Below are 144,179 nucleotides of genomic sequence, written 5' to 3' on the forward strand. Positions count from 1 at the left end.
GGACTTCACAGTGTGCCCACCTGGCTTTTAGCAGTCCCCTCATACAAGTCCTGTTGCTGGTTCCTGCCTTCCTTTTCAAGGAGAAGTGGCAGTTGACATACTAATCACCAGCCTTTTTTTTTTTTTACTTCCTTGGGAAAGCAACACAAGGATTAAATCCAAAATCATAGTGCATCTTAAAAGCAGCATACCTTTAGAAAGACAGTTAATAAATTACTTGTACACTATACAAAATAACATTTCCTAGTGCAGCATCACCTCTGACGCCTGAGTCATTGTTAGGGAACCCAGAAGAGAAGGAGCAGGTAGGCTAGTGACTTTGCCAGCTTTTTTGTTCGTTTTTGCAACAGTTTTGTTCCAGAATCAGTATGTCATGAAGTTCTTTTATTCAAGGCACCCCCAGGTAACGAAGAGAAACAGACACATACGGCAAAGCATGCACCTGCCCAAGCCTGACCAACCTGAACGAAGTGAGGTTGTCCGGAGACACAAGTAAAACAAAGGCAGATCCGAGGGGAGGACTAGTTTCAGGCGGATGGTAACTAGCCACAGGGCCACCTCCACTGTCCCCGTTCCAACAGCCCATGCCTGACCCAGCCACCTGGAGACACAACTCACCTGTCGCAGGGACCCTCCTGAACATTCCGTAACTGGAAGAGTCCTTTGTATCTGTAAGGATGGACCCTTAAAGATACCACTAAATGCCACCATGCCGTGCAGATGCTATTCCTTGCTGTTAACTTGCTTTTCTCTTTCAGAAAAGACACGAGTTGCACTAAGGGATCCCACGTAAAGGAGACAGGCTGGTTTTTTAAATTCCACTTGAGGCAACTTGGACTCCGGTCCCCAGCTAGTCCTCCCTTTGAATCAACCTGGAAATAATCTTGACAAGCACATGGTTCAGAGCCGTAAGAGACACAGACGCATCACGTCAACAATTGCACAAAGCCAATCGCTTGTTCCTGGCGGACAGTGAACCAAATCCCAACAACTTGTTCACATCTCTCAGAAATCGAAAGACAGTTTCTCCAGCAGTGTTTTTAACCAGTTTCCACGGCCAGGGTGGCAGGGGTGTGACCGGGGCAGAGGAAGAAACGCGAGGCAGGGGCTGGTAGGAGGAGGCTGTGGGCTGAGTTAGCAGAGAGGGGAATAGAGGCCACCCCTCCACCCCCCAGCGGGAGGCCTGCCGCGCAGGACAACAGAACGGGAATGGCACGAATGGGATCGAGATTACTAGATGCACACGTGTTGGTACCAGGGTCAGTCACGCCAACGAGCTGGTTTGGACCTTGTTACGATATGAGCAGAAAACATTCCTTTTTCCAAAGAGGAGGAGGTCACTTAAAAAAGGCAACAAGAGAGTTACAAAACCAAAAAAATACTGTTGGCCGACTCGTCTACCAGAACACACGCCTGTGATGGGTCACGTGATTCACACCGAGTTTAAATTCGAGCTGTCACCAGTTTTTCCCAAAGGCAAACCTCACGGTGAAGCACAGAACTCTTCTACTAGGCCAAGAAATCTCAACAGCCACAAGAAAAACGGTACCTCCAACTCAGAGCTGGATCATAGTCTGTCTCAGACAAGCACGCACCATACATACACACATGAGAAAAAACAAAAACCCAGAGGCAGGTTTTAAAAGTGGAACTATTTGCAAAGAAAAGCCTTTTTTTTTTTTTTTAATCCTACCGCGTGAACCAACAAATTTCTGGCATTCATACATATTTAAACATTTAGCACTAATATTTGTACAGAAAAAAGTTAATACTAAAACATATGTTACTATGATTTCACTTTTCGCCTACGTCATATACTAATTTCCCCTTTTACATGCAGCTTTAATATCGTCCAAACAATGGCACAAATAAAGAAACAAAATCAACCACCTAGTCCCCACTGCCCACCACCCCATTCAGGACTTTTCCTGCAGCCGGCCCAGAGGAGGGAGGGAGCTGATCTCTCCCCTGCGCCAGCTGTGGTGTCCGGCACACCTTCCTGTAAACGTGGCCAGGGGCCAACGTGCCCCCTGAGCCAAGGGAAGCTGCTCTCTGTGGGTTGCAAGCCAACTAGTTTTGCAGCAAGAGAAGGAAACGATCATCAGGTGAGGGTAAGGTGTGTGCCTGGTGAGTGGGGGGCAGGGAGGGCTCCTGGCCATGTCGTGTCCAAAGCCTCGGAATGAAATCTGCCTTCGGACTAGAGAAGGGTGGAAAAACCTCAGAATTCAACTCAAAGCATTTGGAGAAAGAAGGGAGAAAGAAATGCTTTTGCCTGCGTCAGGGACAGACCTCAGGCTAACATCTGTCCTGCTCTCTCCTACTCTGGGCCAGCTGCGTTAACCCCAGGACGGCCACCTAAGGGTGGCACCCCCAGGGCTGTGATTCAGACCCCCTCAGGTGAGTCCCCGGGGGGAGGCAGGTCCTGGGCTGGGAAGCTGGCTTGCTGAGCAGCCAAGTCCTTCGACGGAGAAGTTCCTACTATCCTATGCTTCCAAGAGCAAGCAGAGGCCTGGGGAAGTGTTGAAATGAATGGGACTTACTCCCGGGCTGAGAAAACAGTTCTGACTTGCTATTTAGGAGCCAATGCCTGCTGAGTTCTGGTACAAAATCATGATTCCTGCTGTTTTGATGCGCTTTTGAGTGAGACGTCCAAACTCTTTCTCCACTTAGGAATCTGAACATCCAGCATCAACTCTGAACTCTCTGCGTTTAAACTTTGCTTAGGAAAAGGTGGGGAGGAGGTGAAATATAAAAATATTCAAGCAGATTATTGTCTACATCCTAGGATGAATTCATTATTTGGCAAGATTGTTTTTCCTACATAATTATCACCTGAGTGCTTTTTTAATTAGCTAACTTTTACTTTTTTAACTAAAAGCAAAGAATATACAGTTTACTTGAGTTATACTGAAGTGACAACTTCATTTAAGAAAATAGGTTTGACCCAAAACTCAGTGCAAGTGGCAAAGTTGACCTTGACTGTACAGTATCTGCAAGAAAAAACCAAACCCACGATACTCAACTGGCACCATCTGACAGTGCCCAAACCAAACCAAACAAACAAAAAAAGGTCTGAAATAAAACCTCAAAGAAAGCTTCCAACATTGAATTCTGTCCATAAATAAGCACAACTTGAAAGTGAACTGTGAAGCAAGAAAAACGACCATCTTAACAGTTACAAACTAGCTCTAGCGTCAGAGACAAAAGAAGAGGAATGTTGGAACCTGTTTATAAACGAGAAACGAAGTTTCCAGTTTTAGGATGAGAAAATTGAGGCATGCAGGACTTTTGCATATGGAGAGAGATATATATTTTATATATATATTATATATAATATGTACAGTCTAGCTATAAAACTTTGATGTGTATAGAAGCTGTCTTCAATGAAAAAAATTGAACATTCAGAAGAAATTCCTGAGATAGGGTTTGTGACATGGGCCACTGAGAAAAAAAATCCGTGGTTGGGTCCTAGAGGTGTTATAGTCTATCCCTGTTAAGACTGAAATGAACCCACAGACAGACAGCATCATCACTGTCGTCTTTCCTTGCCTGAGCAAGGGGTAGCACCATCGTGAAGGTAACTATATATCGCTCCTGCTTGGAGGGAGGAGAGAATACTTGGAAACAGTATTGCTGCTAAGACTGCTGTAGTGTGCACCAAATTCCTTCTTGGTTCTTCCAGACGACAGACAAACGGCACCGCAGGCTGACCCATGGACACCTGGGTAGGAGAGGGCTGAGAACTAGGAGGCAGGCCGTCACTAGGTGTAATCTTTCCTGGGCTGTTCATCGGTTGTACACTTATCAGTCATTTCCTGGCAGAAGTCCACGGTCACCGTTTGGCTCCTGGGTTCCAGAGGAGGTCCTCTGTCTGAGAAGGTTCCTGGGTCAGCGCCTTCCAGCCTCCGAGCAGAAGTACAGTTCTCTGAGGCGCTGCTGGGCGCCCAGGGGGGCCCGGGGGCCGCTGTGCCTTGCTCCAAGCAGCAGGGCACGCTTTCCTCCACTGCACACTGGGGGGCGGCAAGGTTCTGCTCCACGCCCAAGGGCACGGGGTTCATACCGGAGGCTGTGGGGAGACCCATGGGTCTGAGGACAGGGCAGTACCGATGCAGGGCCTGGATCTGCTCGGGGCTCTGGATATCTCGGCAGACTTCCTGGGAAAGGCAGGAGAAGTTGTCCAGCAGTTCCCCCATGCACGCTTTCAGCTGATTCCTCTCTGACAACAGCTTCTCTTTCTCACACACCTGAACAACAGAAGAAAAAGAAAAGGCCTGATCCAGCCTGACTGGGAGGACCCAGCATCCTGTTTTCTGGGGCTTTTCTTTTCTTTTTAAAAAAATGTTAACAGGTTTATTGAGGTTTAATTTACATGCCATAAAATTCATTAATTTCAAGTGTGAAACAATCAATGATTTGTAGTAAATTTATAAAGTTGTGTAGCCATCCCGTGATACAATCTTACAACAGTCCCATCACCCCAAGAATCTCTCTCACTGCCACTGCAGTCACTCCCCATGCCTACCCCCAGCCTCAGGCAACCACTCACCTGCATTCTATCTCTATAGATCTACGTTCTCTGGAATTTCATATAAATGGAATCATACAAGCCCACATCATTATTTATTTATTTTTCTATTTCAAATTCTTTTCCCATTTAGGTTATTACAGAATATTGAGCAGGGTTCCCTGTGCTATACAGTAGGTTCCGGGCGTTTTCCAGCTTTGGTTTTCGCATCCTACATTATAGTGTAACTCATGAATGACTAGGTCAGGATCTAGAAACTGAAAAGTTGAGAGCCTGGACACACACTTCTGCCAAGTCTCCCATCTGAGCAGCCCATCCAGATGTGCCACTGACCCTGACACCTTCCCTGTGCTAGCTTCTTTTCATGCCTCTCTGAGGCCCAGCCGAGTGACCAGCAAAATCACCACCAACCAGAAAACTGCAGAGAATCAAGGTTCCAGTTTCCTGGAATTTGGGGTTTGCAGAGAATCAACTGGAAAACTCTTAGTCCCAAACCTTGTAGTTGAAAATCTCCCCCAAATGCATTAGGTTGCGATTTCTGAAGGTCAAAAAACAGTCCATCAGTTCCAACTATGTGACATTCTGTAAGAGGGCAAACCTATAGAGAGAGTAAAAAGATCAGTGTTTGCTAAGGGGTGGGGTGGGGGAGGGAGGGATGAATAGCGGACGCACAGAGGATTTTTAGATGAAGCTACTCTATGTCACTGTCATGGTGGATACATGCCATTCATTATACATTTGTCCAAACCCATAGAACATACAACACCAAGAGTGAACCCTAAGGTAAATTATGGACTTGGAGTGATTATGATGTGTCATTATAGCTTCATCAGTTGTAACAAACGTACCACTCTGGGGAGGCTGTGAGCGTGCTGAGGTAGAGGGCAGGTGGGAACTCTGTATTTTCCCTTCAATTTTGCTGTGAACCTAAAACTTCTCTGAAAAAAGCAAGTTGATTTAGAAAAAAACAAAATTGCAAAAAAAAATCAACCATCAGCAGTTTCACATGATTCAATCCTATACTTCCCTGGTGGCGCAGTGGTTAAGAATCCATCCACCTGCCAGTGCAGGGGACACGGGTTCGAGCCCTGGTCCAGGAAGATCCCACCTGCCGCGGAGCAACTAAGCCTGTGCACCACAACTACTGAGCCTGTTCTCTAGAGCCCGTGCACCACAACCACTGAAGCCTGCGCGCCTAGAGCCCGTGCTCCACAACAAGAGAAGCCACCGCAACGAGAAGCCCATGCACCGCAACGAAGAGTAGCTCCCGCTCGCCTCAACTAGAGAAAGCCCGCATGCAGCAACGAAGACCCAACGCAGCCAAAAATAAAAATAAATAAATTTATTTAAAAAAATCCTATATCAGTAGGCTCTCTGGCCTCTGTAGCTGATGGACTGAACACAATGGCACAGATGGCTGGGGACTGTGCAGTGAGTCCCAGGGCCAGTTCTCTCTGGACACAGGAAGCAGGGACAGAGGTGAGGAGGCTGAGCCCTAGAGTACCAGCCCAGGGTTCTGAGATATTCTCCTTAGAGAAAACCCCACATAAGCTCTTGTGTTACTAAAATTGATCACCCTATCAGAGAGGTGAATTTAGCCACCACAGGGGAGACTGATGAAGGTTTTCCCATAACTAGCTGTGTGAGGAGAGAAGAAGAGGACGCTCCGTGAGGCGCACGCAGTGAAATGGATGGAGAAACGGGACATCTGAAGCGCTGTGAAGTGAGTCCTCACCCTTTGCAAGGGTGCGCAGGAGAGATGAGGAGAGGATTCAAGAGGATGGGGAAAAGAGGCGGGGAGAGGGAGAGAGAGAGAGAGAAGCAAACATACCAGTGGGTCTCCTACATGGGAGGTGCACGTGCCGAAAGACGAATGCAATCTGGCAGGCAGTGTGGGCATGTGTGTCGGAGACAGAGATTTACACGGGGAAAGGGCACCTGCTAAAATATTTATAAATTTATCAAGAAAACATGTTTTAAAAATGAAAAATAAACAGATGTACAAGTGCAACTCGAGAGGAATACATTTCGCAAGTTTGCAAAAGCAGAGTAAGTGGCGTGCTGGAGACCGCGTGGGTGCGGGCGGGAGTGAGTGGGCGGGAGCCGGGCCTCGCGGGGCGGGACCAGATTGCCCCCGCCCACCGGGAAAGGGCGCCACTCCCCAGAGCGGGGGCGGGTGTGGAGTACAACACATCCGGAGGGTTCGCGAGGAGAAGAAATCTTACACTCGTGGCCGTGCAGCTTGGACCTCCTTACCTGGACCTGCAAGTCTGCAAAATGGGAGGCAACACCGGCCCCAGGAGGGATCGCGGTCTCCATTCTGCCACATCATCCTGGCCAGGCCACCCACCCCTCCACGTCCACTGATCTACGAAAGGTCCTGGGCCACTTTCTAGGGGGAAGAAGATGAAATGCTGCACGTGACAGGGTTTTGGCTCTCTGCAGGAAAGGCAGTATAAATCAAGGCCTCGGTTAAGAACAGGATGCTCTAAGTCACAGGTGTACATCGATGAGCACGCGACACTCTCGTTCAGCAGGGAAATGCAGCACATTACTCAAGGGGTTTCCGAAAAAGCAGGGGGAGAACTAGGAGATGCCTTCTTGGTTTCTCAACCGAACAATATTAGCAAAGAGCTTTAGGTATCTGCCAGGGGTATCGCTTAGACTTTCCTATTTGCTCAATATTACAAAATTACACAGAGAAGAGTGCTAATTACAAAAAATCAGGCGTTTCTCAAATATGGGTGATTAGAGTTATTCTCGTACCTGAAAAAGAGTGCAGGGCCGAATTACTATAGACATGTGCTTAAAGCCCTGAAACCTTATACCCAGCAGGCTCAGCCTTGCTTGGGTCCCCACCTAAGCCCAGCAGGCTTTCCAAAGACCCACACTCATCAGCAGCAATAACTTGCTTCCTTATGTTGGCTTAAGTTAAACATTTTTGTTGTTGTTAAAACAACATTAAAGAAAAATTTGAAGGAAAGAAGGAATTTGTAATCTCATGACTCAGTCACAATTTCTAATACATTTTAGGGCAACAGACATTTCCTTATAGGCTTCTCAAGACTTGTCTTGTGAGGAACCTACAGTCTAGAGCCAGGGCTGAGGAGACAGACACATACACAGATAATGCAAGACTAATGTGGTAACTATGAAGCCAGAGGTCAGATCAGGGCCCTGAGGACAGGTGCTCAGCCTCACCAGGGACTCTGGAAAGGGCCTTATCGGAGAGGTGACAGTAACCTGACTCTTAATGAACAAAGGATGTAGTCAGAGAAAAAAACAGTTGAGGACTGTCCGAGGTAGAGGAGAAATAGCAGAGGCATGAGCACAGAGGTAGAAACAGCAGGAGATGGGGCTGAGGGGAAGTGCATCCAGTTTGATTTTATTGGGGGTCCAGTTCCAAGAAGGGAGAGGAAGGTGATGCTGGAGGGTAGACCGAATCACGGAGAACACAGTGCATCTTGCTAAGGAGCTTGGCCTTTATTTGGTAGGTGATGGCAGCCGCCGAACATGGGCACAGTTTCCCTGCTTGGTTGGTGTTAATTAAATTAAGAAAAAAAAAAAAAGACCCCGAGGTCCAGGACTATCTTGATAACAGGTAACATTTACTTAGGCTTCTCAAATGTCTTATTTTGCTCTTAGGTTCTCGTTAGGACAACGGCTTACCAGGAGGCAAAGGACTGCCACGTATAGCCTGAGGACCCAAACTTAGATCATGACCGCAGTCCGTGGCCTCCCTCTTCTTCAGCCTGACACAAACAGGGCACCTGGGATGAGTTTCCAGGATTTGGCCGGCTGAAAGGCGGAGCTGAATGAAGTTGCGTTAATTGCCTTCAAGGGTACAGTCAGGAGCCAGAGGCCACCTGGATTTACTTCCTGTAGCTTAAGGTTGCTTATCAAGGGGACGGGAGTGCAGAGCTCTGAGTGAGGGGGAGGCGTGGGAGATGGGAGATTCTTCCCCGAGACAGAATACTCTCAGGCACAGGGAGGAGGTGACAGCTACTGTGAGGCAGAAATCAGGACCCTGGCGCTGTGAAGGGCTTCAAGAGATCCCGTGGCTGAGCGACCCCTGGTGGTAGGCTGGTGTCCTGCCTCTAACGTACACTCCTCCATGGGAGGTGGGAGAAAGCAGTGCAAATAACAAGATTTGGAATCAGGCAGCTGGCTTTGCATTCAAGCTCTGCCACATAGTGGGGAGTTACCTAACCTCTCTGCGCTCTGGTTTCCTCCTTTGTAAATGGAGATAAAGTAGAACCTAAATCATAGGGTTGATGTGAGGATGACATGTGATCACCTACAGAAAGAGATTAGAATAATATCTGGTCCACATATGCATGCAGTAAATGTTAGCTCTCAACACATGTTGAATGGAAAATAAAAAAGAAGCACCTCTAGGGGAGGGAAGGAATGGGAGTTTGGGATTAGCAGAGGCAAACTATTCTATATAGAATGGATAAACAACAAGGTCCTACTGTAGAGCACAGGGAACTATATTCAATATGCTGTGACAAACCATAATGGAAAAGAATATGGAAAAGAATATATATATGTATAACTGAGTCGCTTTGCTGTACAGAAGAAATTAACACAACATTGTAAATCAACTATAGGTCAATAAATAAAAAATATATATACGAATGGCTAAAAGATACAAAATACTGACAAATCACACACCTGCACAGACACACACGTTACAGATATAAAGCTATTATTTTTGTTGAGAATGCATTTAAAAATCAACTCGAACTTCCCTGAACGGTGGCCTTCTCTCTACCTCTCTGGCCTTCGCTACTGTAACTTTGCATCAGCCCCCGGTCACTCCAGGTTGCTGACAGCAAAGGGCGGGCCAACTCACCAGTTTGCGGATTTCACATTCTAAGTTCTGAATACAGTCCAGCTTCCTCTTGCGGCAGCGCTGGGCCGCAATGCGGTTCTTGCTGCGCCGGCGGACATCGTGGATGAACTCTAACTGCTCTGAGGTTAGCTTGTGCATCTTAATCATCATCTGGAAATCATTCCTTGGAAGATCTGTGATTTGATCTACAGGAAAAGGAAGTTTGACCTGGAACCAAGAATAACAGAACAGGATTATGGCAGCTGGATTTTTGTTTCCATTCTGGCAGGTGGAACATCAAAAATTGGAAAAACCTCCTTTTTACAATGACCAACTACTCTGAAAACTACTGAAGCAGGCAGTGATTATTCTTTCCTGTTTCAAAAATAAATAAGATGTAATATTCAGATAATCAAACAGAATGTGAGTACACACATTATAATGTGGTTATTATTCCTGAGATCTTTGAAGCAAACAGCATGGAAAGTATTGGAAAATGTACACATTGTCATTGCTACAGCACTTGTGTAAGAAGGGCTCTATAGTTAGTTGACACCTACTCCCATTGAGTCTCAACTCAGTAAAATGACCATTTATAGACAGACATCAACTGAAGAATCATCTAAAACACTTGAATGAAGAGAGCACTGCACACCCTGAAGATGCTGGAAAGATGAAACAGTCAGTGTAATTTGTAGTTACAACAGCATAAGGGAGACACAGGGGAAGAACCTGGAGAGGCTACACCAGTATGATCCCGGAGTTAGAACTGGGCTTCAGTCCTTCCTGCCAGACGTGAGACTGCAGGCTGGTTACTTTACTTCTCTGAGCCTCAATTTCCTCATCTGCAAAACTGGGGCACGCTTTTTAGTTGCACAGTGCTATATACACCCATTAGGGACTTTGTATTTTTAGAAAATACAATGGCCAACCCTTCTCACATTTTCTTTTACAACGTGATGTTGACCTTCCTCAGTCAAGAGGTGGGATGCGTGTTCCTGCCTCTTGATCAATACAATGCAGCGGGATACAATGCAATGCAAACCGATACAATGCAATGGTGTATAACTTCTGAGGCTGCATCATAAAAGCTGTGCAGCCTCCCCTTAGGCCTCTTAGATTGTGCTCTCTGGAGGACACCACCTGCTGAGCCTCAAGGACACTCAAGCAGCCCTGTGGAGAGCCCCACGTGGAGAAGAACTGAGGCCTCCAGCCAACAACCAGCATCACCTCACCAGTCACATGAAGGAGCCACCTTGGACATGGATCCTCTGGGCCCAGGCAAACCTTCAGGGATTGGTCCCAGACAACATCTGACTTCAACCCCATAAGATATTCTGAGCCAGGAGTGCTCAGATGGGCCACTCCTGAATTCCAGACCCATAGAAACAGCGAGAGATGTTAAATGATTATCACTGTTTGAAGCCACGAAGTTTTGGGGTGATCTGTTATGCAGCAACAGATAACCGATGCAGATACTATTATCAGAAAGAGTCCTACTTTCAAACTCTTGACAAATCAAGGCAGGTAAGCATCATCCAAAGAGAGGGCACTAGAGATGGATTCAGTAAGAGATGGATTTATGTCCTCCTTATATTCTGTTACATGCTTCTTTACAACCCTGTGGCAGTTTGAAATCTTTCTTAGGAAAAGAACTGCTGTTCTTGTGGGCTTCCTCAGCACCCACAAGGTAGAGAACACAGGCCTGCACCTTCCAGCAGTCTGACATCACCCTCTTCAAGACTACTGACGAGGACTTAGAGACTGAACTTATGGTTACCAGTGGAGAAGGGTGGAGGGGAGGGATAGTTAGGGAGTTTGGGATTGACATATACACTCTGCTATATTTATATATTTATTTATTTTTTAAAAAGAATTTTATTTACTTTGGCTGCGCCAGGTCTCTTAGTTGCGGCATGCATGTGGGATCTAGTTCCCTGACCAGGGATCGAACCCAGGCCCTCTGCATTGGGAGCGCAGAGTCTTACTCACTGGACCACCAGGGAAATCCCTACATACCGCTATATTTAAAATGGATAACCAACAAGGACCTGCTGTATAGCACAGGGAACTCTGCTCAATATTCTGTAACAACCTAATTGAGAAAAGAATTTGAAAAAGAATAGATACATGTATAAGTGAATCACTTTGTTGTGTACCTGAAACTAACACAACATTGTTAGTTAATCAACTATACTCCAGTATAAAATAAAAAGTTAAAAAAAAGACTCCTGACAAGGCAGAGACTTGAGGGGTCAGTTCTGGTCCTGCTCAGAAGCTCCTGGAAGAGGAAGATTGCATGTTGCTTGGCCAAGAGACAGTGTTTCCCTGCTCAGACAGCTGAACTCCCGCTTACACTAGCGTCTGCTTTAGGTGGACCAGCAGATGGCACTATAAACCTAAACTTCCTTCAGGAGCCAGGCCAGCGCTGTCCAATGCAAACAACGTGAGCTGCGTGTATGATTTTTACATCTTCTACTAGCCACGTTAAAGGAAGTGAAAAGAAACAGGTGAAATTAATTTTAATAATATATTTAATTGAACCCAATGGAGCTAAAATATTTTCAACATGTAATTAACATTAAAAATTATTGAGATATTTCACCTTTTGGGGGGTACTAAATTTTCAAAATCCGAGGTGTATTTTACACTTGGGGGTTCATTACAATTCAGATGAGCCTCGTTTCCAGGGCTCAGTAGCCACGTGTGACGTATGCCTCCTGTACTGGACGGCACAGCTCTAGAAGACGGAACAAGTGGACTCGAGTGAACTTCAGTAACCAGAGAATCAGACTGGCAGGTCTGGGCTTAACAGATCAAAATATTTTGGGGTGAAGAAACCAGGTCCTCACTACTATTCAGAAGCTGCAGCGTTATGCCTGGGTTGTTCAGGGGAGTGAGAGGGAGATATTTTATCCTAAGCTCAGGCTTTTGCTTTGGTTGCATCAGATGCAGGCAGACATGAGTCTGGATCCTGGCATTTGTGGCTCGTTAATCCCCAGGCACAAAGGCAATCCTACTAAAGATCTGCCTTCCCCCGGCTGGGTGCAATGGCTTAGTCAGGCTACTTCATAGCTCTGAGCCTGTTAGACGTGGCATTTGCTGAAGGCCCCCAGTGGGTGCTCTGACTGAACTTCCACAGGGCGAACTCTGTCCCATGACACCTGTCAAATTCTGGCCCAAGAGAGCAGAATCACAACAGTGCACATGGCACCATGCTCGGCTCAGCCCTGCTTTGGCCGCTAATGACGGGCAGTCAGGACAAACAGCTCCTTGTTTATGGACCCGGGAAAAGGCTTTGTCCACGGGCTGTGTTTGCACAGGGCTTATAATGATATGAAAGAATGTTTGATTTCCCTTTTATACCCTTTGGATAACAAACAGACACTCAGATCCTGGATGGTACCTAAATAACACAGAGATCTGTCTGTTGGGGACACGGATGTTTCCACACCAGGCAGGAGGCTTGTTTGCACAGCAGGGGTTACAGCACTTCGGGCTTCGTGGCGTCTCCCCCCTCTGCTGACAACAAAGCAATTCTGCTTCTGCTCTACAGTGTGTTTACTTATTTTCAGACAGAATATATACCTATAGCTCAGGCCACAGGGAAAGTCAAAAGGCCTTCTATACCAAGAGCTACTGTATTTTAAATCCTCCAGACAGCAAACATAAAACACTACGGAAACAGGACCGAGGTTGACAGGAAAGAGGAAAAATCAACAATGCTGGTTTCAAAGTCCTTGAAGCAAAAGGCCATATAACATTTCAGCAGAGCTGTTGCAACTCCAGCTGCTTTGCAAAGAGGTCAAAGGAAAATCGTCAGCTATAGACTTTCTTCCACATGAAAAAAAATAGCCCAAACCCCAGCTACTCTTGTTTCTTTCGAAAAGGTGCTGATACCCTTCTAGCTAGGGAGGACTTACCCCAACTACCAAAGGGAAGCCCCTGACTGTTCTTGGAAAGGCACAGTGGAAACCTCACCACACCTATTTGTTGATTTCAGGGTAGTAAGTTCCAAGCTGACGGGCATCTTCCCTGGAGATGAACGGCAGCCGCAGACCCACTATGGAGCTGGGAGAACATTCCTTTCCCAGGCTGGCAGGCACCCACCTAGTCCCCAGATGGGCTCAAAAGTCAGCTAATGTGACTTGGCCTTGGACCTTGAGAAGGCTGAGGCCCTCCTGCCTTTCTTCTGGCAAATTCTTAGAATCCAATGATTCCTCCAGGATTTTACTTCTCGGAGGTAGCTTAGTTTTCATTCCCCGGACCCTTGTAAACAATGAGGTGACAAGATGGAGAGTCCAGCCAATCACCACCACCACCATTCGGCAATCCCACGCGAGTGAGGCTCAGCGTAGAGGCACAGAAGGCTGGTCAGGCTGCTTAGAAGGGCAGGGGCCCGAGGGGTCCGGGGCGCCGATGTCTCTCTAGACGGGTGCTTGCCGCCGCTTGGGTTTTCAGTGGAGACTCACTCCCAGAGTCGGGCAGCCTCAGCTTGTCTGATCTGCTCTGTTGCTGTCATCCTGGCCCCAGCACGGTGCTCACTCTCCTCTCTCTGGGGCACAGGAGGAAGAACAGGACAGAAGCTGTTTTCAGCTGGTACCCGTCCTGGCTGGCTCAGTAGTGACCAGAGGAGGGGCTTAGACCTCCTGGGAGCTCCCTGAAATGAGTGGTCCCTGCAGTGCCGAGGGGTCTCTGGCCCTAGGGGCTGACAAAAGGTGGGAAGATGCTGTGACATCTGGACAGTGAAAGAAACCTAAATATTCCTCCTTGGGGGCCTGACCAGGGGATGCTGCTGGCTGGACCCCAGGTGCTGGTGCTTCTTTCTCACCAGACAGAACTCAGTTGCTCCCTTTCTCTCTCCTGCCAACAACTACCGTGTTTCTGCTGCCAAAACCACATCCCCTCTCTCCTAGTTAAACAAAAATACCATTTAAAAGTTGTACGAGAAATAGAACTTCTAGCAGAAAATTCAATTATGAGACAAAAGAGGAGAATAAAATTTCCACACCCAAACAGTGACTCTCCTGCTCGGGTGGACTTCCCCGTGATCTCTGTTTCCTCTGTTACTTTTTACAGGCTTGTAATCAGACAGTACAATGGCTACCTCACCTCACCATGCCTCTCAACACACATCTCACTTGCCCGGTGTCTTTGGTGTGCTGGATGGGGGCTATTGGAGAAGCAGGACAGAGATGCAGGTGTTGTAGAAAAAGGCCAAAAAGAGCACCTCTTTCCTCTAGAAATCCCAGCGGAAGCTTGTTGGTCAATCTCCTTTCCTATCTCCTTTCTTGGTTTCACTATTAGATGTTGAGTAGAAGCTGCAGAAGTTGGATCCCTTAGCAGTACCCTGAGGACCTGACGGTGCAGTCACCTCTCCAAAGCCTTTAACATTTATGCTCTTACAAGCCCCTCAGATCCCTGTGAGTTGTCTTGGGGACAAAGCAAGATGCCCACTGGGCTGACAATTCTAGTGCTGTTGGAATGGCGACAGCCAGCTCTGTGCCGGGCAGATGCCAGTGACAAAATCTCCCCTGCCAAAGACACACTTCCTGCACAACTGTCTGTCTAACCTCTGTTCTTATGATCCAGTTTCTGAAACAAACACAGGACACCTGGAATTTAGTTGTGATGCTGCAATTACCTAGCTATGTGATCTCAGGCAAGTCTTTCCTTCTCTGTCCTGAAGTTCTCTGAGGATCTGGGAGTCAGAGGGAGATAATATCTGCCCTACTTAGCTGAGAGGATTGCTATGAAGAATAAAACTGGATAATAGATGGAGAAAGTGCTTTGAAAAGTTTGAATTGCCCTATGACTATGAAGTATTATTATTTTTTAAGCGAGAATTCTTTTTATTTATTTATTTTTAATATTTATTTATTTATTTGGTTGCGCTGGTTCCTTAGTTGTGGCATGCGAACTCTTAGTTGTGGCATGCAAGTGGGATCTAGTTCCCTGACCAGGGATTGAACCCAGGCCCCCTGCATTGGGAGTGCGGAGTCCTATCCACTGCACCACCAGGGAAGTCCCATTATTAGTAGTAGTAGTACTAGTAGTCGTTGTGGAGTATTAGTATTTCTGTTTATCAGCCCTATCTTTCTTTGTCACATAGTTTCTTCTTTCAGCCATACAATATGCTTTGCAGTTGCAGATGCTAAGAGTCTTTCTAGACAACGTGAAAACATTGTTTTAATTAGAAATATGGCTGACTTCTATGCTGCCCAGCAAGGTTTTCTTTCTAAATATTAAGCAGACCAACTACAGTTACTTGTAAAAAGATCCCTGATTCAACAAACCACAAAAACGACTGTAAACATTTTACATCCAACATATGTCTGGAAGCCAACATTTGGGTGGAAGACTTAGAGTTCAGACACGGCTCTTCTGTAACATTTCTGTGTTTGCTCTGGACATTATTTCTCCCTGCCCCGACACATACACCAACATACACGTACGCACATCACCCTCATATACTTTCCTCCCTCTTGACATGAAGCATGTTAATAAAGCAAGTCCAGGACCTCCCTGGTGGCACAGTGGTTAAGAATCCACCTGCCAATGCAGGGAACACGGGTTCAAGCCCTGGCCTGGGAAGATACCACGTGCCGCGGAGCAACTAAGCCCATGTGCCACAACTACTGAGCCTGCGCTCTAGAGCCCGCATGCCGCGACTACTGAGCCCACGAGCCGCAACTACTGAGCCCGTGCACTGCAACAAAGGAGTAGCCCCCGCTCACCGCAACCAGAGAAAGCCCACGCGCAGCAACAAAGACCCAACACAGCCAAAAAAATAAAATAAATAAAGCAAGTCCAACTAATCAATGCTTTTGACTATGCAAATAAACTGTCTTCCTAGTGCTTCTTTATTAAAATCTACAGTTAAGGCTTGTGGTACAAAACTGTGTCACTAAGATGCTTACTACTTGGCAAATGCTCATGACTCTTCTATAATTTTCAAAATTTAAAAACGAACCTGTAAACCACAATGAGATATCACTTTACACCACTAGAATGGCTATAATAAAAAAGATGGACAGTAACAAATGCTGATGAGGATGCAGAGAAACTGGATCCCTCATACCTTGCTGGTAGGAATGTAAAATGGTTCAGTTACCTTGGAAAACAGTCTAGTAGTTCCTCAGAATGCTAAACACAGAGTTATCATATGATTTAGCAATTCCATTCCTTGGTATATAACGAAGAGAACTGAAACACATGTCTACAAGAAACTTGCACACAAATCCTCATAGCAGATAATTGATAATGGCCCCAAAGTGGAAATAACCTAAATGTCCCTCAACTGATGAATGGATCAACAAAACTGGTATATCTACACAGTGGAATATTATTCAGCAATAAAAAGGAGTGAAGAACTGATACATGATAATGTACCTGGTGGGTACATCAATGGCAAGGAGGAACCTTGAAAACATGCTAAATGAAAGAAGCCAGACACCAATGGCCACATATTGTAAGATTCCTTTGAAATGAAATGTCTAGACTAGGCAATCTATAGAGACAGAAGATAGTTTAGTAATTTCATGGGGTAAGGGAAGAGGGCGATGAGAAGTGATTGCTGCTGGATATTATGTTTTTTTGGGGGGGTTATGAAAATATTCTGGGATTAGACACTGGTGATGGTCATACAACTTTGCGAATCATTGAAAACCACTGAACTGTTCATTTTAACAGAGTGAATTTTATGGTATATGAATTATATCTCAATTAAGAAAAGAATCTGTGTGAGAATACAGAATAAAGAATCTGTTTGAATACAGGATTCAAACATTACAGAACTACATAGAAATTAACCTTTCCCTGTATTCCCTCTTGCCAACTTTGCCTCCCATTTTATCTTACTCTCTATACTGCTTTTAATATTTATGTTTCTTTATAAAGTAAACTGGGACCTTGTTATATATACTGTTTATGTTACCTTTTTCACTTAATATGACCTGTCCATTTTTTCATCATTGGAAGAAAAAAATTCCCAAGTTGGGGACTTCCCTGGCGGTCCAGTGGCTAGGACTTCATGCTTCCACTGCAGAGGGCATGGGTTTGATCCCTGGTTGGGCAACTAAGATCCCGCATGCCATGCTGTGCAGCCAAAAATAAATAAATAAATAAAAATTCCCAAGTTGACTTTTTAAGTAAAATAGCAAACCCAGAAGTCATAAAGAAAAAGATTGATAATTTGATTACATAAAACTTAAATTTTTTTTAAATGGAAAAAGACACTATAAAAAGTAGACAAGGAGAAGATACAGGATTAATATAAGAAAGGATTAATATTCCTATATTAAGGATTAAGGATCCTGTAAATTGACTAAAGTCAAACAACATACCCAAAAAGTGGACAAATGGCAAGTCCAGGAAAGGAAATACAAAATGGCGAATACACACAAGAAAGTTATCAACTTCACTAGAAGTCATCATATTTTGCCCATCAGATTGGCAAAGAACAAAAGGACTGGTGACCACTACTACTGGCAAGAACAGGGGGCAAAGGACACTCATAAGTTGCTGAAGGATATGTGAATTGCTACAACCTTTTGGGAAAGTAGGTAGTATTCAACAAATGAGTATAACCTTTAACCCATTTATGGGACTCTAACCCACAAAAATAAAAGCACCACCACTAAACATGTTCACAAGAATGTTTATTGCACCAATGTTTGTAAGAGGGAAAAAACTGGAAACCGGAATGTCTGTTGATAGGTGATTTATGAGTCAATTGTGATTTATGGGAACCATGGATGTTAAAGAACCATGTGTCAACCCTACACGATTGGCCTAGAGGCAGGTACACAGTAGACAGCTATGTGCAAAAAGCAAGTTGCTTAGTAATTACATGGCAAATGGTATTAAAATAAAACCCAAACCCCTAGAGATGCAAATGTGTGTTTGTATGTTGTTGTAGGCACAGAGAAAGCCTGCTAAATTTGGTATGTTAGGGGCTGGGTATGCTGTGATTGATTATTTTAAAAAAGGAACTTAAAAAAGCTGATTGTTGATAAAGGGACAATATTGTGCTTATTTAAACATTCCTCAAAGCTGGGGAATAGTTAGGATGAGAAGTCAATGCTGGCGAGATAGGAGAGTTAGAGGGTGTAACTAGAAATCAGAATATAAGGTAGGTTAACACTTTTCTTTTGATCTAACATTTTGGTTCTTTACAGAGGAAGAGAGACTGGGAGGAAGCCAGGACCCGTCAGTCTGAAGTACTGAACAGGTGGCTGGCTGGAGGTGGAAACTCTTCTTTTTTGAATTGTATTTATTTTTTGGCCATGTCACACGGCATGCGGGATCTTAGTTCCCTGACCAGGGATCGAACCTGAGCCCCCTGCAGTGGAAGCGCAGAATCTTAACCACTGGACTGCCAGGGAAGTCCCCTGGAAACTCTTTTTTTTTGGTTTCTGGCTCTGGCATCTCTTTGGGGTTCACTTGGAAGAGAAGTCACCTGGAACCTTACACAAGAACAGATTGGGGAAGAATCAGCCCAGGAGATGTTGGCTTCTGGATCAGTTATGATTCACTTTGTGAAGGCTTTGCCTTCAGTGTTATTACACACTTCCACTGGGTCAAAGAAACTCCCCAAAGCAAAGTATTAACTCAAAGAGGAGCAGTCATGCTAAGTCCCTGAGACAGTTCTTGCAAAACCTAATCTCTACTTTAGGAAAACTAAAAGGTCAAATTGGGAAAAAACCTTAGCTCCACTATAACAATCCTACCCAACACGTACTCCCGAGAGGGGCTAAATGTGATTCCCGAAATGACACAGAAATTTGGAAAATGTCTCTTCTTTCGAGACTGTTTAGAAATGCAAAGAACAGATCTATTTTTTAAAAGTGAAAATAAAAATATTTTTGAAAACAGCAGTATTTTTTGAGGGGAGACTAGTCCTGTTCATGACTATTTTATAGGTTGAATGGTTCTTCCTGTTCTTTTTTTTCCCTCCCCACCCACCCGAACCAGGGATCGAACCTGCGCCCCCTGCAGTGGATGCGCAGAGCCCTAAACACTGGACTGCCAAGGAAGCCCCGACTTTTCCTTTTCATCGATTCATTTAAAACTGAAAAGGTCTAAGGTAGACAAGTGATAAGGCCCGAACACAGGAAAGACACATGTGCTCTTGTTGGCAGCATTTAGTTCCAAGAAGTGACTTTAAGTTCTCTTTGGGGACATTAGAGAGACAAAAGGAGATTTATCTGAAACCGACAGGTCCTTACACATATGCAAATGTCATAAACGCACACTCCCTTTAGTTAACTAGTTAACGGTGAGGCTCCTCTTAAGGGAGAGATATAAAGAAAACAAAGACTCAAAGGCATTTGTCCTTTTCTGGAGACATCCTTGGCAAGGGAAATCATTACCCCGATGGACCCAGTGACTGGGCTTCTGCATCAGGGGTGCCTATGAATAACTTCAGGGAAAAAAAGAAAACCTCCTAAACGTTGTGATCAGACGGAAAGAAATGAGTGAGGAAAGAGAACGCACAGCCTTTCACTGTTCTCACGAAACCTCAGTCCTCTCAGGTCAGGGACACAGATGTGAGTCTGGCTCGGGGCACTGAGCCCAACCCTCCATCCCAAACCTGAGGGGATATAGTGTATTCAAACAGCAATCGTTTCCCATTCAAATTTCCTTTTTAATGACTTTTAGCTAAATTAAATCCTTTTAGTAGGTTTCTTTTTCCATCTTTGCCAGGCAGTAACAGAAGAGCGGGGACCGGGCTAGCCAGAAAACGAGGAAGTGACCACAGGGCACTTCTGTAGTTGGCACAGGAAGTTTTGGAATCTATTTTCAAAACATGCCCGATCTACAATCTTCATGTGCTTCTCGCCAACCTCGCAGAGGCTGAATAAACCGCACGTGGCTCTGTGAAAACCCACCTCACCCTGGGTGGCATTTCTGCTGTCTGGTTGGGTTAACATCCCTGCTTCACTAGAGGCTAATAACCAGGGAGTGCAGACGCGGGCGGAGGGCACTGGCATAATAAGGACCACGCTTCATTTCCTCCTGTGTTTTTCGGAGAAGCAGCTCTCGGGAGGGACTTCTCACCGGAGGAAGGTCTGAGACACAGGTGGCGGTCTCAGGTTGGTTCCTTGTCGATCAGCAAGACCGTGCCAGATCATGACATAGACACCCTCAGATCTTTCCGGGGGCCTCTCATGTTACAGGGGAAGGGGGAGCATCTGAGGGCGTCTATTCTTTCTCTCCTTGGCCACGTGAGTCTTGCTCACGATGTGGCTGGCGTGGCTCCTGCCTCCTCTCCCAGCATTGGGAAGACGCAGACAGAGCCTTTGGGAATTTTTCTCTAGAAAGTACTTTGCTTTCAGGGTGGACAGAAACTGCTACTGAACCCCGCTGTTCCTTAAAATGACTCTCACCTTTTGTGGGGAGCTTGGGAAATGACATATGAGTGACTGACAAGGGTGCTTCTTCAGTGACACTGGGACTGGGACAGATGAGGAGCTGTCCATCACCTGCATCGAAATGAATGGACAAGGGATGGCTCCAGAGTCCCATCTGACAAGGAAACTTAAAGGTGCTGGGAAAGCACCTGTTTAGTGTGGATCTCTCTAGTTTCAACCCTCAGTTTTGAAAGCGATTCTATAGTTTCCTTCACCCTGCAGAGGCGAGGGACAAGGATGAGGGTGAGGGGTATGGATCCTTTCAAAGCAGCCAGAGGAGAAGGAGCGGTGCGGGGGGGTGGGAATCGGAAGCACCTGCTCACGCTCTCAGGCATTAGACTTACTGTCTTCACTAAGCACTTTGCCTCTGCCTGTTGAGTACTGAAATCGCGATCAAATTTCAAGTGCTTTCTAGGACAAAGTGGTTAATTTGGAATCGCCTGGAAGCCTCCTGCCTCTACGGATGAGGGAGACGGTCCCTTTACTGTAACCTTTAATCTTGACAAACAAGAACGATCTGGCAGTGGTGGGGGGGCAGGGAGAGTCCAGATAAAGGACTGAGGGTGGATCACATGCTTGAATTTAGTCGGGTTCCCTACCTCCTGGCCCCTGTCCTGCACAGGACACGACTCACTGTCTGCTTCCGAGAACGATCCGGATTCGTCGCTGGAGTTGGTGCCGTAAGACTGCTCACATTTAATCTGGGGTCGGACTTGGTTGTACATTCCATCTCCCATCAGGCCTGGTTCCTGATGTTCTGTGGCCAGGAATCTGGCTCCCTGGGAACAGGGCGAGGAAGAGAACTCGCAGAGAGGCAGGCTGCAGGGCGAGCCCCCGCTCCCGTCCTCGGCGTACGAGTAGGAGGAACACGAGCTCGAAGTCCTAGTCCTGGTCTCCAACGGGGGCGAGCGAGGGCAGACTTTGATTGGCACCGGGCAGCTGGTGTTGGGCCGCATCCTTCCTGGCAAGTGTTCAGCCATCAGCCCACCGTGAGGGTAGGCCTGTGAGCTGGGGAGGGACTGGCCAGTCCCCACCCACAGGCCCTTTGGCACCGGCTCGGAGAGGTCTTTGTCCAAACCGCTGACCCCAGAATACGAGGACACCGCGGTGCTCACTTGGTCACAAGCGCTGGAAGAGAAGATCACACTTCTCCGGTCCAGCTCTCCTTCCTGTTTACAGAGCGCCTCCAACCCAGGCCCCTTGAGGGGCGACCCCACTGTGAAGCTGGACGCGTCCTTCTGGCCCATGTGGGGCTGTCCGTAATTCCCCGGGAAAGGGGCGTAGTCACTTTTAAGGTCACCCTGAGTGATCCCCTTGTCAAAAGGGCACGCGGAACTCCTGGCAAAGTGCTGCTGAGAGGTACCGGGCAGGCCGGACAACTCCACACTTTTTGTTAAGCTGAACAGAGACCTTAAGCAGGAGGGGGAGGACGCGCCCCTGGACCTCTCCAGGCAGGCGGCCCCGGCAGGGGGGGCGGGGGCGGGCGCGGGGGCGGGGTGGGGCTGTTTCCGGTCCATTTCCACGTCCCCGGCTCTGTCTCTGACGTCAGGCTCATCTCCAGACAGGCAGAGCGTGATGCTCTCTTCTTCGTTCTCTTCGCTGGGCGGCTCGCTTTTGATCTGCCCCAGGGCAAGCCCCGGCTTGAGGCTGTTGCCCGAGTTCTCTTCACTGAATGTGCTTGCAAAACCTGAGGTACTGTGTGATGATGCGTTATAGACATTCTTGGTACATGCAAGCTGGTATTTCTTGTATCTGGGGTACTGCGTTAACGCGTCCTTTGCCGCGCTCTCCTTGGTGTCCGCGGGCACGTCGGACTCCGGCAGCAAAACTTCTTCCTTCTCCGCTACTGGGATGGCAGTGGCCTCAAAGCTGATGGGGTCTGGAAGCATCTGGTCCCTGGGGCAAGCCATCTTGGCCGTCTCCGAATCCATCGTCTCCTCCTCTTCCTCCTCTTCCTCTCCGGCGCTGTTCTCACGGTCCTCGTGCGGGCGCTGGCACGCACCGTCCTTCCGGCACACAAACAGGCCATCCTCGCTGTTCAGGAGCTGGGTCTGCAGGAAGCTGAAGCAGGAGTCCTCCAGGTTGTGCATGCGCAGGAACTCGGCACAGCGGATGACCTCGCGGATGTTTTCTCTGCTGAGTAACAGCTTGGCGGTGTAGGCGAACTGCAACAGCGGCCCAAACCCCCTGGCCGTGACCTGCAAAACAAACAGGGGAATTGCCGACCGTTACCATCAGCACTGCTATTGTCCCGAATCCCTCAACTGAAGCAAGATAACCAGACAGCGCTAATGTCCCAGGATAAAGACTGCAAAGGAGCAATTAATCTCGTCCTGGGTCAGCAGTGATTCTGCTTCCAGTAATTAGGGCCTGTCTCGGGCATGCCAGTGCTGTACTCATCACGACACACAGAACTGAAAATCATCAGGGTCAAGTGGCTAAACAAGATGACAGTGGCTTCAGTGTTTACACTAATGAAATATCCTGGCAAAAATGCACGGTAACAATGGGAAGCCTATTAATTTCCCTCCCCATCCGTCCTGTTGAGAGCCACTGTACGTCAGGAGTGCTGTGATACTTCTTACAGCTCACTCGAGCCAAAGAAAGCATTATAGTTTTCTTGTCAACTGCAGAACTAGCAATATGGCCCTGTTAGAAACCGGAAAGTCCACGGGGTTTTGAAAATAGTTTTTCCCTCACAAAGTTAAAAAGAGACGTTGAAAGCAACTCCTGTTGTTTGCTCATTCATCATGGTTGCTAGTTGAGATGCTCCAGTCATCACGTCATATCCCATCTTACAATGATACGAGTGATGACAGTCCAAAGCAGTGTCCTCAAAAAGAAATTAACTCCTGGCTCCTAAAAAGGGTGGAGGGTGGTTAGAGCTAAACAAGCCGGCTGTCATTTAAATGGCTGAAGTTGCTGAATGGCACAGGACATGGGCAATTCCTTCCCTAATTATAAGCAGCAGCTTTGCCACGCAGCTGTCTTCTTTCCTGGTAAATCTTCAGGGGCTGAGCCTACTGTCATGTGCCGCTTGTCCATTACACATTTTCCACAGATTGGAAACGTGCCATTTATGCACAGCTTGTGTACACGCGCATGCCTGCACGCGCACACACGCTGAATGACTTAGACCATTAGAAATATGTTGCCTAAGGCCAGTTGTTCTTTCGAATGAAAATGGATTAAACTCGCTGGTGTTCAGGGCAGGCTTCCTTACCCTATACACAAACCCACGCATCCTCTACGTTCTTGCAAGCACTGCTGACGCTATAAGGGAGGGAGGGGAGGCAGGTCCATGAATCATGTGGACAAAACACATGAAAGCAGAGGTCATGGGGTCCTTGCTGGGAGCTACAGTAGCAGTGACTAAAAAACATCTGCTAGGGGAATAAGTGCAGAGCAAGATGAACCCACAGGCTTTGGAGCTGACTGCCACGTGGACTGAATTCAGAACAGCACACAGAACCCGAACTCTTGTGAGGACCTATATCTGCTGTTCAAGATTCAACACAGACATCAACTCTTCTGGGAGCCCTCTGCAAACTTCTTAGCGAATGACACCATCCTCTCAGCCCCCATAGCCGAAGAAAGGAAACGCCCTGCCTTCCCCAAGGGAAGTGCTGATTTTATATCACTGCATTCTAAGGGAATGCCTAGTAAGGGAAATGTCTTAGATACATAGCTGAATGGAATTTTAATTGTTAATATTTTTGAAGTACTTTAAATACAATTCAAAAAAAATTTCTCCATCAGATACTGAGTCCTGAGATGTTTGGTTTAAAAAAAAAAACCACAACAAAAACCCATGACTGCAAGACCCACATTATAGTTCTACAAGGGCAATCGTTGCCATCTCCCATTTATTGTACTTAATTGTGTCAGTTTCTACCAGTAGGCAGCAAAGCTTCTTCAGATCAGGGATTGTTTCATTTCTCTTTGTAACCCTGCACCTAAGGAGGGTCTCTAAACATCTGATAAAAGCTTGTATATTACTGAATATGTCTGAAGCCTAACTGTGCCCCTAACATACAACTATAGTGTCCAGAAAGTGACAACACACGCTGCTTGGTGAGTGCTGTCTCAAATTACTTTTGGAGCAAGGCATTGTGTAAACCAACAAACTACACCAATTAATCAGTGGCAGGCAGGGGTGCTTATTTGTCACGTCCCCTAGCACCTATATTGAAAGGGAGTTCACCTGACCTACACTTTTGTTCTACTAAGCTGACATGGCAATAGATTCAGCAAATGTCTGTTTTATGTACTTTTCTCCCAGGAACCTATAAAAGGGAGTGTAAGGTAAGGAAGTGCATATTGATAAGTAACCAAAGAAGGTTGATGAGAATGTCACAGGACCCATTTCTTCATTTTAACACAGCTCCACCACAAAGAGAAAATGACAGAATCAAGGCAGAGTTGACCCCTCCATCAGTAAGCATCTTCTCCGCTCCTAGGCAACCTGCCAATTGTAGAGTGGATAATACACATCTTGAGTTTTGGCAGATGTGCTCGTTATACGGGAAATCGGGGAAACTCATCTTGATGCTATTTATGTTTTTTTTTATACAGTCCTCCTCACACTCTCATCCCCATTTCTTTTTTATTTTGATGCGGTCTCAGTAAGCTGTACCACTATCCCCCGCTATGGCTGCTTTTAAAGAAAATTGCTAAAGAAGCTAAGGGACACTCTTGAGGATCACTAGAGCAGTCCTGGGCATCACCACTTGCCTCATGGCAGCAAGGAGCTGCAGAAAGCTTCTCCACTCAGGGCCAAGCTAATACTTAAATGTATGAGTGGGTCCAAGGATGCCAATAATCACAGTCTCCACATCCCAAATCAGTTCATTGATCCTCTGGGGGCTCAGGAGACATGATGAGCTTGAAATGATCATCACATGGTCATGAACGAGTCATGAATAAAAACAGGGTTGTAAAATGTCATTCAATCCCAGGTCAGAGAAAACGGTGTCCTCACCATGAAATTTCAGGAGTCCATAATTAGCTCTTCCCTCCTGCGAGTTTATTTATTTACTTATTTATTTTTTGCGGTACGCAGGCCTCTCACTGTTGTGGCCTCTCCCGTTGCGGAGCACAGGCTCCGGACGCGCAGGCGCAGTGGCCATGGCTTACGGGCCCAGCTGCTCCGCGGCATGTGGGATCTTTCCGGACTGGGGCACGAACCTGTGTCCCCTGCATCGGCAGGTGGACTCTCAACCACTGCGCCACCAGGGAAGCCCCCTCCTGCGAGTTTAAACCATGCTTCGTCATATTTAATTCTGCTAAATTTTGCTCAGCTTCTGCGCGCAGGGCTTTGTCTAGAGAGTCAGTTACTATTCACCAAGCTCCTGCTAGCGCCCAGCACCGTGCTAGCTGGTTCTCCTAACGCACTGGAAGGCAGGCATGATTGCCACTATTTTGTAGACAAGGAAACTGAGAAGCAAGGAGGTGAAGGAGTGCGTCCAAGGTCCTAGAGCTAGTAAGTAGAGAGTTGGGATTCCAACCTAAGTGCTATGGAAAATGGTTAAGTACAAGACTCAGCCCTGTGCTCAAGAAACCTACAATTGAGCTTTGAAGAGGAGATAAGAACAATAAGTTAATTTTCAGGAACCACGTAAATCAACAATGGAAAAGCAATATGACACGTCACAAGATGACATGATTAGTTGTCAACTAAGAAATCCTGACCAGTTCAGGAGAACAGGAGACTGCTGAGGTCTGTGGGATCCCTTGATGCAGGGACTTGTAAGCAGGACACCTGGAGTGTACTGAATTGCCCCCGACTGGGTCCGATCGAGGTCAAGGGTTGCTTTGATACAATGGGTACCTTCTGAACTGCCACTGCTGTCCCTTCCAGGAACCGATCTCTGGTGCATTTCAGCCCAGTTGCAATAGCTCCAAATACACAAAACAGAAAGTGGGTGCCCATAACACATGCAGGCCGGTGTTAAAATAGGCAGCGGCTTTCTAAATATTGGTTTAGCCTCCATCTTGAGGAGCTGTCTTTCCATTTTGAGGAATCATTTAGGCTCACGTACTCAGAAAGCAAATATCCAGGTATCGGCGTGAACCTGCATGTTTATGAAACTGGGGCCACAAGCCTGCATTGTTATTGACTTTCTGTTTGTAACAAGTAAGGCTCTGATAATGGGAAAAATAAGAGGGGGTAGGAGGTGGAGAATCACCCACAAAACTAATGACCCATAACAATGTTATTTAAAAACGTAATGAGGGCTTCCCTGGTGGCGCAGTGGTTAAGAATCCGCCTGCCAATGCAGGAGACACAGGCTCGAGCCCTGGTCTGGGAAGATCCCACATGCTGCGGAGCAAGTAAGCCCGTGAGCCACAACTACTGAGCCTGCGCGTCTGGAGCCTGTGCTCCGCAACAAGAGAGGCTGCGAGAGTGAGAGGCCCGCGCACCGCGATGAAGAGTGGCCCCTGCTTGCCGCAACTAGAGAAAGCCCTCGCACAGAAACGAAGACCCAACACAGCCAAAAATAAATAAAATTAAAAAAAAAAAACAAAAAACGTAATGATCATCAAGTTACAGTGGAATGAAGTGATGAGAAATAGCAAGCCAGTCCCAGCTCACTGGTATTAATGGAGCTGTGTTCCACCGCTCTCAGGGAAGCAGACATACCTAGGCTAAAAAATTACCGGTCAGGAATGGCCTAAAGGAATGATAAACAAATGCAAAATACAGTATTAGGGGCACCTGGGATAACAGTCTTGCATTTTGAATGGAATCTTTTGGTTGGATCATTCTGAAGAGTGTTTTTTTCATCACATGATGGTTCCATAATATGCAATATACATTGTGCTACAGATGAGACTGGCTCACATACTGGGCAGAATGGAGGGTGCCCTGGGGGACTAAGACCCGTGAGAGGTCAGGAAGTAATCCTGCCTTGCTATCTGGTTGCTCCCAAGGAGGCGGTGACCTCATCCAGCAGTTGGCAAGGCGAGTGGCTCTGACCTTTGGGTTTAAGGCCTGAAGGAAACAAGGTCAGACTACCAGACTCGTGCACTGTGGTTTGAGTCCACATGCCTCTCATGGGTTGAAAATCTGACCCACTGAAACTATGACCCTCCACCCTTTGTTCCCTTGGGTTCTGATGTATCATCTCTCTGCTGTGGGAGAAAGGAAGATGAAGTGATGAGAACGCAGCTGGCAGAGGGCATGCTTGGGTGCTGTTTGCAGAGCTGGGGAGCTCATTCCCTCAGGACGTGGTCCGTGTGCTGCTGGACAAAGTTCGTGAGAGGAAACTTCTAACAGTTTTGTCACTCTGGATTATTACAGGGATCAGGCATCTGGGCTTCAGGCATAAATGGAAAATAGGGTTTGGGAATTTTTATAAGACTTGGAACAGCATTTTCTTCTCAACCCATGGGATGAAGGTCTTCTCTGCTGGTTCTGGCAGTGTATATTCATGGCTGCAGCACTGAGGCCATCTACCCGAGCCCGATCTGACGGGTCAGGAGGTCTGGGGACTGCGCCCCAGGAGAGGGGTGGCACGCTGCTCAAGGTCCCATAATCACAGCCTTACAAAACACGGAATCTTTTACTTTTAGCAACATCATGTCCCAGTGGAGCTGGATCTCTCCTACACGGCTGGAGCAGACGAGAGGAGGTAACAAAGCTATGCCGATGGGCTTCTGAAAACACTGACTTGGGTTGTATTTGCACAGCAAGGCACTTGTCAAATAAAGAAAACAGCACCAGTGACAACTCACTCCTCTCTTCCACCTCCACAGTGCACTGCATCCCATTCTGCAGGCTGAAGACTGACTTGGCGATGAGGCATCGCTTCCAATCTTAATTTTCTCTAATTAATATCCATATTATCACTTGTTTCTCCCCAAAGCAGCATATGCTCTATACACATACTACATTCAGGATGTATTTGTTAAATTAACCTCACTATTTCAACAAAGCTTCTGGTTATTTTGGTACTAGTTTTAGTCAATGATAGAGCCAGACCAAACAACCTGTTTCCATTCCTAAAGGAACAATACAAAAACTAAAGCAAGTTGATTATATGTACAAGTATGTAATTTCATGCAGTGGGTTTTAAAAAAATTTGTGTTAGTGAATGTGGCTTAAAAGCATGAACTTAAGTGTCTTTTCTCCACTGTGCAGGCTTGAATTTGGGTTTGCAGCCACAATACAAAGTTCCTCTCCTTTCTGTAAATCTGTCCCTGAGATTCTCTATGTGATCATTCAGTCATTACTATTTTTTGTTTACTCATTCATTCACTCATTCATTCACCAACCATGTTCTGGGCACTGACCGTGCACTGTGTGATATCTGAGGGCACCAGCTTTCTTGGATTCCAATTCCAGCTCTATGATGTACCAGCTGGGTAACTTGGGCTTCTTACTTAATCTTTCTGTGCTTCAGTTTCTCCAACTGTAAGACCAACAGTGCCTGCCTTGTAGTAAAACCTATGGAATAGCTTCTAGCATTGAGGAACAGCTATTATTATTGCTGTTATTACAAAAATGAATAATATATAGTCTCCTTCTCCAAGGAACTAAGAGGGTGACCAGAGAGACAGATGTTCGACACAAATGTCTACAACGTAATCTAAGTATGTAATAGGTATTTGCAGGGTGCTAAGGCAGGACCAAGCTGGGGGTAGTAACTCCTAAGGGCGTCAGCAGCGTAGCCTTCCTAGAAATGGTGACCTTTGCCCCAAGTCTTGAAGGCTGAGTTGAAGTTCATCAGAATAAGTCAAAGAAGGGCCTGGCTCACTCCCTCATCTCCTTCAGGCTCTTCCTCAAATGCTACTTTCTCAGTGAGGCCTTTCCTGGGCCTCTAATCACAACTGTCCTTCCAGCACCGGGACTGGCTACATGATTTGCAGGATCCAGTGCAAAGTGGAAAGGTGGTCCTCTTGCTCGGAGATGCAGAACTTGAAGATGATGACAGGGTCCTTCTGAGCAGGGGACCCTAGGCAATTGCATAGGTCGTAAGCCCTTGAATCTGGCCCTGTCAACACACATTTGCTACCTATGCCCTGCAGTTGAAATGGGCTCTGATCCCTGAGCTCAGTGGGGTGATGGCATCCTAGGGTAGAGCCAGTGAACTCCAACTGAGTGAAACTCCACAGGCTAGCTGGCACAGCTACTGGGACCAGCAGTGTAGGTCAGCGGTGACGAGCAGGATCATGAGTATCTTGGGCTGAAATACACAGTCAGCCCACGAAGGTACTTTTTGGTTGGTGAAAAAAAAAAGAAAATCATGTAGGTTAAGTGGACAAAGCCCTGCTTGAGTCTCTGTGATAGAGTCATCATCCCACACTTGAGTCAGTTCACAGATCCAGGAACTCTTGAGGAAGGGTCCTATAATAATCCAGGTTGCCGCTATGATTTCTTCTGTCACAAGGGTTTGCAGAAACATACATCTGGTAGTTTTCCTAAATCATGAACTAATACAAACTTTTTTTTTTTTTCGTTACGCGGGCCTCTCACTGTTGTGGCCTCTCCTGTTGTGGGACACAGGCTCCGGACGCGCAGGCTCAGTGGCCATGGCTCACGGGCCCAGCCGCTCCACGGCATGTGGGATCTTCCCGGACCGGGGCACGAACCCGTGTCCCCTGCATCGGCAGGCAGACTCTCAACCACTGCGCAACCAGGGAAGCCCAATACAAACTTTTTTAACTAAAAAACTTTAACAAAAAAGTATTCAAAAACTGCTTAGATCAGAACCAAATCCATCTATATATCCTTCTCTACCTATCTATGAACTAAAGTAGCACTAGTTTAATACAAACGTAACAGGACAGTTTTGTCTCTTAGCCTCATGCCCCACTCTTCTTTTGTTTTTTCCCCACTTGTATTGAGAAATAATTGACATACATCCCTGTATACGTTTAAGGTGTACAGCATGATGGTTTGATTTACATATGATTACCACAACAGGTTCAGCTAACATCCATCTTCTCATATAGATACAATAAAAAGAAAAAAATTCCCCTTGGGATAAGCACCCCTAGGATTTACTTTCTCAGCAACTCTCCTGTATGTCATAGGTCATACCCACTCTCCTTATGTTCCCCTTTCTAATGATGAAACTGGGAGTTTTTATTTTTTTACTTATTAAATTTTTAAAAAATATTTAATATTTATTTATTTATCTAGGCTATGCCAGGCCTTAGTTGTAGCATGTGGGATCTTCATCGTGGCATGCAGGATCTTTTAGTTGTAGCACGCAGACTTCTTAGTTGTGGCATGCATGCAGGATCTAGTTCCCTGACCAGGGATCGAACCCAGGTCCCCTGAACTGGGAGCTCAGAGTCTTACCCACTGGACCACCAGGGAAGCCCCTGAGGCTGGGAGTTTTTTTTTTTTTTGCGGTACGCGGGCCTCTCATCTCACTGTTGTGGCCTCTCCCGTTGCGGAGCACAGGCTCCGGACGCGCAGGCTCAGCGGCCATGGCTCACGGGCCCAGCCGCTCCACAGCATGTGGGATCTTCGCGGACCGGGGCACGAACCTGTGTCCCCTGCATCGGCAGGCGGACTCTCAACCACTGCGCCACCAGGGAAGCCCCGAGGCTGGGAATTTTTAAACTTTGTTACCCAGGTTCCTTTGTCAGGTGATTTACTCTGCCAACAGGGGGCACTGGTGGGAGATCAGAGGTAGGAGGAAAGAAGCTGTGGTTCCCATTTCTTGTTCTCTTTCTCTGTCCTTACCTGGTAGGCTGTCTGGAAGTGGTGGTCTTCTCCCCAGGTGCAGCCCCTCCTGCAGGCTCAGAGGTCCCTTTTATCCCTCCAGCCCCGGGAGTGAGAGCTGCTTCTGTCCGTCATTGATCACTGGGTTAAGTCTCCTTCCACTTCCTGTTCTTTCAGTTTTCCAGCACCTGTGTGACCAATTCGCTGTCTTACGCCCCCGCTATTTGAAACACCTGTCATGGTTTCTGTTTCCCTGACTCAATCCTCATCCATTTCACAGACAAGGAAGCCAAATGAGGTGAAGCCCAGAAAGCTCGGAAAGGTGAAGGGATCTTCCCAAAGTCACATGTCTGGTCAGCCAGGGCTTCAGCTCAAGCCTTCTGACTGCAGAGTTCAAGTCTCCTGCTCTTTTCATACCAGTTGCTGTCTCTCTGAAGTAAACCAGAAAAGGAATGATATTTCATACTTCAAGTTTCACTGCACTCTCTAAAACATTCACTTTTATACAGCTCTATCCAAAGAAGTCTGGCCAACTGAATGTGGTACTTCCCGGGTAGGAAGAAGGGTGGATCTCACATTTGGTTCTATCGTTATTTACATTATTCAGATTCAGCGTCTAGATTTCTCCCAGAGAGTGAAGCTAAGTGCTAAGTCCCTTTCCTGCCTGGTGAAAGCTCGTAAATCTAGGGAGCTCTTCTATCGCCTAGGAATTTGATAAATCAGCAGGCTAAGCTCAGCTTCATTTCTTGGAATCTGGAAGGCATCAAAGCAGAGACGCCTTTCTGGCGGGGAGCCATGTGGGACCAAAGCTTTGTTCTAAATGAGAAAGGCAGCCTGATAAAGCTGATGTTTAGGGGGCAAGTCACGTGGCCCCTGCCTGTGTCAGCTGGCTCAGAATTATCATGAGGCTACGTAACAGCCGAAACTGCCCCTGAGGTATTTGGTTGTCTCAGGTTGAAGCATTCATTATCGTCTTTCCTGGGAACAGGCAACACCTTGGCCCTGTGGAACCTTCATTTCACCGGGGTGATTTTACCCCTCATCTCACTGCTTCATGTGTGGCCTTAATTACTTTCTCATTCAGCTACAGACGGTTATATTTCCAGGTAAGCGATGTGGGCAAAAGTCATATGTGATTCAAATATAAGGTACTGTATTCATATTTACTCTAAAAGCATACAAGGAAAACAGAAAAATCTCTCTTCTGAAAGATTATATAATGAAGCTCATGGAGTAATTTTTAAAAACTCAATTTCAGTATAACTGTAGATCTTAAAATAGGTATACAATAGTAGTAACTTTTTACGTTTTTCAGTGTAAAATGAAAGTGAAAAGCATCCCACTCACTGGTAACGAAGTAGTAAAACCTGCATCTAGATTTACAGTTTCATTTGAAAAACCACCTCCAACAGAAAATTATTTTTTAAAAGATTTTTTAAATTACCTATTTTCCACCTGAATGACCCTCTCCCCTCTTTCAGGAAATGAATGATCTTCGTACACAAGAATTTTCTTGAGTCAAGGTTCGGTTTTACCTCCTAGACCCCTCTAGTCCTTTCAAACCAACCAGCAGCCGTTTGATGTTCAACCAGAAAACACAAACCATTTTTTAAAGCTTCTAGTCTTGAGGAGTTCAGTTCCTCATCAGAGCCTGCTAATGCTTCTTCCTATTAAGCCAAAATTCCCATCCCTGAAACCTAACCAGTTACAAGCCCCTGTCCCCTCTGAAACATCTTAAGTTTGACTACGTCCCCAGCAGATACCTAGACTGAGTAAATGCTCCAGTCACTAGAACAGAGGACAGAACTGTCACCTCCCTCCGTCTAGAGCCTATTTTCTATGAATGCAATGATTTATTTCATTGCCACTTGTTACCTATGGTGCTACCAATTACCATCTCTGTGCTTTTTGTTTCTAGCACGTGCTACTGATAAGCCACGTGTCCATTTTAATCTTGCAAAATTGATTTCTTGACCCAAGAGTGTATACTTGTCTAGATATTCAGAAACTGTTTTTTTATTATATAAACTGTTCTCCTTTTCATTTTTTTGGCTGTGCCACGCGGCATGCGGGATCTTAGTTCCCCTACCAGGGATCGAACCCGTACCCCCTGCAGTGGAAGTGTGGAGTCTTAACCACTGGACCGCCAGGGAAGTCCCTCTAGGCAAACTTTTTAAGATCCACTTTCTTCCTTTTTTTTGAAAATTATAATGCCATTTCTTCATCTCCAGACTTCTGATGCTTTGCTGGGCTCCACAGTTTCTCAAAGATTTTGACCTTAACAAGTTGTACCATCATTATGTCTATTTTTTTTTCTGTACTTTGGGAGCTTTACTTCCTCCAGACTGGGGGCTTAGGCGTTTTCTTCTACCTGGGGTTTCCATTTCTTTCTCCAAGTTTTTCTCAGTTTTCCATCTAATGAACATTCTCCATGACATACAATACAGAAGTAACTCAGGGCTCTTTGTCATCCTCAATACTAAATGCTCAGCCCCAAGGAGCAGCTGTTGGGTTTCCTCGTCTTCTTGCTCCACAGAGAACAATATACTTGTTTTCCTTATCTGTCCCTCTTTGAAAAGTCTCCACTCATTTTGGGTTTGGGTTTTCTTGATACTGTTTTTGTGGGTCCATATACCTTTTCATAGTCATTCATGTTTTTCTACCATTAAAAAAAAAAAAAGAAAATTGAGCTAAACAGAGAACTGCTGGCACCATTACCCTCCTTTGTTGAAACAAAAAAGGTCCTCATCTGAACTTTGTTTTGGGCATTCATAGACCTCCTGAGTCATCTTTCCCTGCATATGCGTAATTTCTACATTTCTCTTATTTAAAAAAATCTCTCAAAAGGTCATGAACCCCCAAACTAGAAAACTCCTAAAAGAAAACATAGGGGAAAAGCTTCATAACACTGGATTTGGCAATGATTTCCTGGATATGACACCAAAAGCACAGGCAACAGAAGCAAATATAGACAAATGGGACTACATCAAGCTTAAAAACTTTTGTGCATCAAAGGACACAACAGAGTGAAAATGCAACTTACGGAATGGGAGAAAATATTTGTGAATCCTATATTTAATAAGGGGTTAATATCCAGAATATATAAAGAACTCCTATAACTCAACAACAACAAAATAATCAAATAATCTGATTTTTAAAAAAGGCAAAAGACTTGAATAGGTATTTTTCCAAAGGCGATATATAAATTGCCAACAAGCTTATGAAAGATGCTCAACATCACTAATCATCAGAGAAATACAAATCAAAACCACAATAAGATGTCACCTCATACCCACTAGGATGGCTACTATCAAAAAAGGAGAAAATAAGTATTGGCAAAGATGTGGAGAAATCTGGAACCCTTGTGTGGAGTTGGTGGGATTGTAAAATGGTGCAATTGCTTTGGAAGAAGAGTACGAACATTCCTCAAAAGATTAAAAATAGAACTACCATTTGATCCAGCAATCCCACTTCTGGGTATATATCCAAAAGAATGAAAAGCAGGAGGTATTGTACACACCCATGTTCATAGCAGCACTGTTTACAGTAGCCAAGAAATGGAAGCAACCCACATGTCCATTAGTGGATGAATGGATAAACAAAACGTGGTATATGTATACAATGGAATACTGTGCAGCCTTAAAAAGGAAGGAAATCCTGTCACATGCTACAATATGGATAAACCTTGAGGTCATTATACTAAGTGAAGTAAGCCAGTCACAAAAAGACAAATACTGCATGATTCCACTTATATGAGGTACCTAAAGTAGTCAAATTCATAGATACAGAAAGTAGAATGGTGGTGACCAGGGGCTGGGGTCAGAGGGAAAGGGAGGTGGTCCTTTAATGGGTATAGAGTTTCAGATTTGCAGGGTTATGAGTTCTGGAGATCTGTTTCATAACAATGTGACTATGTTTAAAGTAAGATGAATGTTTGATGGACAATAGTATAGGACACTTAAAAATGGTTAAGATGGTAAATTCATGTTGTGCTTTTTTTTTTTTTTTTTTTTTCCTGTGGTACGCAGGCCTCTCACTGCTGTGGCCTCTCCCGTTGCGGAGCACAGGCTCCAGACACGCAGGCTCAGTGGCCATGGCTCATAGGCCCAGCCACTCTGCGGCATGTGGGATCTTCCCGGACCGGGGCACCAACCCGCGTCCCCTGCATCGGCAGGCGGACTCTCAACCACTGTGCCACCAGAGAAGCCCCCATGTTGTGCTTTTTAAAATCACAATAAAAAGGTCTTGAAATATTTTGGACTGTGCAAAATCTCCTCTTTGATGGTCATGTTCTCTAAAATGATATGGTCTCTTCTAAGGTTTCTCTCATGTATACTCGTCAGTTCCTTTTAGTCAGTATTAGGACCAGAATAGCAATTCTAGTCTCAAACTCTCTACCCTCTTAAAGGTGAAACTGCCAATAAGGCACATCAATGATCACTCAGGTATTCTTTCTATTAGTTGAAGAGAATTCTGATAGCTATTTATATAGTTGAAGTTCTGTATCATGCCTCTCCTTTGCCCTAATCTTGTAAATGAGAATTGGAACATGGAGCTGGTAATTGCTCTGACTGTATAACCCATAAAGAACTCCTACTACACTATCAGTTTTGTTTCTCTCTTTTCTAATCTCTTCCTAGTACTCTTTTGAAGGCTCCTGCCCTCATGTTTCTTGACTTGCTTACAGAGCTTCTGGATAGATGGTGCTGCTCTGCTTTTCTTCCCAGTTGGTGACATTTTTAATTTGAATATGGCATTCCTTCTCAGCCGTATCTTGATGTGATGCCCTTTTGCTCGCCAGGTTACGTGGGTTACCTAAGAAATTCTATTTATCACCCTGGCAACAATCCCCAATTCAATTTAATTACTCCTGTTTCACCCACTGATAGATAGACATTGGAAACTGTAAATATTGCTTCTGTCTTCCCCTTCTCCTTGGTTTATCCAATGATTCACCAAATACTTCTCACTTTCACATCAATGTCAAACCTGCTTGCTTCTGTGATAATTGGTGTCATGTCGTTTCCCTCCCCCTCCCCCCTTTCAGTTTAAAGCACGAGACTTCTGTGCTGTGGGTTCTCCATAACTATTGATTGAACTGAATTGAGCTAACCCTAGTCATGGCTGCCGGGGCAAGCAGAGGATTTGAGTCCTTCTTTCACGTGACAATCCATCACATATTTGAAGATGTCTGTCGTGCCTGGTTAGGGAATCTTTTTTTCCTTCAAGAACTAAAGTCATATTTTCCATCTGAAATGAAAACTGAAGAACTGACAGATCACACATCTCTTATGGAAAATGTTATTTTCTTCTTGACCTCTGGAAGCAAGTGGGTTTATTTTTTATTATTTATTTATTTAAAATTTATTTTTGGCTGCATTGGGTCTTCGTTGCTGCGTGCGGGCTTTCTCTAGTTGCAGCGACCGGGGGCTACTCTTCTTGAGGTGCGGTGGCTTCTCACTCTGGTGGCTTCTCTTGTTGCGGAGCACGGGCTCTAGGCGCGCGGGCTTCACTAGTTGTGGCTTGCAGGCTCTAGAGCGCAGGCTCAGTAGTTGTGGCGCACGGGCTTAGCTGCTCTGCAGCATGTGGGATCTTCCCAGACCAGGGCTCGAACCCGTGTTCCCTGCATTGGCAGGCAGATTCTCAACCACTGCGCCACCAGGGAAGTCCAGCAAGTGGGTTCACATTCCACTAATACCCCAATCGCCAAGAGGACTCTGTGCCACCAAGGGAGGATCACTGGTCTTTAGCGGGGAAAGTAATCTGACCCTGACAACTTGGGCAACTCTGCTGCCATTTCCCCTTTCATTTGCAAAACAGGAATAAATAAATAGGGACATGCTGAAGAAATTCAGATAATACATTTGAAAGGCTTTTGAGACACAAACACTAAAAATTCTAAAAAGATGTGTATCATCCTTTCAAGCAGAGCTCTTCCATTTGCAGTGGAAGTGGGTGTTACCGTGGCTCACAGAAGGAACAAAGCTACAGATTTTGCCTTATGGGTATGGTATCCAACAGCAATAAAAGTATTTCTACCGTCTTTAGTTTCCTTCATCTCAGTCTTTTACTAACCACCCTAAAACAGAAGTCAAGGCATGCTGACTGGGTTATCCAAGGCTGTACAGTAAGCCGGGGTAAATGCATATATGGAAACCAGATGTTTTGCCAAAGGGACTGTATACTTCTGATTTCCACTCCCCTCTTCTGTTTCCACAGTGCGCTCTGCCAATGGGGAAAAGTCAATGCTGATGCAATGCAGGCACCATCTGTGCTCTGTGAGGACTTAAACAACGGCCATCAACACAAAGCTTCCCTACGTGAGCTGGACAACGGCTGCCCTGGAGCCGAAGGACTCGCAGACGGAACACACAGCTCTGTAGAAATCAGGGCTGCAGGAATTGTTAGGACACAATACCCACGCTCCTGGATGGGAGCATGAAGTCAAGTTTGTCACTCAGCCACTTCCTCTCCTTTCCCCCTATTTCTCATCTTTTCTATGTGTGATTCCCGACGTCAAGGGAGGCAATGAAGAGCAAGCCGATTCCATCCATCAGCGTGGCCAGGGCTGCCGTTTTTGCCTGGATCTGCTGGGCTCTGGCCCTGTAGCCTTCCACAGCCTTCCCTGGGACATTAGGGCGCCAGACTTGCAAATGACATCAAGGGGACAGGGAGCAAGCTTTGCTGAGAAGGGCAGCGTGCCGGGACTTGAGACTTCTGGGGCATGAAGGCAGGGGCCTGTTTTGGACAGTGGTGTCATCTCTGGTAGCACTGCTGATGCAGGTGAGACAGAATTTCCACCAATGACTGGGTGGCTGTATCCAGTTTCTGTGGGGCTGAAACACACTTTTTATGGTAATTCAGGGGATGGTGAGAAAAGGAAATAAGTCACAGGTGCATCCAAAATGCACCTTGGAGGCTGTTCTGGGCCACCTATTTTGAATGTGGCTTGGAACTGTTATGAAAGATCTCTTTACTTACAGCTCCTAACTAGGGAAACGCCTTTTCTGCTATAAATAAAGATAACCAAGCATCCTGAAAACAAACTTTTGATTTTTGACAAACACCAACTCTCAAGAACAAAACAAGGTGTTTTGTTTTGGGTGAATCAAAGTATTTCTGAATATACTTTTAAGGATGCGAGTTGGGGCTTCCCTGGTGGTGCAGTTGTTGAGAGTCCGCCTGCCGATGCAGGGGACATGGGTTCGTGCCCCGGTCCGGGAAGATCCCACATGCTGCGGACCGGCTGGGCCCGTGCGCCATGGCCGCTGAGCCTGCGTGTCCGGAGCCTGTGCTCCACAACGGGAGAGGCCACAGCAGTGAGAGGCCCGCCCGCGTACCGCAAAAAAAAAAAAAAAAAAAAAAAAAGGATGCGAGTTAAGTCACCAACAATACTTGGGGGTGTTCTAGTATTCTGATGGAATTTTAGTCATCGAAGTTGCAAATCAGAAACCTAACAAACCATAATGCAAAACAAGCCCTCCAGTTTCCTCGCACTATTATAGTAGGAAATACTTGGCTCCTGGCAGGGAGGACCCTCCACAGCAGATTAGCAGCAGCCTTCCAGAGCAGCGGAGCTTTGAAAACCTCACCCAAGCTAGCAGGTGTCTGGACAGCACTGTCATTTCTTTCTCTCTCTCTCTTTTTTTTAAATTTATTTATTTTATTTATTTTTGGCTGCGTTGGGTCTTCGCTGCCGCGCGTGGGCTTTTTCTAGTTGCGACGAGCGGGGGCTACTCTTTGTTGCGGTGCGCGGGCTTCTCAAACTGGTGGCTTCTCTTTTTGCGGAGCATGGGCTCTAGGTGCACGGGCTTCAGTAGCTGTGGAACGCGGGCTCAGCAGTTGTGGCTCGCAGGCTCTAGAGCGCAGGCTCAGTAGTTGTGGCCACGGGCTTAGTTGCTCTATGGCATGTGGGGTCTTCCGGACCAGGGCTCGAACCCGTGTGCCCTGCGTTGGCAGGCGGATTCTTAACCACTAGCACTGTCATTTCTCTAACAAGCATAGGATCCCAGGGCTTAAGAATCTCTAGGTAGAGTCATCATTGTGGTAAAAATAGTGATACTCAAAGCAAAAGGGAAAACTAACCCCACTTCTCCGCTCATGACCTCTCTCCTCTCTGTTGATACCATCTTTCCTCTCTCCTGCACCTTGATGACCTTTCTGGATCCTCAATCCCAGGGAGGCTGGAGAGTCTTTGGGTAAATGTTCCCGACATGGACTTTGTTTCCAGCAGCAACGCCCCGCTTTAGAAAGCAAACTATTTTTTTTTTTTTGGCCGCGTGGCATGTGGTATCTTAGTTCCCCAACCAGGGATTGAATCTGCACCCCCTGCATTGGAAGCATGGAGTTTTAACCACTGGACCACCAGTGAAGTCCCTACAGAGCAAACTTAATTCGCTTCCATCTGATCTTCCAGATTGACCCCCAACTGACCCCCCTTTCAGTCTCATCTCCAGTTATCCTCTTGAGCCAGACCGCCAGCCTTTCTCTGGCCTTCTAGCATTCGCTCAAGCTGTGCTCACTGCCTGGATGCATTCTTCACTTTGCTTTACCGATTCCAACTGTACCTGTGACATCTGTGGAGGACAGGGGAGGGGGGTGTCCATCAGCATGGAATGCAAGGCTAGGGGAAACCCTTGCAAAGGAGGTGGCAATTAAACTGGACACCTCCCACCCACCCACCTGGACAACAGCTACTGCCTATAGACCCCCAGACCTGGCATTCAATCACATGAGTGCTGTTTTGCATTGTTAGCTGAATGTGGTGCCTTTTTAAAAAATTTTATTTTATTTACAATGTTGTGTTAATTTCTGCTGTACAGAAAAGTGATTCAGTTATACATACATATATTCTTTTTCATATTCTTTTCCATTATGGTTTATCGTAAGATATTGAATATTGTTCCCTGTGCTATAGAGTAGGATAGTAGTCGTAATAGTTTGCATCTGCTAATCCCAAACCCCCACTCCTTCCTCAGCCCCACTTCCTCCCTCTTGGCACCCACAAGTCTGTTCTTTATGTCTGTGAGTCTGTTTCTGTTTTGTAGATAAGGTCATTTATATGTCATATTTTAGATTCCATATATAAGTGATATCATATGGTATTTGTCTTTCTCTTTCTGACTTTCTCTGCTTAGTATGATAATCTCTAGGTCCATCTATGTTGCTGCTAATGTGTTGTGCCTGTCCTGATGAGAAATTCCTGGAGGTCTACTTTTCATGTGCCACCTGCATGTATTCTAATACAGTCTCGCAAATATCTGCATTGTCAGGAAGAGTTTGTTACTTCTTCTCAGAAGGTATTAGCATTACACATTTCAAAAGAATTAACAAAAGGTCACATTTTCATGTCAATTAGATGATACAGTATTCACAAAAGGTTAAATGATAGGAAATCATTAGATCACAGAGCAGTGCTGGGGCCATGAGGATTTCTGTGTACATCCTAGGTGTCTCGCATAAACAAGATGTGAGTCAATAATCAATCCAAAAATATTTACTCAGGCATTTGCTGTGTTGGGTGCTGAGGTGAATTTGAAAGAAGCAAAAAATAGTCTTACCCTGGAGGAACTCAGGATGTATTGCAGAGAATACAACTATCCCATAGTTGCAGAGAGTAATTAAATGTTAAACGATACACTGTTGAGACTCCTGGTACAACAGAAAGTGCGAGAAGAGGCATAGGTATGGGCTGTCTGATAGCACTAAGCTTGAATGCGAGCTGGCGGAGGACGGGAGAGCACACAACCCATACCCTCAAATACTGCGACCCTGACCTTGGCCAATGTCAAAAACGGCCTCATGGCTGTCTAGGAAAGAATCTCGGATTTAACACCCTTGTCTGTTTGAGAGAAACCAGTGTCCTCCGATCCATTTGAATGAAACTTCAACTGGACCTCGTAAAAGGGACGCCAAGGTAGAAACAGAAACGATCTGTTGGGAGAGGCTAATGGTGCTTAGAAAGCCACAGAGCACAACATTTGGGGTTTCAGAAGGGCACCCGTATACCATCGCTGTAGAAGCTGCAGGAGCTGGAAGCTGGTTTGAAAGTGAAGGCTGGGAGAGTTAAGTGGACGAGCAAAACTGTTTCTTCCTTAGCATGCTAAATGAGACTCACAGGATTTTACAGCTGCGGCACGGGGGCACTTCTAGATCAGCTTGAGAAAAAGCACAATCAAAATCCACTTTTATACTAAAGCAGGAAAAACGACATAGCAGGGAAGATATTTCAGAAAGTTAAACAGGAAAAAAAAGAATATAAGGTAACGAAGTAAAATGGTGAAATGTCTAAGAAGCAACTGCAATAAGAAAAAGGAGCTGGGCGGGGTCAGCGTTCACAGGTAGTTCCAGGGGACACCGAGAGCCACGGAGGCCATGTGTGAAGTCCAGTGTCCCCCTCGAGGGCGTGCTGTCCTGCCAGCTCTGGGATGGGGTCTTGCGTTGCCCTATTCCCAGCTGTGCTCCTGAAGCAAAGCACTGCCCCCAGCCAGCTCCAAAGACTGTTCTAAATCCTTACTCTTGGTGGAAAGAGAATCCAGTTTGCCCCTCACCACAGTCACAGAGCGGACACCAGAACACTTTATCTGGCATTTGGAAGGAAAAGAATGTTAAAGGGGCTTTTATTGCACCTGACCAGGTAATTAGGTAATTAGCACTGATGACTGATAGGGTACATCTACATGCATCTGTATATCTCTAGGGAGGCATATTTTCAAAAATGTACTATCAAGTGCTTTTCATTATAAATTTTTTTTTTTTTCCTGGAGAGCATTTCATTTCTCAAAAAGGATGCCAGCCACGTTTCCTTTCCACACCAGTATGGCCCTTTTTCGCTTTGTCAAGCTGGACCGCAAACAGAGAAGAAGCGAAGCTGTTTCTAATCCCCCATGGATCTTACAACAAGCCCTGCAGCACGGGCTGGCTCCTTTCTCCCCGCCAGGCGCCCACCTTCGGGTCGGGGCGTTGGTGTCCGGGGAAGCACCGTTTAGGAACGTGGTCTTGCTGAAAAACAGAAAAGACCAGGAGAGGGAGCACAAGGACACAAGAGATGTACGGATTTGGGTCGCAGGGCAAGTCAGAGAAAGAGAACGCGGCAAGGGGAAGCCAGTTGCCTCAAAAAATGTACGTGGCATCTGAATGTTGTACTTTTTGGGCGGGAAAAGGGAATCTGGAACCTGTCACTTGTTCATCACACAGAAAACATTCTTAGCTGATCCTAATGAAAGAAAACTAAAAGGCCATTTAATTTGTTCTTCGTTCATCCTGGATGATAACATGACTTTATGCAACTGCTCAATCTGTAGTTGCTAGCCCATCACTAAGTCCGTGCGCAGGGCGGATTCATTCTGATTAGGCTTTTCCTCCTGCATGCTGAATTTCCTTCAGCTTTAAGAGGAAGAGTGGAGTAAATAGTCTAAGTGATTTGGTGCACTTTTACTTGTACAGTGTTCATAACACTTTAGAGCTGGCACCTCCCCGGTTGTTTTAATTCACCTTCGCCACTCAGTGATACGGGAGCACCTGCATCAATCTGGCCAGCGTGCAGCCTCACGTGGAGACCAGTGGGTCCCAGTTCCACCACAGTCTTAGCTGGAATAGGTGTGTGAGCTGAGGATTGTGTCACAAGACAAGGCAGTGAGACAAGGCAGTTCTCCCTACAGGGGTTCACAATATGGGAAGCTTCTGGTGACCACCTTGGCAACGTAGGGCACAGACCCCCTTATTCCTTTACCAAATGAATACTGACCACCTCCCATAGTTCCATAGAGTCTCAGGTGCTGGGGGGATCAAACAGTGAATAAGGAAGAAAGGGTGCCTGGTCTGAGAGGTCTAGGCTGATGAGACAGAGACAAGTCAGCAGCTGATAAGAGCTGGAATGGGTGGGGTACAGGTGCTGGCAGAAGGGGTTCTGGCTCTGAGGAAGTGGCGCACAGGCTGAAGCCTGGGTGAGGGAGGGAACTGGTGGATCCTGCGGAAGAAAAGGAATGTGCAAAGACACAGGAGAGAACCCGGCCCACAGCGAGGGACTGCAGAAGTACAGCTGTGGTGGGCGCGAGGATGGTGGGATGGGGGGACGGGGTGTGTGGAAGAGAGATGTGAATAGATTAGAGAGACACCATAAGGAGGAAGAGCGGGTGGTGTGTGAGGACCCGATTCAAGACTGAGAAGGATTAAAAGAGGCTCACAGTGCTTCTAACTCACTAACTAAAGCCATAACCTGGACACCACATCAGTGACAGTAAGGTTCCAGTCAGAAGCCATTTGGGACATGCCTCATATTTCCCTGTGTGACGGTTTCAGCAGGAATTAACGTTCACAGGAGCAACCAAGGTACTTTAGGATTCAGAGTCATAAATTATTGAGGAGGATGTGGCTCAGAATTCTGTAGCCTAGAGCTTTCTTTAAAGGAAGACAACCATTGATGCCAGTTATTTTAGCTACTGCATGATGTAGGATTTTTTTTTTTTTTTTTTGCGGTACGCGGGCCTCTCACTGTTGTGGCCTCTCCCGTTGCGGAGCACAGGCTCCGGACGTGCAGGCTCAGCGGCCATGGGCCCAGCCACTCCGCGGCATGTGGGATCTTCCCGGACCGGGGCACGAACCCGTGTCCCCTGCATCGGCAGGCGGAGTCTCAACCGCTGTGCCACCAGGGAAGCCCATGATGTAGGATTTTTAAAACCAGCCAACTTGCCCAATAAATCATTCTGGTCTGGCAATGAGAAAGAGCTGAACGTTCTTATAGAACGTGAGGAGTCCATTTTTTAAAACATTTAAATAAAGATGAATGGAAGAGAGACGAACTAGCATAACCTGAGATGGCTTGTTGAAAACGGCAAAGGTCACAGATGGAGGAAGGCAACCTTCCTCCTGTCCACTGAGTCTGGTGTTAACTGGGGAGCAGCTGACCAGTTCCGTGGCCATGGTCCATACAGTTTCTTCCATCATCACTTGAGTGGACTTCAAACTGCAAAGTGGACTTTCTGACTCTGACCCTCCTGCTTCCCTCTTGTAAGAACTCTTGTGATTACCCTGAACCCAACTGGATAATCCAGGATCATCTCCCCATCTCAAGATCCTTAACTTAATCCCAGGCTTTGGGGATTAAGATGTAGACATCTTTTGTAGAGAACAAACTTATGGACACCAAGGGGGGAAAGCAGCGGGAGGGTGGGGTGGTGGTGGGATGAACTGGGAGATTGGGATGGACATGTATACACTGATGTGTATAAAATGGATAACGAATAAGAACCTGCTGTATAAAAAAATAAAATAAAATTCAAAAAATCCCCCCCCCAAACCCAACAAACAACAACAACAACAAAAAGATGTAGACATCTTTGAGGGACCATTACTCTACCTACCACACTGTTTTGTTTTTTTTGGCCGCGCCACGCATCTTGTGGGATGTCTTAGTTCCCCAACCAGGGATTGAACCCTGGACCACGGCAGTGAAAGTGCCGAATCCTAACCACTGGATCGCCAGGGAATTCCCCATACTGGGTTATTATAAAATCTACAGAGCTCGTTTCTCAGATGTGTCTTTTTTTTAAAATTTATGTATTTAATTAATTTATTTTTGGCTGTGTTGGGTCTTTGTTGCTGCGCGAGGGCTTTCTCTAGTTGCGGTGAGCGGGAGCTACTCCTCGTTCTGGTGGCTTCTCTTGTTGCAGAGCACGGGCACTAGGGCACGCGGGCTTCAGGAGTTGTGGCACGTGGGCTCTAGAGCTCAGGCTCAGTAGTTGTGGCACATGGGCTTAGTTGCTCCGCGGCATGTGGGATCTTCCCGGACCAGGGCTTGAAACCATGTCCCCTGCATTGGCAGGCAGATTCTTAACCACTGCACCACCAGGGAAGTCCTCAGATGTGTCTTATGCTTTCAGTGCTTCAAAATTGAGACTGCAGACAAAGGCAAGTCCTTATGTAAGCCAAGGTGACCTAGATATTCAGGTCTTTATGTGATCAAGTGGCGTGAATTGAGGAGTCATCAATGGGTAAAGTGAAGAAAAAGCACGAAAATTTCAGATCTCAGGTATTTTCTCTTTGCTTTCATTTTACATTTAGATTTTTTTCAGCATCTTTTTCATCATTTCTTGTGTAAAGGCAAATTTCTAGTGCTGGGTTCACAGGGACTTCTGTGTGGCACAGGGGAACCTTGAACAAAGGCTGGAGAGACTTGCTGTCTCCACTCCTACAGCTGATATGTTTGTGACCCCAGGCCTTATTTTCCACCTGTTAAAAACCCAGCACTTACATCTTTAATGAGCATTCCTATTGTCATCACTGAGGCCAAGGGTTAAGAACATGGGCTCTGGAGTCAGGTTGCCTAAGCTCATATTTTGACTCCTTAATTTAGGAGCTGAACTTTGGGCAAGTTAATTAATCTCTCTTGCCTCAGTTTCCTCACCTGGCCTATGGGAGTAATAACAGTAGCAATCCTATAGCGACAATGAGTTAAACATGTAAAGTGCATGGAGCAGTGCCTGGCACATAGTGAATGCTCAATAAAGGTTTTTTTTGTTTGTTTGTTTGTTTTTTGCGGTACGCGGGCCTCTCACTGTTGTGGCCTCTCCTGTTGAGGAGCACAGGCTCCGGATGCGCAGGCTCAGTGGCCATGGCTCACGGGCCCAGCCGCTCCGCGGCATGTGGGATCTTCTCGGACCGGGGCACGAACCCGTGTCCCCTGCATCGGCAGGCAGACTCTCAACCACTGCACCACCAGGGAAGCCCTCAATAAAGGTTATTTTTAATCATCATCATCACTAGATTAGACCCAAGGGATGTACCAAAGAGAAAATATAGCCCTTTTCCTTAGAGCTGGGTCAGATGACTTTTAAGACCAAGGTTTTATGATTCCCAGTATATCATGGAAGAAAAGCACCCCCTTGACTTTCTCGCTTCCCATGCATCATGCTGCACTCGCAAGATCTTTTAATATTTCTCCTTGTTGAGAAGTAAGGGCACCAAGTCAAAATTGATATGTAAAAATTACAGTCCCATTATCACCTGCTGGCCTTGCTAATAAATCTTAGCTTAATGAAGCATATGTATCCTTTCAGAAGAACAGGACATAACCAAAACTAGAGGGATATGGGCTCTAGCTTGCTTAAAACAGTACCTTAAAAAACCACACTGCATAACTGCATGCCCATAAATACAAATGCTATAATTTTCTTGGGTCAAAGATCATTTTCAAAAAGTAAGCACATATAGTGGAATCTTAAAAAAAAAAAAAAAAAAAGATACAAATGAACTTATTTCCAAAACAGAAAGAGACTCACAAACATAGAAAACAAACTTATGGTACCAAAGGGGAAAATGGTGGGGGAGGGATAAGTCAGGAGTTTGGGATTAACAGACACATACTGCTTTATATAAAACAGATAACTAACAAGGACCTACTGTATAGCACAGGGAACTATACTCAATATTTTATAATAACCTATGAAGGAAAAGAATATGAAAAAGAATATATATATATATATATATATATATATCTGAATCACTGTGCTGGACACCTGAAACTAACACAATATTGTAAATCAAGTATACTTCAATTAAAAAATCTAGAGTTAAAAGCTAAAAAATACCCAACATAAGCACATACACATCTATACTCGTGGCAGCTTTTAAAGCAGGTTCTACAAGGTTCAACAAGTCATTTTTGAGAGTAGGCCTTCAAATAGCTCTCCTCCACTTGAAATCTGAAGTGTGGAAAGTGGAGTGGATGTATGTTCTACGGAAAGAGTCGGTAATAAAAAATAGAGGACACTTACAGCTGTAGTAAGCTAGGAGGAATTTATACAGTGAGTTTTAAATCAGACTCAGAATTGGCTGGTGTTATCCACTGAAAAAAATCCCATTGAGTTTGGCCTCCTGAGGATGTTTTCTGCGTGAGGCAGACCCTCAACCAGGCAAAGCTTCAGATGCAGACTTCTCTCTTTTCAAAAGGATCTGAAGAGCCAGAAATTTTGACAGGAATGAAAATGAGTATTACATTTCTACTTGGCTAGCAGCTACCTTGGTATTAAAATTGGCTGATTTAGCTCTGTCCTAGTGGCTGAAATTCTTCCATCTTATTATTACCTCTTTAAAGAGACTTGAACAACTTCATTTATTCCTTCTCTGTCTCTCCCCCTTTTCTTTCTTCTATTCAAACACTTCTACAAAACATAGTGTTCCATTAAAAGAAAGCCAACCCTGTAAGTCCATTGAACTTCTTCTTTTGTTCCTCTGATACTAAAATCTTTGTTATTTTGCTCAAGTTATCGTCATATTCACTAGGCACACAACAGGTGCTCAAGAAAGTTGGTTTTTTCCTTCTTCTTTCTCTCCTTGGCCCCTATTTGGTAATGCATTTCTTCCTTTAGTCTTCGGTTTACAAACCACTTGCTATATCATTGGCTCCAAGAGCCTCCTTCAGACTCTCCATCATTTATTGGGAAGCTTAGCCCAAACTGAGATAACTCTCATAAGACATCTTGGAAGTAAAAAGGTTCAGAAAAAAACAACGTCCCCCTTATCAAAAATGAAGTGCTTTTGCTCTCATTTCAGATCTGGTGGCAGAAGGGAAATATCAGCCTTCTGAGGTCCCCATGAAATATTCGACATGATATGTGAAATGTTTCTCTTCATTTGGGCTGCTTGTTTCATAATACAGTCGATGTGTTTCACGAGAAAAACAAGGTCAATTCAATTGATCCAACAACTGAAGTGTCGGTTTTGGCGACAGACACACATACATATAAATGCTCACGCTCTCCCAGTTTTAACAACACTTTATCTAATTTAGAACCACAAGAGCTAGGAAATTAAGAGTTAATACTTAAACCCCATCCTTAATTCATTCTGTCATGTCTGAGTATCACTCTTCCCAGAGCAAGCAAGATCACCCCCTGTTCTGAGGCCACTAGACAGAGAATGAAATCAGCTGTAACATTACTGTATCACGATGGAGGGAATTAGGGATGAGCCTGGAGAACAAGCTTGGGTGCTCTTTGTATGAGAGTGGGAAGCAGGATGGGAGGGAAAGAAAGGAAGACATGATAAAAAGAGTAAAAAAAGGCACCGTAGCCACAGGCAAGCTCCTGCTTGCCTTCCACCTATTCCGACAGAGGGCATCTTTAAGGCAGGGTGCGGACGGCTGCCCTAGTTACAGCAACGGAGCCTATTAGCAGTCTAAGCTCCCAAAGGAACTTGAAAGAACAGACGAAACAACAGACATCACAGCTGATGGAATGCTGTGGTCTTATGCTTTCTCCTGCAACTGTGCATGTGAGCAGGATAAAGGAGGCTTCTCTTACTCAGCTGAAATGCCCCTTGGTTTGCTTATTTCCAAGGGATAAGGAAACCCATTCCAAGGAATGGTTTGAATTACTGCTCTTTCAACAACATTATGGGTCATGTATCCACTAAAATGAATCTATTGCGTTGTACTTCTTTAGCATGAATCATTGTTTTAATTTTTAACCCAACCCAGCAGGAAATCATGTGTTTACCCCATGTAACTTTCATTCGATCATGGAATTAATAAAATCTGTTACCTAACAGAAGAACCCACGGGACTATTTCAGGACAATGACAAATTAAAAGAGGGAATTGCCTTCTCTAATGGCTGCTTGGTCCTGCAGCAGGTAAAATCACACACAAAATAGCAAAAAGCAAATTTACTAATTTGCCTCCTACATTTACTATTTCATCAGGAGGAGGTCCGCTCTCTATCTATAAATTCATTTTTCCTAAGGCTTCCTCATCAGATGACTAGGTCCTGTCAATAAGTAATACTCTCAAATTGTCATCGGCCTATAAACTATTAAATGTTATTTTTTATTTTTGCAATTTGGAAAAATGTATCATGCAGTGAGGAATGCCTAGCTTGATGCTATCTGTTAGTATGTACAACGAACTTCCTCCTCATCCTGTCTAAGGTACATCTTTCAATGAGAAGAATGACATTACAAAATAGTTCTTCTTGGGTGTTTTCAGAAAATCCATACATATATTCATTATTAGGACTCTTCCGATTTACTGAAAAATACCTACTTGAACCTAAAACATGCGCAGAAGGTTAGCTATTATCTCAATCCTAAATTCCGCTATTATATTTCTATCACAGATGTTCTGTGCTGATGGAAAGTCTAAGCTATTTGGATTTGCCAGCTTGGATTAATAACTATCCATCTCTAATCATTAATGATGCTGGTTCCAGTTCAGTGATTGAAATGGGTAAAAAAAATTTCATTTTATTCTTTCCTTATGAAAGAGCTGTTGGCTTGGCCATGCATTTCTTTCTGGAAAAAAGTCCTTTTGAAAAGGAGAATACTAAAAACGGTGTAGGAAGCACTAGAGAAGAATAGAAATTCATTTTAAAGCAGTGTACCATGTACAAATGCTGTCTTACAAATAGGATTATTTAATTTAAACCTTAGATCTGTCAAGCTCCATTACTTCAAATGGAGCCTGTCGTTTCTTGAGTTCATTATATACCGAGATTATATTACAATTTATGTTAGGTTCAGTCATTGCTGAGATACAAGGCAGTTAAAAAAAAATTACACAGCAGTGTCAGTAAATAGAGCAAAGTCACTGCAGTGTTGGGAAAGGCAAAAAGTCATTTTGCTAAATGAGGATCCAAGCTGTCCTGTACCGAGACTGCTACTAATAAATAAAAGGCCTCTGGGAAAAGTGCTGAGCGTACGCTGGATCTATTTTCAGCTTGCATCAGCAGCTGCTGCCCCTGGGATCACATCTTTACGCATACTCTACACCATATGTAATCACTCCAGTGCTGCAACCAGTAAGATAATGAAAGAGCATGGCATAAATCTATACTTGAGTGGAATGCTAAATGAGAAAAATAATACAAAAAGGGGAAATAAACCGCATTTTCAAGTCATTAGGAAGAAAGACTTTGACATATGAAGTGCTGCAACCATTAATAGCACTTATCATATAGAGTGGAGACAAAGAGACAAATTAATCAAACTGACAGAACTGGGACATTTTATGCTAATGCAGGCTCCTGGGTTTTAGTCTGTATTCCTCTGTGTCTGGAAAACTGATACCATTACAGAGCAGGAAATTGCATGAATAACACGCAACAGATCATAAAAATTCACACACCGACTGCAGAAACACTGCCAAAAGCTCTGTAAAAACAAGGATGGAGACCTCAGCAGAGGAACTACCAGCAAGTAATTAATGCAAATAAGTCCAGGAATATCTCCCATTCATGCATTGTAATTAACTCTAGGCTTCTCGTTCATAATTATAGTGATGAAACCGAAGCCTAGAGAGTGAACTCTGCAGTTAGCCAGAGGAGGCTGCCCAGGCCCTGATTCCAGGCTGTTTGCCAGCAGCCGGGGTGACTGCTGCTCCAGCCTAAATTTACTGCCTGGGTTGGGTTAGCCTTAAAAAATATGAAATAAACATACAAACATTAACTTATAACTTTAAAAGGGAGGAGGGAGAGACATAAATTGCTAATGCAAAGAAAAGCCAAAATTTTCACATATGTTTGTGCGAGTGGTAGAGAGAGAGAGAATCTGACACTGAAAGCATTTTTATAAAACACATGCTGTCCCTGACTTATAAACAGCCCTCACTTTATGAATAAGCTGGACTTAAAAGTGAATGGCAGGCAAGACCTCAGGAAGGCTCAGCGAAGCGACTGCCCTTTGTTTTCCAATTGTGAATTCCCAGCATGGCCGGTGTGGGTAGGTCCACTGGTTCGTTTATACCCATCCATAGGGGTAAGTGACTGCTGTGCTAAGATCTCCATCCCTCCCCAGAGGAAGCTCCTGCATCCTTGGCACTGGGCCCCTTAGCTGGAACTCCAAAGAATTGTCCCATTAAAAAAAATGACAGGGGGCTTCCCTGGTGGCGCAGTGGTTGAGAGTCCGCCTGCCGATGCAGGGGACACGGGTTCGTGCCCTGGTCTGGGAGGATCCCACATGCCGCAGAGCGGCTAGGCCCGTGAGCCATGGCCGCTGGGCCTGTGCGTCCGGAGCCTGTGCTCTGCAGGGGGAGAGGCCACAGCAGTGAGAGGCCCGCCTACCGCAAAAAAAAAAAAAAAAAAAAAATGACAGTATGAATAGAAGTTAGGTGTGGCTTAAAAAAAATGCATCAGACCTAGAATCCAATGAGATCGTCTTTGCTGGCATTCAGACCTCTGGCTCTCAATGATTCTGTTCCAGTCTTTCCTCTCATTCTCACCTAATATACACTACACATTTTCCCACCTCTAGAACTTTCCTAAAGGAGACCCTTCATTTACTTGACGGACGTTAACCAAATGGCTACCATGTTGGTATTGTCCTAGATGGTGGATGTGCAGATCAAAATTAACATCACCACTCCCACCACTCAGCAATCTTGCATACGGATCTTACTGTCCAAATGAGGAGATGGACAAGCAATACTTCAGTTACAATGCAGTGTACAAGCTGCAGTGACAGAGATACAGAAAGCTGTGACAGGCATATGATGGAGGGACACTAAACTCAAGAGGGCCTTTCCCCATCTATTGAAATCCCACTCTCACCTCCTCTCCTCCACGAGAACTTCTCTTATTCTCTCATTAGAATTATCTATTCCTCCTTCGTAATGTCATAGCCCTTCGCTTATTCCTAGACTACAGAATTAACTTCCTTCTTCCTTTGCATGATGATAAACATGTGTTCCCTGAATAAATTTCAGAAAATGAAAGGCGATACAGATAGGAGATTTGGGAGCTGATTTAAGAAAGTAGCTACTATTCATAACCTGTTTCCAGGATAAAAGACACTCTCAGCAGTTCAGAAAACTAATTTCTCAACAAACTTTTGGAATGTAATGTATCTAAAATGCCTATCCTAGCCTTTGTTCCCTAGCCACTGGGCCACCAAAAATGTCACCTGGGGGGTTTCCCTGGTGGCACAGTGGTTGAGAGTCCGCCTGCCGATGCAGGGGACACGGGTTCGTGCCCCGGTCTGGGAGGATCCCACATGCCGTGGAGCGGCTGGGCCCGTGAGCCATGGCCGCTGAGCCTGTGCATCCGGAGCCTGTGCTCCGCAACGGGAGAGGCCACAACAGTGAGAGGACCGCGTACCGCAAAAAAAAAAAAAAAGTCACCTGGGGAATTCCCTGGCGGTCCAGTGGTTAGGACTCCGTGCTTCCACTACAGGGGGCACGGGTTCAATCCCTGGTTGGGGAACTAAGATCCCGCATACCGTGCGGCATGGCCAAAAAAATATAAATAAATAAATAAATAAATAAAAAGATAATTATTGAGAATTTAAAAAAATGTAACCTGCTTTTGCATGGACCAATGCATGAAACAATGGAAATGTTTCAAGTAGTGCAAATGTGAACTGAAGATTCTTCTCACAGTTATGTAACTTGCATATTAGGAAAAATAAATCGTTTCAAGGGAGGACTCCTGCCTCGTATCAGCCTTGGTAAAATGAAAAGTGAAAAACACACCTGGCTTTCCATATGAAGATGGGACTAAGTTTGGCTGTATGCAGTACTGTATAGAAAAATGCTTTATAAGTCCTCTTACACTAGGTTGATTTATGACTATGATTAGAATCCAGGTTAGACTGTTTACAGTGGCAGATCTGGGAACAGAGCTAGACCACTGGGACTAACCCTTACTATCAGGTACGACGCCTGAGTGGCCACCCTTCAGAGGGAGCAGAAGTACCAGGTGTGGGTTTTCTTTAATGCCTTTCAGCCCTGAGGACACTTGCTGAGAACCCAGACCGTAGGTAGGTAAATCACCTAACAGCGCATCTGCAGAACCCCACTGGCCTCCGCTGCAAGGTGTTGAACCTTTTGCTGCTTTCTCTTTTTTGTAAAGTCTGTATAACTTTTATTTCTTTATATCATAGGATTTTAAAAGACTGGCTGTAGGCCCACTGATTTTCAGTATTTTTACCAATGACAGGGGTTAGAGGGGCCTTATTCTTTATGTGTTAAGCCTAAGGAGATGCCTGGATTAGAATTAAAGTTTAAAGATGACAAATGGTATAAATTCTGATTAGGCTCAATTAGATGGTAATATTTTGGGGAGAAAAAAGATACAACCCAAATGCAAGACAGAAAATAATTATTCAAGCTTATATATGATGAAAGCCAGTAAGATTTATAGTGATTCCTGTCTTTAAATACAATTAGAAAGAGAACATGTTCTCAATGAGGAAGAATATTGGGGAACATGATGGTGAAAACTGAAAACTGATGTTCAGGTTCCCTGAATTGATGAGCATTTTATTTAAATTGTTTATTGTTATGGCCCCTTATTATTATTTAATATAAGTATATTAAACTGAGAAAGTGACAAAGAGACCAGAGAGAGGTCATATTTAAGAAAGTCTTTGAAGAAATGGGATGACGTACTATGAGAAAATGATTCTAGTGGCAGTGTCATAACCATTTTCAACAGGAATTCTTTTTAAAATATTGCATCTGGGGCACAGCACTGAGAATCTGACACACGGGCCAAATCTTGAGTCTTTCCTCTAAGTAGCTGTTACCTACAGGAAGCATGTGATTTGATTTGACAGGGTTAGACAGAGTTCCATGTCTGTGGTTGGTGAGTACAAGTGGAATGATAACAATTTTTGCTATAATCACGGAGAGTGAAGAAACGCAGATGGGGGCAGGGCAGGAGGGAAAGCGGTGGATCTGTGGGACTCAGGTGGCTGGAGATATTTCTCAATAGAAGGCTACAGGTGCTGCCGAAGTTGTGAGTTTGGGGAGATCAGTTCATGGAGAAAAGAGCCTAAATTCACTGCTAGGACAGGGGGCCAAAGGCAGGGGATAAAAGTACAGAGCAGGGAAGATGAGGGAAGGGTATGAAGGGCTACAGAGGGAAATGCGAGGTGGTCCTGGGCAAGTGGGGAGGGGGAGGTAGCCACTGGATCAGGAACTTCCTGGCAACAAGCACTATTGAATCATAAGCTACTAGAAGGAAGTTGTGGTATCAACTGGAGTTTTTAAAAATATTTTTAATATTTTATTAATAAATATTTATTTATATATTATAAATATTATATATAATGTATATAAATGTATTTATATATTATAAATATATATTTATAATATATAAATATTTATTAATATTTTATTAAAATTTAATATTTTAAAAATATTTTCCTGGAGTTTTTTTTTTTTTTTTTTTGTGGTACACGGGCCTCTCACTGTTGTGGCCTCTCCCGTTGCGGAGCACAGGCTCCGGACGCGCAGGCCTATCGGCCATGGCTCACGGGCCCAGCCGCTCTGCGGCATGTGGGATCTTCCCGGACCGGGGCACGAACCCGTGTCCCCTGCATCGGCAGGCGGACTCTCAACCACTGCGCCACCAGGGAAGCCCCTTTCCTGGAGTTTTGAAAAATATTAATATTAAGAGAGATAAAAGTCTTTTTTTTTTGGATTGTTCAGTTCCTTTTTTGAATAGTCATCTAGAATTTGATGACTTCTTATTTCTCTTTTTCCGAAAGGCACGTATCAGGATTGTATTTTAATACAACTGTGCCTTTCAGACATACATTCAGCTATGAGTCCAGTGCGTGTGAATTATAATAAACATCTGAATGGAAATGTATGGATTATTTTGTCATTATATATTTTTATGTCACTTCTTCCTCCCAACAGCTTGGGAAGTGAAGTGTGATGATTCTTATTCTCATTTTCTATAAAACTGTGGTGCAGACAGTTTAAGCAACCTGCCCACAGTCGTGGGGCTCGAGTCCTGAGCGCCTCACTCCAGATCATATGTGATCTCCCCCATCTCTACAGCCATTCTAACAAAGCAGCTCTAACACATTTTCTTTTTCTCATTCCTCCTAAAATTTGTTTTTCCATTTTGATTACTGCCCTTACATAATTTCAGGAAAACACTTGGGTGTTGTGCACCGTAAGAACTAGAAATGAAGACCAAGAAGGCAGGGACCGAATAGACCCTGACCTTAGATGTTCCCACCACTGTCTGACATTCACCTATGATTTGGCTCCACCTGCACATGCTGGGAGCTTCAGTTTAAACCTTTGGGAAATATCCTCAATGTCTATGGGAAATCTCCATCTTCCTCCTTCTTCTTTAAGTGGGAGCCAAAATTCCCCATAAAGAAGTCTACTGGTTTGAATAGGACATAATCCTTACTTCTGTTTTATAGGGTTTCTTTTCATTCATTCATCAAATATTTATTGAGTGCCTACTATGTGCGAGACCCTGTGCTAGGCTCCAGGGACATAATGACAAACAAGGCAGGCATGATGCTTGGAACTTGTACTCTTGTCCTGCACTGTCCAAATGGTGGCCACTAAGCCATGTGTGACTCTTTACGTTAAAATTAATTAAAATTAAAAATTCAGTTCCTTAGTTCCTCTAGCTACGTTTCAAGTGCTTGATCGTCACATGCAACTAGTGGCTACCATACTGGTCAGTGCAGAAGAACATTTCCCTCATCATAGAAAATGCTATTGGACAACACTGATCTAGAGAAAGAAACAGATAATAAACAAGTAAGTCAACGAATGTATCATTGAAAACTATGATACAATTTTGGGTCTTTTCTGTTTCCCTTTGGTCTTTATAAATTTATTTATTTATTGGCTGCACGGGGTCTTGGTTGCTGCGCGCAGGCTTTCTCTAGTTGCGGCGAGTAGGGGCTACTCCTCATTGCGGTGTGTGGGCTTCTCATTGCGGTGGCTTTTCTTGTTGTGGAGCACGGGCTCTAGGTGGGCAGGTTTCACTAGTTGTGGTATGAGGGCTCAGTAGTTGTGCTCACAGGCTCTAGATCACAGGCTCAGTAGTTGTGGCACACGGGCTTAGTTGCTCCATGACGTGGGATCTTCCTGGACCAGGGCTTGAACCCGTGTCCCCTGCATTGGCAAGCAGATTCTTAACCACTGTGCCACCAGAGAAGCCCCTCCCTTTGCTCTTTAAAAGTCATCTATCTCTTTCTTTTCCAACAACCATGTCTAATTTCACGGCCTCATTACTTCTTGCTTAGGCCACTGCAACAACCTGGCCATTGTCTCTTTCTCCCTGAATCCTTCCGTTGTACTGCTGCCTGTTTCATCTTCCTAATGATAATCATTCTGTCAACCTGCTTCCTGTAGAATAAAACCCAAGCCCCTCAAGCACGGCATTCAAGGCTCTTTATAATTGGGCTCCAATGACCTGTCCTGCCTCATCTCTTGCCATGTCTTCTCCCTACCCTACACTTTGGCAATAAAAAATGGGGTTATTGATATCAAATCCACCGCCCTCTGTATCCATTCTTGGGAAGTTATATTTAAGTTAGGAGGATGTCCACAATAGCCAAACAAATAGACCTTCTTTAGAACGTCACTGAGTTGAAACATGAGAAGAGAAGAAGGGAGAGAGGTAGAGGTGGGTTCCAAAGAACTGAGTCAGGGTAAGTGTAAATCATCTAAGCGAGAGAGAGGAGAGCATCAAGGAGGGCATCATTCTCTACTCTCACCATGAGGAAGGGTATAGAAGCAGGCGAGGAGGTGGTATAGACGCTTAGGGACCCAAGCAGGAGAGCTAGACAATTTTGGAAGAAAAAACCAAATCAGATAACCAAGAAACACACACAAAAAGTATTTTCATCTAAATATACTTAATGTGGGACTTCCTTGGTGGTCCAGTGGCTAAGACTCTGTGCTCCCAATGTAGGGGGTCCAGGTTCGATCCCTGGTCGGGGAACTAGATCCCACATGCCACAACTAAAGATCCCTCATGACGCAACGAAGATCCCATGTGCCGCAACTAAGACCCAGTGCAGCCAAATAAATGAATAAACAAATAAATAAATAATTTTTAAAAATGTACTTAATGCAAAAAGCCTTATATTTCCTTATGCTTTATTACAAAACTTATGAAAATAGGCATGACCTGTATTCTCAATAAGCTGCCATTGTGGCTTTCTTTGGGGAGGAATCGCACAAAACAGACAGGACTAGTGGACAGAAAAATTACTGAATTATGGAGTGTCTCCCAAACTACAGACACTTATGACCTAATGTCACAATTTTTAATATATTCTCTAATGCAACTCACTTTGTTTACAAATTAAATTTAGCTTAGAACCTCCTCCTAAGCAACACTATCTGTGAAATCTCAGGTTTAAGATGTGAGTTACACTTTTTCGAATACATATTAAGATAAACACAGTGATTCTGAAAACAAGTTCTTCATATATCACTCAAAATCATTTCACTTCCAAGTTGTGCTACAAATATTCATATGATGGGAAATACTGGGATTAGGAGGCTGAATAATTATTCTGGCTAAGTGCTGAGGTGGGAGACATCTGGACATGGTCTCTCGTATTTTCCAGTCTGGAACAGGGGCAGAGGATGTGTCATTCCCCTGCGGTTGGGGGTGACTGCCCTAAAAAGTGAAGGGGTAAAAAGAGGCAAAGTATAGGTAGCCATGAAGCATTAATCCCTGATCAGCAACATCATCGGTATCCTTTCTGGAGCTAGTGTGAATTAATGGATTAACATCGACAAGGAGCACGGAACTTTCCAAACATCTACTGTAGTTCTCAATCCTTTGTAGGGAAGGAGCCACATGGGAGCCTCACTGGCAGCCATGGGTTCCTGGGTTTGGGTTTTGGGGTGGCCTCAGGGGGCCCTGGAGGCAGCTTCCAGCTTCCGTGGTGACAGGCCACCTCCCCCCGTGTCTAGTCCAGAACTCCAGATGCTGCAGTGGGGTGGCTGCAGCTCCGTGAGGGCAGGATGCTGAAATTCTCATACCAAGGATGCACAGACTTGATCATGGCCCTGAGAATGACCCAGGGCCGCCGCTGGGGCCGTCACATGAGATCATCTGGATTCATCAGCCTGCACAAGACTCAGCTGGGCGGTGCCTTCACAGCTTCTGTCAGAGGCTTAGTTTTCCTGCACAAAAGGGAGAAAAACCAGACTCCCCAAACGAAGGGCATTTTATGTAACTCTTCTGGCATGTTTCTTTCACCTCTCCAGTGCGGCTGAGCTCATAGAAAACTGGTGTTAAAGCACTTCAGCAAGAAGCCAGGGATTTGAAAGCCCCTTCTAACAGCTGTTAATGGTTGTCGATGAGCAGCAGACTCCGGGGCTGGAGGGAAGGGAGCCAAAAATAACTCCGCGGCAGCGTTTTTCAGGATTCAGTCATTTCTGATGCTGGAACGGAGGGGCGTGAGGAGCTGAAGCACAGCTCTAGGAAAACAGGGCAGGGATTGGAAGACTGAGGGCCCTGGGCTGCTGCTTGCACGCCCCAGTTCTCTTACAGCAGGACTTGTAAGACCTTTCTCACAAACCCGGTATCCGAGGAAGACTCAAACAGGAAAACGGAAAGACAGGAAGGGAAACTGATGTTGGAGGTGAACTGAACTCAGGCTCCTGCATGGTGCGGGTGGGTTTCTAGTGCCTGGGGGAGCTTTGTGATGATGGTTCTTTTTGGTGTGTCTGTCTTTTTAATTTTATTTTTTAAAATTTATTTTATTGAAGTATAGTTGATTTATAATGTTGCATTAATTTCTGCTGTAGGGCAAAGTGATTCAGTTATCCGTATATATACATATATATATACATTCTTTTTCATATTCTTTTCCATTATGGTTGATCACAGGATATTGAATATAGTTCCCTGTGCTATACTGTACGTCCTTGTTTATCCATTCTATACATAATAGTTTGCATCTGGCAAACTCCTGATTCATCCCTCTTGGCAACCACAAGTCTGTTTTCTAAGTCTGTGAGTCTGTTTCTGTTTCATAGATAAGTTCATTTGTGTCATATTTTAGATTCCACATATAAGTGATATCATGTGGTATTTGTCTTTCTCTGACTTACTACCCTTAGTGCGATAATCTCTAGGTGCATCCATGTTACTGCAAACAGCATTATTTCATTCTTTTTAGTGGCTGAGTAATATTCCATTGTATATATGTACCACATCTTCTTTCTCCATTCATCTGTCGATGGACATTTAAGTTGTTTCCATGTCTTGGCTATTGTGAACAGAGCTGCTAGGAGCATTGGGGTGCATTTATCTTTTTGAATTATAGTTTTGTCAGGATATATGCCCAGGAGTGGGATTGCTGGATCATATGGCAACTCTATTTTTAGTATTTTAAGGAACCTCCATACTGTTCTCCATAGTAGCTGCACCAATTTGTATCCCCACCAACAGTGTAGGAGGGTTCCCTTTTCTCCACTTTGGTGTGTGTTTTTTTTTTTTTTTTTTTTTTTTTTTTGCGGTAGGCGGGCCTCTCACTGTTGTGGCCTCTCCCCTTGCGGAGCACAGGCTCCGGAGCACAGGCTCAGTGGCCATGGCTCACGGGCCCAGCCGCTCCGCGGCATGTGGGATCTTCCCAGACCGGGGCACGAACCCGTGTCCCCTGCATCGGCAGGCGGACTCTCAACCACTGCGCCACCAGGGAAGCCCTGGTGTGTGTTTTTAATCTGTGTTCCATTCTGTGGGATTTACAAGCCCATTCCATGGTCAAGGAACCAGCTTAGGCATCTTTCTCCTAAGGAACCCCTCCCATTGACTCCTAGCCTTGCCTGATGCGGTTGCCTTCTACCATATTTCTGTTCATCTCACTTTCTCTCTAATAGAGATGTGTAACACCATGGGCTTCAGCGACTCAAAGTTTTTGTTCTGTTTGCTTTTTAAATAATATCCAGCCTCCATTTCTGTTTTTAAATCATATCCCAGTTTGATCAGCCATTGCTCCAAGAATGACAGTGACTTACGTTTTTGTTTTCTTTTCATTTTTATAATGTATACACATAAGGGAGGATTTTTTTTCCTGACATTTTCCCTGTCACTCAATTCAGATGTGCATGAGGCACTTTTTTTTCCATGAGGCACTTTTAAATCTTCCCACCCACCCTCTGAAAGTTTTGATGCTCTTAGGGAGTAAAACTAAGTCTTGGAATTCCATATGAATTGTATACTTGTTCTTTCCTGGTCTGGCAAACAAACCATCACCCACTCAGAATGTAGACAGGAAAGTGGCAGATGATTCAAGCTTCATTAGGACCAAGTCATGCCAACAAAACTTCATTTCTGGTTTTGATGGGATCACTGCTCAGAGAATGCAGTAGAAATAGCATCCCAGGATTTCAGCAAGGCAGCTGACATCTCTTAGCTCACTCTTTAAGTCATATGAAAAAATGGGGTCTAGAAGATGGTAAAATTAAGCAATCTGTGGCTGGGCGATGGATTACTGTCAGCTTCAACCTGAGGAAAATTGTCTGGTGATAAGACCCAGCTTTCTGCTTACTCTGTCCTGCTTAACTTCTATCTCTGACTTGGAAAAGATTTGGGCGGCAAGCTGGTAAGATACTCTAGGAGACAGAAGCAAGACCCTAAATGATGACCATGGGCTGATATTATGGTGTAAATGTGTAAGGATGCAATTTAGCAAAGAGGCGTCAATTCCTGACCTGGAATTTAAAAAGTCAACTTTGCACAAAATTGTAAATCAACTATACTTTTCAAAAAAAGGTCAATTTTGTAAAAACAGGATGGGAGAGTTCTGGCTTAATGAGGTGTGTCAGGACCGTGACACAGTTGCCAGGAAACTTAACACAACCTGGGCTATATCAAGAGATGTATAATGCAGAGATGGGGTTATAGCTTCTCTAGATACCTTACTGTTTCGATCACACTGAGACTCTTGTATTTAGCCCTGGTGCTGTATGTTAAGAACAGGCCAGGCAAAAAGCACCATGATGAACACTGAACCCATGTCCCAGGTGGTGATGGAACCTGGGATGTTCAACCCAGAGAAAGGGAGACATATGGGGCCCATACAAGTGTTGTCTTTGGAGAGTTAATGTGCTATCATGGAAAGATGAGATGAGCTTTGTTCTCGTCCATTCCAGAGGGCATAAACAGGACCACAGATGAAAATTTCAGGGAGGTAGATTTCGATGAAAAATGAAGAATTTTTTAGTAATCACAGTTGTACAGAATGAAAGGGGCTCTTAAGCAGTGGTGTGCCCCCCACTGCTGGAGGTGTTTCAGCAGAGGCTGGAGAGCTACCCATGTCATTATCACAAAAGGATTCCAAATTTGATGGGAGATCGGACTAAATGACTCCTAACATGCCTTATCTTTTTTTTTTTTTTTTTTTGCGGTACGCGGGCCTTTCAGTGTTGTGGCCTCTTCCGTTGCGGAGCACAGGCTCCGGACGTGCAGGCTCAGCGGCCATGGCTCATGGGCCCAGCCGCTCCGCGGCATGTGGGATCCTCCCGGACCGGGGCACGAACCCGTGTCCCCTGCATCGGCAGGCGGACTCTCAACCACTGCGCCACCAGGGAAGCCCCATGCCTTATCTTTTGACTTTCAATCCTTTATATTCCTCACTTTCTACCACAATAATTGAGAGGAGTTATGCTTCTTAGTATTCCTTAAACACTTTATACAAAAATCGACAAGGAAGAAAGACAAGGTGGATAGTACTTTCATTTACTCTGGATACTGCTGGCAAAATATATGGACGCGTGAGTTGGCAAAACAAACAGAGCTTTCTTAAACTTCCCCAAGTCTCCTATAAGCCTGTGAACGACACATGCTTCAAGCTACTTTAGCTTGGAATTCTGACCTAGTCCAACCAGTCTGCTGAGATCACGAACACAGGAAGCCTTGACAGAATGTAATGAAAGGCAGCATTAAAAAAATAAAGAAGTCAGTGATTTCCTAAGTATGTACATTTTCAAAGGCCATCGTATCTACTCAACAAAAATTCAACTGTGTAGTTGCAGAACCTAGAAATTAAACAAATGCAAACTCAGCAGTCTGAGTTTCAAGACATTTACACAGGCATTATTTCCAGGCATGATTTCCCCTGCTGAACAAGTAAGCCCTTTCTATTTAGACCTGTCAGGAGAGCAAGTATAGCCTGTCACATGGAACCACAGTTTTGTTTGAATGGACAGCAGCATGCCCCATCTCGTATTATTCCTGGGCTTGACACAGTAACAGCCATTAAAAAATATCATGAAAGTTGTACACACCCTGCCATTCTGCACACTCTAAAATGGCAGGAGAAAATAGCCCAAAGCCTTTCCTCCTTAATAATCTCTTGGACAGGTTTTAGGACTGAACCAGGTAATCTCAACATGAGTAGAAAAGAAACAAGAAGAAATGACTCTAAGTAGAAGAGGTGAAAGACAAAAGGTAATGAAACAAGTGAGATGAGGTGGAGGATACCTCTAAGACATGGCAACATGTACTGTGATTTACTCATGGTTGATATTCAAGACATATCTATAATTTATCAAGAATGGTCACAACTTAGGAGAGAACATGGTTCTGTACCAGCAACCTGAGGCGAAGGCAAAAGAGATGTTCCTGCAATGATGATACCACATAGATTCCTGGAGGTCACCGTTCTAGCTCCTGTTTAGACATCTGTTTCCTGTCCTCATGGTTAGGACCTGACTCTGGGTTGGAATTTCTTGGATGGTTCTCCCAGGCCTGTGACCATCTAATTAGTGATCATCTAATTGGTGGTTCTAACTCAAATTCTAGACACAACGTCGAGGTGAACGATTGAACTGGGTCTCATGTTGTGAAGGTGGCATTGGAGGGACCTTCTCTTGACACTGGCCTCTGATCACAGATGGTCATGTTGGTGCAGAGGCGGCCTCTCCAGTTCTACAAGATGGAGCAAGGAAGAATTCCTTGGATGGTAAGACAATCATGCTCCTTCAGAATTCTTCTTCTGAAACATTTGTAACTTCAAAGCAAGTTACAATTACAAATAATGTCATGTATTTTATTCCCAAAAAAGGATTGAAGTGAATCCTAAGATTCAGAAATAACCTTCTAATACAGACAGAGCAGCCAGTGGAGGCCAGACTCCATAGGACCCAGGGAATTATCCAATTCAACAACTGATTAGAAAAGGGGCTCACGTGCATAGGAAGCACAAAAGAAACTGAATTTCAGGAACTTTTGAACCAAAAGTAATAACAATATAAACCAGAGTAGCAATTTGCCCCCAAGTGGAGCCGAGCTAGACTACTAACTACTTTGATATGAAACCTAGCAGAGGACTAACCAGTGGATGCTCTGGGTGACCTGGGGGGTGATTCTGAAACCTTTTTCTTATGCTGTAAGGATGATAATAACCACGTCTGGAAGACCCATACAAGTGTACAAATGCTGGAGTGCTTACACACAAACACACACACAATACATATGTGTATCCAGAAAAATCATGGGGAGATGGATGAAACATCTACAGTTATAACATAAAAACCTCACCCCATGGCCTCTGCTTGTTCTCCCTGTCTGAAAGCATTCCACTTTTTAGAACTTGTATATTTTTCCTTTCACGGAAGTAATGCCGTTAATGTGGCTTTTAAAAAGTTGTAGTAAAAAACATGTAACATAAAATCTACCATCTCAACCATTTTCAAGGGTATAGTTCAGCAGTGTTAAGTATATTCACATTACTGTGAAACAGAGCTCCAGAACTTTTTCATCTTAAAAATCTGAAATTCTAGGACTTCCCTGGTGGTGCAGCGGTTAAGACTCCATGCTTCCAATGCAGGGGGCCCGAGTTCGAGCCCTGGTCAGGGAACTAGATACTCTAAGACCCGGCGCAGTCAAATAAATAAATAAAATAAACATTAAAAAAAATCTGAAATTCTGTAACCATTAAACCATTCCCTTTTACCACCTAGCACCCAGCCCCTGGTACCCATCATTCTATTTCCATTTCTATGAATTTGACTACTTTAGATACCTCATTTGAGTGGAATCATATAGTATTTGGCTTTTTGTGACTGGCTTTTTGTGACTGATATGGCTTTTAAATAAACACAGGGAGGTAAGAAGAGAAGGTATAAAGAAGGAGAGGGAGAAGGCAAGTCCACCCCGCTTCTTTTTCTGGTGTTGGCTAGAAAGGGAGGTCCCTGGAGTGTTGTCTTGGGCTGGACTGCAGTTGGCAGGATGTTGTTACAGCTGCAGAGAGAGGGTCCTCGTGACAGAGTGGGTTCAAGGTCCATTCTCTCCATCAATAAGCCTTACTGGGGGCCCTAACTGTCAGAGTCCCCATTTCAAGCACACTTTCTGAAGTCCATGGAACCTCAGCAATTCTTCAAGAATTTCCATGAAAAGCTCTCAGCATCTTTCTGGGGGGAGAAAGAATCTGCATAAATAAAGCCTCATTATTTTAAGCGCAGCCTCTGATGGAATCTTGGAGGGCGCACAGAAGAGGCAATGGAATGTGAATGAATAGTCTCTGAGCTGCCAGAGCCTGCTCCTGAGGAACGAAATATGCTCAGAATGTGCATCCTTCGCGGACGCAGGCAAGGGGCACAGAGGGAAGGGAAATTTGGGTTCAAAACTGAAAGGCTGCCTGTGAAATTCAGTCGCATGTCAAAGGGATCATTGGCAAAAAATGTCTGGGAATCACTATAACACTCGGCTGAACCTTACAGGGTCACTCCCACCAACGCCACCTCACAAGTCACTGTGAATAGAGCCACATCTTCAGCACAAATCCCCCTTTCTCACCAAAACTTCCACCCAGCGCCCAGAACAAGGGAGACCTCCTATAGCATCTCCACGTGGGAGCCAGACTCCTAGAGGCAGTTGACAGTGCAAACTGGGAGTTAACTTTTGCATCTGAGTGGATGGAGCTCAAATTACCAAAAGGTTAATTTGCAAACGAAAAAAATTCTATGAAAACATTTATCCCAAGGCATTCCTAATTATCCTTGCACAAGCCTGCGGTGAAACTCTCAGTAGATCTTCAGGCTTTTGCTTTCCCTCTGGCTGCTGACTGCCCCCAGATCCTGCCGTCCACCCACCCCATCCCTCGCGTCCTTTCTCAAACCTGCTCCTTGGGCAGTTTTTCTTTCCCACCTCAGTTCAGGGCAACTCCCAGCCTTCCAGTTTTTAGGGCCAAAACCTCAGTCATCTTGGATTCTTTTCTTTTTCTCATATCCTACTTCCAATCAGCTAGTGGGAAGTCCTGGCAGTTCTGCATTCAAAATAGAGTCAGGTTCCAAGCCTTTGCATTTCTCCCCTGCCACCACCCTCCTACAAACTACCTCTTGCTTAAATTACTGCAGGAGATGCTTAGCTGGTATTCCTACTCCTGCCCTCGTCCCTTTGTAGCCTATTCTCAACCCAGCATCCAGAACCATCTTGTAGAAAGATAGGTTGGATGATGTCACCGCTCTATCCAGAACCATCCAAAAGATCCCTTTTCACTGAGTAAAAGCCAACATCATTAATATGGCCCATCAGGCCCTTCACTATCTGTCTTCTCCCAACACCCCAGCTCTAGACCCGGTCTCTGTACGTTGTCTGCTCCATGAGCCCTTTCCGAACTGCCCTGTCTAAAATTTCAACTTAGAACTGAAATGTCCATCGACAGATGAATGGATAAAGAAGATAGATAAAGAAGATGAATGGAATATTACTCAGCCATTCAAAAGAATGAAATAATGCCATTTGTAGCAACATGGGTGGACCTAGAGATTATCATACTAAGTGAAGTAAGTCAGAGAAAGACAAACATCATATGATATCACTTATAGGTGGAATCTAAAAAATGATACAAATGAACTTATTTACAAAACAGAAATAGACTCACAGATATAGAAAACAAACTTATGGTTACCAAAGGGGAAAGGGGTTGGGAGGGTTAAACTGGGAATTTGAGATTAACAGACACATACTACTATATATAAAATAGATAAACAACAAGAACCTATTGTATAGCACAGGGAACTATATTCAATATCTTGTAATAATCTATAATGGAAAAGAATCTGTAAAAGAATGTGTATATGTATACACATACACACACGTATAACTGAATCACTTTGCTGTATACCTGAACACTGTAAATCAAGCATACTTCAAAAAAATTTTTAAAAACCTACAATGCCAAAACGAAACAAAACAAAATTTCAACTCCAGTCCTCACTAACTACTCCCCTCCCTATTTTATTTTCCCCTGTAACATTGATCACCAGCTTACGTATTCTTGTTTACTGTATGTTGCCCCTAATGGGAATGTAAGCTCTGGGAAGGCAGAGGGTGTACCCATTTTGTTCCCCGCTACATCCGGTACCTAGAAGAGCACACCCAGTTGGTGCTCAATGCAAATCTGGTCAATGAATGAATGGCTCCTTCTGGTCATTCAGGTCTCAGCCCCAAAGTCTCCTCCTTGGAGAACCCTTCCCTGGCCACCCTATCTAATGTTGCTTCTCCCTTGATGACTGTATCACATCACCTCGTTTTATTTTACTTTTAGCACTCATCACAATCTAAAGTTATCTATTTTCTTATTTGTCTTTCGCACTAAAATATAGGCCCATGAGAGCTCCAACTTTCTTTGCCTTTGTTCACGGCTACATCCCCAGCACTTAGAACAGGGCTTGGCACAGAGTAGGTACTTAGTAAATGCTTCTTGTGAATGGAGCACCTTCATGACAAAATCAATCCATATCTATTATTTTTTCCCCTATTTTTTATCTTGAAAATTCCAACCTACAGAAAAGATGAAAGAAATGTACATCCATATACCTTTAATCTCAATACATCAACTGTTAAATTTTGCTAAATTTGTATGCTCCCCTTGATCAAACTGTGCCTGAAGCTGTCCCAATAAATACCTTCTAGTGTTTTAAGCAAAAAAGTGTGCTGTCTTCTCTATATCTTTATCTATCTATAGATAAGCACACCCCCACCCCCTCCACATATACATTTCTTCCCAAAACCACTCGAAATTAAATCATGACATTTCATTCCTAAATACTTCAGCATATATATCTTGAGAACAAGAACATTCTATATAACCAAAATAATAATTTCCTACCCAAGAAAACTCATGTTGGCATAATGTTGTAAACTAATATACAGTCTAAATTGGGTCTCTAAATTCCTCCAAGGATGTCCTTCATAGAATTTTTTTTTTTTTTAATCTGGGAGCCAATCAAGATCACTTACTGCATTTGGTCCCACTTAATTTCCTTTGACCTAGGAGAGTCCCCCATCATTTTGTTTTTCATGGCAACGACACTTTTGAAACGTTCAGGCCAGCTGTATTGAAGAATATCCCACAGAGGATGTCTAGCCATAGAACCATGTTCAAAAGTTAATCTAATGTATCCTTTTATTCTGTGTGGTTAATTAACCAAGTTAATATACGGTGAGTTCATTTTTTTCTATTTGTTTTAAATTTTAGGGCTTGCTGCTTCTCATCTTTTTTGATTAAATTTTAATTTCTTGACTATGTAAAACATTTAAATGGTTCAAAAGTCAATACCAATTAAAATGATAGCAAGTCACTCCCATCTCAAATCCTTTCATTCCGTTTTCACCCACTTCCCATAGGTCACCTTTTCATAATTTTTTGTCTTTTCTGTGTTTCTTTTAATAAAATATGCAAATGTGTGTGTATACTTATAAATTATACATATGCATTACAAATACATACTCATATTTTCTCTTGTTTCTTAAACAAAAGGAAGCATACCATACCTAGTGTATGTACTCTTCTGCATCTTGTTTTTGCCTTCTAAAATATATCTTGGAGATTACTCCATATCAGTCCCTGAAGATCTTTTTTCTTCCATACGGTTACATAGTGAGTGGTTGTGTAGTTGTACATATGTGGATAATCTTGCACCTATGTTGTTTAGTTATTTGTATAAACCCATTATTTTTTAGTGGGTCATTATGGACTGAATTGTGTCTCCCCAAATTCGTATGTTGAAATCCTCATCCCCATCTCCCCATATTTGGAGACAGGGCCTTTAAGGAGATAATTAAGGTTAAATGTGGTCATAAGGGTGAGGCCTTGAGCTGATGGAACTGGTGTCCTTATAAGAAGAGGAAGAGACACCAGTGTTCTCTCTCTTTCTCTGTGCACAGAGGAAAGGCCATGTGAAGACACAGCGAGAAGGAGGCCATCAGCAAACCAAGGAGAGGGGCCTTAGGAGAAACCAGACCTGCAGACACCATCGTCTTGGACTTTTAGCCTCTAGAACTGTGAGAAAATAAATTTCTGTTGCTTATTCCACCCATTTTGTGGTATTTTGTTATGGCAGCCTGAGCAGACTAATACATGGGTATTAGAAGAGTTAAATACTATAGATTTCCCATGAAAACAAGCTAAAGATCGATTTAAGAGAAAATCACTTATAAAAAAACTTTTAAAAAAAGGTATTTCTGGAGGCTCCTGAGGAGGAAGTACGGAAGAACCAGCATTCTGTTGACCACAGAGTAGGAAGCAGTCTGCATTAAGTGGTTTTAAACACGAGTGTGAGACTTACAGGTGCAGGCCCACTAGAGCATCACTTTCTATTTTGACTCACTCTTCTGAAATCTTAATCACACACGTGTCAGTTGTCTTCTTCCAGACTTTGGGCATGATGGAGGGAAACTACCTCATTACTGCAGGTCCCCCAGTGGTCCAGGCTTTCCAGGATCCAGGGACGACTTTATGGTTGTCCTTTTTTTAACAAAGTCCAGTTGAGGATGGAAGCAGCGTCTTTTACTCTTGGTTTTTGAAAATGTCATCATCCGACTGATTAATACAAAAACATGTCCTTCCTATTGAACATTCTGACACATCCTTGAAAGAGCAACTATCTGGAGATATTCAGTATATAACCTAAGCCTGAAGTAAGCTGATTGAGTAACTTCCAAAGCATGCATTTGTAGATATTTACATAGGTTTGAAAATATTCATGAAAGGACTCTCCTTGTCTTCAATTTCAGTACCTGTAGACCAGGGTAACATGAAAGGAGTGACACTCCCCACATCTGCTACTTCCTTCATAGTTGTACAAGATTTGACTAGATGGTGAGAATTTCCTTCTCTATCTGGGGGCACAGAGGGTCAGTCTTGGGAAACATCTGAGCTATTTTCACTGAAAATAACACTAGTAATTTCCAGAGATGCAACACTAGAGAACATATAGGAAGGAAGAGCATCTGTAGGTTTCAATGATCAAGGTAAATTTAAATATGAAAAAAGGTCTCACACTTTTAATAAGAAGGAACTAGAAGACAGCTATTCTCTTTATTGCTTTCTGGGTTAATTTTCGTTTAACCAATGAGACTGTGAGTGCAAGTTTGTTTGGTCCTAGTTAAGGACTCTAGTCTCTTAGTTAGGAGAACGGAGGGCCTGGAGCTGGAAGGAAGGGACCAGGGAGCACTGGTGCAGCATTGGTGCTTCTAGGAAGAAAATCGATGGGGCCACAGAAGTTTTGAAATCACATGTAATACCACACTGTGGAGTTGTACTTTTTCCAGTATTATGCTCCACACTCCACCCAGTCTTCATTCCCTCCTTCCCTTCTATCCACTGAACTGTTCAAATAACCTTTTTATTACAGAAATGTAATAATGTACATGGTAGGAAATTGGAAAATGCAGACAAGCAAAACAAAACGCATCACATTCCCACCATTCACAGGTCACCACTCTTAACACTTTAGCACAGGTCCTTTGGCTCCTTTACACACACACACACACACACACACACACACACACTCCAATTTGTATTTTTTAACCAAACCGAGATCATACAGGACCTACTGTTTCTCAGTCTTCCAATTATTACCACGTTTCCATTTCAGGAAAATTTCTCCTAATACCCAGACCACATTTGGATTTTTCCAATTCCCCCCCGCCAAAGTCCTTTATAACTGGTTTATCCAAATGAGTAACCACTCCAGGACCGCATAGTGCATCTAGTTTTTAAATCCCTTAACTCTTAATTTAGCATAGTCCATTTTTTATGACACTGACTTATTGAAGAAATCAGGCCATTTGTCCTGCAGAACAGCCCACCTTCTGGATTTGCCCTGTTGCTACCTCAAGGTGTTGTTAGGCTTGTTTTTGTAATCATTGGTTTTCCTCTAACTGGAAGTTATATCTAAAGGCTTTATGAGGTCAAGTTACTCACGGAACACATCACTGGGGAGAGTGCCTATTTCATGAATATCATCAGAAGATATCTAACACCTAGGTGACTTACCAGGAGTGATGCTCAGACTGACCCCTGCCTGGGTTTGTGGGTAGAGCGTGTGTGTGTTGTTACTTTGTGTCTGTGTGTGTTGCTTAGCTACTATAGTAATGTCCAGCAAACATTCATCATAGGTTTTAACTGTAAGTGATCACCTTTGCCTGAATCTGCTCCTGGCACTTTAAAGTATGTGGCACTGGATTACAAATACCCTTGAGGTATTTTTTTTTTTTTTTTTTGCGGTACGCGGGCCTCTCACTGTTGTGGCCTCTCCCGTTGCGGAGCACAGGCTCCGGACGCGCAGGCTCAGCGGCCATGGCTCACGGGCCCAGCCGCGCCGCGGCATGTGGGATCCTCCCGGACCAGGCCACGAACCCGCGTCCCCTGCATTGGCAGGCAGACTCTCAACCACTGCGCCACCAGGGAAGCCCCCCTTGAGGTATTTTTAGAGGCTCTGTCCTCCAGAAATTTAGTATCTCCTTGAAGGTCCTTGTATCCATGTGTGCTAAGTAAGGCATGATGCTCACAGTTTCACCTGGAAGGTATACTCCTTAAGAGGTAATTTAGGGAGCACCTCTATATGTATCCTCAGTCTGATAAATTGTTGGGGCTTAAATATGTCCCAAATAAATGAAGGTAACCTTAAAACCAGCCATCCAGAGTAGACTTCATTCTTAGAGGAACCAACAATGGGAGTTTAAGTATAGCAGCTCAATCTCAGCCCCCGACCATTTTTCTCTTCGCTTTTCTGAAAGGGATCGGCAATTCCTGGTGGTCTCAGCCACCACCTACGGGCCCGTGTTCCTCACATCTGTATCTCCAGCTTTGCATTCATGGTGCCTTGGGAACTTATAAAGCACTATAGATATATATCAAGGCTGGAAGGCCTCTTTTCCCACTGATGAGTCCCATACTCGGTCTTTGGCATCTTCCAGCTCTTCAGCAGGCACATACCTTCATCAGCTCATGCTGGGAGCAGGGTGAGCTTCCTGGCTGTGCCCTCCGTCTGGAGCACTGTGTTGTCCCATCCGTCCAACATTCCATTGCCAGACAGTTATTCCTTAAATTCTTTTTCATTCTGTCACTTTTTGGCTCACAACATTTCAGTGAATTCCTATTGCTTACTCCATCAAGATTAAATTCTTTGGTCTAAACCTTATTTTTTCCTAGGAAGGCTCCATGTAATCTGACCATATTTTGAATTATTTCTCCAAATCTACTCTTCGTGCGAATCAGAGCTGGCTCCTCAAGGCCCTGAGACTGCTTCTTTGTCGTGCCAGTGTCTTTTCCTGGAGGCTCTCTCCCCACTTGTTCCCTAAGGAAGTCTGATCGATCCTGTGAGTGTTCGTTTTAGGTGGTTTTAGGAGATGGAAGGAAAATCCTGTCCTTGCCCAGATCAGAACCTCTGTGGCACAAGCAACGGCTAACACACAACATGGCACCTACAGCAAATGCTCTTGAATTGTTTACACCTTTGATTTCTATGGTTTGTCTTGATTTCTTTTTTTTTTAAATATTAAGGGTGAGTAGTGTTTTTTTTAAATTAATTATTTATTTTGGGCTGTGTTGGCTCTTCGTGTCTGTGTGAGGGCTTCCTCTAGTTGTGGCAAGTGGGGGCCACTCTTCATCGCGGTGCGTGGGCCTCTCACTATCGCGGCCTCTCTTGTTGCGGAGCACAGGCTCCAGATGCGCAGGCTCAGTAGTTGTGGCTCACGGGCTTAGTTGCTCCGCGGCATGTGGGATCCCCCCAGACCAGGGCTCGAACCCGTGTCCCCTGCATTGGCAGGCAGATTCTCAACCACTGCGCCACCAGGGAAGCCCCTGTCTTGATTCTTCAACTATATTGTAAGTTCCTTGGAGGAGATGGTTTTGTCTTATATTTCTAAGTTAACCCCCCAAAAGAAATGATCTAGAAAAGGGTCATGTGTTCCATTCCTCTGCTTCTATGAAGTGCTGTACTTAAGCCATCTTGTCCTTTTGACCCCTTTGTCTTTCTTTTTTTTTTTAAGATTTTTTTGATGTGGACCATTTTTAAAGTCATTATTGAATTTGTTACAATATTGCTTCTGTTTTACAGTATTGCTTCTGCTTGGTTTTTTTTTTGCTGTGAGGCATGTGGGATCTTAGCTCCCTGACCAGGGATCGATCCCGCACCCCCTGCATTGGAAGGCGAAGTCTTAACCACTGGACCGCCAGGGAAGTCCCTTGACCCCTTTGTCCTTTAAACACACACACACACCCCTCCTCTGAAGGTAATTCTGTGTTTGTTTCTACCCTACCGCAGTGTCTAGCATCTTGTACTGTTATCAAATTCTCCTTTAATAGACCTGAAATCCCCCCCCCCCCCACGTAGCCAGGATACTATTTCTTCTGTTAGCAAGTGAGAATATCTGGTTGACATCTACTGTAACAGCCTCAAACAGGAGGCATGGAGAGACTTTGTTAAACAGAGCTTTGAAAGGTCATCGCATTTCCGTGAATATCTTGCAAATCTGATGGATTTAAGTCACCCCCCCAAAATCCCCAGAGTTACAAAAGGTGTGCTTCAAACATCTTCTCTTAGCATCCTGCATATTTCTTACCCCCAAATTTTGGTGGTCCACATTTTTAATCTTTCCACCTTCCTATTTGTAGGGTACAATTTAATTCCTGGGCTACAACAGCTCTACCTGGCAGAAAGAATATTCGCACATAGTCTAAGGTGTTCGTTGGAAGGAAGAATGACATCAAATATGAAAATGTCTCCCGTAGTACGAGCGTGCTCATCTTTACATGGCAAGACCGTTGAGGATCCTATCTTTCAGCAGACATTTTCCTGGCCTTTTAGGAACTTTACCGTTTTTCCCACCCTTCTCTTTTAGTAACTAATAAAACAAGAATAATTGATAAGCTGTGAGGTGTCAGAGGGTCTCTCTGGACAGATCTTTGAGGTGATCTTCACACATAACGCGGTTGGGTTCCACTCCAACCCACATCACTCAACATGGCTTGGAACACATGCGTGTGGCTACTGCTCTCTGAGACCTGCCCCGTTCTATTCAATTCTGGTTGCTGATACTGCCTCTGCAAATAACATCGCCCATACACTACTTTTAGGAAGAATAATCTGTCATTTCATTTTGTATCTAGAGAATTAAAAAAATAAAGAAATCAAGAGAACAGAAATGGAGACTTAGAAATAAAGAATTGGGAAAAAATGAGTGGCAATGACAAGTAATACTATCCTTTATACAGCAGAGACAAAATGAAATAGTTGTGACTTCAACCAGCTGGAGGTCTGTCATTGTGACCTTCTGTAGCCTTCCTTTGATTTTCTTCTAGACGCAGGAATCTTCCGTTGGCTAAATCCCAGCATTTTTTTTTTCCATCCCCGGGCCAACTTTTTGGCTTGCTTGGGAACAGCTGCCAGTATTTCTCTCTGCTGCCAATCAGTCCAAAAATGTGCTCACATTGGAGGCCTGGCTCCATCCCACCCAGGGTGCTGAATGCACTCACTTTTTCACACACAGCCTTTGCCAGGCTGCACACAGAAGTCCAGCTCAGACAGTACAGCTCACTGCATCACCGACGAGCCTGGAAGAGGTGCCACTGTCAGTGAGAGAGACTGTCAACATATTTGAGGGGTCTAGGGCAAAGTGAAACATCTTACTATGTGCACCAAGTTAATGGGGAAAAGAACACTTCTGAAATATCAGGAAACCAAAAGTGCGGCTCTTTAATTGCCCCACTCCTGAAAGCAAAAGCAACCCAACCCTTTGTCTAGCCTGTGATTTGGTTAAGAAAACAAACAAACAAGAAAATAAACAGAAAGGTATTAACTGATGAGTGCCAACAACTATTTTACTTTCTTTGTGCTTCTAAGAACAGCCTTTCCTACAGACAACCACACACCACCCTGACGCCTGGATATGATCCCTTTTATTAAGGAATTCCTGAATCAGTTTCCTGGTTTACAGCTTGTTCAACCAAGATTCCAGGTGTTCTCACCAGAAGAAGGGTCCCTTTCAAAAGCTGTCTGCTTGTGTAGAACTGCACACCCACCAGTAATGTCACGGACACCCCAACAACAGAGCTGAAGCCTGAAGCAGTTTGGGGACATTCCAAGTTTTTGAATGGAATGCGAATCCATTAAGATGATTAGGTAACTCTACTGATATCCTCCCCCATTTGTGCTCAGTGTGAGAGCTGCCAAAGAAAAGACAGAATCAAAACTGACTCTTGGATTCCAACTCTTGAGTATTTTGGGGTGGAAACTGTATTTCTTGTAACTCATTAAAAAAAACACCCCATGCTTTCACTGTGTAATTGCAATCTCAGTTTTCAGGAAGCAAAGAGAAATGAGATCTATAATCAATGTTTCTCTTCTGTTCGGCTTTCAGCCTACATGGTCCTGCTCTTTTATTGGCAAAGTAGGGCAGGTAATAGTGAACAAGAAACCTACTCTAAGAAGCACTGGCTCAAGGGAAGCACCACTCCATCACTAGTGACTCAACCATGAACTCAAGAGTGACTACTCTGCATCGATAAAGTCATGCTAATTGGACAATGGCTTGCTGCCAGCTCATGTCGGCATGACCTACAATACCCTTGGCTGACAGCCATTATGTCCATCATACCTTTTTTAAAAAAATTTTTTTGGTAATCTGGATGGAACGTGGAAATAATTTTTAAAAAACCCTCCCAATTGCTATTTAACTTCTTATCATGAATTAAAAGTTTAATTAAGTACCCTGTTAAAGGCCTGGGTTCTATGATTAAATATGACAAAAATAATATGTATGATTCCTGATCAAGTGAGGAACTTTACAGCTCTGAACTCTGTCTTTAAATCTATTACTGATTTCAACTGAAATAGCTAAGCGATTCCATAACAGAGCAAAGCAAGAAACGTAAGGGACATTTAATTCATATATAGAGAAGAGTCTTGAAATGAATAGATACACTGGTACCTACTTTTATAAAATTTAATGCAAACAACTTTACTGTCAAAGGCTTTGTTATGAATGCATTTAAAAATGTTGATGACGGTGGTCATCCTACATTATACAGGGTGAAACAGGTAAAGTGAAAGAGAGCCTTAAAACTACCTTTGAAATCAGGTCACTTAAAAATAATTCTTCGAAAGGTCTTAGTTTTTGTCCACTCAACTCCTTCTACTATTCCAAAAGAGGAATGCACCTCTGCATAAAGCTCTTTAAATAGGACTTACTGGCCTCAGGATTTACAAATGTAAGAGGTTTGGAAATAGCTTATATATTTCAGTTTTAAAATCAGCTATTGCTGTGGCTATTTTCACACCAGATTTCCCTCCCTCTGTAGCAGCACCACTAAGCAGCCTTCAGAGATGGAATCACAATAGTATTAGCTCCCCTTTTCATGGCTTTGCTTTATTGCACCCCCATCCGAGGCGGAGGCCCAGATTTCAGGGCTGGAAGTCACCTTTGTGTTACTATAAATAAGTTCTGCCTTTAGGCAGTTCAGACTTATCAGCACGATTCTAGGACTTGAAAACTTCTTACTTGCCGGCAAGTAGTTACCTGGGATATTTTGACTTCTTTTGCTTTTTTTTTTTTTCATCTGCTACCAAGTCTCACCAGTGCAACTTGGAAACTTGCACCACAGCTTTTAATGAAGAGTCTGAGGTAAGAGCCATTTCATCAGAGAAGACTGTGCTTTCCTTTTATGGGAATAATAACACCTACTGTTTATATGGCACCATCCTTCCAAGAAGTTTAACTTATTACATTTCATTAATCTGAAGAGCAGCCCTGAAAGGCAAACTGGTGCCCTGTATCCCTGCACACTCATGTGGAAATTGAGGTCATTAAATAATAATAATTTTTTTCAAGATCCTTCTGAAATCGCAATGCAATGATCTGCATTTTCTACAATCTGTCTATGTTCTAGGTTATCAAATAGCCCAGTGGTTCTACAGCTCTTGAACTGTCATCTCCGATGAACTCGAAGACCATATGGGAAAAGTCAGGGAGGATTTACAAACAACGATAAGACAAGTGAGCTCACACCTCTTCTGAAGTCAGATGATTCTCTCCTTTCCAGACCAATCTGCCTCCCATCTCCCTGGTCTTTCCCTACCTCTCAATCCAAATATCTCTCCTCTAGTTCTGACCTGCAGGATTTTTTTTTCTCTCCCTCCAGCAGGAACCTAGAAAAATTCCAAGACCATCAACCTGTAGCACAGGCTAGGTCTCCAGAGATCATCCAGTTCAACTCCATCAACGTCCAGAAGGATGAGCCTTGCTGAGTTGAGTTGGCCCACTTGCTCAGGAGATCCTATCCTCTCTCAAGTCCTCAAGACATTCTTTTAGTGATTGGCCTTCTGTCTGCCATGTCAGCAAGTTTTCTGTCACTTTTGGAACTTTCCCATCCGCCCAACTATGAGTCAGGATGGGCTCTGCTGTGCAAACAAATAAACACCAAGTCTTAATGGCCTAACATAAAGGTTAAGTCCTCATTCATGTCATAGTCTGATGCGAGTCAGATGGCTCTCTTCCAACAGTGACTCAAGAATCTGGGCTGTACGATAAACTGACTCCTCCTTTTTTACTCATGTAGGCACTGTAAGTTCCTACAAACCCTTTTGATATTAATACAGAAGTATATAAGAGCAATAATGATATTCACACTTGAACTCAATGATCTTAAACTAGTTCCCACATTATTTCTTAAATAAATGATAAAACAGAAGCTAAAAACACTAAATAACCCTAAATGCTACAATATGTTCACTAGCTATGTTTAAAAGATAAATGTTTGACAAAGGGAATAAGGTAAATTATGGTATGGTTATGCAATTGAATAGTCTGATTATTAAAACTGCAATTGCAAAGATTATGCATGGAATGGAATATGAGTTGACACGGGAAGATTATATGATATTCTGATGTTAACTAATAAAAAGCAATATATAATCTTGCAATTCTATGACTGCAGCCATTTAAAATGTGTATACGTAAGGGAATATTGGAAGGAAAGAGGTAAAAATGGAATTAATTGTGTTTTAGCTGGATTAGTGTTTAAGTTTTTTTTTAATTGATTGGTTTTTTTAAAATTTATTTTCGGAAAGTAAGGTGTAAAATAAAATAAAACATAAATCTCTAAAAAAAAAAAAAAAAAAAAAGAATCTGGGTTTTGGTTCCACCACCTAGGAGTTCTCTAATACCAGTTCAATTGATGTGAAAGAACACCAAGAACTCACACTTACTTTTAACTGCCTCGGGCTAGAAGTGACACATGACTCCCGCTCACGTTTTATTGGTTAGATCTAATTACCCAGCAAACCTGATTGTAAATATGGTCTTCCTGTGTGTGCAGGAAAGAGAGGAAAATTGGATATGAGTGAATATTGATCATCTTTACCATCGAGGGCAAGTGTGCTGGAATTTCTTCCTACTTAGAAAAGAAGCCCGAAGGAAAACTCTTTTGACTCTATTTCCCTCCAGTTACTGGCTCACCTCTTTGCTCCCTTTAACTCAAAAGGCCTCAAAAATGTAGCCTACATGAGCTTCTTCAAATCCTTCCCTTTCCCTTCTCTCTAGAACACAGCCCAATTGGTTTTTGCTCCTATTGCTTTCTCAAAGTGCTCAATGAAATCATGAATGGCTTCCAAATTGCTGGATGGTCAATTTTCAGCCTTCACCTTAGCTGCCTATCAGCATCATTTGACATTGTTGATTACTCTCTCCACCTTTCTTTACCTGGCTTCCAACATACTAAACTTTTTTTTGCTTTTCCTTCTACTTCAATAGTTACTCTTTCTTGGTTTACCATGCTGCCTCATCTTTTTCTCCCTGACCCCTTAGTTCTGAAAAGACCCAAGGATGAATCCTAAGACCTCTCTCTCTTTTTGTTTTTTCTGTCTACACTTATTCACTTGGTATTTGTATCTGGTCTTGGGGCTTTCAATATCCCCAATACTCTGGTATTAAAACTTCTATCTCCAGGCTAGATTTCTCCCATGAATTTTAGCCATGTATATCCTACTGTGTAGTAGACATCTCTACTTAGATGCTAACACGCTTCTCAAACTTAATATGTACAAAATAGAACTCCTAATCCTGCCCCACTCCCACCACCTGAAACCTATTTCCCTCACTCTTCACCAATCCCAGGTAACGGCAACTCCATCCTTCCAACAGCTTAGGCCCTAAACCTTGGAGTTACCCTTAACTCTTCTCTTCCTCTTCCATCCTACATCCAATCTATAAGATAATCCCATAAGCTCTACCTTCAAAATATTACCAGAGGCACTTCCCTGGCGGTCCAGTGGTTAGGACCCGACGCTTCCACTGCAGGGGGCCCGGGTTTGATTCCTGGTCGGGGAATTAAGATCCCGCAAGCCTCACAGCCAAACAAACAGAAGTTTGCAAACTTAAAAAAAAATATTACCAGAATCTGACACTGATCACCACTGCACTGCTATCACCCTGGTCCAGGCCATCAGATCATACCTGGTTTGTTGCCTCAGCATCTTTTTTTTTTTTTTTTTTTTTGCAGTACGCGGGCCTCTCACTGTTGTGGCCTCTCCCGTTGCGGAGCACAGGCTCCATATGCGCAGGCTCAGTGGCCATGGCTCACGGGCCCAGCCGCTCCGCAGCATGTGGGATCTTCCCGGACCGGGGCACGAACCCGTGTCCCCTGCATTGGCAGGCGGACTCTCAACCACTGCGCCACCAGGGAAGCCCTCAGCATCTTAACTGGTTTCCCTGCTTCTGCCCCTGCCCTCTTTCAATCTATTTTCACACAGTCAAAATCATCATCTCCTGGGAAAACCTCCAATGGCCTCCTAGCTCATTCCAAGGAAAGGTAATGTATCCAAAAGGTGCACAGCCTTGCCCCGATACTTCTCTGACGTGCTTCCTCCTATCGACCTTTTGCTCATGTTGCTACCGTGTGTCCAACAGGCCAGGTCCACTCCATCCCCAGGGCCTTTTCCTTGCTATTCCTTCCACTTAGATCACTCTTCCCCCACATGTCAACATGGCTGTCTCCCTCACCTTCTTCAGGTCTTTCTACAAAAGTCATCCCCCAAACAGGCCTTTCTTGACCACCCTAGTTAAAACTGCCATACCTGAACCCTGACGTTCCTTTACCCCCTTCCCTGTTCTACTTTCCTCAATGGCATCTAACAAAGTCCATGTTACATCTATTTATTTTCTGTCTCTCCTCCTCCTCTGGAATGTAAGGTCTGTTTTGCTCATTAGGTTCACTCAGCACCTAGAACAGCGCCTCCTGGTACAGCCTTTGCTAAATATTTGCAGAATGAATGAATAAGTGAATGAATGAAGAAACAGAAGCTCAAAGAGGTCGACCGGCTTGCTCAAGACCAGTTAGTGCCAAGGTCCTGATTATGGTTTACCCAGCCTCTCATGGCTGATGTTCCTCAGTTCCTAAAATTGACCTGTTCTTCTGAGTTTTGTCTAGGTGATAAATGAGGGGATGTTAAAGGGCTGGCTCTGTGCTTTGGGGTGGGGGAGTGCTTTGCACTTCTTATCCTTGGTCATGCCACTTCCCAGAGACCTCACCCCCTGCTTCCCGCCAAACCTTCCCTCCCCCTAGAGTCACACGCAGGCTCAGAACGCTCGGGGCATCCTGTGCTGTAGCACTGAGTACTTTCTGTAGTATGACATCCTGAAAGGACTGTCCAAAGACAGTCACGACTGTCTTACTGCTTCTTTAAAAAACTGGGCCTAAGCCATTCCAGAGACATTAACAGCTTTCATAGCCTCTAAAAACTTTCAGACATGAAGATTCCATAATTTCCTTGCTGGCCTCTGTGCTCCGCAGTACTACAGCAGGAACATTCTTTACTATACCCTGTGGTGGAGACTTCACAACAAATGCTGTGTTTCCAAAGTCCCTCTGGGTCAGTTTTCCCTTTTGTTTAGCACTGCAAAAACAAGATTTGTCACAAAATGTTGGGAGACAGAGAGAAAGAGAAAGATAGAGGGGAAGCAAAAGATAGAGATAGTGAGTGAGCAGAAGTCTGAAATATATTTTTACCTCCATAAGTTCTGCCTAAGGGGCCATGCATACCTCTCCCCTACAGCCATTCCCTGCGTGAACCCTTCCCCTTCGCTACAGAGTGAGAGGACCCAGGAAACAAGCCCAAAGAAAGGTGCCAGAGGCTTGGCAATAAGCTCTCCCTCTCGTTTCTTTACTTATTTATGACAAATAAAAATTGTATGTATTTAAGGTATACAATGCGATGTTTTGACATATGTGTACACTGTGAAATTATTACCATTATAAACAAAATAGCATATCCGTCACATCCCATAGTTATCCTTTGTGTGTGTGGTGAGAACTCTTGAGATCTACTCTCTTAGCGAATTTCGAGTATATATTACATTATTATTATTTTTTAAAATATAAATTTACTTATTTTTGGCTGCGTTGCATCCTCATTGCTGTGTGGGGCTTTCTCTAGTTGTGGTGAGCGGGGGCTGCTCTTCGTTGCGGTGCGCGGGCTTCTCATTGAGGTGGCTTCTCTTGTTGCAGAGCACGGGCTCTAGGCGTGCGGGCTTCAGTAGTTGTGGAGCGTGGGCTCAGTAGCTGTGGCTTGTGGGCTCTAGAGCGCAGGCTCAGTAGTTGTGGCGCATGGGCTTAGTTGCTCCATGGCATGTGGGATCTTCCCGGACCAGGGCTCGAACCCGTGTCCCCTGCATTGGCAGGTGGATTCTTAACCACTGCACCACCAGGGAAGTCCCCATAATACGTTACTATTAACTACACTCACCATGCTGTACATTAGGTCTCCAGAACTTATTCATCTTATAACCGAAAGTTTGTACCCTTTGATCAATATCTCTCCTTTTGCACTACCCTCCAGCTTCTGGTAACCACCATTCTATTCTGTTACTATGAGTTTGACTTTTTTTCCTTAGATGCCACAAATAAGTGAGAAGATGCAATATTTGTCTTTCTCTGTCTGGTTTATCTGACTTAGCATAATTTCCTCCAGGTTTATCCGTGTTGCTGCAAATAGCAGGATTTCCTTCTTTTTTTTAAAGGCTGAATAATATTTACTTGTGTGTATGTATGTGTGTGTTTATATACAGACCATGTCTTCTTTATCCATTCATCTGCTGACAGACACTTAGGTTGTTTCCATGTCTTGGCGATTGTGAATAATGCTGCAATGAACACGGGAGTGCAGCTATCTCTTTGAGATAGTGATTTTATTTCCTTTGGATATAGACTCAGAAGTGGGATTGCTGGATCGTATGGCAGCTCTATTTTTAATTTTTTGAGGAACCTCCATATTGTTTTCCACAGTGGCTCTCCTGATTTACATTCCTACCACAGTGCACAAGGGTTCCCTTTTCTCCACACCCTGGCCAACACTTGTTATCTTTTGACTTTCTGATAATAGACCTTGGCAATAACCTCCTTTCAGCCGCTCTTCCCTAGCATTCTGGGTGGGAGTCAAGCAGCCCATCAGAATGGGGTTGATGGGCAAAGCTGCACCCCTTTCCTGCCCTCTGTACTTGACACACCATAACCTTAACATCATGCTCGTGATGCCACTTCCAGCACGGCCGGCATCCAGCCTAAGTGGTCTCTATGACCATAGCTGAGGAGGTGTTCGTTGAGGCAGCTTGAATCCGAAGGAGCAGTGCAAGAAGGGCCTTGCCACTCTTGGTACACGACCCACTTTCTCTTCATCTCTTAACACGAAATACACTTGCTATTACAAACCAAATGACCTGTTTCATCACTGAACAGAAGTACTAAGGACAATGCTTATCTCCTGCTTTTTGCTGACACACATTCCTGGATGTGCTTTTCCACGAGGAAGCAACACTCAAGTCACAGGAATCCTAGGGGCAATCTGTCATGCCAGTTTAGGAGAAGGAAAAAAAAGCAAGATAGTTCCATGACTCCTTGCCTTCCAGGAGGAGGCCTCTACGTCTGTCTCTCCCGTGTTCAGCTGAGAGGCTACACCGGGACTCTGGTCGGCTCTACTTTGTGGGTAACGGCGCTGCCCACCGGGAGTCAGGGCACGGGGCTAGAACTGCACAAGTGGACAGCGGCTGCAGGCTGCAGCCGGGTTTGGCCTAAACTGACAGAGCAGGGGAGTGAGAGGGCAGCGGTTTGTATCTGGAAGTTTCCTAGTCCAAAGACAGAGCTTTCAGGGACTTTCCCGATGGTCCAGTGGCTAAGGCTCCGTGCTCCCAATGCAGGGGGCCCGGGTTCGATCCCTAGTCAGGGAACTAGATCCCACATGCATGCCGCAACTATGAGTTTGCATGCCGCAACTGAGGAGCCCGTGTGCTGCAACGAAGATCCCGCACGCGCAACTAAGACTCAGCACAGCCAAATTAATAAATAAATATTAAAAAAAGAAACATGACCCACAGACGGAGCGTTCAGACTCAGCCATGCCGGCCCCTGTGAAGCTCAGCAGTTGGCCAGGCAGGGAGCGCAGGGGTAAGCCAAGAGTGAGCAAGGCTGGGACCCGGCCGGAAGGTGATTTGAATTCGTGATGGATTATGATGATAAAGTTTAAAGACTTCCAAGGAGCTAATCAAATGCTTTTTCTTACATCATATGAACCAAATGCCAGTGAGTTCCAAGCAGCTACTTTCCAAGGTAGTGTTTGGGATGTTTGTTTATTCACCACTTAATTCAAATTCTATGAAGTCATTCACTGAGCTAAGTGGGACAGCATCTGAGAGGCTGCAAGGACCTTTCAGTGTGCACACGGCAAGGAGAGAAACCAATGCCCAGCGCCTGGGGCCCCAGGAGGGGCCTCTGAGCAGAGGCAGAGGCTCCTGGAAGGAGGCCTCAGACACAATTACAGACCCACAAAGGAGAATGCCACATGGGGCTTGGCCTGAACGCCCATCAGCAGGATGACTGGAGCTGGGTTACTGACAATACGAATTCACGTTTCATAGGAAAAAAAAAAAAAGTGTCTCGTTATATCTGAAGGTTTCAGGTACATGAAGAACCAGAATGTTGTAATTATTTGGAAATGCAGATGATGTAGGAACAGAAATCATTTTACACAACTAGAAAGAAAATCAACACTTAGCCAATTCTCACTTAAACTGGAACACAAACAATCAAAAGGTCAAACAGCAGATTTTTGTGTGGCATCTACACACTTACTTCAAAGAGTGCCCAGTGCCAAGGAAATAAGTGATTATCAGGGATTTGATCTAAAAATTTTAGGTTAGGTTTTACTGCCTTGGTATCGTATTATGATAAATAATTTAAGGGCTTCAGCATTTTAGGGGTTTTTACAGGTAAGAACTGGGGCTCAGAGAGGTTAAGTGACTAGATCAGGATCACAGAGCTAACTGGGGGGCAGGCCAGGGTTTACGGCACAAGGTCCAGGGAGTCTCCAGATGGGGCCCGCAGTCACGGAAGAGAGTCTAAATTACATAAATTATGGTTTTCATTTGTAAATATATTTTAATGCAATCTATTTTTTTTTGGAAATTAGTAAAAAACATGTATGAGGTGACTCTCAAACAGACACAGATAATAAATTAACTGTAAACTCCACCCCCTTCCTAAAACCATTCTGGATAATTGGAAGTTTGTCAGATATTTTCAGAGAATTCTAGAGTTAAAGTAAGTTCAAAGGCACACTTGCTGCCCTCAAGAGAAGAAGCAAGAGTCTTATATTTGACGAACACCAACCAGTTTAAACGTCTTTTATATTTATCCTCTCACCTAATGACGGGTTAAGTATTTGCCCGTTAATGCAGCTCAGGATCACCAGTCACACCACAGCTGCCATTTCTTGGCCTTCCCACATCACTTGGTACATAAGCATCCCTCCCTCCTCCAGCCCCAATTACATTATCTTCAACTGATTTGTCCTTTTGTTTCTAGTATTAGGATCTTTCTAGTTATCTACTTGCCAGTGGTGTGAGGAGTGGTAATGGGGCCCTTCACTTGGGTACATAACAAAGAATATTCATGTGAAACTGCCTATGTAGCCCTCACTTTGCCACTTTCCTGCTCTGCAGGGGTAACAGCAGACATTTCTTAACAAGGGACTGGATCTAGTGACCCCTCTGACCCCCCTGTCTAGTTTTGTTTTTGTTTTTTTTGGGGGGGGTATAGATGGATTTTTTAAAATTGAAGAATAGTTGATTTACAATGTTGCAGGTGAACAGCAAAGTGATTCAGTTATATTTATGAATATATATTGATATATATATATATTCTTTTTCAGATTTTTTTCCATTATAGGTTCAATACAAGATATTGAATCTAGTTCCCTCTGCAAATCTTAAAGTCTATTTTGACTGGTATCTGTAAAGCTACCCTGGCTTCCTTGTTGTTTATTTTATATACAGTAGTGTGTATGTCTATTTGTTTTTTATGTTGAACTTGAATGTCTTTCTGTGGAGCAGCTGCTTGCCCCACCACGTCCTACTTCTTTTTTTTTTTTTTTTTTTTTTTTTTTTGCGGTATGCGGGTCTTTCACTGTTGTGGCCTCTCCCGTTGCGGAGCACAGGCTCCGGACGCGCAGGCTCAGCGGCCATGGCTCACGGGCCCAGCCGCTCTGCGGCATGTGGGATCTTCCCAGACCGGGGCATGAACCCGTGTCCCCTGCGTCGGCAGGCGGACTCTCAACCACTGTGCCACCAGAGAAGCCCCAATGTCCTACTTCTTATACACAACCTGCTTTACTCATGTATATGATTTGCCAGGCCTCTGGAGACACTGGATCTGTGACCCCTGAGACTTAATGCTAGTTGTGCCCATTAGCACCTCCCGCAGGGTGACCGGGTCTTTGGTTTCTCCTCGGGGTGCTGTGAAGAGCTGCTCTGTGGATCACGGCACAACTCTGGGTCTCTCTTCACATAGACTATGAACATGAGTTGTACCCCTCAGAGTTGTGCAGTGCACAGCCTGCACAACTGTCAGTGGCAGCCCTGGTACTGTAGACCGTGCTGGTGCACAGGGAATGATTCTGGCCTTGAACACAAAGCCTAAGGCTGCTCAGTGTTACCCTTAGTCCCACAAAAATGAAGGGGAATCAGGATGATGGAAAAAGAGTAACTGTATAGACAATTCAAAGGGGTGGCCAATTTAGTGGTTTGTCAGCATGAAGCCCATCCTTTGAGTTCTGGAAGCTCAAACCATCCAACTGTATGTCATCTCTGGACAGAACAAGTCCAGCTACTAGTGTCCCCAAAGTACAGAAGTGACTGGACTCCCTGAAGTAATTAAGAAACCCGAGTAGGGTATTTTCAACGATGGTGAGAAAAGCAAGTTTACACTTCTTAGAATCTTACTGTATTAACTGTGAAAACGACTGCCTGCTTTTACTCTTCCCCCTGGGCAAGGAAGGTGCTGTGAATACTTTCATTCTTTTACTCTCAAGGGAAATCAAGTGTTCCTTCAACCATTTGAAAGAGAAAAATCATAGCAACAGTCCCAGTGATTGAGATCCCACACGCAGGACTGTACTAAACTTTGGGCAAACTACTCAAAACCCGACGAGTAAGTGAACTAGAAACCAGGATGGACTGTGAGGCACAGGTGAGGTTCAGATTCTTGCCTCTGAGACGTGAAATGCATCCAATAGAAACTGGCTCTGCCGCAAACCTAACGTGTGGGTGACTTGATCATCAGCCCCTGAGCAGGGATGTGGCACAGGTCCTACCTTCCAGGTCCTCCTCAGCCAACTGTCTCCAAGTCAACAAACCTCTGTTAGCAACTGCACGAACAAACCAAACTACTGTACCTCCTCAGGCAAGCTGACCACCAAGTCATTTCTCGTCTGTCCAACCAGCGCCTGCCAGAAGTATTCACTGCATGCGGCCAGCACAGCTCGGTGGGCCCGGAACTCCTTCCTCTCCACGATCAGAGTCACGTCACAGAGAATATCCTTTTTGCGCTGGTCATTGAGGCCCAGGAGGATGTTGGTGCAGTGGACTGTGGACTCATACACATACATGGGGGAGTCAGGCTTCTCATCCACAGACATGCCGTTCACACCCTGAAAGAAAGCAAGCAAGCCTGGGTCATCACGGCTCCCTCAGTCAGAGAGACACAGTGAGAAAGGATGCTGAGCGCCTGGGAGTCACCGCCCTGAGCCAGGGCGAAAGAAGCAGAACCGCTCGTTAGCATCTTATGCGCAGTTAGCATTGTGAGCTCAGAAAAAATCTGGAAGGTTGTGTTCTGTGGCTGACTTTTCTCCTTTCCTTTTACTGAGTCCTTTTACCACGCAGAAACAAAGCCAGGTCTTTTAATGGAACACCCAAAACATTCAAAACACATACCTACTTTAAAACTTGGTAGTTTTAATTTTGTTAGTGGACTGAAAGGGAACTTTCACACATACAGAGTCGCAGTGCAAGTATTAACTGAGCTTTGTGTTAAGAGGAAATGACTCATTCTGAAGTATTGGCAGTGCTGCCTGGATGAAGCACGTGTAAGTTCCTAGGCTGAAATTTGGCTAAGATGCCAAGCAGAGTAAATATCTAATCACAATATGTAATTTAACACGGGAACTAAACGGAATGTGTACGAAGGAGTGGATGCAGCCAGCTATCTATCGCAATTGCCCTCCGCCACTTCAAGACAAAGCATGGCCACCATGATGCTACTGTTGTCATGAAAGCCTCTTGAAAAGAAGTGGAAATGTGCTGCTGTTATCCCAGCAGACTGGATGTACATCCTCTTTAAGGAAACACAATATATTGCATCAGGAGTCAAAAAAACAGATGTATTCAATAGTGAAGATTACTTTTACGAAAGGGTTCTTTGCTTTAAAAAGTGTCCACTGATGTACTGATATTTAAAGAAAAAAATCTAATTAACTTACACAACAGTTTTCCAGTAATATTTACACTAGTATGAATTCCAATAGTGAGTCTTACTTTCTTTTTGCTTTTTTATTATTTATTTTTAAAGGAGTTTTAACACACAATAAACTGCATATACTTACACTGTGCAACTTGATATGTTCTGGCATATATATGCAACAGTGAAACCATCATCACAATCAAGACAATGAACATATCCTTCACCATCAAAAGTCTCTTTATGTCCCTTAACAATCTCTCCCGTGCACCTCTCCGTTCATCTATTGATGGATATTTGGGTACTTCCCAGTTTTTGGTTATTACAAATAAAGCTGCTATGGATTAGTGTATAAATCTCTGTATGAACATATGCTTTCACTTGTCTTGTGTAAACACCTAGATATAGAATGGATGGATCATTTGGTATGTGTAAGTCTAACTTTTTTTTTTTTTTTTTTTTTTTTTTTTTTGTGGTACGCGGGCCTCTCACTGTTGTGGCCTCTCCCGTTGCGGAGCACAGGCTCCGGATGCGCAGGCTCAGCAGCCATGGCTCACGGGCCCAGCCGCTCCGCGGCATATGGGATCCTCCCAGACCGGGGCACGAACCCGTATCCCCTGCATCGGCAGGCGGACTCTCAACCACTGCGCCACCAGGGAGGCCCTGTGTAAGTCTAACTTTTAAAGAAATGGCCCTGTTTTCTAAAGCAGTTGTGCCATTTCACATTTTCAGTGGCAGTGTATGAGAGTCCAGCTCCTGCCCATCCTTGTCACCATGTGGTATGGTCAATCTCTCTAATTTTGGCCATTCTAATGGGTATACTGTGGAATCTCTTTGTGTTTTCAATTTGCTTTTCCCTAGTGACTGAAGATATTGAGAATCTTTCATGTGCTTATTTGCCATCTATTTATCTTCTCTGGAGAGGTAGATTCTTTGCCCATTTTATACTGGTTTTTTTCCTTACTATTGAGTTTTGAAAGTTCCTTAATATACTTAATAAAAGTCCTCTATCAGATATGTGATTTGCAACTGTTTTCTCCAAGTCTGTAGCTTGTCATTTTATTCTCTTAGCAGTGTTTTTCAAAAAGCAGAAAGTCTTCATTTGATGAAGTCCAGTTGAGCAATTTTTTCTTTAATGGATCATGCTTTTGGTGTCATATCTAAAAAATCTTTGTACAAACCAAGGTCACATCTTTTGTCAGATTTATAACTAGATATAAGTATTTTTAATGCAATTATAAATGGTTTTGTTTTTAACTTAAATTTCTGATTTTTCATTGCTAGCATATAGAAATATAACTGATTTTTGTATTGATCTTGTATCCTGCAACTTTGCCTAACTTGCTTATTCGTTCCCATAGCCTTTTTTTTTTTTTTTTTTTGGGTGGGGTGGGAGGTAGATTCCACAGATTTTCTATATAGAAGATAATATTGTCTGTAAATGAAGACATTTTACTTCTTTTCCAATCTGGATGATTTCAATGTCTTTTTCTTGCCTTACTGCATTGTCTAGAACCTCCAGTACAATGTTGAGTATAAATGGTAAGAGCAAACATTCTCCCCTTGTTCCCAGAGTTATGGGGAACATATTGAGCTTTTCACTGTTATTTATGATGGTAACTATTGGTGTTTCATAGAAGCCCCTATCTAGTTGAGGAAGTTTCTTTGTATTCCTATTTTTCTGGGAGGTTTTTTTAATTTGTTTTTCAAATCAGGAATGGATGCTGAATTTTGCCAAGTGCTTTTTCTGCATCTATTGAGATAGTCACATAGTTTTTCTTTTTTAGTATGTTAATAATGTAAATAACATTGATTGATTTTTGAATGTTAAACCAACCTTGCATTTCTAGGATAAACTCCACTTGCTCATGATATATTTGCCCTGTTATACATTGCTGGACTCAGTTTGCTAGCATTTTGTTAAGAATTTTTACGTCTATGCTCATGAGGGAGACTAGTCTGTAGTTTTCTTTTTTATATATATTTTAAACCTGGTTTTAGTATTAGGGTAATGCTGGTCTCACAAAATGAGTTTGGAAGGATTTCTTCCTTTTCAATTTTCTAGAAGAGTTTGGGTAGAAGGGGCATCCTCATGATCTCATCTAAACCTAATTGCCTCCCAAAGGCCCCTCCTTCAAATACCATCACATTAGGGGTTAGGGCTTCATATGACTTTTGGGCAGACATAAACATTCAGTCCATAACAGCTGGTAATGAATTCTTTCAGTGTTTGTTTCTCTTAAGAAGTCTATTGACTTCATTTTTGAAGTTATTTTTGTGGGCTATAGATTTTACATTGACAGTTTTTTTTTTCCCTTTCAGCACTTTGAAGATGTCATTGCACTGTCTTTTCATGTGCATGGTTTCCAATGAAAAATCTGCCTCATCCTTACTTTGTTTCTCTCTACATAATACATCTTCCCCGCTCTAGCTACTTTTCAGATTTTATCTTTATCACTTGTTTTGAGCAATTTGATTATGATGTGGCTTGGTATAGTTTTTTCATGATTCTTGAGCTTCTTAATGGGTGGTTTTATAGTTTTCATCAAATTTGGAAATATTTTAGCCATTATTTCTTCAAATATTTTTGCCAAATGTTTTTCCTGTCTCCCCTCCTCTTCTCTTTTGGGGAGCTCAGTTACATATATATTAGACCACCTGAAATTGTCGCACAGTTCACGAATGCTCTGTACATTTTCTATTTTTGCTAGTCCTTTTTTTTTTTTTCTCTCTCTGTGATTCATTTTGGACAGTTTCTATTGCTAGGACTTTAAGTTCACTAATCTTTTCTTATGCAATATCTAATCTGCCATTAATTCCTCTCAATTAATTAATTTTCAACACACAAATTGTGGCTCTCACCTCTAAAAGTTCAAGTTGGGTCTTTTTTGTATCTTTCATGACTCTACTTAAGATATTCAATCATTCATATAACTTCTTAAACATTTGGAATACAGTTATAATAACTATTTCTGTCTGTTAATTCTAACATCTGTATCAGTTTTGGTTCAGTTTCAATGGACTGATATTTCTCTTTATTCCAGCTTCTGTGTATGCCTGGAAATTTATGATTGGATGCCAGATATTGTGAATTTTACCTTGTTGGATGCTTGATATTTTTGTGTTCCTATAAATATTATTAAGCTTTGTACTAGGACTCAGTTGAGTTATATGGAAACAGTTCAATCCTTCAGGTTTCACCTTTGAGATCTTTTAAGTGGGAACAGCAGCATTTAATCTAGGGCTCCTTATTTCCCACTACTTCTAAGTATTTTACCCTACACCCTTGAATTATGGGTTTTCTAGTCTGGCTGGTAGGAACAGGTGTTATTCCTGGCCCTCTGTGAGCTCTGAGTACTGCTCCTTCTAATTGCTTTGGATAGTTCTTTCCCCATGTTTTTCTGTAGTCTCCTAACACACATGTGCTCATGAGTACTCTGCAAGACACTGAAAGGAAATCTTCTTCAGATATCTGGAGTTTTCTCTCTGTTCAGCTCTCCCTTCTCCGCTACCCTGCATTCTGAACCCCAGCCACCATAGTCTCTCCAGACTATCAGCTCTGTCTCCACAACTCAAGAGTCAGCCAGGCCCTCTTTGGTTCCTCCTTCCTGTGCCATGGCCTGGAAACATTCTCAAAACAGTAAGCTGGGCTCAGCTTGTTTTCCTTCTCTTGAGGATCAATGTCTTTTGTTGCTTGGTATCCAAAGTCTTGAAAACCACTGTTTCACATGTTTTATCTATTTTAATAGTTGTTTCAGGTGAGAGGATAAATCTAGTACCTGTTACGCCATCTTGGCTGGAAGCAAAAATCTTGGATTTATTCTTTATATTATAGTTACTGTATACACTTTACAAACAATAATTTATCACATTGCTAACCATATAGTATAAATTTTGCTCTACCATAAATGATGGTTTTTAATACCTAATTACAAAAATGTACCTGCAAAGAAGAATTTTCAGTTCTTTGGTATTCTAATAAAAGATAAAATATCTGTGAGCCTTATTAACTGGAATCTTTTTTTTTTTTTTTTTTTTTTTTTTTGCAGTACACGGGCCTCTCACTGTTGTAGCTTCTCCCGTTGCGGAGCACAGGCTCTGGACACGCAGGCTCAGTGGCCATGGCTCACGGGCCCAGCCGCTCCGCGGCATGTGGGATCCTCCCAGACCGGGGCACGAACCCATGTCCCCTGCATCGGCAGGCGGACTCTCAACCACTGCGCCACCAGGGAAGTCCCCAACTGGAATCATTTTTAATGCAATAAGAATAGAGTTATAAATGACACAATTCAGTTGTAATGACCATAAGCCATGGGGTAAGATTGAGTTTACATGACTACTATCTATGACTAGTTAATTGTTGTTAAATTCTTTACTATCTAGTAAGAAGACAAATCTTTTTCTATCCTGGTTTCTTTTCCATGGGATGTTTTCGGGATTTTCTTATCTCCCATACAGGTCTCCTGTCTGATTTATTTTCTCCATTCTTAGTTCTCAAATTATTACTCTTTCTCCTAACACATTTAATTTTCTCAGTCTGTGAAAATTTGTTTTGTTTTGTTTTTGAATCACGATAGCTTGCATATAGCTGACAGCACTCAAAACTGGGTGGGACAATTAAGGTTCCAGGATGTAAAAAAAAATCATAAAAAGCAGGAGATTTACAAGAGACATCTCATTTTTCCAATCCATTTATGAGTAATTCATACTAATGTACCTACATCAAGACGAGAGGAGCTTGCTATAATGGATACAAAGCCATAAATTCTTTAGTGAAACATGAAATGAAAGAAAATCAAAAGAGAAATGAAGTGAGGTGCAGTGGAAAGAGGAATGAACCAGGGCTCTAGGGCTTTCAGTCCAGCTCTGGCACTGACTGGCTTTGTGGAGTTTGGATAAATTGCCTAACTTTCTCTGGATCTGCTTCCATGTTGGTAAAATGAGAAGCCTGGACTAGAAGACTAGCAAAGTTCTTAACAGATCTACAATTCTATGAGTCTAAGTCTATAAAAGAAATACCAACTTGATCACAGAGAATGGGGTACTGTCATTTTAGCTGACAGAAGCTAGCTTTCTTTGACCTTATAAAGACCATCTATGTACCCTCTTTTCATTGTTTTTTATGGCTTAAAAACTGCCTCTGTAGAGCTGGTTACAGGGAATGGGGTGGACAATATACAGGAAGAAACCAAAGCCTTCTGGAAGAGAAGGAACCAGGACCCCAGCCCCTGATCCCACAGGTTTCATGTTAGGAAGACCTGTCAGGATAGACCATGGTGTCCCTAAGTAAATAGAGGGGCACAAGTCCCTTGAAGTCAAGTTATCTGTAGTAAATGGGGAATCCAAACCTAGGAGGACATTTTGGCACAATACGTGGAACTGATGCCATTAGCTCCTTCAGTCCTGGATATCTTAGCCCAGAGGTTTGTTCTGGGAACCATGGCTAAGCAAGGGAGTATAAAGTAAAAGAATATGTCACCTGGGAAACCAGTGTGGAGTTCCACTGAGGTCCGAGTGGGGCCTGACTGCTATATAGCAGCACTGGACAACAGTCCAGGCACTAATAGTGGTGAAGCCAAGGCAGTGGGTGGATTCTCAGATGCCAGTTCACAAGTAAGATGGTCTCTTTCTGGCTCTAGGACAGCTGGGAGGCTCAAGGAAAGACTCCATATCCCACTAATGGGGCAGGTTTGGGAAAACAAAGGACATGTGGCAATATATGCACCCTGAGTTGATGAAGCAGGCTATGATAGTCACATGAACATGGACACTTGTTTTTTGGGCTAAACCTTCCAGAGAGTTTTAGAAGACATTTGAAACATATTAGATCTGTTCATCAAATGGTATAATCTAAAATGTATCATTCCCTCAGTATCCATTTATGATAAAAACTCTCCAGAAAGTGGGCATAGAGGGAACATGCCTACATAATAAAGGCCATATATGATGAACCCACAGCTTACATCATACTCAATGGTAAAAAGCTGAAAGCATTTCCTTTTAGATCAGGAATAAGACAAGGATGCCCACTCTCACCACTTTTATTATTCAACATAGTTTTGGAAGTCCTAGTCACAGCAATCAGAGAAGAAAAAGAAATAAAAGGAATCCAAATTGGAAAGGAAGAAGTAAAACTGTCACTGTTTGCAGATGGCATGATACTATACATAGAAAGTCCTAAACATGCCATCAGAAAACTATTAGGGGTCATCAATGAATATGGTAAAGTTACAACGTATAGAAATCTGTTGCATTTCTATACACTAACAATGAAATATCAGAAAGAGAAATTAAGGAAACAATCCCATTTACCATTGCATCAAAAGAATAAAATACCTAGGAATAAACCTACCTAAGGAGGTAAAAGACCTATACTGGGAAAACTATAAGACACTGATGAAAGAAATTGAAGATGGCACAAACAGCTAGAAACATATAGAGTGTTCTAGGATTGGAAGAATTAATATTGCTAAAGTGACAATACTACCCAAGGCAATCCACAGATTCAATGCAATCCCTATCAAAATACAAAGGGCATTTTTCACAGAACTAGAACAAATAAATTTAAAACTTGTATGGAAACACAAGAGACCCTGAATGGCCAAAACAATCTTGAGATGAAAAACGGAGCTGGAGGAATCAGGCTCCCTAGCTTCAGACTATACTACAAAGCTACAGTAATCAAAACAGTATGATGCTGGCACAAAAACAGACACACAGATCAATGGAACAGAATAGAAAGCCCAGAAACAAACCCACACACTTATGGTCAATTAATCTATGACAAAGGAGGCAAGAATATACAATAGAGAAAAGACAGTCTCTTCAATAAGTGGTTCTGGGAAAACTGGACAGTTACATGTAAAAGAATTAAATTAGAACATTTTCTCACATCATATATAAAAATAAACTCAAAATGGATTAGGGATATAAATGTAAGACTGGAAACGATAAAATTCCTAGAAGAAAACATAGGCAGAACACTCTCTGACATAAACCGTAGCAATAGTTTTTTTGGATCTGTCTCCTAAAGCAAAGGAAATAAAAGCAAAAATAAACAAATGGGACCTAATTAGACTTAAAAGCTTTTGCACAGCAAAGGATACCATCGACAAAAATGAAAAGACAACTTACAGAATGGGAGAAAATATTTCCAAGTGATGTGACTGACAAGGGGTTAATATCTAAAATATATAAACAGCTCATACAGCTCAATATCAGAAAAACAAACAACCCAATCATGAAGTGGGCAGAAGATCTACATAGACATTTCTCCAAAGAAGACATACTGATACCCATCAGGCACATGAAAAGATGCTCAACATCACTAATTATTAGAGAAATGCAAAATAAAACTACAATGAGGTATCAACTCACACTGGTTGGAATGGCCATCATCAAAAAGTCTACAAATAATATATGCTGGAGAGGGTGTAGAGAAAAGGGAACCCTCCTACACTGTAGGTGGGAACGTAAATTGGTGCAGCCACTATGGCGAACAGTATGGAGGTTCCTTAAAAACTAAAAATAGACTTACCGTATGATCCAGTAATCCCATTTCGCGGAGGAAACTCTAATTTGAAAAGATACATGCAATCCAATGTTCATAGCAGCACTATTTACAACAGCCAAGACATGGAAGCAACCTAAATGTCCATCAGCAGATGAATGGATAAAGAAGATACGGTGTGTACACACACACACACACACACACACACACACACACACTGGAATACTACTCAGCTGTAAAAAGAATGAAATTTTGTTATTTGCAGTACCATGGATGGACTTGCAAGGTATTAGGCTAAGTGAGATAAGTCAGAGAAAGTCAAATACTGTATGATATCACTTACATGTGGAATCTAAAACAATACAACAAACTAGTGAATATAACAATAAGGAAAAAATAATCTATCAATCCCATGAAGCAGTTGTTAGACTTTAATCTGTCTGAGGATTTTCTTGATTTTGTTACATTATTCCTGGATAATCCTTCCTATGCCATGCCAACCCCACTCTGTGCCTCTTGGCTTTTACATTCTTACTGGAGCTTATCACACCCCTCCCTGCTGGCCGCTCTTCAAGCATAATGGAACTTACTGTTTTCCTTCTTTGAGAAATCAGTCAGCCCTTCCCATGCTCCAGTTATCATTAGTGCTCTTCTAGGAACTCTAATTTGTCTGTTTTTGACTAATCAATGCCAACCTGAATTCTGGTTCTCCTATCATTGCATTATGTCCTATTAAGTTTTCCTTTTTTCATTGGTTTTACTAATATCAAAAAAATTTCCCCCCCTCCCAATGCAGCAAATCCTGAAATCTGTAGCAGGACCCATGGGATCTAAGAATGAAATACCTTGTAGTGAGTAACAGCCCAGAATAGCATGGAGGAGTCTGACAGCCAGTCTTTACGCTAAGCATTAGACAATGTGTTAAAGTGTGCAGACATTAGCTGAAATCAGATTGTAAGGAAGCTTTCCAAAGGTTCTGATTTGGGTTTTGGCTGGATCTCATTCTTCTTTTTGTAGGCCAAAAAAACCCCAGCTGCACATGTACACACACATATACCCCAATCATCTTATCATATGGTTTGGCAGTAAAAGTTAATTACTATCATTTTATCATAGTATGCTCATCCCCTCAAAAAGCTACATGGACCACAACTCTTATCAGTCAAAGATGTAGTATTAATGAATACAGACTCACTTATTAACTCACTCATTCACTCTTTGTTCATTACTGGGTCATATTCAGAAATTAAAATGTCTAACACTTAGTTCTGAAGGCAAAAGAATAAATCAAAAAGCCAAAAAAAAAAGAAAAAAAATCTACACTGGGAAATCTGAAAAGCTGCAATTCACAAAAAAGTAGAATGTTAAGTTTTCCAGACAACCTGTCATGTCTAGAATGTTTCAGAAGAGAAGAAATGAATACGCCTTGGAGGTAATGAAAAAGACCAAATTATAAACCATTTCACTTGAAATTCCAACCACACTTCTCCTAGAAACAGTGCATTAAGTAAACACTTCTGTGACTCAAACACTAAATTATTTAGTAATTGCTGAGTATATTTCTGCTCTTATCAAGCATGCTCTTTTTAAAAAATAGTTATTTACTATGAAACCATAAGGGTTAGTTTTTATAAAAGAAAGTTATCGAGACTATAGAAATTTAGGGACTTCCCCGGTGGCACAGTGGTTAAGAATCTGCCTCCCAATGCAAGGAACACGGGTTCGAGCCCTGATCGGGGAGGATCCCACATGTCGCGGAGCAACTAAGCCCGTGCGCCACAGCTACTGAGCCCGCGTGCCACAACTACTGGAGCCCGCGCACCTAGAGCCCGTGCTCCGCAACAAGAGAAGCCACCGCAATGAGAAGCCCGGGCACCGCAACGAAGAGCAGCCCCTGCTCACCGCGACTAGAGAAAGCCCGTGCGTGCAGCAACAAAGACCCAGTGCAGCCAAAAATAAATAAATAAGTAAATAAATTTTTAAAAAAGAAAGACTATAGAAATTTTAGCGTGCACAGTGTCATTAAAATTACAAAGTTACTACTTTTGGCTTGGAAACACTTTTCAATCGCATCAGGACTCAAACTTCTTACTTAAAGTGGAAAGCAATCCAATTTTGGTATTTTCTAATGGAAAACTGCAGTGCCTGTCACTTAATGCCTCTAATGCCTTTAGGTAGCTAAAGTGACGGCCTGACGTGGGGCGCTAAAACGTTCCATGTTCTTTATTCACTCAAACACTCCATCTGCGTGTGTACTAGTTAGTGGCTGGGGAACTGAAATTTAAGGCTGTTGTTAGGAGGAAGCACTTACAATTGTATCATCAAATCCTTAATAGCTCTGAGTGGTTCTTGTACTTCAATATAAACTTCCATTTTCCTTGACCTTTCAGGAGGAAGTTCAATTTACCGATACAGTTTGTGACAATGGTTTTTACTGCACAGTTGAAAAAAAAAATTAGAAACTGTCATAATAGACCCCAGTTTTTTGGGTAATTTTCCATGTTGATGTTGTTGTTTGACTTACAAACAGACTCAAATACTTCCAAAATATCCAGTGATAAAATATTAGTGACAACGACTAGCATTTCCATATTTAAAAGTAAACTGTTTGCAGAGGCAGAGTATGCTACAGAGGCTGAGCTAGAAGAACTATTAGAATGTTGGTAACAGGTGCTATGTAATCATCTAAAGGTAATAAAGAATTAAAGATTTATTGGACTTCCCTGGTGCCGCAGTGGTTAAGAATCCGTCCGCCGATGCAGGGGACACGGGTTCGAGCCCTGGTCCGGGAAGATCCCACATGCTGTGGAGCAACTAAGCCTGTGCGCCACAACTACTGAGCCTGCGAGCCACAACTACTGAGCCCACATGCTGCAACCACTGAAGACCGCGTGCCTAGAGCCCGTGCTCCACAACAAGAGAAGTCACCTCAATGAGAAGCCCGCGCACCGCAACGAAGAGTAGCCCCTGCTCACCGCAACCAGAGAAAGCCCGCGCGCAACAACGAAGATCCAACACGGCCAAAAAAAAAAAAAAAAAAGATTTACTACTTATCCACCAAATTGGAAAGTTAAACAATATCAAGTGTTTCTGGAGATGTAAAGCATCAGGGACTCTCATACACTGATGGTTGGTTCAAATTCTTTGGGAACCAGTTTAGCATTATCTAATGAAGTTGAAGATTACCACCCATCAATTCCATTCCGAGGTCTCACACAAGTGATGCTCCTGCATATCTGTAGCAGAACGTTGGACAACAGTGTTCACAGCAGCATTGTTCAACTCCCAGCTGGAAACAACGCAATGTCGGCCGGTAGCACAATGAATAAATACACTGAGGTATATTCATATATTCATTTAATGGAAGAATACAAAGCAAATTAGAACCACATGCAACATGGACGAATCTCACAAACCTAAAAGTAACGTCGAGTGCTGAGCCAGAGAAGCAAGGCACAAAAGTGCAGCACAATCGGATTCCATGTACATCAAGTTCAAAAATGGGCAAAACTTCAGTATCTATAGATACATACATAGATGGTGAAACTATAAAGAAAAGACACAGAGTAGAGGTTCTGGCTGTGAGGAGGGAGTTATTGGTAAGTGGCACTGGGTAGGTCTCAGGGGTGCTGTCACCAAGTTCTATCTCTTGACCTTGGTGATAGGGAGATGTGTGTTTGCTTTTCATTGAATTATACATTTGCTTATGCACTTTTCTTTTTCTGCATTGTATTTTATCAGTAAAAAATCCCATCTCACTCCAAATTGAAGATTTTAGGAAAGGATTTACAACTCTAGTTACCTGGCTCCAGTTCAATGACTTAATTACAAAGGTCCTGGCGTGGACTTCGGGTTTTAAAGGAAAACACACACCCACATCTTGCAACCTACAATTTAAGGTCTGAAGGGTCCTTAAATCTAGTTGGACCTTTTAAATAAGAATCTGCAAGAATGGGCAGAGTATAGGGACGAGGCCCATCGGGAGGTGGTGAGACATCTGGGCCCAGGCTTCTGTTTCTGAACAAAACTCTTTTCAGAGATCTCATGTTTCATCTTCTCTCCTGTGAAAACCAAATCACTTCAGTGCACTTCCACTTCCTTAGCTATAAAATGAGGAAATGGACTAGGTGACCAGCAAGGTATTTCTAGTTCTAATTTCGATGGTTCTGTGAAAGTACAGAAACTTTAGGAAAAACTTGAAACATGAGCTTTTCTAATTACAGTCTTGAGAAGGCTTTTTTTTTTTTGGAAGTTAGAGATGCTCAAAATAACATAGCTGGCTGGAAGGGAGAAATGCCATCACATAACTTTTGGTAAAGATGAAGAAGAGAGGAAGACTTGCCCAAAAACAATCTGAACTTTTTCCCCTTAAAAACAAGTCAATCCAAAGGAAGGATGAATCAAGGGCCAATTTGCTCATATCAGTGGAACACAGTGTCCATTGGGACTGAACAATAGTTCAACACCTTGCTCTTTTCCCACCCCGCTCCTCCCAAAGAGGGCTCTGGTGTGCAGGATGGGTTCTCAGAAGCCGTCTTGGATATGTGGCTCTGGAATCAAGCAGGGTGTCCATCACCCCCTCCTGTCCGAGTCTCCAGCCAGTGATGTCAGGTGATTCAACACTGTTCAGGGGCCCCAGGGATGCTATGGCTTGGTTTTAACAATCACATAGTACATACACTGTCATCTCAAAAAGCAGATGAAAGAATTACATGCTTTGAAATCAGTGGGGGAAAGGGACTCCACATCAGGCTGTCCAAGATACACGATTATTGTCATTGGAGCTTGGATGATGGTGGGGAAGGCGTGTGGAGGAGGGAGGAGGGTGCACAGGGAGGAAATGTGGCATTTTGGGTAGATTTGGATATGCAGCTTTGCCATGATCTCCCCTGCTTGTCTTGGTTCTTTTGCGGTAACCCCCCAGCTAAGGGTGTAGCCGAAGCCCCCATTTATTCTGCTGGGGTAGTTCCTTTCCTACCCTTGGCAAGTTTTCTGTCTTGTCACTTCCAGTTTGTCTCCTGTACTGCTTCTTTGTATCTGTGTTCTCTGTTTATATTCATTTCTCATACACCAATCTCTGCTTCCTATTAGCATTTGCTTCTTGCACATTAGGAGTGAGAGGATAGAGAGAAGTCACTTCTTTTCTCCATTTTTCTTTATCAGGGCATGTGTGTGAAATGTTCCCTCCTGGTGTTTGTTCCCTTTCAGCCAGAGAAATATGACCCTAGAGCTTCACGATGCTAATGTGAGAAGAAATTATGAACAGTGATTAAGAGGCGAAATGAGGGTGGTGGAACCTATTTACTTCATTAAGGTTCCTTCAGGGAAAATGCAAGAACGGGAAACTGAGAGTTAAGGGTTCATACTAAAAGAATAAAAGATCCATTTGACTCAGAGCAATCTTCAGTCTGCCTGGATTCTATCAGACACCCTTCTCCATGGGGAAATCGTTACAGAGAAATGACATGCAAAGTGCACCATAAAGCATCTGAGTCAAACCAGAGGGAGGATGACTCAACGGATCATTTTACGTTTTAATAGAAGGCACTGCAGATCTGTACCCAGTGCACAGTTCAGCGTGAGGCGTGCATCCCCTCCCCAAAACTTCTCCGTCAGGTGGGAGGGGAGTTCCCAGAACCTGACAGAAATTATTCTGTCTTAGTGAAGAACCAAGTCAAAACTCACAGCAGAGAATCAAAGACTAAGAAAAGACAACCGATAGTCAAATGCAGAAAAAAAGGGGAGCCTGCAAGTCTGATTCCAACTTTAGCATTACTGTCAAACCTAAGACTGTCAAAAGCTGAACACAGTTAATTAGTGGACTTCAAATCTGATTAAGGGGGTGGGGGAAAGAGAGGGAAGGAGGAGAGGAAGGAGAAAGACGGGGGAGAAAAAGAAAGAGAATATTTAAGTGCTATAATTTAAAAGCATTGCTCCTTGAATTCGTTTCAAAAGATACCGTGTCATTAATTTCAGGAGTTTACTCACCAGGTCAGCGACGATGCTGGGCTTGGGTGGCGATGTGAAGAAACCATATTAGCAAAAAGCCATCGTTTTCTGGGCTAGTTACTGCTTGTAGGTGCTAATATGTGTAACTTGCCAAAGGTAGATTCATCTGATCAGGAAGTATGATGCTAGCTAGAGACTGGATTATCAAACCTAACGCCTTCTCGGGGAGCGGGGCCAGGGGGTCACCTCCAGATGCACTTTTGACAGAAAGGTCTGCCTGTACATAAAGAATAGCTACAGTTACGTGGCTGTTCATCCCTGTGATCTCTAGCAATGGCTCTTCTACCTCCTTTGAGGGCGCGCTGCTTACAGGTGGGAAAGAAAACAGAAGTGAGTTTCTGTGGCTTGGCAGAAATACAGCTTTCACAGAAAAGGTTCTGAATAAAAGGAAACTTGCTTCTTTCATGAACTGGGGTCTTTTGGACAACACGATTCTGTTCTGAAATATTATCTTCTCTGCGGGGTTGCAAGCTGGGATGGATGAAGTTTAGATTGCAAGATGGTTCAGCTGGTAACTAAAACAAGACTCAGCACCCACGTAGGCAGCGTCCAATCAGGGCGTCAAGGCAGAGGAGTCATCTGGCTCAAGGGTCACTTTGGGAAATGCTCTGGGAAAGGTGTGTGGATTTTCCACTGAAGCCTGGGCACCCTCACTCCTGTTTTTCCCTTTCAAGATGATTAAAACCGTGAAGCTAAGACCATTGCTTGGCAGTCTGTTAAATCGCACATCAGGTAACAAAAGCACTTGGACCATCTGTCACCAAGGAGGAGATCAAATGGAGTTGGCATATTAACACACAGGTGAAGTGCTCTCCTGGGAGGATGGGGAAAAGGCAGGAGGTCAATGAAAAGAGATAGGGGGAAAAGGATGTGCTTGGAGCCTTCCAAGTCCCTGTCCTGTCCTTGGCAGCTTCTCAGGGTGATGAGAAGGATATGCTTCAGATAAAGCAAAGTATATTAAGAAGAGATTATTTTCTAACTCACTGATTGTAAAAAGTCAAATATGCACTGCCATGGAGGAGAAAATACCCTCTTTCCCAACGGTCAGGAAGGGATATGACCAGGCGGTACCAGGGAATCACCCAAAAGCACCCAGAAGTACCAGGCAGGAAGAGACCACTCAATACTTTCTTTTCTTTCTTTCTTTTTTGTTTTGGGTTCTGGGTAAGTTCTTTTTTTTAATTTTTGTTTAAATTTTATTATTAGTTTTTATTTTTATTTTTATTTTTGGCTGTGCTGCGCAGCATGCAGGATCTTAGTTCCCTGACCAGGGATCGAACCCGTGCCCCCTGCATTGGGAGTGCGGAGTCTTAACCACTGGATTGCCAGGGAAGTCCCAAGTTCTTTTTTTTTTTTAATTAAAGCATAGTTGATGTATGGTATTATATAAATTACGGGTGTACAATACAGTGATTCATAATTTTTAAAGGTTACACTCCATTCATAGTATTATAAAAGATTGGCTATATTCCCTGTGCTGTATAATATATCCTTGTAGCTTATTTTATACCTAATAGTTTGTACCTACCCTTATATTGCCCCTTCCCTCTCCCCACTGTTAACCACTAGTATGTCCTCTGTATCTGTGAGTCTGCTTCTGTTTTGTTATAGTCACTAGGTTGTTGTATTTTGTGGATTCCACATATAAGTGATAGCAGACAGTATTTGTCTTTCTCTGTTTCAGTACTTTCTTGATTCTACAATGTACCTGATTCCTATTTCGCCTTCCACCCCTAGACAGAGGGCCCTCCACCTGAGTCCCTGCTCTCCCACCTCCTAGCTGGGTACATTAATTAGACTCTGTAATCCTTTGTTTTTCCATCTGCAAAATGGCTATGTGAAGACTAAATGAGACGAAGCAATAAAGTATTTAGGATGGTGTTTGTTTTACAGTAAACACCCCACAAATGGAAGCTATGATTGTGAAAAGAAAATTAATTTCTTTGTATACTATATTAAATGGGTAATTCTATACATATTGAGAGTTTCTTATATTGAGGCAAACCTGAACTGCATGAAGCGTGAGGTGTGTCTTTGTTTGCCAGATTCTCCAGCTTAAACCTGGGGAAAGCCCAATTTGCTTGATCTCCATCCACGGCCTGTGAGAAAATGATGGGACAATGTGTGGGATCTGGTGCTTTCTGGTAACTTCAACCACGACACCACTGCAGGCTTCCCTCTCTAACACTACATGATGACCAAGAAGGTCAAATCAGGCAGTAGATCTGAGAGCTGTCTGAGAAGTATAAAGTACTCTGTTTGCATCAGGAACTATCCTCACCTCTGTCTGACTGATTCTACACACGATTATATCAAGAATGCTCTGATGGGCACTTAACCCTAATATATTTCTCTTTCATGCCAAGAGAAAGAGCCTGGCGGATGGGGGGCTTGTACTGATTCTCATCTAATAACGTTTCTGGAAGATTCTATCCCCTTATATTTGCTAGAAGGATGTGCCTTGAATAGTCTGCCTTCTATGACAGGCTTTCCCTGTTTTCTGTCTCTGCTATCTTTTGCATGTTTCATACAAATCAGTACCTTCCTTCATCTTGAGAGACAGCGGGTGTAGCGGTGACCAGCCAGGCTCTGGAGCCAGCCTGCCGGCATCTGCATACTGACCTCAAGCTCTCTGTGAGGATCCCTCATCTGCAATCCAGTTGTCATGAGGAGTACGTAACCTAAAGCACAAACATGTGAAGTGCCTGGAACAATTCCCGGAGCGCAGTAAGCAGGCACTAAGTACTGTATCAGCAGGGTTAATAGAGGCAGGACCGTGTAATGGTTGAGGACACGGCCTCTACAGCCAGGCTGCCTGGCTTGGCATCGACTCTGCACTCATTTCTGGCCAAACCTTCAGCAAGACACAACTTTTCTGTGCCTCAGTCTTCTGATTTGTACAAAAAGGGTAAGATAAAGAGCACCTACCCTGTAGGGTCATAAGGATTAAAACATTTCACATGTTTATTTGTTCATTAATTCACTCATTCAATATGCACTACGTGATCAATAAAATTAGCTCTTCTCTGTCAACAAGCCAACGGTTTCCATTCACTTTTCATTCCCAGACTGATGACGGCTTGTCCTTTTTTTAAAAAAATTATTGATTTACGATGTTTCAGATGTACAGCAAAGTGATTCAGTTATACATATACACACATATATATATATATATATATACCTATTCTTTTCCTGACTCTTTTCCACCTTAGGTTATTACAAGGTACTGAATATAGTTCCCTGTGCTCTACAGTAGGTCCTTGTTGTTTACCTATCATATATACTGTAGTGCGTATCTCGCTTGTCCTTTTTTCACACTGGCATCTCCTACTTTCTTTTTTTTTTAATTTATTTTTTATTAGTTTCTGCTTTATAACAAAGTGAATCAGTCATACATACACATCTGTTCCCACATCCCTTCCCTATTGCGTCTCCCTCCCTCCCACCCTCCCCATCCCACCCCTCCAGGCGGTCACAAAGCACCGAGCTGATCTCCCTGTGGCATCTCCTACTTTCAGTCCTGCCACCATAACGCAGACTTGCCCAGCTGCCACCCTATCGCCTGGAATTACAACAGTTCTTTCACTGTATGGATTTAGGGTAACTGGAGTAAGGCTGGGTATCTGCACTTTTAACCCCCAGGGAAGCTGATCCAAGGCAGCCCTACAAACCAAGGAGGTCCACCTGCTACTTCCTAGAGCTGGAGGGCGTGGGCAGGTCTCCTTGTATGTAAAAGGAGGATAACATCTGCCTCCTAGGAGACTGTTTTGAGATCTGAATGTGTTGCCTCACTCCCTGGTGTCCTTCAAGTCTTTGCTCAGATGGCACCTTCTCAGGAAGGCCTTCCTGACCACCCTACTTAAAGCCAACCCCCCACCTCCTGCCTGCGTCTCCCATCCTCCTTCCCCACTTGGTGTTGCTTGTGTTTCTGGCAAGGCCACCTTCAAACCTGCTTCTTCTCAGATCCTCCTATGCTCTCTGGAGCTGTTTGTCTTCTCTGGGCCACCAGGCCACCTTGCGGATCTATTTATCCACAGGAAACCCCGTCCCTTCTGAGCAATGAGAATGTTAGAGGAAACTAATGGTATAACCTCCAAGATACACACCAAGAGAATGGGAAGGTACAGAAGCTATAGGAAAAGGCTAGGCTGACACAGTAAAGGAAACGCTAACATTTGTAGAGTTTCTCAGCAGAAGGGTCTGAAGTGTGTTTTATTTCCAAGCTTTCTGGGCCCAACTATTCACTAACAGTGAAACACATTCTTTGTCTGCTGGTTCTGCACAACATGGGTCCCCACAGAGTATAATTTAGCTCTTCTATCCTGGTAAAAGCATGATGGCTCTGATTCTTTCTCCCTAAGTTCATAGCCTTTAATCTTAAACTGCCAAACAGAGGACCAATTACGCCCTCCCTTTCAGCAGCACGTGGGCCTCCAAACCCTCAAGAGATGATGGGCACACAGGACCCTCAACTGCATCCCCAGGACTATGTTTTCAGAGTGTGACTGAGCTAAGAAGGCCATTGCCTGGGCATCAGCTGCTCTGGGATCATACACGGCTCTGGGGGGCCTGGAACTGAGAGAAGATCGTGAGAGGAAGGTTTCTGATGTTCACTCCAACATCAGACAAAGGCCACTGAGCAACTTTCTCCCAGATGCTACAGGAATGCGCCTTAGTACCACTCATAGCAGTCTGATGACAAACTCTTCTTTAATAATTTATAATTTGGAATTAATTGTAAGACACTGGAGCCAACACAGCCGACGTTGATAATAAACCATTCATGATCTTTCTGGGAAGGTGGAAATGTATTTGCCCAGCAATCCCCAGGAACAAGCCCCAGCGGATACTTTTCTGATCAGTTTAGAAAGGATTGATTAAAAAATAGCATACGCATTGTCGGACTTCCCTGGTGGCGCGGTGGTTAAGAATCTGCCTGCCAATACAGAGGACATGTGTTTGAGCCCTGGTCCGGGAAGATCCCACATGCCACGAGCAGCTAAGCCCGTGCACCACAACTACCGAAGCCCGCGCGCCTAGAGCCCATGATCCACAACAAGAGAAGCCACCGCAATGAGAAGCCTGCGCACCACAACGAAGAGTAGCCGCCATTCGCCGCAACTAGAGAAAAGCCCGCACGCAGCAATGAAGACCCAATGCAGCCAAAGATAAATAAATTAATTAATTAATTTAAAAAAGATTGGGATTAATTCCTTTAAAAAAAATAGCATACACACTGTAAAGTTCCCTACCACAATGCCTTCAAAATTCTTTGAAAAGGAAAAAGATGTTCACCCGTTTTAAAAAAAAAACTTGCATGTTTCTAAAGGAGACACTTGAAAACCAGGAAAAAGCATCACCTTCTTTTTAAAAAAAATCAAATAAAATGGCACAGCAGAGTTCACATAAAATGCCCAAAGATGTTTCTTTTCAATAGAACTCAGGCTGAGTGAAAGACATTCTTGGATTCTGAGCTTTGGCTGGTTATCTAGGTTGCAAAGGATACCGAAAGAGACTCACACCAGGAATTCTCACTTAGAACGCCAGTCAAGGAAAAGTTCATAATCCTTTCAGATTTTAAATTCTCTGTGTCTGTGCGGAGGAAAACCATTTAGTAGTTTGGACAACTGGAAAAGATTAGACCAGACTTTGTCTATAAAGATGTGGGTTATACTCTTCAAAGACAGAGGGAAATGGCTTTTTAGGCTACAGCACTATTCTTTTTGAAAGTGTGGTTATACGAAGTCTGCTGGTTGTTTAATTAGAATGGAAATTGATACATAGAAAAGCACACCAACTGAATCTAGAGTATTAGCCTGATATTCATAATCAACATCTGATTACTCAAAATTGACCAGATTTGAAATCTCTTAAGATTTCTTATTTATTAGTATGTGCTCACAGTTATTGCTTTATTTTAAGGAAACATGAAATGCTTAATGATGAATATAACAATTTCAAAAGATTTTTCATACAGATTGGACTAGACTCTGTGGTCTTTACAGAACGATCATTACTTAGTTAATGAAGTCAGCCCACTGAACATTTTCCAGCCACCTGAAACCCCCAAGTATTGGGTGAATTTTTTGCCAATTAATTATCAATTACAACATCAGAAAACATTAGCACAAAAATAGGAATAATGAAATTTAATTATACATTATTCTTCAAAGTTGCTGCAAATACTATACAAGACAGATTCTGATTAATAATTCATTCAGCAATAAAGTATCAGGAAAGATAATTATGCAGTGCCACAATCCTCACACTGATTTCTATAATTACAGATTATAACAGTGTTAGCAATTTAAAAGGTTAGAGAGCTGTGGTAATTTGCTATGTCATCCTCAGCTATATTAATGTCTCTCTTTGAGCACCAAAGATAATTGAAAATATAATAATGGACCAAATCAGATGGCTTGCCCATGCTCTCCTCACCAAAACATCTCCAACCTGAGTACATTAGTAAAGTCAAGTCCTTGATAATTAGCCTCTTTCATTATTTAAGTAGTCCCACTACTCATTCGGTTTACAGTTAACTGAAGAGAGAAAATACATACGTAGATGTGCCAAAATATGCAAACACAGAAACATAAGCTATAGAAAAGCTACAACATGGAGACAACTACATTTGGTATATAATTTACATCTGGCATGACTATGAAAAAAATGTCTGTATAATTACTGCTCAGGTAGTTAGACCTGCCAAGGAACCCACATAATGAAAGCTGAGTCTCTGTCTTTGGTAATATAGTTGAGTAAGTAGCACATGAAGACATACAAAGTTTATCAAATTATCCTCTCTGGGTTGTTTATATATCGTGACACACCAAACTGCTCTTGCCTTGTAGTTCTATTATACCCTGAGAATGAAAATAGACACATCCCACTAGGAATACTTACTCTGTTCTGCTTTCAGTCCTTGAGGAAAATACCTGGCTAGTAATTGATAGCCTCTTCCCATACACAATATTTAAATGAAATTTTCACCTGGGGAGAAGCCCAAGTAAACAAAACATACAGATCTACACAGAGAAAAATCACTTTCTTCTCTGCTTTCCTTGATATTTTTGGAAGAGATGTACCATAAGACATTGTGGCTTTCCTCTCCTGAATGCCTTAAATATTCGACTAATTTCAAGTCTGGCTCATACGGAGGAAGAGATGGAAAATTCGCTGGGACTAAAATCTTAAGCATCATTTAAATGAGCTCCTAGCAGAGTCTTTTGTGTGTCTTGTTGGGAAAGGGAGTTCCTCCTTCTAGAGTATGCCAGGGTCTGGATTCAAGATTTCATTACAGCCAACCCCCCCCAAAAGATGCTACAAGGAGACACGGTAAAAAAAAAAAAAAAGCAAAGTTTCATTCTAGTGCTAGAAGGGACTTGTAGATCCTTTGATTGAATTTGCTCCTTTTACAATTGTGGAAATCTAGTAAGTCTTGAGTAAATCAAAGCGATTTACTCCAGGCCACAGAACCATTCAGGAACAGACACAGGAGAACCCACGTGTTTCTGCCTCCCAGGTTTCTACTGTATTGTATTAAAGAAAATTCAGGAGTTTTGATTTGCATTTCTCTAATGATTAATGATGTTGAGCATTCTTTCATGTGTTTGTTGGCAGTCTGTGTATCTTCTTTGGAGAAATGTCTATTTAGGTCTTCTGCCCATTTTTGGATTGGGTTGTTTGTTTTTTTGCTATTGAGCTGCATGAGCTGCTTATAAATTTTGGAGATTAATCCTTTGTCAGTTGCTTCATTTGCAAATATTTTCTCCCATTCTGAGGGTTGTCTTTTGGTCTTGTTTATGGTTTCCTTTGCTGTGCAAAAGCTTTGAAGGAGGAGGAGGGCCATGGGGAAGAATACGGAGACAATTTTTTTTTGTTCCAAAACTCAGCCCTTTTCTTTACAGTTAATTTCCACAAGGGTGAGAAGTATAAGATTGGGGGTGGGTAGAGGAAAGTGTTAAGAGTATAAAGAATTTTACACTGAACACCTATATACCCACATCTAGATGTGACAGTTAACATTTTATTATGCTCATTGCATTACATATCTACCCATCTATACCCATTCCTCTATCCGTCTACCAATCCATCTGAGTTCATATCGAAGTAAATTGCAAACATTGGCACACCTTCCCCTAAATACTTTAACAGGCATATCATTTGCTGGAGTTCAAGATTTGTTTATAGTTTTTCTCTTCTGAGGTATAATTTACATACAATGAAATGTACAAATCATTTCACACTCACTGAGTTTTGATGAATGTAGATAACTGTGTAATCTGAACCTTATCAAGCTCCAGGACATAGTCATCACCCCAGAAAGAGTCCGCATCCCAGTTAATCCCCCGCCACGTCTGCCAAAGGCAACCGCAGCTCTAATGTTTTTCTAACATAGACTAATTTTGCCTGTCCTAGAACGGTTGAATTTTGAAACTATTAAAGGCCTCCTTTGACAGTTAAGTGGCTAAATGTTGTTCTGTTTTCCTTCTTTCGGTCAACAAACACTTCCTGAGCACTTACAACAAGCCACACACACTGGAAGCCAGTAACAACAAAATAATCATTTCGTTAAATCTGGAAAATAACTTCAATGGTGGTGAGAACTGTGGGATTAATTATATCTGAAGGGCAATTTGGACTTACAGCCAAAAGGGAAGCCACACACCACACCCTGGGTCTGTTACTCATTTGGAAACTTGCTGACTCTTCAACAGAAAAATAAAAGCCATACCCATGCCCAGCGAAAAACGAGGGCTCTGTAGGATCCTTGGAGTAAATCTGAAAAATGAGGAGACTTTTTTAAAATGCCCATCTCCATCAGCTCGGTGCTTTGTGTCCACCTAGAGGGGTGGGATAGGGAGGGTGGGAGGGAGATGCAAGAGGGAGGAGATATGGGGACATATGTATATGTATAGCCGATTCACTTCGTTATACGGCAGAAATTAACACACCATTGTAAAGCAATTATACTCCAATAAAGCTGTTAAAAAATATAAATAAATAAATAAATAAAATGCCCATCTCCAGACCGATGTCCCTGCTCTATGATGAAGATGGATGGTCACCGTGTGCCAAGCCCTAACCTATAAGGATATAGCCCCTCATTTTATAGAGCTGTAAAACCAGGAAGGAGGCTGCCAAAGGAGCCCCAAACCTCCTTGTTTATTTTCTTTTCATGTGACTGTGGGTAGTGAGTGGATTAGGCCTTTTTTTCTTTTTTCCCTTCAGCAGCTGAATGATTGCCAAGGAGAGACACATTTAGCAGACAAAGCATTCGGTCACTTCTTTCTGCAAGAGCTCAACAATGGCACACTTCACAAATCAGTCACTAAGATGGAATTATAATATTTTATAGAAACTCCAATGCTCTTTAAAAATTCTTCATTAACTCTTGTTATGGATTGATTGTGTCCCCTCAAAAAAAAAAAAAAAGTTGATGCCCTAACCTCCAATACCTGAAAATGTAACCTTACTTGAAAATAGGGTCATTGCAGATGTAAATAGTTAAGATGAGGTCACACTGGGGTAGGGTGGGCCCATAAGTTAATATGACTGGTGTTTTTATAAAAGGAACTCCATGGGAAGGTAGAAGAGAACACCACGTGAAGACGGAGGCAGAGATTACAGTGGTGCTTCCACAAGCCAAGGAATGTCAAGGATTGCTGGCCACCAACAGAAACTAGGAAGAGGTAAGGGGGATCCTTCTCTACGGGTTTCAGAGGGAACAGGGCCCTGCAGACACCTTGATTTTGAACTTCTAGCAACCGGAACTGTGAGACAATAAATTTCTGTTGTTTTAAGCTAATCAGTTTGTGGTAGTTTGTTACAGCAGCCTTCAGAAACTAATACAATCCTAAAGATTTTTTTTTTCCTTTTCTGTAATTTTTAAAAAACGGAAGCATAATTCACAGGGAGAGAAGTGTATCAACCATAAGAGGACACGCCAATGAATTTTTTTCAAGTGAACAGACCTGGGTAAACACCACCCAGATCAAGAACATGACCACACCCAGAAGTCTCCTTCATGCCCTGTCCCATTCACTATCTCCACCAAGATGACCGCCATTTTAACTTCCTCCACCATAGATTAGCTTTGTCTCCTTTTTAACTTTAAATATTTGGGAAAATATACTACATTTTTGGGTGTGTGTGTGTCTGGCTTCTTTTCCTTCTTATGTTTGTGGGATTCATCTATGTTGTATGTAACTCTGGTTTCTTCTGAAGACAATTTTAAAAATAGCATTAAATTATTTTTGGTTCGTTTTGGTTGGTTCAAATTTCAAAAGGTACAAATGATATACAGTTCAAGTTTTCAAAATCTCCCCTTCCCTGCTTCCCAATCACACAGTTCCATTTCTTAGAGGCAACTCATGGTAACTGTAGATCCTTCTAGAAGAATTTTATGCCTATTTAAGCAAAGATACATACATTTATAGATACCCTCTTTCTCCTTTTTTACACAAAACCTAACGTATTATACCACTATTAGGTACCTTGCTCTTTCACTTAAAAATATATCTTGGGCTTCATCCCATACGAACACATAAAAGCTTCCTCATCCTCGCTTTTTGCTTACATAGAATTCAACAATAAGAATATAGTATAATGTATATAACCAATTCTCTATTTATAGCCATTTGGCTTGTTGTCAGTCTTGTGTTATTACAAACAAGGCTGCAATGTGTAACCTTGTAATTTTGCACATCCATATATTTTCCCTATGGCTGATGGGAATATAAGCATTAAAAGGATATAAGCTTTTGTAGTTTTTTTTTTTAAGATTTACTTATTATTTATTTAATTTATTTTTGGCTGCATGGGGTCTTAGTTGCAGCATGCGGGATCTTCTTGTTGTTGTTGTTGTTGAGGCATGCGGGATCTTTCATTGCGGCACGTGGGCTCTTCATTGAGGCGTGCGGACTTCTCTCTAGTTGTGGCGTGTGGGTTATTCTCTTCTCTAGTTGTGATGTGCGGGCTCCAGGGTGCGTGGGCTCTGTAGTTTGCAGCACGTGAGCTCTAGTTGAAGCACGTGAGTTCAGTAGTTGCGGCTGGCAGGCTTAGGTGTCCCATGGCATGTGGGATCTTAGTTCCCTGACCAGGGATCAAACCCGTGTCCCCTGCATTGCAAGGCAGATTCTTTACCAGTGGACCATCAGAGAAGTCCCAGATTTTGTAGTTTTGATATTGCCAAATTGTTCTCCATTTAGATTGTACCAATTTAAACTCCTGCCAGCAATGTGCAAGAGTACCTCTTTCTCCATAGTCTTGCTAATAGATTGTGTTATCAAACTGTAAAAAAACAAAATCTGCCTGTTTGGTAGGTAAAAATAGTATCTCATTATAGTTTTAACTTGCATTCATTTTTTATAAACAAAGCTGGATATATTTAATATGTTTATAAGCAGCTACTTATATGCCCTCTTCCGTAAATTCTCTGTTAATAACCAATTTTTTTCCTATTGCATGGCTGGTCTTTTTTTCTTAGTGTCTTGTAGAGGCTCTTTACAAGAGAAATCTGCCCTTTCTCTTATATGAGTTGCAAAATATTTTTCCTAGTTTGTCACTGTCGTTCGCCTTTGTATACAGTGGTGTTCGCCCCTCATAAATTTTTCATTTTAATGTAATTGGATTAATTTTATGGTTTTCTTTTTATGGCTTTTAGCTTTTATATCATATATCAAAAGGCTTTTTCCACTTGTGAATATAAACGATTTCCCCCTAAATTCTTTTAGTATTTTTAGGTTTGTTTTTTTTAAAATAAATTTATTTATTTATTTATTTTTGGCTGCGTTGGGTCTTCGTTGCTGTGCGTGGGCTTTCTCTAGTTGCAGCTTGCAGGGGCTACTCTTTGTTGTTGTGTGTGGGCTTCTCATTGTGGTGGCTTCTCGTCGCGGAGCACAGGCTCTAGGTGTGTGGGCTTCAGTCACGCAGGCTCAGTAGTTGTGGCTTGCAGGCTCTAGAGCACAGGCTCAGTAGTTGTGGTGCATGGGCTTAGCTGCTCCGTGGCATGTGGGATCTTCCCAGACCAGGGATCAAACCCGTGTCCCCCACATTAGCAGGTGGATTCTTAACCACTGCACCACCAGGGAAGTCCTCTAGGTTTTTTTCTTAATGTAAGTCTTTGATTCATTTAGAATTCATCTTGGTATAAAATATTAGCTATCAATAAACTTCATTTTTTCCAGACAGCTATTATTGTCATCCCAGCACCATTTATTGGACGGTACAGTTTAACTGAACTGATCTGAGATGGTTTCTTTAATGTAAACTAAATTTTCATATATATTTGAGATTATTTCTGGACTCCATACACCACCATGGACCTATCTAATTAATGCCCTAACTCAAATATATAAATATATTTGTAATATATTTTAATATCTAAAAAGCAATTTTCTCTCATTGTTTTCTTTTTTTTTATTCTAGACTATTCCTAATTAAAAACATTTTTTTCCCCACATGAACTTCAGCATCAGCTTGTTTGGTTACAAACAGTTCTGTTGTTATTTTTACTTGGATTGTGTTAAATCTGTGATGTTTAGATTTCCTATACAAGAACATGGATTGCCTTTCCACTTATTTACATCTTTTCTTTTATTCCTCTGCATCTTGGGGGAATTAAAAAAGTTTCACTTATTAATATGAATAAAGATTTATATCTTACAAATCCTTTGTGAAGCTCAATACCTGTGTTTATGTGCATAATGTATTTATGTGTATATTTACATTTATATTTGGATTTTTCTTTTTCTACCATTATATCTTCTAACTAGCTGTTGATCTTGTATATGAAGAATGTCATTTTTACATAATAAATTGGTACTCAGCCACCTTTACTGAGTTCTGTTATTGTTTGTAACAATTTTCCAGTTGACTCATAGAAACAAGCATACAATCCAAGTATACAGGCATATCACCTGCAAATTACACATACAGTTCGACCTCTTCCTTTTGACTTTCTAGGTTTTTAATTTCTTTCTCTAGTACTGCATTGGCTGGTACATTCAGGACAGTGTATGATGTTAAGCACCCTTGTCTTCATTCTTTCTGACATGACATGGCTTCTAGTGTTTCCTTCTCAAGCACGATGCTCAACTTTTGATGTGATACATATATTTTATCATGTTAAGGAGATACCATCATTTCTTATTTTATAAAGTGGTTTTTAAAAAATTTTATTTATTTTTGGCTGCGTTGGGTCTTTGTTGCTGCATGCGGGCTTTCCCTAGCGGCGGTGAGCGGGAGCTACTCTTCATTGTGGAGCGTGTGCTTCTCACTGTGGTGGCTTCTCTTGTTGCAGAGCACAGGCTCTAGGCGCACGGGTTTCAGTAGTTGTGGAGCGTGGGCTCAGTAGTTGTGGTGCACGGGCTTAGTTGCTCCGTGGCATATGGGATCTTCCCAGACCAGGGATCAAACCCGTGTCCCCGGCATTGGCAGGTGGATTCTTAACCACTGTGCCACCAGAGAAGTCCCTATAAAGTGTTTTTTAAATGAAAAATGGGTGTTGAATTACATCAATATCTTTGCAGCATCTATGAAGCTGATCAAATGAGTTTTTATAAAGTTCTATTAATATGATAAATTGGGGGCTGGGATTGAAATAAATTATTGTTCCCTGGAAGCTCATGATCCAAACTCATCTCATACAACTCTCCCATCAGTTGGTCATATTCAAGATCTTTGTCCTATCGTAGCTCTACGCTGTTGTATGTGCAGTATCCACACAACACGTGCCCTTCCCACTCTTCTCTGGCAAACACCTGCTCATCCTTCAAGAATAATCTCAAATGTCAGTTCCTCCGGTTACTTCCCGACTCCTGCAGGCACAGTTGAGAGACTCTTGGTCAAGCTTCCCCAGCTCCCCAGTCGTATCACGAACACAGAATCGCTCATGTGTCTGTCTGCCACGCAGAGCAAGTCCCTCAAGGGCAGAAACCATACTTTTTTTCTTTCCCGTAGCATAATGCCTGAAACAGAGTTGGCTACTCAGTATATGTTTTCACTCACTCAATCAATACTGACCGTATAACCCCCCCCGACCCACGTACAGTACATGATGTCATGCATTGTTCTAGGTGCCTGAGGAGACAGCCAGGAGCCCAGCAAAGTCGTGCTGTCAAGGAGCTTATGTTCTATTGGGGGAGACAGCAATATACAGACAGATAAAGAGATTCCTGATCAAATGTGCTAAAGAGAAAAAAATAAGGCAAGGCAAGAGAACCGAAGGCTGACAACAGAGGTCCTGCTTTAGACAGTGTGGTCACAGAAGGTCTCACTGAAGCATATTCTAAATGAAGTGAGAGAGTAAACTATGCAGGTATCTGGGAGAAGAGCCTGCCTGACAGAGTAAACAGCTACCCAGAGCCTGGAAGATGTGGCCAGAAGGCTGCTGAGGTAGTCAGGGCACTGAAAGGTGTGCATTCAGGGCGGGAGTCTGGGTTTTATTCTAAGTGCTATGGGAAGCCAAAGCAGGCAAGTGAGAGAATCTGATTTTTATTTTTAAAAGATGCCTTGGGCTTCTCTGTGGGAAGTGGGTTGTTGCGCGTCAGACTGGAAGCATGCTGGGGGGTCTTGCAGCAGCCGAGGTGAGCAAGGATGATGGATCAGTCTAGAGAGGGAGCAAGAGAAGCGGTGACAAGTGGCTGGACCTGGCGTATATTTGGAAGGTAGAGATGATGGGACTTACTAGTGGACTGATGTGGGATGTGAGAGAATGAGTTAAGGATGCTTTCAAGGATTTCAGCTTAAGTGACCAGATGAATGGGGGGGTGTCCTTTACTGAAATGGGAAACCTCAGGGGAGGATCAGGTGTGGCGGGTGAGTGGAGAACAAGGGTTGCTTTTGGATGTGCTAAGTATGAGGATGACACTATTAGACAGCCCTTCGGAGATAGTATATAAGCAGCTGAACACAGAGGTTGAGATTCAGGGCAGGGTTGATTTTAGAGATATAAATTTGAGAGGCGTTAGGGTGGAGATGGTATTTAAAAGCCGCAGTACTGGGTGAGATCACCCAGGGAGTAAACTCATATGGGTTGAATGAATGAATAAGTAAGTTTGTGTGCAGGAAGGCACCTGTTAATAGGGTCATCTAATCTGACTCTACAGAAATTGGACGAAGAAATAATACACAGAGGGATGAGAGTGCACAGGTGAAATTTCCTCCCTGTCTAGGTGGCCAATTCGGATTTTTTTCCTTGCACTCTCAAGGAAATACAGCCTGTATCCCAAATTACTTGGGGACAAAGTGGATCATAGAACTCTCTGAAACAAGTTTCCATTGCTCAGCAGGTGGGTAAGGTGCGTCAACCTTCTACAGGCTGCTTGGGAACTAGGCACCTCTGTGGGTGAGCACCCTGTCATAGCATGAGGTACAGGCTAGAATCAATAAGAGTGAGTCCTTCTGGAAAGAAAATAGATTAACAGGTGTACAAAATGTATTTCAAATTAGAAAGGGGAGAAAAGATCACAAATGCAACATCTGTAGACACCCTTTATGTGCAACGTGTCTCTACTGAAGAAACAGGCAGGCAACCTTCCACAACTAAGATACAGTAATCTTTGCCATAAACCCAGGATAAGTTTTGTAGAATTTGAGATAGTGAAGCTGTATTTCTCAGAAGTCAAAAGCAGGTCAGTGGGTCCACCAAACTCTTTCGGTTACCTCAAATATATTATTACCCCAAACCAATAGCTTCTCAGGCTCATAGGAGTATAATCACATTTAAAAATATGAAAAAGGATGGTGATATAAGAGATATCCACTGTGAAAATTTCTTTTGCATACTTTCTAATATTTCTTTTTAAGTATGCAGAGTTTTGTCTATCTCTTGTTATTTTGCTTTTTAATCATGAGGCATTAAAAACTGGCATTTAGGGCTTCCCTGGTGGCGCACTGGTTGAGAATCCGCCTGCTGATGCAGGGGACACAGGTTCATGCCCCGGTCTGGGAAGATCCCACATGCCGCGGAGTGGCTGGGCCCGTGAGCCATGGCCGCTCAGCCTGCGCTTCCGGAGCCTGTGCTCCGCAACGGGAGAGGCCACAGCAGTGAGAGGCCCACGTACCACACAAAAAACAAACAAACAAAAAAAAACCAAAACTAGAAACTGGCATTTAAAGTCTGCAGCTTCTTTTGACTTTCTTGATCTCCATTCATTCCATCCTGTTCCAGGCTTTTTGCACTTAAAAATCATCAACACCTTGTTTATATCTGCTCCCCTGTACCACTGTGATCATAAATATTCTTCCTATCTCTGTGTAATCCTTAAAATAGGAAATAAAGACCCAACATAAAATCTCATTATCTTGTGCTTTCTCAAGTGTCCTCTCTAGGTCCCAAAGAGATAAAGCTTTGTTCTAGAATTATTGTTAACTGCTGGCGAGAGCCAGTCTCCTCCACTCTTAGCTGCTCACACTACATAAATCACTGTGTTGATTTCCCGGTGCCTTGAAATAGACTCAAAGAAGAGCCAAGTTACTTTGAACTTTGGAAAGATGGGCAGATTCAGTCATTCATGCATCCAGGCAATGTTTAGTGAGTCTAACCAACGCCAGCCACTCAGCTAGGTGCTGGGTCACAGCACAAATAAGCCTTTGAACGTATAATATTGTGGATGACCAGGCAGATAGATACCATGCCAAAAGGCTGTTGCAGGGGGTACTTTAGCATGCCATCAAGCACAGATGGGACCCTTCCCAGCAATGACAATGCCAGAACTGAATTCTAAATGACAATGTAGGAGTTATTTAAGAGAATGGGGAGAGGAAGATCAACTAAAATTTGCAAGGAAGAGTCAACTATATTTGTAGATCCCTAACTATGTTTTCTTTCGTAAGCCTGATGCTAGGTATACAAAGATGAATCTGGTGTACCTCCTTCCAATAAGAAGACATAGGAGCTATTTTCAAATTTCTAAGGAGCAAAGTAGAAAAACACCAGACTTTACTGGGTGGCCCTATGAATGATATCAACAGAGAAGGTACTGTAGAGGCGGCTGGAAAGTAGATTCAATAGGCTCTTTCAAATATTTTCTCCACTGACCTAGAGAGATGCCCTTGTGAAAAAGATCTACCTTATGGACATTCAGAAATGGACTGATCAGAAATACTAGAATCTTCCCAATTAGGACTACAAGTGAGCTTAGGCATGATTTTTAATGGCAGTCAAGAGAATGTGGGTATCAGGTAACTGAGCCTTTTAATATTAACATGAAAATATGACCCTGACCATTAGCATCTCCAAGCAAAGATGGTCTGTGCCATCACCTATATTCTGCCAGCCTGGAGGCAGCCCTACATTAAAAATTTTTTTTTAATTTTTAGAATTATCTTTTACATTTAAACAATTGGAGTATAGTTGATTTATTGATACAATATTATGTTAGTTGCAGGTGAATCACAGCAAAGTTATCCAGTTATATATATATGTTCTACTCTTAGCTGCTCAAACTACAAAAATCACTGTGTTGATTTCTGGGTGCCTTGAAACAGACTCAAAGAAGAGCCAAGTTACATGGAACTTTGGAAAGATGGGAAGATTCAGTCATTCATGAATCCAGGAAATGTTTTTTATATATATATAGAACATTATTTTCCAGTATAGGTTATTACAAGATATTGAACATTGTTCCCTGTGCTATACAGTAGATTCTTGTTGCTTATCTATTTTATATATAGTACTGTGTATCTGTTAACCCCATACTCCTAATTTATCCACCTCCCCCCTCTCTTTCCCTTTTGGTAAGCATAAATTTGTTTTCTACGTCCGTGAGTCTGTTTCTGTTTTGTAAATAGATTCATCTGTATTATTTTTTAGATCTCACATATAAGTGATATCATGTAATATTTGTCTTTCTCTGTCTGACTTACTTCATTTAGTATGATCATCTCTAGGTCCACCCAGCAGCCCTACATTTTTATGGCTTGGTGCTTCTACTTCAGAAGCTAGAGACTCCTTAAATCCTGTCAGGAACTCAACAGATACTGAAGACCAAAAAAAAAAAAAGGTTAATAAGAACCCTATAATGGATCAAAAACAGTCCCAAGGGCTTCCCTGGTGGCACAGTGGTTGGGAATCCGCCTGTCGATGCAGGGTAGGTGGGTTCGTGTCCTGGTCTGAGAAGATCCCACGTGCCACGGAGCGGCTGGGCCCATGGGCCACGGCTGCTGAGCTTGCGCGTCTGGAGGTTGTGCTCCACAGAGGGAGAGGCCCGCGCAAAGAAACCCCAAAAAACAAAAAATAAAACAGTCCCAAGATAAGTAGACAGTATGGAAAGGAGAAATTTATGTTAAACACACTAGAGTAGTGACTCTCCATGGCAGGCATGCACTGGGAGCGGGAGACACATGTCTGAAAGAGGCTTCCTGACCTACGTTAATCTTATATCACAAACTACAGCCATTGTGCTGCTGCTGGGGATGTACACAAGAAGAGTGAGTCATCCCTCTAGGGATTTGGATTAAAAAACTCAAGAAAACAACATATTAGAACATCCCTTTGTACACTTTGCAAATATTTCACCTATTGTGCTTTACCGGTGACAAGGTGATTGGTTTTTACACAATGATTACAAGAATGCAGGGAAGGGTGACCTCAAGACCAAGCAAGTCATTAGCATGAGGCCAAGCCCAGGTCTTGACAAACTAGTCTTGTTGTTTTTACAAATCTTTATTCTTTGGGTGCTTTGAGGGAGTTACTGGGGCTGGGGTAGTGGGAAGGGCCTGCAGTATAGACAGACAGGTTCCTCTCCCACTGCTGGTGAGAATCCAGCATCAGCTAGAACTATACTGGCACATCTATATGGTCTACCCTAGGAATGCCTGAAGCAAGCAAAGGCTCTTCCAGAGAAGTCTCCCTTCCCTCCTTCTGTCTTCTGGATATCAGTGCTCTTCTGCTGGACAGAATCTCTTACTTTGCACCCCATTTTCACAAATCATTTCTCCCTTCCCTTCTAGTCTTCTCACCCTCCAGTTTCCTTGGTAAAGCTGAGCACCTTTGTGTGTTTAGAGCTCACATTAGTTTTCAGAAAGTTGTAACTGACTTATAACCTCTCCTGAGGTTCCTAGGAGTATTTATATTCTAATTGAGGGTGAATTAAGTTAATAGATAATTGTTGACTTTCACATGGGTGGAAAAGAAAGGCCCTGCCAGTGCCTACTATATTCACACCACTAACCCCTGCAGGTGAGCGGCCCTGAGTTCTCACAAGCAGCCTTTAAAACAGAACTTGGATAGAATGTTCGCACTCCACTTTATTTTTAAAAAGTTATAGCTCTCTGGGCTAGCAGACACAATCTTAGGGAATTGATTGTCAAAGGTTCCATATCTCTTGGTATCTAATGGGCTAGTCTAGGAGCTCCCTTGAAAGATTCTTGGTAAGTCTCTCCTTGGTATTAAAGATTACACATAAAACCTGAAGCAAACAGAGCATCTCTCTAGACAACAGGAGGCTTGACTCATATTCCATTATCATTGCTGACTTCTGTGTGGCCCCTAAATATTCAGTCATAGCTTCTCTGTGGCATAATCTAGGAAGTAAAGATATAATAGCTGAGATTAGGTCCAGGCTTAAGTCTTCATGCTGACATGCATGTTATCACGTGTTATTGTACATTTGCTCCAGCCAGAAAGCAGGGCAAAGGAAAGACCTTTGGTACGAACGTAACACAAGAAATCCATGGTCATCTGCCATTGCTACGGTTCCTATGAAAGATCATGAACCTGGGGGTCCAAGACTGAAGAAACAATGGTTTCTTGGGAATTAAAGGTTGAGGTAAACATTTCTAAAATGTGCAAAGAAGTTAATTTTGAAAATTTGCTGCTCATCTGTTATAACTTCAGAGTTTCAATTTTAATTATTTTAAAAATTCCCTCTAACAAACACACTTTCTGAATGACTACTGCCTCATCATTAGCAGCCAGTTCTTGAAACCCTGGCCCTCTGAGCGATTCTTCTGAGTATGTCTTAATGGGCATCCATTGAGCTACTGTTTCACCTGGGAGGAAGCTGAAGGATACGAGTTCAATTTTTGGCTCTAATACTTATCAGATCTTTATATTTAAAACAGTTCTTGTTGACCTTCAAATGCTTTCTCTATAAAAAGTCGTAAATAATACCTAGCTTTCAGGATTCTTGTGAGGACTGAGTTAATACATGTAAAACTGCAGAACTCAGAAGTTCCTTCTGTTATTATCCACAGACTCCAGAGTGAGCGCAAAAGAGCTATTTATAGCTATGAGGCCATCTGAGTGAGAAATGATGAGAATCCCAATTCCCTGTGCCCCATCGCAATGGGATTCAATCACTCCTCAAACATCTATCGACTCCGTCCGTGCCAAATACTATTTTAGGTTTTGGAGACACCGTTATTATATTGAACATGACAGACAAGGTCTCTACATTCTCAGGTCTTATATTCCAGTCAGGGGAGACAGATACTAAACACATAAATAAATAAGCAGTACACTATCAAACAGTGATAAGTGCTACGATAAAAGCAAAATAGGGTGATATGTTAGGGAGCCACTGGGGGCTACGTAGAACAGGGCTCTCTGAGGTCATGACATTTAAACTGAGGTCTGAGTGATATGAAGGAGACAGCCACATGAAGGTCTATGGCAACTGATTCCACAGTGGTCTGCGGGAACCCCTGGGGAGCCTGAGACCGTTTCAGAAAGTCAATGAAGTCACTACTGTTTTCATAATACTAAGATGCTATTTGTTTTTTTCACACGTTGACATTTGCATTGATGGTGCAAATGTAACAGCGGGTAAAACTGCTGGTGCCTCAGCATGACACAGGCAGTGGCCCTGACTGTATTAGTTCTTCACCACCAGACATGCACAGTAAAACAAAATGCTAGTTTCACTTAAGAATGTACTTGATCAAGCAGTAAGAATTATTATTTGTATTAAATTTACATTAAATCTCAACATTTGAGTACACGTCATTATAACATTCTGTGTGACAAATATGCATAAAGAAGTTTTGTTGCACACTGAGGTACGATTGTCGTCTCAAGGAAAAATATCTGTGGTGTTGTCTGAGTTGCAAGTTGAATGACAACTTTCGGGGAACAACATTTTTACTCGAAAGAATGCCTGATGAACAATGGTTATTCAGATTTAGGCATCTGGCTGATATTTTCTTGAAAATGAAAAAGGTAAGCTGTTACTTCAAGGAAAACAACTGGCAGAATTTGTTGCCAATGATAAAATTCAAGCTTCTACAAAGCAGATTTTTTGAAAATGTGTATCTACTACTATGAGCTTGACAGCTTCCCCAAACTTAAAAACTTTTCTGATGCGATTGGTGGTAATTTTAACATGTGAACTTTTTGGACATTGTAAAATGAAATCTGTCACCATTCTGAAGATCTGTATAACTCAGTAAATCAATATTTTCCAAATAACCAGTCATGGACTTAAAAAATCATGCTTTGGTAACGGATCCATTCAATATGCAAAACAGACCAATGCATTTTAATGTAACAGAGTATGAAAAGTTCATTGATATGGTTTTAGATTCTGCATGGCAACTAACCTTTAGGAAATTACCATTTGTCAACTTTTGATGCAGTATCAAAGAAGAGTATCCACAGTTGTTTGAAAAGACTACTAAAATGCTCCATCCTTTCCCAACTATGCGTCTGTGTGAGGTGTAACTTCATCTAATTTAACCAAAACATCATATAACAACAGATTGAATACTGAAACATATATTAGAATCCAACTATCATATAGAAGTGTCTTCTATTATGCCAGACATTTAAGAGATTTGGAAAAATATAAAGCAACACCATTCTTCTCACTATTGTTTTTGTCTTGAAAGATTTAGTTTTTTCATAAAGATATGTTATTTATGTTAACATGTAAATGGGCTAATTATTTTTATTTTTGTTAGATTTATTCTTAGGTACTTAAAAATTTTGTTGTTATTGTAAACTATAACTTTTTTTTTTTTTTTTTTTTTTTTTTTGCGGTACACGGGCCTCTCACTGTTGTGGCCTCTCCCGTTGCGGAGCACAGACTCCGGACGCGCAGGCTCAGCGGCCATGGCTCACGGGCCCAGCCGCTCCGCGGCATGCGGGATCTTCCCGGACCGGGGCACGAACCCGTGTCCCCTGCCTCGGCAGGCGGACTCTCAACCACTGCGCCACCAGGGAAGCCCTAAACTATAACTTTTTAAAAGTTACTTTTCTGTGTTACTAGTGTATAAAAATGCAACTAATTTTTGTATATTGATCGTACATCCAGCCACTTTGCCAAACTTTGTCATTATTTTTAATAGTAAACTTTGTCATACCATTACATTAGTCCAGTGGTTGGTAAATTATGATCCGCAGGCCAAAACTGTGCCACCAGTTTTTGTAAATAAAATTTCATTGAGGGTTTCCCTGGTGGCGCAGTGGTTGAGAGTCTGCCTGCCGATGCAGGGGACACGGGTTCGTGCCCCAGTCCGGGAAGATCCCACATGCCGCGGAGCGGCTGGGCTTGTGAGCCATGAGACCACAGCAGTGAGAGGCCCGCGTACCACAAAAAAAAAAAAAAAAAATTCACTGAAACAGAACCACAATACTCATTTACATATCTGTAACTGCTTTCACACTACAATGACAGAGTTGAGTGATAGAGACTGTATTGCCAACAGAATCAAAAATACTTACTATCTGCATTCTTATAAAACTCTGTATTATGAACCTCATTCAAAGAAGCAACTTCGGCTCTGTTGATCCTTTATGTGGTATTTTTATTTTCAATTTAATTAACTTTTGTTCCCATCTTTATTCATCCTCCCTTGTTTTCTCTTTTTTCTACCTTCTCAAAGTTACCTTATTAATTTTTACTTTTTCTTTTCTGCTAAAAGCACTTGAGGCTATAAATTTTCCTCTAAGTACAAGTCTCACTGCATCCCACAAGTTTTGATATGTAATATTTTCATTATCATTCAATTCTAAGTATTAAAAAATTTCCATTATGATACTTTTGAGCAATGAGTTATTTAGAAATGTTTTTAAATTTCCAAATATAGGGGGGATTTTGTGTGTGGGGGGTGTCTTTTAGTTACTGACTTCTAATTTAATTGTATTATGATCAGAGAATATGGTCATTATAATAGTGATCCTTGGAAATTTGGTGAGACTTGTTTTGTGGCTTAGTATGAGGTCAATTTTTATAACTCTTCCTTGTGAAGAATACATGTATTCTAATTGTTTGGTACAAAGTCCTTATGTCCATGAGTCAAGCTATTTAATTGTGCTGCCTAAATTTTATACCTTTACTCATTATTTGCTGTCTGCTTCACCGAACAATAACTTAGAGAAACATGAGAAATTTCTCTACAGTTTTATCAATTTTTGTTTTTTGTATTTTGAGGCTATTTTAGAAATGTTATATCTTTTCCAATGAATTAAAACTCTCTATCCTTAATAATGTTGCCTTTTCTTACTTTCTTTTACTTTTTAAAAATTGAAGTGTAGTTGATTTACCATGTTGTGTTAGTTTCTGGTATAGAGCAAAGTGATTCAGCTACACATATATATTCTTTTTCATTATATGCCATTACAAGATACTGAATATAGTTCCCTGTGCAAATAATGTTGTCTTAAAGTCTATTTTTTTTTAAAGTCTATTTTGACTGGTATCAATAAAGCTACCCTAGCTTCCTTTTGAGTAGCACTTGCTGGAATATATTTTTTCATCCATTTATTTTGTCCTTCCATGTTAGGTGTGTATTTTCTAACACTGTAGAGCTGAATTATTATTATTTTAAAGAATCTTAATTTTACTATATCTGTCTTTTAGCCAGAAAGTTTACATACACTGTGATAGCTGATATACTTTTGCTTTCTATTTGTCCTACTTTTTCTATGCTTCATTTTTGTCTTTATCCTTGCTTGACTTTTGAAAAAACTGCCTTGGAAGCTATATACCATTTCTATTCTTTTAACAGTTACCCTTGAAATCTAAAATTAATATCGTAATCTCCTTCAGAACAATAAAAGGACCATATAATGCTAACTCTGATAGCTCTTTCTTGTATATGTGGAGTTTTACCCGGTATTTTAGTATATCTTTTCCCCTATATTAGACATTATTATTTCAAACCAACAATATTTGTTTAGGTTTACCTACATGTTAACCAATTTCTTTGCTTATCATTTCTTCCTGTATCTCAGACTTCTTTTGCTATCCCTGTCCTTCTTTCTGAGGTATATCTTTGAAATTTCTTCGATATACGTCTGCTACTGTTAAACTCTTGTAGGTTTTCCTCTTATGAAAACAGTATTTCAACTCTCATTTCTGAAAGTTACTTTTGCTGAGTACACAATTTTAGGTTGAAAGTTATTTTCTCTCAGAACCTTGAAAATATTATTTCACCATCTCTGAGCTTCAATTATTGCTGTCGAGAAGTCTGCGGTCAGTGTAAGTATTGTTCTTTGGTGGGTGTGATCTGTGTTTTCTCCTTTTAAGAGTAAAACTTTGTCTTCACTGATCCTCAGTCTTACTACATTGTAAAAGTTATGTATGGATCCACAGATCCTATATCTGTGGATCCATATTTCTCACCTTATTTGGAAAATTCTCAGCCATAAATTCTCCACTCTCATCTCCATCCTGCATATTCTTTCCTTTTGTGACTCTGAATTGTCTTATATTAGTCCTTCTTATTCTGCCCTCCATGCTATTAGCCTCTCTTCCTTATATTTCCATCTCCTCATCTATTTGTGATCTATTGTATGAAACTACTTTAGTTCTGTTTTCCAGTTCATGAATTCATCGATTACAAATGAGCATGTCCACTTATGTTTTTGCTAGTGAATTACTTTTTTCATTTCTAAAAGTTCTCTTTGTTTCTTTTTAAGAACCGCTTGGTGATTTCGATAGCCCATTGCTGCTTGCTAATTTTTGTATTCTATCTTTAACTTAAAAATTAAAAATTTTTGAACAGGGACTTCCCTGGTGGTCCAGTGGTTAAGAATCCACCTTCCAATGCAAGGGACGCAGGTTCGATCCCCAGTCGGGGAACTAGGATCACACATGCCGCAGGGCAACTAAGTCTGTGTGATGCAACTACTGAGCCCATGTGCTCTGGAGCCCGCATGCCACAACTAGAGAGAAGCCCGTGTGCTGCAACAAAAGATCCCAAATGCCACGATGAAGATCCCACGTGCTGCAACTAAGACCTGATGCAGCCAAATAAATAAATAAATAAATAAATAAATAAATAAAATATATAGAGGTAGTCCTTTTGTTTTTTTAATCTGATAATTTAAACATCCAAAGTCCTTGGTGGGGAAGGGGTAATCAAAGTATTATTTGTTGCTTGTGCTGATTTTCACTCGTGGTGGTTTATTTCCTTCTTTGACAATCTTTGTTTGAGAATTCATAAGATCTTAATACGTGAAAAAACTGGAAGCCTACGTTCTATTTTGGATATGTAAGTTTGAAATGATTATCAAGCATCCAAGTGGATATGTCAAGTACATCATTGGATATGTGAGCCTGATATTCAGGGGAGCGATCAGGGCTGGAGCTATAAATTGGGGATTTAGTACCATGAAGTTTGGGGATCAGATGAGATATCAGTGACACTTTCACTTATCAGTGAAAGTGCAGAGGGAAAAGATGAGGCTTAGGACTGTGCCCCAGGACACACCAATTCAGATACGGAGCAGAGAAGACAGCAGCAGTGACTGGGAAGAACGAAATCCAGAAAAAGGTGCTGTCGTGCAGGCCCAGAGAAGAGTGGATTTTAGAAAGAAGGGAATGGTTGACTGTGTTGGATGCTGCTGAGAGGGTGAAGACGATGAGGCAACTAGGAGGTCATTGATAGGAACAGTTTTGGTGGCATAGTAGAGTCAGATGAGGGAGCAGAAGTAACACCTATAGACAAAAAGTTCAAGACATTCTGTGTGTAAGGGGGCAATAAAGTCAGGTAGAAGCTAGAAGAGGGTGTGGCATAAGCAATTTTGTTTCCTCCCATTGGGCAATATTAAAGAGTTTATATGTCCTTGGGAAAGACTGAGCACAAAGGGAGAAACTAATCATACATAAAAGCAAGGGGATATTTTCAGGAGCAACATTCTTGAAAAGGCCAAGTGCCCAAACGTCTTTTAAGATGTGACATGGAACATGTGTGTGACATGGAACATGGGTCACACATATGACCTACAGGAAAGTCTAGTCCTCATATATATTATATAAGGACGTGGGGACCCTGTAATCTTAACTTCTCATGAGGGTGTGCTGCATCCTATCTTCAAATTTACCCATGTGCCAGGGATAGAAGCTATAGGACATATCTGATAATCATCACCCAAAAGTTGTTTGGCACAGTTATGAAAATAGGAGATTAACTCAATCACAGTGCTGAAGGGGCCTTAAGAGATTTTCTAATTTGGTCTCCTATCCACTTAGGCAAGTGAATCCTAAAGGTCTTAGAATAGACACCTCCTTCACTGTGGTATTCCTTGGGAACCACTTTTAGAACTTTGTCACCATGTAACGTGTCCAACACAAATTGAAGTCCATTTCCTCTTATTTTGTGCTTAGTGGTCATACGGTATAGCTAAACTGTTATTTTCTTCACCAAAAAAACCCAAAACAACAAAATACCTTATGTATTTGAAGGTAGAAATTAACTTCACTATTTCTTCTCCAAGCTAAACAACCTCTTTTAATTTTCTTGCACAGATCTTATTTTTTATCATTTGGCTAGTCTTCTGGACTTTTTTCCCTCTCTCCAACTGCTTTTTAAAAAAAATGCAGTGACAAGAAATCGACGAGCTACTCAAAGTCTGAGTAATCCTGAGAACAGTGCGGGGATTTCAACACATCTCCCTTGGACGGATGAAAGGCTGAATTGACTCTGCCAAGACCTGAACACTCTCCAGTTCCTGCTGATCTGGGGAGACGCTTCCTCTTGCATTTTCCTTATTTCGCCTAGCAATCTGAGTAAAATGAAAATACAACCAGACATACGTAGGAAACAGTTTTTAACGTCCCTATTCAGAAAATCAGTTTGATGTCTACATAAGTCAAAATCTGCACATACCAACTCCTTCTAAAGTGCCGCAAATACTTAAACTTACTAATAAAAAATGCTGTCTCTTAGATGTAAATTCGGGAGAGTGCTTCTAAAATCCAAAAGGAGGTAGTGAGATGAAGTAATTAATTAAGTGAAGTGTTGGGTTTCGAAAGCCTTCTACTATTTTGAGGCTAATGGATGGTTGAGAAACTCCTATGGGTGGGTGTGAGAGAGATTCTGCCTGCTAATTACTACTGAAGAAAATCTAAGCATCCAACAATCATTCTAATTTTTGCTAAGCAGCATGAAATATCACATACCATTACATTATGCTATGTCAAGTAACAGGATGTTCCTGGGGTAACATGACAAAACAATACAGCTGGGGAAAACAAACTGAAAGGCCAACTGATGTGCATATAATTTGAAAAGAAAGAAAATGGCACATGTTGATCATGAGACCTAGAGCTGACTTAAGGGTTTTGATATCCGCAGGTGATTTTAGGAAGGTAGCTGTATCTTGGCCATAAGACTTGGCTCCCTTATTTACAGTATTTGTTTTACTCTGAATATGTATTGCAGTCTCTTTGAACTTTAACTTTTTCCTCTGTAAAATGGGAATAATACTACCCACCCTACCTTTCTTACATGGCTGTGTGAGATTCTAATGCCCAACACATTTAGGTGTTTTATAAATATCTAATTGGATACTTGTATCTATCTGAATTGGATTTACTATTATGTATTTTACTGATTCTAGGATGTACATTTTCCCACATAATAATATTGATATTTCAAACATTAGGATATACCTTAAAATTGATAGCTTATTATATTTTGGTCTTTCTTCCTTTTTTAAAAATTGAAGTATAGTTGACACACAATATTATGTTAGTTTCAGGTGCACCACATAGTGATCCAACAATCAAAGACATTATTAAATGATCACCACAAGTCTGTCACTATACAGCATTATTACAGTATTACTGACTATATTCCTTATGCTATATATTACATCCTCTTGACTTATTTTATAATTGGACGTTTGTATCTCTTAATCCCCTTCACCTCTTTTGCCTACACCACCGCCCCCCCCACCAAAACCACTTATTTGCTCTCTGTATCTGTAAGTCCATCTCTGTTTTATTTTCCTCCTTTGGTGTTTTATACTCCACATATAAGTGAGATCATATGGACTTGTCTTTTTCTGACTTATTTCCTTTAGCATAATACTCCCTAGGTCCATCCATGTTGTCACAAATGGCACTACTTCATTCTTTTTTATGGTCGAGTAATATTCAGTGTGTGTGTGTGTGTGTGTGTGTGTGTGTGTGTGTGTGTGTGTGTGTGTGTGTGTGTGTGTGTGTATCTTCTTTATCCATTCATCTATTGCTGAACATTCAGGCTGCTTCTGCACCTTGACTATGGTGACTAATGCTGCAGTGAAGGTAGGGATGCATATATTTTTTTGAATTAGTGTTTTGTTTTCTTCAGGTAAATGCCCAGAAGTAGAATTGAGGGATTGTATGGAAGTTTTATTTTTAATTCTTTGAGGAATCTCCATAGTGTTTTCCACAGTGACTGCATCAATGTACATTCCCACCAGCAGTGCACAGGGTTCCCTTTTCTCCATATCTTTGCCAACACTTGTTATTTGTCTTTTTGATGATAGCCATTCTGACAGGTGTAAGGTGATATCTCATTGTGGTTTTGATTTGCATTTCTCTAGTATGTTTTTTCTTCCTTGGTGGTACACAAAATATTATATTTAAATCAATGGCCTCTTAGAAATATGGCAGATAAAGTGTTTGGAAATGGTAAAATGTCAGTTACTCATTTACTCATAAAACAAGCTTTCACTAAAAGTCTCCCTTGTGCAAGGCATTCAGAAAGAAATGAAAATCCATAAGACCTGATCCCTAATCTCAAGGAGGATGCAATGCATGAGATGGATGAGGCAGGATCAAATGCCAAGCATTATGTGACATATGCCATTTGAGTTCTATTCCAAACTTGGCACCCTGTGAGTGCAGAAGAGGAAATAACTTTCAATAGGAGCAATCAGGAAGACAGCATGGAGGAGATGACACCTAGGCCTGGCCTTGGCAGATGGGTAGCATCTCAAAAGGCACATTTGGGAATGGACATACAGATACACAGTGTGTATTCACAGAAGGGCAAGGAATCTAGACAAGGAGGAGTTTGGGACTCTGCTGAGGTGCTTGCTAAGGATATTAAAGAGTCTGAGCTCTAGTTGGTGGATAGATAAGGCTTTTGAGCAAGGAGTAGACTCATGAAAATGAGGCCTTAGGAGGAGCTGATGCTCAGAGGGAAGGGGGAGGAAGAGGCTAGAAGCAGGGCATCCTAAAGCAAGCCGTGTGTAGGCTGGAGAAGTCCAGATAATGGGGAGGTAGAGGGGGCAGAAAGGAGATAACAAATGGATGGAAGAGTCATAGTTAAATACCAAAGATCCTTAGCAGGAATGGTTTTTTTTTTTTTTTTTTTTTTTGCAGTATGCGGGCCTCTCACTGTTGTGGCCTCTCCCGTTGCAGAGCACAGGCTCCGGACGCGCAGGCTCAGCGGCCATGACTCATGGGCCCAGTCCCTCTGCGGCATGTGGGATCTTCCCGGACCGGGGCATGAACCCGTGTCCCCTGCCTCAGCAGGCGGACTCTCAACCACTGCGCCACCAGGGAAGCCCTTAGCAGGAATCTTAAGAGTGAAGTCCACCTCACAGCTCGACAGGAAGGACACACAGAACTGAATTTGGCTACCTGCTCCCTGAGCACAGGAACTGTATGTTTTGTCGTCACTAAATCCCAGGGCCTATGGGAGGGTTACAGTAACTATTTGTCCTACTCTCTTCCACCAAAAAGTCAATTTGTGCTTTTAATTCGATGCTGCAAGCACGTATTGAGGACCCACCATATGCTCAGTGCTGAGCACTGGGGGCGGAGGCAAGGGGAATGGTGGTTGGGAGGGGATGGGCTGTTGGGTGGATTCTTTCCCAACTGGCTGCAGTCATTCCCTTCTTGAACAAAGGCTCCTGGGTAGTCCCCCCAGTACACTCTGGGTGTGGCCTTGGGACTTACTTTTACCAAAGGGACAACAGAAAAATGTGATGCTACCAGAGATTTGAAAAACGCTTACATATTGGGGCTTGCCCTCTCTTGCCACTTTTTGGAATCCTGACACCACCATATAAAGGATTCCAGGATAGCCTCCTGGAAAACAAGAGACCACAGAGAATAGAGCTGAGCCATCCCAGGTGAGGTCTCCCTGGACCAACCAGCCCGCCAACTGCTGGACATACAAATAAGTGAGGCTGTCTTAGAGCAAGGCTCAGCAAACTTTTTCTCAAAGAACCAAAGAGTAAATATTTAAAGCTGTGGGTCATATGATCTCCGTCACAACTACTCAACTCTTCTGTTGTGGCGTGAAAGCAGCTACAGACGACATGAGCAGGGCTGTGTTCCTATAAAACCTTATTTTAAAAAACAGGTGGCAGGCCTGTGGGTTGCCGTTTGCCTACTGCTATACTGGGTCCTTTAGCCCCTATCAAGCCAGTCCAAACCAGAAGAACTGCCCAACCAACTGACAAAATTGTGAGAAATAATGTTTGTTAAGCCACTATGTTTGGGGTATTTTGTTACACAGCAAGTTCAAACTGATAAAGCTGGTATAAAACATAGACAACATAGGCCTTGTTTCAAGACACTTAAAATCCACCTGTGGAAGTAGGACACATGTGCAGGAGACGCTTATACAACAATATGAGTCCGTATGTGATTAAATGTCAAAATAAAGGTGTATAAAAGAGAAATATTAATTTGGACAAAAAATCGACTCGGATAGATCTTAATGGATGGGGAGAATGTGACAGCTACCCAAACAATTCTGTCTCTCCTTCATTGAATTTTTATGCTGTTGGCTTTTGTGACTATATACTTCCATAGACTGAGAGCCCCCGGAGGGCAGAGGATGCTTTATTTTCTATTTTCTGTGTTCCCAGAGCCTAGCACAGTGCTCAGCTCACAGCCAGGCTCGATGTACGCTTACTGAACAAAGCAATAAACCCAGAGTGGAGAGAAGGAAGGGCATGTCTGTGGAAAAAACCAAACCTCACAACTAAAGGGATTTAGACTCAGGGGAGGTAGAGACACAGCTGGGCACGTAATTCTGGATCTGGGAGGACGGGTGAGAAGGCAGCGTGAAGGACCCGGAAAGTCAGGCCTGAGTGTTTAAACCAAATGTTATTGGAGCAAAGGGCTAAGCTGATATTTATGAAGATTAGTTTGGTGGCAGAGGGTAGGGTGGATTCCAGGCACAGTTAGGACAACTTAGTAACCCAGGAGTGAGAAAACAGACTAGCCCAGGAGTCAGTGAGAAGAGTGAGTCTAAGGAATGAAGGAACCTACCAAAACTAGGATAAGTATAAGGGTGGTAGTTAAACCGCTGCACTTTCAGTCTTGAAAGACTATCTGGAGGGAGGTTAGGTTAGAGGCCACTTCACAGAGAAGGTGGCCTGCCAGGTGTGACAGGTGGGTGATGAGGAGAGGGTCCAAGAGAACGGCAAGGGTGTGAAGCTGTGAAACCACAGGGTAATAGAGAAACCACAAATGCTTAAGTGTGGCCAAAGGGCAAGAGTGGCTGGTGTGTGTGTGTGTGTCCAGCTATATCTCCTACTCCCCAGATCTGAGCTACTGGTCTCCTCTCTTGGACACATCACACAGATTCCTGCCTCTGCGTTTACTTGTTAGGTTTCCTATGTAAATGCTCAGCTCTGGGTTTCTTGGTTCCTTCAGTAAATACACATTGAACCCAGGCAATGTGGTAAAAGCCTGGGAATTTAGAAATAAAGATGGAGTGGCAGGAGATGAAACTAGAGAAATGTCCAAGGGCCAGACATGCAGGAGGTTGTAAGAGGTTACAGGCTGCCTCGAAGGGTTTTGAATGCATGGGTTCACAGCTGTGTTTTAGAAAGATCAATGGGTTGTGGACAACAGAGGAGAGGAGTGGGGAAAGGCTGCAGATGGGATGGTCAGCGGGTGAGGACTGAAGAGATGCCTGGATCAGAGAGGTTGCAAGTTGTGTTAACGGATCTGGAGACTCCTTGGATGGAGAGCACGAAGGGGAAACAGGACTCCTGGGCTTGTCTGATGGGTGGAAGTGAAGGGATTATTCTTGTCAGAGGGAATGGGAGGGTGACATAACGAGTTCCAGTCTGGACAGAGGGCATCTGAAATCCAGTCGGAAGTTTGCTATAAAGCACTGGAGAGAAGTTGGGCCTGCAGATAAACTATAGTCAAGTTCTCAGTACTTAGGTGGTAGGTGAAATTCTTCAGGTAGCTCTGGAACACCAACCTGTAAGAGGGAAGAGAGAGGAAGAGGGATTGCAAAGGGAAGTGGACTGGCAAGGATTCTGGAAAAAACAATGGCAAACCAGCCATGTCTGTGCTTACGAGGCCACTGGATTTGACCTTGGAAGTCTGATGTTCACTTTGATTCCGTATGCAACCTTTAGCACGGATTGCAACTGGAGCTTATCATGACCCTCTATCACCCAGGAAACTTGACAATTTAGGATGAAGGTTAGTAAAACAAACGGACAGAACAGGTGATAAAAACTGACTGTTCTTTGATACTTCTTGTTTCAAGGCAATAACAACAACAATGATACAAATCACAGAGAATAACTGTTTGCCTAGCTTTGTCATTGCTTTTCCACGCTCTACAATAATTGTTGTCTTCATATGTTTGTCTTCCTTGTTAGATGATGGGGTTCCTGGGGCAAAGACTAGACCTTACTCACCATTCTAGCCCCAGAGTTTACCACAGGACTTGACACATTCATTCATTCATTTGGCCAATACTTATTAAGCACCTACTACATGCCAAGGAGAATTATAGTCCCTGGAGATACATCAAAGGATTTGACAAATATTTCTGCACTAACAGAGCTTACGAGTTTTAGTAAAGAGTGGGGACATCTAGCAATAAATATAATGTTAGTGGTGAAATCACCGTACTATATAGATTGCTGGGTAAAAGGAGCTTCTGTTATCTAATTAAACCTGACAAAAGGGAAACCCGATTATACCTGGAAACAGGTCCTCTAGCAGCCACTTTTCCTGTTGCAGGGACTTTCTGGAAATCTCTCTGCACTTGGTTTATACTTCAAGTGTAAACAAAATCACTTTCCTTATTCTGACTATGTTCTAGAATTCCTCCTGAAGTCAGCATTTGTTTGTTTTTTTCCCCAGTAGTTAAAAAATACTTATTCTGGAAAGGCCCAAAATGCCATACATATGTACAGAATTAAGTTACTGAGGTTTTTTTAAAATGGGGGTATTGATTTTGAGCTTGAAATTTTGTATGAGATGATACAGAAAATATTTGCTCAAGTGACCATTCCCTAAGACCTACTATTTGTAAGCTCACAGCAGGCATCACCAAATATAGTAGCGATGAATCACAGAGTCCCTGTCCTCAGGATCCTGTGATATATAATAAGAGGAATAAGACAAACGTAAGATATTATATGGTAAGACAGTACTAAGGACACTCGAATTTGTCTTGCTTTTTCTTTTTCTCTTTATCCTGCTTAAAAGGCTAGTTCACCTCTCTCAGAGATGCCCTTATTCCCGACTCTACCTATCAGATAGATTGGCACCCGTTACCTGCTACCTATGTCACAGCTATTTGTGTACGTTGTACATCCTCTGCCTGACGGTGAACTCTGAGGGTGGGGACTGAGTTTTTACACAACGCTGCATAGCATGGTGGGCACTGAAAACAGAAACCAAGTGGTGTGGAAAACCAGGGGAGTGGAAGGTTAAAGCTCCAATATCTTTGCATTGGCTTATGAAAAAAATATCACGTGCATATTTGCGAATAATACAAAGGTCCAGAGAATTTCCTGGAAAAAGGAAAAAAATGACTTCTCTTTTAGGGCACTGCAAGTTTCTTTGAAATGGAATTTGGCAGTTGACAAAACTGCAGACAGCAAATGACCTCAGGTGCTGTGCTAAGATTTTAGAAAGACATCAATGTCCTGTGAAAAATCAAGCTGACATCCGTTTCGCAATAAAATTCTTTACATATTTAACACCTGCATTTTCAAGGTGCTTTTGTATAAATCTCTTTTCGCGGGACTGTCGCGGGACAATCCGGGGTGCACACAGGCAGGCTCCTCCCGTCCCTCCCATGGCGGCGCTATGATGCGGGGAAATGGGCACGTCCTTTGGCAGCTGCTGAGTCATAGGCTGATCCCAGGACTAAGAGCCACACTCTTCCCACCAGGTCAATGGCCCCAAAGAAACACTACAGGGAAAAGGTGGCTGGGTGCGGTGGGGGAGAAATAGATTGTTCTTTACTTTCCTTGGAAGGGAAAGAATTCAGTTTTCTGATTGTAAAACCAGAAATGACTGGAGGGGTAAAGTTGCAGTCTTCTGCTAAATAAAAAGCTACATCGCTTAGTGGGAGAAAAATCAGGAGAAATGCGTGTTCTAGGAGATGTACTCGGAGAATGCATGGCTTCCATTTTGACTTCTATGTAGCGGAGGATAATTAGCATCACTTCCCTGGAAATTTTATTCAAATCTCCATATGCAGCGATGCTTCCCTGGATTCTCGTTGCAATCATTAAACTGCACTTAGAGCGTGCACCCATTTACATGCCTGGCACCACACATAATACAAAGAGACTTCCTTTCTTCCTTTGATGATTTTCCTTCCTTCCTTCTTTCCCTCCCTCCATCGCACAGCTTTTACCATCACCCCTGCATTTACTGAACTAGACCTGTGAGGACTGCAGGAATACAGAAATACAGATGAAACGAGCCACTGTTCCACCTGCTCAAATAGCAGAGGAGACGGGAGGAAGGCCGAGGGCAGGGATCCTAGCACTCGCCTCATGTTTGCCCAGGACCTTATGCTGGGTCTTAGATAAGGACCTGTTTCCTGAACATTTAGTGGGTGGAGGTATAGATGGATGGATGGATGGATGGATGGATAGATGGATGGATGGACAGATGGATGGATGGATGGATGGATGGATGGATGGATAGATGGATGAGATGCCTGAATCTGGATGGCAGGGTTCCAATTTCTGAGTCAGTAAAATGGCTGAAACTACCCCCTCACCCTGACCCCTGCCTTCTCTTTTTCTGTTTCAGCAACCCCCTTTCCATGGGAAAGGATGGGACCAAGAAGATCAAGGTGGCACACTGGGGCTCTTTATTCAGCAGTTTGCTCTGTGTGAGTTAATAGATGGGTGAGGTTCCCCGTGAAGGACACTTTCCCAACTCCAGCCACGTCACAGAGACACTCAGCTGCTGTGTGTCTGGCAAGTTAACGACTATAAGCCCAAGGGAGGGGAGAACGGGAAAATGATAACATTAAAAAAAATAAATTTAAACAAATTCAGAAGAAAATGAGAGAGGGCTCCCCCCCACACCCCGTCCCCTGCAAAGCTACCTAACACCTCTTGCTTTCAGGAACAAAAAATTACTGAAAATAGTACTTTAGAGTTTGTGCTCATCCAAATAATCCTACCCAGAATGCACAGAGCGAAGTTAGCTGGAGAAAAAGAAGATAAGAGGATTAGGAGAGAAGGAAATAGAGGAGGAAGAAAAAAGAAGAAGCAGAGAAGGTGGCTCGATGGTGAGATGGCAAGGTGACAGGAGACCGGTGAGTATCAGGCCAGGTCTCTGGGGAAGGTCAGAGAGCACCTGCCGAGGACCTGACCAGCAGAGGTGCGTGAGAGAGGACACCTTCTCCCAGTCTCCCCAGGTCTAGAGGGTGAAATTAAGCTGACAATACCAGCACCTGCTCTGTAGCAGGCACTGTGCTGGAGACTTTTATATGCAGCATTTTATTTTTGTATGTAACATTTTATTCAGTCGTCCAGCTCACAACTACCCTGCAAGGAAGGCAGTTCTGTCCCTTGTACCGGTGACAACCCTGAGCTCAGAGGTCATCAGTGGTGGAGCAGGGGCTCTGGGCAAGCACCCACCTATGGACAGCACATTGCTTAAGCCTCACGGCAGTGAGGTGAACACTATTATTTCCATTTTGCATGGCAAGAAATGGAGGCTTCCAAGCTTTGAGGGAGCCACTCACACAGTCACACAGCTAGCAAGAGGCCAGGATGCATGGGAACTGGGATGCGATCCAGGGCTCCTTCTGTTTCACTGTATGGACTCCTGGGGGAAGTAGCCAGCTCTCTTCCCCCGACCCCATCCCCACTTTCCACCTGTAACTTGTGGGCAGATGAAGGCTGAGTATCAGACCAACCAAGAACCGCATAGAGATTGGGCTAATGTCCCATGGTCATCCTGACTGTGACTCTTCAAAATAACACTAGGGTTATCTGGTTTGTGCTGCCAAGCAGTGCTGCAGTCTTGTCTATAACAGCTCCCAAACATGGCCCTAAAAGATAATGATTCTCATTCTAGTGATGGGGGGTGGAAGGGGGTTCATTGTTCCAAATGAGACCACTGGTTCTATTGTGGGCTAGCGCTAGCTGCAAGAAAATTCTTGTTCTGAGCCCAAATTGCTTTCTCTTGTACCTTCTGGTTCTGCTTTTTCTGGAATAACCAAGTCTTTCATGCATCGAAATACAGCTATTGTGTGTCTCCTTCTTTTTATCTTCTCCAGGCTCACCTTCCTTGGTTCCTTCAACCACTGCTTTTAAGACATACTCTCTGATGGCCTCTTCAATCCTGATCCCTGTTCATGGAGTCTATGTACCTCATCAAATTTACTGTCAAAAATTTGGTTCCTCCAGTATCAGAAGGCAGCCAAGGGTCCTTCAGAGCCATGAGCTGGACCATGGTGCTAGACAGAACATCACAGAGGTGGAGGTCTTCACCCCTTTTTCAGCTGACCTGGTTTTCTCTTCAATGTCTCTAGCCAGTAGTGTTTGGAATAAGGCATTTCAGGATCTCCACATTCTTGTTTCTAAGGTTATTATTCACAAGCTCTTACAGAGGCAATTTTCTCAGTTTGGAGAGCAGTCAGGCTAAGGAGCCTCACCTTTGCTGGGGAGACTGAGAAACTCACCACGTGATCACTCACACATCTGCTGTTTCCTTCCCTGTATCGCTTCTCTGCCTTCAGCCCCTTGGTCAATCCAACCTCTTCCCCTGTAAAAAGCGCACAATATCTCAAGGCTTCCCTGTAACCTCTGACAGGGGAACAGAGAGAAACACCTTTCACAAAGCCATGCTATCAAAGGATAGAAGAGAGAACAGAACCTTCAGTAAAGAACACCAAACATCCCACCAGAAAGTCCCAAACAACCCTGAAAAGTGAGAATAAAACTACCAAAAGCTGACAGAGGGTAACAAGCATTATTTCCAACCCACATTTGTCCTTCTAAAAAAGCCAACCAACTACAGAAAAAAAAAAAAAAAAAAAAAAAAAAAAAAAAAAAAAAAAAACCCTGGAATGTACGAAATCTAACATCATTAACATATTTCCTGTCCTCACACAGCTTATAAAAAATGTTTCTGAGCTCTTCCCTGGCTCATTTACAATGATGAGAGGGAGCGAAAAGGAAATGCAACAGATGGGACCACCATCCTCTCTCGCAGCAATTTATCGCCACTTGAGGTAGCTTGGGCGAGATTTCAAACGTCTTTCAGTTGTACCAAGAGTTTATTCCTGCCCAAGAACAATGAAGATGAGGCTCCTTTAAAAAGCTGCAGGTTATAAGCCATGTTTACTACTCTGTATTTTTGTTGTTTCTAAAAGAGATCACCCCAGCCTGCCTCCAACCCTCCCCAAACTGACTCCACGAGGATTTAATCTGGTACTGATTTAGAGCTGACAGGTGGCACATGCATAATTAAAGATGACCTAACACAGAATGCTCTCATTCCTGGCATATTATCAGACACTTAAGCAAAGCAATTATCAGTAGGCAATCTTTTCTGTCAACAGAGATAGAGATGAAACATTTCTTCAATTAAGAGGATTCTGAAAGGATGCTGTATATATATCCGTCCGCAAGTACTTGAAAATCTTTAGGGTTTAATCCTAAATCAGCTCAACAAGCACCTCTGGCCAGTTAAATTGTGTTTTTTTCTCCCCCCTACTTTTCCTGGAAGGTAACATTTTTTTTTGCTTGATCAAAGTAGGAGGGTCACATTTTAAGCATCAGAATCTTCAAAACAAACAATCTAGGGGCATCATCAGAGGCCTGATCCAAGCTGACAAGGAAATCTCTGCATTTTCCTGCCATTGCCTTGCTGGGGTTTACAAATATACCAAGCCTTCCTTACAGGTGCAAGGCAAAAAAGGGATAGGGTTTAAATAAAAGTAAATTTAATAAAAAATTTCCTTTAAAGCAGGATTATTCCCTCCCCGCGTTCCACCAGTGTCAGAGGATTTACAGAAGTACTGTCAAGCCTTAAAATTTCGTCTTGAATCTAAGTGATTTAAAGGATTTTTTTTTTCATTTGAAGAAATAAGTATCATTCAAGGGAAGAAGGGTCTTGACCAAATGATGGATTTCCCATTTCAGGCAGAGGAGGGAAGAGGCACTATATTCACTAATAGAGTACTGTACTTTTTATAAATTATAGTGCATGTACTTTATCTAAATGAATGCATTTTAGCTTTCTTTAGAACAGAAATTGCTTTAATGTTACAGCGAGACAAGTGATTTTCTTTTCTTTTTTAAAAGGTGCTTTATACGTTAATGGGTTTTTTGAAGCCCATGTAAAAACTGGCTTCCCTGAGACAGAGAACTTCACAATGTTTGTGGTGCATATCTTGCCACATTTCACAAGAGGTCTTATTGTTTAAATTCTTATATCCTTATGTCATCTGTGAACAAACGGCTTTATTGTTCATTTGAACGTGTCTTTATAGGATCTCTGGTGGTAGGGCTGATGTTGTTGTTTGCATTTTTTCCCTCATCAAGTCAGAACAAAAGTCCCTTTTTCTGCAGCACTGGGAACTCGGGAACACGGAGCGTGTGGCAGCTGTTTTCAGTTGGAAACACCATAATGATCATGTAAGTGAAGTGCTAACATTAATGGGCTGACTTCTGACAAGTAAATCAAGATCTATGGAAAAGTGTCTTCTACACCACAGACTTCAAGGTAATGCAACATAGAAGCATTTCATAGGACAATTAAGAATCATCCAGTAAATTTAGATGCTTGCCCTGCTGGGCAACAGGACTCAATTCCTTCCAAGATGAGTTTTCCTTGGAAGATACTCCATTCAGAATATTAGAGGAATGATACCAGTAGTCTTTGGGGAAAGCATATTCAAGAGGAGACGTGGTGGTGATGGTGGAATCATTAATGGGAGATTCAGCAGGACTCAAAGCTCAAGTTCATTATATTTCTCAGAACTAAGAATAGCTTCTGAATGAATACTCACAATTCTCTATAGACCTATTTCTCCTAAGGAGCACCCCCTTTCTCCCTTTCCAATTTTAATGTTAAAAAAAAAGAGAGAGAGAGAATGTAGTCAAACATGGGTAGGTAGGCAGGAACAAAGGAGCCTCTACAGACTGGAGGAGCATCTAACCCAGCTCCATTTTCTTTTTTTTTTTTTTTTTTGCTGTACGCGGGTCTCTCACTGTTGTGGCCTCTCCCGTTGCGGAGCACAGTCTCCGGACGCGCAGGCTCAGCGGCCATGGCTCACGGGCCCAGCCGCTCCGCGGCATGTGGGATCTTCCCGGACCGGGGCACGAACCTGTGTCCCCTGCATTGGCAGGCGGACTCTCAACCACTGCGCCACCAGGGAAGCCCCCCAGCTCCATTTTAGATGCTGTTAAACACCTCCCATCAGGATTCAACTCAGAAAAACTCAAAAGATGTAGCTTGATAGTATGCTGCATCAAGAAGCCGGGACAAAGAAATATGTCCCATGTGTATTATTAGGGCCAATGGCAAAACACATGGGATCTCCCAATCGATGTCATGCATGAAATGAAAATATAAGATATAAGGTACATACTACCATCAAAATAACATAATACAAAGGCCAAAAATTCTAGTAAGTTTATTTAGGGAGAGACTCTCATTTCACATACAAACTAAGGGCCCCAGACTTTTTGTGTCACTTTAGTAAATAAGGCAATGACTAGAAGCACAGTCCTTGTATGCTGAGGATGGCACGTGATACTAAGACATTTTGCATCATGCCTCTTACACTTAGTTATCACTTTAGAATCATCAACTAACAGCATTTTAAAAAATTTCATTCGGGTGATGGTACCTAACATAATACAGAAATATCAACCACCTTATTGTGAGCCAAGGTTTCTCCTATCCACCCTCGACACTAGTTTTCCAAGTATCTTGGTTTCACTAAGTTTTATGTTTGGATGAATAAAATAAGACTGTAACTATGGCTACAAAATAAAGACTAAATTACAATACCCTGATATGGATCAAGTATTATTTTGGAAAGAATAAGAAGTCAAATCCAAGATATTATTGTCACTGCTATCTGTGTCCCCTGTTTCAGAAAAGTTGCTCAAAATCTGCAGTTTGGAAGCCTTACAGAGACATTCTGCAGAATACCATGTATTCTCCTTGTTAACAGATGATCAGAGACGCTTATCAGGTTTGTTTCATTAAGGACAAAGTGTAACACGTATTTTAAAAAGTCCAAATGATGCAGTTTCAACTCTCTATCCATTCAGAGAGGACATCTGCTTTCTGGTTAAGGAGTGGCTGTGACTAATCCCAGAGCAGTTGGTATGGCTTTTTCAAGAACTGGAGGTCAAAGTGGACAAAGTGCCCAGAACACTTCCAGTGGCCAAGAAGGCAGGGGTCCAATTGATGCTCTTATTTTCTTCTCCTAATATTTCCCCCCAAAAGGTGGCCTCACTTCACTGCGGGGGGATAAAAGAAAATAGAAGAAGTGAAAAAACAGTTTTTCTCCACAAATGGCACTCTAGGAATCAACTGTTCTTAACTTGGAATTCTTTCAGGAAATGAAATGTTAGGTGCGGGTCAATTTGTCGCCCTTCGGGATGGAAGGTGATGAGAGGGAAAAAATGTTAGGACAGGATTAAAGAAACGTATGTTCTTATGAAGGCAGGGTGTTGGAAAAGAAACAATGTTACAGAGAGAAGGATGATTACATCCTCACAATGTCTGTAGGATTGTCACCAAAAGAAAATAAGACAAGGGCTAGGTTAGAAATGAACATCTAGTATCACCAGCTACAAATGACAAGAAAGGGAATCCAGCACTAACCAGTTTATACAAATCAACTTATATTTATTCCCTTGGGGTCAACTGAAACCTATACCCCAGGAGACATGAGGTGCTTTCACATGTACACATTTGTAACCTCTGAAAACTAATCAACAAAGGAGAATATAAAACCGCCAGGTATAATGGAAACAGGTGACGTCCACCCCTGCAGCCAGCTGTGATGTAATATCTTCCGCTTGGTGCTGACAGCCTTCTCTTCTCTCCTCTCATTCCGACACAATGCCTTCAGGTCTGTCTAAGTAATGTAATTTACTGGAGTGGAACTCCCTGGATACCCTGGTGCAGCACTTGGTGACAGTATCATTTATACTGCACAGTGTCGTGGCCTGACCCTGATCCACTGGTCTTCACGCCTCATTCAGAGCCTCATTCAGATACCTTCCACGGTATCCTTCTGGGGTGTGCGTGGACAAATTTACTCCATTCAGCACTAATTACAAACCTCGGCTGAAATGCTCTCATTAGATTTCTATTTCTCACTCCAGATGTCAATCTTACTGAAAATGCCAATTTTCCCGAGGATTCATCCATTAGCAATAAACTCTAAAGCATTCCGTGACTGAATGCATTAAACCGGCAATGAGCACATGCACTTAAAATACATCATTAGAGTAAATCTCCATTGCAAATGCTTTACGTCATTCAACCAAAGGAATAATGAGCCCGGCCAGTACCCTCAAACTGCACATGAAGGATAGGTTAAAACTGGCGGTTACGCAGGAAGAAGTAGGCGGTACATCAACGAGATGAATTTCAGAATCTGTGTCATTCCTTAGGAGGGTGTGGTAGGAAATCACAGCCAGAGCTTAATGTATCACCTTCTTTTGCCTATGATTTTTTTTTTTTTTTTTTTTTGCAGTACGCGGGCCTCTCACTGTTGCGGCCTCCCCCGTTGCGGAGCACAGGCTCCGGACGCGCAGGCTCAGCGGCCATGGCTCATGGGCCCAGCCGCTCCGCGGCATGTGGGATCCTCCCGGGCCGGGACATGAACCCATGTCCCCTGCATCGGCAGGCGGACTCTCAACCACTGTGCCACCAGGGAAGCCCTTGCCTATGATTTTTACAGAAACTTCAGTCTGTGGCAAAGTGCAATAAGACAGGCAAAGATAACAGGGAGTAGGGGTGTTCGTGGAAGGGATTGAGGCTGTATCTGCAATGCTAGGAACTTGTTAGTCACCTAGAATGATCTGCTCTGCCTGAAAAGCATCCTTCCATTTCTTTCAACAGGAAAAAAAAAAAAGGAAAAAACAACACTCTCTGGATGCACTGAAAGAACCTGGGTACCATTCCAAGGAAAGAAAGGCTTTACTGGTGTAGTTAACCTGAGAAATATCTGCACCCCACCAGACTAATGGGTCCTAACGTGAAAGATCCAGAAAATCCAATGATGATGTTAACATATACATTACAAATCAGAGATTGTATCTGTGATTGGGGTGGTAGGACAGACCATGAAAAGAAAAATTTGGAGAGAAAAAATTTAAAACTAGCAAAATACATCAATTGATAAAAGCAAGCCATCACTGCTTTATACCTGCACCATGTTTTAATTCCTTAGCTTATTGGTCTCCTTTATCACTTCTGGCCAGGTCCCAAGTGAGGCCAAGTCAGGGTACAGTCATAATTTCTTTATTAATTTGATAAATGAAGAAACTGCATCCCAGGAAGGTCACAGAGGAGGCCGAAGAATCTGATGTGAACTCCTTAGCATCTAATACTAAAGATTAACTAAAAAAGTTAAGTGATGCCTACAATGATGACCTTCTTATGAAATATACAATGTATTTATTTAATGGAAAACTTTGGTGGGCAGAAAAAGACTCCTAGAAGGGCAGGTATACGTTACACTAAACAAAATGATTTGCAAAAAATAATAAAAAGGAGAAGAAACAGTAACTGTTTTCTTCTTGTCGGCATCTGGTTATCTATAGGATTGATCAGATGTGATAACAGATGTGATACTGTCTATAGGGAATTAGACCATCATGGAAGCTAATTGCTCCTCAAGTTTTGCCCATTCCCACCTGAAATATTTAAAACCCTCCTTGATTATAACATTAGCGCTCTCTCTTTCATGATGTACATCAGCAGGTATTACAATTAACATGCACAGATGTCAGAACTGAAATAT

The 144,179-nt window shown here is 42.9% G+C and overlaps 1 protein-coding gene across 1 annotated transcript; it reads right to left on the reverse strand.

The window, feature by feature from the left end:
* Nucleotides 1-3,617: 3,617 nt before the first annotated feature.
* Nucleotides 3,618-86,438, reverse strand: BACH2 (BTB domain and CNC homolog 2). The gene is made up of 4 exons (XM_079716530.1): nucleotides 86,184-86,438; nucleotides 21,376-22,974; nucleotides 9,384-9,590; nucleotides 3,618-4,244 (listed from the first exon to the last, which is right to left on the reverse strand). Exons 1-4 carry the CDS (start codon nucleotides 86,424-86,426, stop codon nucleotides 3,762-3,764), a joined length of 2,532 nt encoding a protein of 843 aa, XP_079572656.1. The 5' UTR covers nucleotides 86,427-86,438; the 3' UTR covers nucleotides 3,618-3,761.
* Between the last annotated feature and the right edge of the window lie 57,741 nt (nucleotides 86,439-144,179).

Source organism: Hyperoodon ampullatus (assembly GCF_949752795.1).
Source record: "Hyperoodon ampullatus genome assembly, chromosome: 12".
NCBI lineage: Eukaryota > Metazoa > Chordata > Mammalia > Artiodactyla > Ziphiidae > Hyperoodon > Hyperoodon ampullatus.

Excerpts from the sequence above, each read along its gene's own strand:
- BACH2 (XM_079716530.1), bottom strand. The coding sequence starts at position 86,426 with ATGTCTGTGGATGAGAAGCCTGACTCCCCCATGTATGTGTATGAGTCC. Across the intron at positions 9,591-21,375 it reads TGCAGGACAGGGGCCAGGAG|GTCAAACTTCCTTTTCCTGT; the intron begins GTAGGGAACCCG and ends TCTTGGTTCCAG. Across the intron at positions 4,245-9,383 it reads AATGTGAAATCCGCAAACTG|GTGTGTGAGAAAGAGAAGCT; the intron begins GTGAGTTGGCCC and ends TCTGTTGTTCAG.